The sequence below is a fragment of the Nomascus leucogenys genome, chromosome 11, assembly GCF_006542625.1.
Source record: "Nomascus leucogenys isolate Asia chromosome 11, Asia_NLE_v1, whole genome shotgun sequence".
In the NCBI taxonomy this organism is placed as follows: domain Eukaryota; kingdom Metazoa; phylum Chordata; class Mammalia; order Primates; family Hylobatidae; genus Nomascus; species Nomascus leucogenys.
Window position 1 is genome coordinate 82,047,722 of NC_044391.1, and position 144,179 is coordinate 82,191,900.

The 144,179-nt window shown below is 37.9% G+C and overlaps 1 protein-coding gene, 1 non-coding gene and 1 pseudogene across 3 annotated transcripts; 1 reads left to right on the top strand and 2 right to left on the bottom strand.

The window, feature by feature from the left end:
* Positions 1-312: 312 nt before the first annotated feature.
* KPNA4 (karyopherin subunit alpha 4) lies at positions 313-70,716 on the bottom strand. The gene is made up of 17 exons (XM_003256385.4): positions 70,341-70,716; positions 41,720-41,764; positions 40,754-40,843; positions 40,607-40,636; positions 40,458-40,510; positions 36,404-36,499; positions 35,795-35,880; positions 32,897-32,983; positions 30,881-31,050; positions 30,742-30,786; positions 26,713-26,844; positions 21,048-21,176; positions 19,679-19,783; positions 15,446-15,517; positions 13,757-13,919; positions 10,299-10,393; positions 313-7,538 (listed from the first exon to the last, which is right to left on the bottom strand). The coding sequence occupies exons 1-17, from the start codon at positions 70,407-70,409 to the stop codon at positions 7,440-7,442; spliced, it is 1,566 nt and encodes a 521-aa protein (XP_003256433.1). The 5' UTR covers positions 70,410-70,716; the 3' UTR covers positions 313-7,439.
* Positions 20,513-20,842, bottom strand: LOC115837450. The gene has a single exon (XR_004032489.1).
* Positions 70,717-72,525: 1,809 nt separating the features above from the next.
* Positions 72,526-74,591, top strand: LOC101177084 (annotated as a pseudogene). Its single transcript, XR_004032340.1, has one exon. The product of XR_004032340.1 is annotated as a keratin, type II cytoskeletal 8 pseudogene (transcript).
* The last annotated feature ends 69,588 nt before the right edge of the window (positions 74,592-144,179 follow it).

Here is a 144,179-nt window from a genome sequence, read left to right on the forward strand (position 1 = left end):
AAACTGTATCAATAGTGTTAGACGATATTAGGTTACCTCTGCTTCATAGTATATATAATGGTATTTGAAAACCACACGAGGATCCATTTCAATATCCTTATGGATGTCAGATATCCAGACCAGACACTGGGCAAAATATCAAAAGTGAGGAAAAGGAAATAAGGAAATGGGCATTCATCTGGCAAGCTATGAAGTATCTTCCCTTTCTATCCAAAGCTTTCTAAAACTCAGATGCAATAAAACAAATTTAAAAACTGTAGATTGAAGGCTTTTAGAGGTAGTCACTACAATCAGTTCATCTGAGAAGTTGCATCATTATCACAAGCATTTATTGAGTACCCATAGAACTCATGGTACCTTCACGGTGTTTACAGAACTTTGCTTATATGCCGACCTTGCCCTTAAGGAGCTTACAATCTAGTGGAAAGAAAGACGGAGAAACTCAGATGCGATAGAGCAATGAGTGAACAGATACTATAGACTGAAAAATTGCCATAAATGTAAAACACATACTGAAAAATGAGGGTTAATGGGGATGGCAAGGATGATAGGTAGTCCTGGATATACTCCTGACTTCTTGAAGGAGTAAGTATCTAGAATATTCAAGGACGTAAAGTGCAGTTGAGAAAGCCAGGATGCAAACACTTCCTATCTGCTGCCTCTTTTCTTGCTCCCTGCAGCTGAGAATTGCAAAAAGAAAACAGGAATAGAGATAATGGGTAAAAACTTTTTAGTATTCTTTTAGCACTTCTGATTCTGAATTAGACTGGAACAGTCACCATGTAGGTAACTTAGCTATCCTAGATCATCCTAAACTGGTTAAAAGGAAAAAGATCTTAAAAACTAGCTTGTCTATATGAGTTCTATAAACATATATAATTTTACCTTAACTAAAAGGTTAGGATGACTAGGACTGCCACTATGCTAAAGACCACTCAACTGAATATAATACTGACATGGCGAGTTTTATCAGTGATACACATTGTGTACAGCATTGGGGGCTTACTAGATGTGTGGCAGAATATACCCATTTATGAAGGCAGCACATTGGCAAGTAAAAATTTAAGTGGAGGTAGGAAATATCTAGAATACATGATGTTTTATGCAGCTGAACAGGACAACCCTGAAAAGACAAGAATTATGGTAATACCAAAGTGACTAAGGTTGTCTTGATCCCCCCCCGCCACAATTATGAATCAAAACATGGAGTCTTTTTTTTTTTTTTTTTTTTTTTTTTAGGGTAAATACCCTCTTTAGCTGAGTCCAAGACTTTGGATATTAGATTACTGTACCTAAAAAGAGTAAAATGGTGGCCAGGTGTGGTGGCTCACGCCTGCAATCCTAGCACTTTGGTAGGCCGAGGAGGGTGGATCATCTGAGGTCAGGAGTTCGAGACCAGCCTGGCCAATGTGGTGAAACCCCATCTCTACTAAAAATACAAAAATTAGCCAGGCATGGTGGTATGCTTGTGGTCCCAGCTACTCAGGAGGCTGAGGCAGGAGAATCGCTTGAACCTAGGAGGTGGAGGTTGCAGTGAGCCAAGATGGTACCACTGCATTCCAGCCTGGGCAACAAGAGTAAAATGGTCTATGCACAAAGGATGGGGGAAAGGTAGCTCACAGGGCTCAAACATCAGAGGAATGGAGAGGACAGGACAGTGAGGGAATTATCTGGAAGGTAGGTAACTGGATTGAGAACCACAAAAAGCATGTAGGTTTAAGCAGATTACGAGTCATTTTAAACAGCTATTTCAAAGTAAGAGTAGAAACAGGCTGGAGAAAATCTTGGGTAAAATTAGAGTAACATAGTCTAGGATAGGAATCCATCAGTTATGGAGATCAGAGGTAAGATATAGTCAGGGAAATTAGGATTCATCCTTGAAGAGTAATAAAAACCTAAGTGAAACAGGCAATTTGAATTTTCTTTATAAAGAATAAAACTGGAAGAACTGAGTCTGGAAAGGTGAAGTAATCTGGAGTAGGCAGCTACAAAAGGTATAAAATTTGTGGAGAAAGCAAAAATTGGGGCAGAAAATATAAATAACAAGGGAGTACTGCAGTCCTCTGGTGGGAGGTAGATCATAAAGAATCGGTAGAACCATTTACTTTTCCTCACAGTCAACTGCTCTTACACCCAGAGCAGTAGCTGTCAAGTCAATTTTATTGAAAATACACTGGACTTGGACATCCTGAGTGAAACTGCCATCACATAAAGGGCCTGGATTTAAAAGGAATTTTCAAGATTATTTTAACTTCTGGGTTAAGTGTTTAGGGAAAAAAATGTTAAATCTACTTTTCTTATACATGATTGGTGTGTTTAGTTTTTTATCAACTTGACACTACAGTCCAGATTTGCTTCTGATCACACTGGAATATAGGTTTTACCAATGTTCATTATTTTTCAACTTCCTTTATTAAGAATTAAGGCTGGTCGGGCACAGTGGCTCACGCCTGTAATCCCAGCACTTTGGGAAGCCGAGGTGGTCAGATCATTTGCGGTCAGGAGTTCAAGACCAGCCTGGCCAATACGGTGAAACCCCATTTCTACTAAAAATACAAAAATTAGTCAGGCGTGGTAGCGTACTCCTGTAATCCCAGCTACTCAGGAGGCTGAGGCAGAGTTGCTTGAACCCTTGAGGCAGAGGTTGCAGTGAGCCGAGATTGCGCCACTACACTCCAGCCTGGGCCACAGAGTGAGACTCTGTCTCAAAAAAAAAAAAAAAAAAAAAAAAGACTGCACTAACGCCATCAACGTGCATATTGATTCGAAGGCATCTTGCAGCAACTTTTAAAAATTACTGTACATATATATTTAAAAGCATACTTTATTAATGTGCTTATTAAACATTTTAGGGAAAACTTTAAGTGTTCAAAATGTCAAGTTTGTTAGGCATCAATCTGTTAGTGTTTGGGAGTATTGCCTCAGATATCTGGGCAAATTTTTTTCCTCCCATAATATTAAATTATTGGCTGACAATTAATGAATTTTGCCAATGAGTAGAATAATCAAGAAGTTACAAAAAGGATAAGATACTCAGCTATCTTGGCCTTCAAAACAGTCAACGGTGGATTCTAACTGAAATTTTATATATAAATGGTAAATAATCCACCAAACCCGAGGAGTTAACAATTAAAGTTGGCCTATTTATAGTTCACTTTAATAGCTACAATGGAAGATTTAATTTTGGAAACTCAAAAAGGTCAACTAATTTCAAAACTCTTAGGCAAGCTTCTATAACAATGTTACCCATTCCTTAGTAAACAAAAAAAGATCCAAAAAGCTACATTCACTTTTTTTTTGCATTGGTTCACAAATTTAAATGAATTTAGATTACTTTTAGAATAGTAATTAGAATAGTAATTAGAAGCCCTGGGCAGTATGGGAGTTGAGATGTGGGCCTTATTTGGCCCTTAGTAGCTGTGTGACCTTGGGCAAATCACCTCAACAACTCATCATCTAAAGGGGAGGGTTGGGACAGACTGTAATTCATGGACTCTTATGAATCCCCTAAAACTGTATGAAAAACTACCATGTGTATATACTTTTTGGGGAAGCTGGTCCAGTTTTCATTAGGTTCTCAGAGGCAACCTTGATCCCCAAATAAGCTTGCTATGATAACTATATAAGGTTATCACTTGTAAATTGTTCCAGTTCTAAATAGTTGAGTCCTTGTCATAGGAAGAACTTGTCATAGGAAGATGGCTCCCAAGATTCCCTGGTATACATACTCCAAATAACCCCCTCCCTTGACTGTGAACAGGATCTTTGAATATGATAGATATCACCCCTGTGATTGGACTACAATGCAGGGCAAAGGTGAAGGGATTTTGCAGGTGTAATGAAGGTACCTCATCATAATGAAGGCTTTGGGTTAATCAAAAGGGAGATCACCCTGGTGGGTAGGTGGCCTGATCTAATCAGGTGAGACCTTCAAAAGAGCGCTTAAGGCCTTCCCTGAGATCAGAGATTCTCTTGCTGGCCTTGAAGAAGTTGCCATGATTTCTTCAGTTGCTAGGCAATGGATTTTGCCCTATGTGCATAGAAGAGGACCCCATAGCTTTAGATAAGACTGCAGCTCTGGCTGACACCTTTACTGCAGCCTTGTGAGACCCTGAGCAGAAAACCATAACTAGACTCTTGACCTACAGAAATTGTGAAATAATGTATGTTGTTTTAAGACACTAAATTTATGGTAATTATACCAAAATTACACAGCAGTTATTCTCTAAAGCCAAAATTTAGCTTAATCTCTGTAACTTTTTCCTTGAGGAAACTGAGGCAATGGAGAATCCAAAAAGGGTGCCCCCATAAATTAATGTTACAATAAACCCAGTCATTTTACAATGCAGTTATACCTTTAAAGAAACAAAAAACTCCTCACCCTATGAAGTGCTGCTGAGGTAAGCCTAAACTAAATGATACACTCCCTCTCCCCAAAATTCTTCTAGATCCATTTTTAATGATTCATAGATAGCTCTAATTATAGAAATGCTCCAGGTTTGGTCCAGAGCAATGTGGATCAATGGAAAGTATTATTTCCACCATAACACACAATTACTGAAGTCTTTGAAAATTACAAAGGAAATATATTTAAAGACAGATTTTAGACTAGGGCGTCTCGCACACCCCTAATATAATATTCGTATTTTTACAGCACTTGAGGTGGTCTCAATGTTCAAAAAGACAGTTTAAGACATGAAACGTTAAGAACATTTAGCTTATTAGGCATATTATTCTATGCCCCCATCCCCATCAGAAATAAGCCTGTGTTAAAAATGAATCAATTTCCTAGATCACTGGAGAATTAAAAAAAAAAAAGTTTAACTCAGGTAACCGTGATGAACTGTCAACTGTACTGAAATAATTTCAGAGACAGAAAAGCCCTTCCCAGAATTTCTACTAGAAAATCAATGTTCAATATTAGGCTATACATGGAAATAAAATATTTAAATGATATGGTAGTCCTTATACCCAGAGATACTAATATCACCCTTACCTATTTTCCATATCACTATTCTATACAATAATCTGTATATAAAATTTGTATACAAGCTCATTGGCTTACTTTGAATCCAATATTTTTTACTAAAAAACACAAATTATGTAAAGTATTGCTGTGTTCACCTTCCAATTACTGAAACCTTCTGTACTATGCTTTGTATACAATCCATCATTTGGAGCTGTATTTTGAAGATATAGCAATACTCAAAATATAGTTCAAGTTGTCTCGGTCTGTTTTACTGGAGAATGAAGGAAAGTTAAAACCTTGGTTTGGATAGGGAGAAAACTGAAGCACTGATGGTGTCAACTGGACAAATTCAGTGGGCTAAAATATTAATATGTCCATACTGAAATGACAGAACCGAAGAAATTTCTTGTTATGCTGGTTCTAGGTAAAAAGACAGGACGCTAATGTAAGCCATTGAATTATACTCTAACTTTACAAAAAAAAAAAAAAAAAAAATCCACACACCACACACACACACCCCATGTAAAACATTGCTTTAAGTTTTAATGTTTATTTCCCCAAGACAGCCTAGCCTGCACTCTACTTGGATAAATTTTACAAGCTAGTTTTCTGCTGCTTCTAGTTTTAAACTTTAACCATGTTTCTGATGACAAGGAATGCTGCAAAAATACTCTAGTTCAACAAAGAGTTATGATCACAAAATAATTTTTATCCATTCTACAGTGTTTCAGAATTACCAGTTGATTTTTAAACACAAAGTAGATATAGATGCTAATGGTGGCTAATCTGGTATGTTTCTTATAGCAAACTGTTGTTCATGCAACACTTGTGCTCAAAGGGGAAGGCACAGGATTTCCTACAATGAGCCACCTTATAAAGAGTTCTTTTTGTACAAATTAATTTATGTCACATTTAATTTAGTGTGCATAACCTCAAAACTGAGGTATTATTCCAATTTATAAAAACCACTTGCATAACTTCTATGCAAGTTTTAAAAATACAAAGTTTTCTCCCTAAAGTGGCTCAAAATAGATTGTTCATGGCTGCCTACATCTAAGATAAAAAGATTCTAAAACAATTGAACAGATTAGGCATATTATTAAAGGTGTTCAAACCATTACTTGATTTGTACATCTACTCAAACCTCTTCATCGGTCTTTATTCAGCAGTACATATGCACCAAATTCCATTTTAGAAGTTTCCATATCATTTTCATAGAAAACAAAGTTTGAAAACAAGTAACATTTAAACACAGCACGGTATTCTACCACAACTGAAACTTTTTTCTTCTTCTTCTTTACAGGACTCAACAAAATCTAAAAATGAACTATGCTGTAGATTTACCTCATGCAAAGATCTTTATGTTATCTCTGAAAATGAAAAGGATGGCCTTTTAAGCACATTTTACTGTTTTATACTATTATGGCAACTTGTGTACTGCAACACAGTCTATTTTGAGGGAAATTTATGATTTTTTTCATGCAAAAATCTACACAAATTAGTTTTGATGATATGGAAAGCTTTTCATAGCATCAAACATTCATCTGGTGCAAATGCACAGGGAAACCTTCCTGAAAAGTTTTCTGACTTGAGAAGCAACTGAAAAAAAGGCATACTAGGTAAAGTACATAAAAACTAAAAAAAAAAAAAAAAAAAAAAGGAAAAGGAAAGAAAGGCAAAAAAGAAAAAAAAAAGAGTGGGGTGGGGGGAAGGAGGTGGGAAAGGGGGAAATAGAAAACACAGGCTGCAGAGTAAACCAATGTCTGCTGCTAAACCAGTCTTTGTTTTCATGTCCAGTGTACATTAACACTTATGATCTCATTTTGATGATTTACTAGGTTTGTTATCAGCCCCCTGAAGGTGAATCAAGCTTGCATGCGTTCACATACAGCACCACAACCACACTCTCGTACACAGTCACTCCAGGACTAGGAGTCTGCTTCATGAGTGAAGAGCCCTAGATTTCAAAGATGAACCTGGCTCTCCATTACTGAGCCAGACATTCATTCAACATTGTCCATTCACACACTGCTTCATAGCAAGGCCTGGGCTCATTTTCCTTTGACTTATATGGGCAGCCTATTCTCTTTTATGCTTACAAGGCTTGAAGATGACAGTACTGCACTTTCCCCTCAATTGATATAGAGTAAGTCAATGTTCTTTCTCAGGCACTGACGATCTGTGACCTGTAGCCCTTTTTACTTTGAACAACCTAAATAAGCATTCATGTAAAGTTTTCATTACATTTTGCCACTCATTCTCACTCGCACCCACTCGCCATCTTGACCTCATTTGGGCATTTTCTGTGATTCCAAATGAAATCTTCACATTTTCTTTCCCGATTTAATGCAGCAGCAGATCCCATGAGCCAAGCTTGATGGATCAAACCTTTTAATATATATGTATATATATATATATATATATATATATATCTCAGTGCTGCATTGTACCTAACTTCCACAACATCTTTCTAAAACTGGAACCCTTCTGTTGGTACATTGGCAGATGAATTGAAACCAAATGTTCCGCCTTGAATTGCCTCTGGAACAAGGCTAGGGTCTTCATCAATCTAGGTGAAAAAAAGAAAAAGAATGTGATAATTAGTTTTAAAATATATAAAAATAGTATTATAGTACAAATCCCATTACCCTTAAAAAAAGGTCTGGAAAGATGATGAATGCCAACACTCTCTTACCATCCTTTAGAAAATTTAAACAGTTTATAAAAGGTTTTTTTTTTCTTTCTTTTTTGAGATGGGGTCTCACTCTGTCACCCAGGCTGGAGATGAGTGGCACAAACATAGCTCATTGCAGCCTCAACTTCTTGGGCTCAAGCGATCCTCCCATCTCAGCCTCCCAAGTAGCTGGGACTACAGGTGTGCACCACCACGCCTGGCTAATTTTTGTATTTTTTGTAGAGATGGGGTTTCACCATATTGCCCAGGCTGGTCTCAAACTCCTAAGCTCAAGCAATCTGCCTGTCTTGACCTCCCAAAGTATTGAGATTACAGGTGTGAGCCACTGTGCCCACCCAAGGCTTTTTCTTAAGGGATGCCAAAATGAGAAAAAAGAGAATATGTAAGACGGGCATTTTCCAAAAGAATGAAGGAACAGTAATGATGGCCCTAAGTCTCAAAGAGAGGATGCAAAATTTGGTCTCATTACAATTTCCCTTAAACCTGGGCAAGTACAGCTAGGTGCAGTGGCTCATGCCTGTAATCCCAGCACTTTGGGAGGCTGAGACAGGTGGATCACCTGAGGTCAGAAGTTCAAGACCAGCCTGGCCAACGTGGCGAAACCCCATCTCTACTAAAAATACAAAAATTAGCTGGGCATGGTGGCGTGCGCCTATAATCCCAGCTACTTGGGAGGTTGAGGGTGGAGAATTCCTTGAACCTGGGAGGCAGAGGTTGCAGTGAGCCAAGATTGTGCCACTGCACTCCAGCCTGGGTGACAGAGCAAAACTCTGTCTCAAACAAAACAAAAAACAAAACAAAACAAAACAAACCACAAAACAAAAAAACCCCGGGCAAGTACATAAAGACAATCACATTAAAAAAAAAATCTAATGCCACCACTTTTGGAAAGTAAGTGAATCTTTGGTATATCTTTCCACAGCAATTAGAGACAAATGGTATTTGGGCTTAAAATAGTAAAATACAGACTGATTATCCCTAATCTGAAAGTCCAAAACAAAGAATATTCCAAAATCTGAAACTTTCTGGGCACCAATATGATGCTCAAAGGAAATGCTCATTGGAACATTTTGAATTTCAGATGCTCAAGTGGTAGAAATAATTCAAATATTCTAAAATTCAAAAAAACCCAAAATCCAAAACGGTTCTGGTCCCATGCATTTCAGATAAGGGATACTCCACCTATAATAGTTCTGTTAATAATGGTTATTATTATTATTATATACATTATTCTATATGTTTTGCATCTAAAGGCTCCTTTTTGAAATTCCACAATATTACAAACCTGTAGTGTACTTCCTATAACTATGTATATCATCTGAATTATTCTTTTCACAATCTAAGTCAAGAATGAAAACTACATGTTGAGGTATTAGAAATTATACGGCTATTACAATTAGTCACCAAATTGCAAATTATGATTTTCAAAAATCCAACTTTAAGACATACGATCAAAGTTACCCTTAAAAGAATATGCCAGGCTGGGCGTGGTAGCTCATGCCTGTAATCCCAGCACTTTGGGAGGCCACGATGGGAGAAATGTTTGAGTCCAGGAGTTCAAGATCAGCCAGGGCAACAACATAGGGAGACCTTGTCTCTACAAAAGACTTAAAAAATTAACCGGGCATAGTGGCATGCTCTATTTGGGAGGCTGAGGTGGGAGGATCACCTGAGCCAGGGAGGGGGAGGTTGCAGTGAGCTGTGACTGCGCCAATGCACTCCAGCCTGGGCCCCGTCTTTAAAAAAAGAAAGAAAGAAAAAAAAAAAACACTTTATTTTATTTCTGGTTTATTTAACTGGCATTATATTCTAAATAGGACTAAGCTTAGACGACTATAAGTAAATAGTCTATAATTTTCTTTTCTGATATTGTCCTTGTCAAGTTAATGTTCAAACTATACATACTTAACAAAATGTTTAAAAACATTCTATCCTTTTTGATAATATGGAAAGGCATGCAGTAAAAGATTTATTCTTTGAAAAGCTGAGAAATCATTAAAGAAATCCTCTGGTGGCTGCACTGAACCACTATAAAATTTTCTAAGGAGCAATTGGTTTAATTTTAGATTTACTTTTCCAAAGAGGAAATACTAAAAATAAGTCAATACTTTAATTTCCACTACTATTACTAACAATCTGAAGATATTTTTGTATACTATACCTTACATTATATAGTGCCTTACCTTTTTATTTCCATCTTATTTATTTATTTTCATATTTGTTTTTGGTCATGAAATAAAAACAGTGACAACCCATTCAAGTGTGGATTAACTACTGTCATAAAGAACTTATTACAGGATATACTAGTATCACTGTTTTGTTTATAAATATGGTATGCTATTAACAATTTTAAAAAATGAGAACTATAAAGACACCAAGTGAAAATAAAGTCTGACTCATCTAGTTTGGTCAAAAAAGTCCTTATTTTCTTGCCATTAGAGCTAATATGCCCTGAAGGGATCTTAAAATATTGAAATATTTATGTTTTCAAAGCAGGTGACATTACTGTCATACATCTATTTTAATTCCATTCCAAAAAAATACACATGTATGTCCCCCAGCTTACTATATATATTACTTTATCCAGATCTATGTTTATATATAAAATTAAGAAAACTACAAATTATTAAATACATCATCTGAAGAGAAGAACTGATCAATGATCTCATAGGCCAATTTGTAGATGTCTTCATTTTCATGATTTTGAAGTTGTTCAATTTTCTCCAGCCCTGCAAGAAATTTTGTAATGTGAAACAATAGTAATATTTAAAGAGCAGTGACAAGTTAGAATAATCTTTGGAACACATAATCCAATTTCTGAATTGCAAATTTTTTGAATTATAATTTTTGGGAATTTAAAGGTGAATCTTAAATATAAAAAAATTTTATGCACAAAGATATAGCATATTTATCTTAAAATTAACAACCTGAGTGTCTGCTTGTAAATGTATAAATAAGTGTATAAATAAGTAGTGAGACATCTGCCTATTCATCAGAATACATAACCAGTAATAACATGTAAAATTCCATTTGTTTAAGTAAAAAGCAGAATCTTCCTACTTTCCAGCACCTGCCAAGTTTTTCTAGTGAGCATGTATGAAAATAAATTTAAAATACTGGTGATTAATAAATATGATGCTTAAGATAGCTGTTAAGTTTACTGGAAAATGATGAAGATCTAACCCAGTATTTCAGGGGAAAAGAGAATTTTCCCTGTAAACATTAATGAGTTTAAATTATAGGCAGAAACATTAAAAAGTATATACTTAACTTGTTGATATGCAAATTGGATCCTGTTTTACTTTAGAGGAAAAATAATTTTAAAGTCTTCGAAAAAAGTGAAATTGCCCCTTCATGAGTGTTCTTCCTCTATCCATTTCTTAAATGGAGAAAGTTATCTCAGGCTCACTTCTCACCTACACACTCATTCTGGTGATCTTCCCATTAAAAAATTTGGCTACTACACATAGGCTGAGGACTTGCAAATCTATAGTTTCATTTCTTTTCTGAGCTTCACATGCATAAAATTAAAATGCCTGTGTAATTCTACCAGAAAATTTCATAGCTACCTAAAACTCAAACTGTCTAAAACACAATTTGTTATTTGCCTTCCTCATTTAAACGGTTCGTCCTACAGTTGTATTCTTATTTGGTGATAATCAACAATAGCTTGAAATCTAAGAGAAAGCCCACGTTCCCTTTCCCTCAATATCCCACAATCAAACCTCAAAAACTTGAAAGTCCATCCACTGGACTTTAAATCTCCTCATCTCCCCTTTGTCTCTATTATTACTGCCTTCATTTATTGTGGCTTGGCCACTATATACTTTCTTTCTTTTTTTCTTTCTTTTTTCTTTTTTTTTGAGACAGAGTCTCACTCTGTTGCCCAGGCTGGAGTGCAGCGGCGTGATCTTGGCTCACTGCAGCCTCTGCCTCCTGGGTTCAAATGATTCTCGTGCCTCAGCCTCCCGAGCAGCTAGGATTACAGGTGTGCGTTACCACGCCTGGCTAATTTTTTATATTTTTAGTACAGACGGGGTTTCATCATGCTGACCAGGCTGGTCTTGAACTTCGGGCCTCAGGTGATCTGCCTGCCTCGGGCCTCCCAAAGTGCTGGGATTACAGGTGTGAGCCACTGTGCCCGGCCATAAATACTTTCTTAACTGGTCTCTTCCTGCCTCCTGTCTCCAAAGGCTTCATTCCCCCGATATCCATGTGCCATCTGAATGTACCCATCCCCTAGATGAATCACCAATGGCCTGCCACTCCTATGGCACAATCCACTGGGGATTCCTGGGTCTCACCTCCAGTGAGGTAGGCAATGTTCAAGAACTTACATTTTTACTTGAATGTATAAAGATATTTTAGTAATTAAAATGTTTACAAGTTAAAAAAAATCAAGTAGTAAAAATAATTAAGTATGCCTATTGTCATTTTTTGTTACTTAATCCCTAATTAGTTCTGTAACACTATTCCCCATCTCTTGTTCCTAACTCGACAGTTATAGATTTTTTTTATTGTTGTTGTTCTATCAGTCACTTTAGTAACTTTAAATATATCTATTTCTTACTACATTAATTTTGAAGCCTCTCACCATTCCCATTTAGTTGAAGTTATGGGTTCTCCTACTTTTGCAGTTACCTATCTTTTCATTCACTTTTCAACTTCTGTCAGAAATACCTTTACATTTATGCTTATCCAGATTGATAACACTTACATTGTGTTACACAGCCACATTTGAAATTTTCATGTTCTGTCTATATATTAACTCTAAGACTTGAAAGCTAATATGTATTGTTTACATTCCAGGAGGCTCTGGTACATGGCCATGTTTGGAAACTATTGCCCTAAAGAATAAAACATCTGCTGTGCCATAAAGCTTGTTAAGACTTCACAGGAGGCCGGGCGCAGTTGCTCACACCTGTAATCTCAACACTCTGGGAGGCTTAGGCGAGTGGATCACCTGAGGTCAGGAGTTCAAGAGCAGCCTGACCAATATGATGAAATCCCGTCTCTACTAAATATACTAAAAATTAGCTGGGCGTGGTGGCAGGCGCCTGTAATCCCAGCTACTCAGGAGGCTGAGGCAGAAGAATCACTTGAACCTGGGAGGCAGAGGTTGCAGTGAGCCGAGATTGTGCCATTGCACTCCAGCCTGGGCGACAGAGCAAGACTCTGTCTCAAAAAAAAAAAAAAAAAAAAAAAAAAAAGCCTTCACAGGAGGCTGGTTACTTCTCCAGCTTTGTCTCTTGGTAGTTTCTACGCCATACTGTGTGATTCAGCAACACTGAACTACTTATAATTTGCTGAATGCTATTTCTCACCTCAGACTTTGCTCATGGTGTTATCTCTGCCTGGAACACCTTTCATCCCTTTTTACTTTATTAATCCTTATTCATCTCTCAAAATCCAGCTCAGGTGCACTTCCTGCTTCTTCCAGAATGGATTAGGCATCCCATTTTGTTGTACATTTCTTTTTCTTTTTTTTTTTGAGACGGAGTCTCGCTCTGTCACCCAGGCTGGAGTGCAGTGGCGCGATCTCGGCTCACTGCAAGCTCCATCTCCCGGGTTCACACTCTTCTCCTGCCTCAGTCTCTCCGAGTAGCTGGGACTACAGGCACCCGCCACCACGCCCAGCTAATTTTTTGTATTTTTAGTAGAGACAGGGTTTCACCGTGGTCTCGATCTCCTGACCTCATGATCCGCCCGCCTCGGCCTCCCAAAGTGCTGGGATTACAAGCGTGAGCCACCACGCCCGGCCTTTTGTTGTACATTTCTATTAGGGTAATTAGCACATTAAATCAGTTCATATTTATCAAGACTAGACTACATGCCTTGAGGGCAAGGACTGTGTCTTGTTTACCACTGTCTTCCCAGTAACTTATCACAGTGTCTGTTCAATATATGGCAGCAATTCAGTTACCTAAGCATATGCAAGAGGCTAAGCAGGACTGTACATATAGAATATAATATTTATTCTGTTACTTGAATATCTAAGACAGAAGAATGTAGATGTGCTATATTAGTTGGCAAATAAAGGTAGTTACAAAGAGAACATTAAGATGTGGAATAAGGGCTTACAATAAACTTACCTCCACATTCTTCTATAAGATTGCCTATGGTTTCTGCCTCATCTTCAGCCATTTTTAATATATTACTTAGTCCATCGAGTACTACTTGCACAACTTGTGCATCTTTTACAGTCAGCAAGTTGCAAAAAGGTGGGATAACATTTTGTTGGATAAGGTAAGCCACCTGAAGAATAAAAACAACATAAAATAATGCAATATAGGTAAACTTTGTGTGCCATGTTATCTCACTGGAATAATTTTGATTTTGAAATTTCGAGTATAGAAATATGACCTCATCTCTCTCATGTTAAGTGTGCCTACATTATTAATCTAACCTCCTTTTCTTTTAAATTTAGTTTCCTTTTTCCTGAACTTAGAAAAAAACAACGTAAAATTAAAGGAATCACTCAACTTCATATTAAACATTTCTTTGCCATAAGAAATACTTCCTTCAAAGATTTTTCCCTTTAAGAGTAAGAAATTATGAAATCACTTAAGGAGGCTAGTAGTGGAGGCTGTATGCTATTTTTATTTAATTAAATTAATTAATTAAATATAGAGAGATGGGGTCTCACTATGTTGCGCAGGATTTATTTATTTATTTAATATATAGAGATGGGGTCTCACTATGTTGCCCAGGCTGGTCTTGAACTCCTGAACTCAAGAGATCCTCCTGCCTTGGCCTCACAAAATGCTAGGATTACATGCATGAGCCACTGCATCCCGCCTGGATACTAGTTTCAAAAAACTACAATGGCTCAGTGTGACAGCATCCAGTGGCTCACATGTGCCTGGCTACCTCTCAATTCACTATTCTATTGATTTCACAATATTTTCCAATGATTTCAGTATTTCATTAGTTATAATTTCCATGCATTATATTAATATTTCTGTTCTGCTCTGTATTTATGTGAATTCACTGATAACCACCAGTCTACAGCTTTTTTGTTACAGTTATCAATTTATTGCTATTCAGCTCTAAATTTGTTCTTTTTACCTACTCTGTGAAACAGATCTAACCTCTTTAAAACTGTTTTTCCTTTGCCAGTTGGCACAGTGTTAAGCTTTGTCACCTGCACGACCTGAGAGTGGGTGCCTCTTTCCTAGGCATCTTACATTCCTCACCCTAGTTCCTAAGTCCTAGCCATCTGGTTGAGTTTTTAATTCCTTGTTTGGTTTGCTGCTGATGAATTTGTTATTGTTGCTGTCTTTTTACTTTTTGTTGTTGTTGTTCATTTGTTAGGAGAATCAGTGATGCAGTTTCTTCCATATTAACTTAAGAAGTCTGTTCATTCCTAATACTGTTAAAAAAAAAAAAAACAAAACAAAAAACTCCTGACTATAGGGGCCTCAATTTTACCATGGATTAAAAAATTCTTGTAGGCCAATAAATTGGGAAAAAGAACACTTCTGTGAAGTATGACGAAACCAAGTCAAGGTGATACTTCTATGTGACAAAGAAAGTTATATACCTGTTATATAAAAGTTAGTACCTGTTATCTTGCTATTATTTTATTTTTTTAATAGAGATGTGGTGTCACTGTGTTGCCCAGGCCAGTCACAAAACCCTGGCCTCGGGTGATCCTCCAGCCTTGGCCTCCCAGGGTGTTGCTATTATTTTAAATTATAACTTACTCCAATCTAAATCAAAATTACCTGTACTTTTATTTTACCAGTTTTGAGAAATAAATTTTAAAAAGCTCAACTTACTTGATCTTTCCTTCCACTAATTGTTAAGTTACTTATGGCCCAAGCAGCTTCTTTTTGAGTGCCAAAATCCCCCTGTAAAAAGGCAAAACAAAAGGCTATAAAAATTGCCACATAGAGTAAACTGGAAAAAACGTTTGCTGTGATGATTTTTCAACTGCTTATTTTCCAAGGTCTCCTTTTAGTCTTTCTGTATATATCATTTTTCTTATTAAGACAGGTCTTTGAACTATACCCAATCTACCCTAAATACATGGAGACACCTTTCTGTGAACTCTCCTGGAAACAAACTGAGTTAATATTATTATTTAATATTATCAGATTAAATGAAGTTGATGATAAAATGAAATAAAAATAGTAAAGAAAAAATTTAAAAATCTACGATTTCACTACAAAGAGTCATGTAAACGAACATATTCTTTTACACACAAAAATGATACCCACCATTAATGAAACTATGATAAAGATGTTATACATTGCCTTTTCAAATATGAAATGAAGAAATATTTAAAAGTCATTAAAAAATTCATATACATAAACTTCATAATCTCATTTTTGAGAATTTACCAAGAAAATAATATAAAGCAGAGTAATAATATCTTTCTATATATGGTTATCACAGCACCATAATAGCCAAAAAGTAAAAACAACTAAAATTCTCAATAAGCATAATTGTCTAATTATGGTAAATCTGCTGAATAAGCAACTATTAAATATTAAGACAAGTGGCAACCTGAAAAAATGCTTATGATGTATTAAAAAACCAGAAAAATAAAAGAAATGCAAATTAAAATATCCATATCTCCTTTCATATTTATCAGAATAAGAAAATCTAAATATATGTGTGTGAGGCTGGTAGCATAAAATGGCATAATTCTTATAGAGGGGAATTAGCCCTATAATAGCAAAATTTACATATATGTTTATCTGTAGATCTAGTAATCCCAAATATAATCGGGCAAAAACATCAAAAAAACTCACAAGCTATTCTTTTTTTTTTTTGAGAGGATCTCGCTGTTGCCTAGGCTGGAGTGCAGTGGCGCAATCTCGGCTCACTGCAACCTCCACCTCCTGGGTTGAAGTGATTCTCCCACCCCAGCCTCCTGGGACTAAAGGAATGTGCCAGTTTTTGTATTTTTTGATAGAGACACGGTTTCCCCATGTTGGCCAGGCTGGTCTTGAACTCCTGACCTCAAGTGATCTGCCCGCCTCACCCTCCCAAGTGCTGAGATTACAGGTGTGAGCCACTGTGCCCAGCCACAAGCTATTCTTTTATTTATTTATTTATTTTTTGAGACAGAGTCTCACTCTGTCGCTCAGGCTGGAGTGCAGTGGCACAATCTTGGCTCACTGCAAGCTCTGCCTCCTGGGTTCACACCATTCTCCTGCCTCAACCTCTCGAGTAGCTGGGACTACAGGCGCCCACCACCACGCCTGGCTAATTTTTTGTATTTTTAGTAGAGACGGGGTTTCGCTGTGTTAGCCAGGATGGTCTCGATATCCTGACCTCATAATCTGCCCGCCTCGGCCTCCCAAAGTGCTGGGATTACAGGCATGAGCCACTGCGCCTGGCCACTATTCTTTAAAGTACTATTTAACAACAAACACTGGAGACATCTCAAATATCATCAATAATAGATTGACTTCATACATTATAGTGCATCTGTACAATGCAGTACTATGTAGCTATGAAAGGAATAAGAAAAACAAGGAGTAAGAAAAAAAAAAACAAGGAATAAAGAAGCTCTCTATACAGTGCTATGGGAGTGACATTTTTTTAAGTACATTATTGATGAAATATATTCTGAAGGCAAACAAATGTCAAAGAAATCTTAAAAGTACATTCAGTAGTCATGTTGTCAGGGGCAATATGGCTTTGTTATTTTTATATATATACATATATATCAAAAAATATATTTGCATCTCTTTTGTCTTATGCTGAAAATTAGGAGTTTTTTATGGTCTTTAGGATATATGTCATCAATGATGTACTTAATGTATATTGACGTGTATCCACAGATCTATACATACCAAAATATAAGAAAAATAAGTAATTATGTTAATGTTTTTAGGAAGATTTTCAGCATAAAAGAGATGTAAATATAAAATCAGAGGAATAAAAATTAAAAACCCTGTTATCTTAAATATCCAATAATATTTAATAGCCCCCTTTCATTCATAATTCATTTTTTATGAACTCTCATGTTCCTGAACTCATCATCTTTCACTTTCTACAACAATGCCTATCATTTATTTTGTTTACTCAGGCCTAGAAAAAATGACAACATTGTAACAATGATCACCTTTATAGCTGAAATATGATCCTTAAACACCATTCTCTACAAAACAAAATCAAGATACCATAGAAAAATAGTTAATTCCAGTTCTAGATCAGAAAACATGTAAGATAGGCCTGGGAATCACGTCATATCCAAAAGGTGTAGCTCTCAAAAACTAGTGATAACATAAAAGATACAGGTCACCAATTCTAAGAAGTTCCTGTTGGTCAGGAACAAACAGAGTGCCAAAAACAGTAACAACTAAAATGGATTAAAACTTGCAAAATATATTTTAAAAATTCATAATTTCCAAATGACACTAAAAAAAAAAATCTACTCTGGTCTGCTTTCAAGGTTATTAGGGAACGAGTCATTCTAAAAAATGACTGATAAGGACAAAGAATCAAACATTTATCTTGCCTATCCTAAATGAACTATATTTCAAAGTATTAATAAACAACAGCTGATAAAGAAATGCTCTTGGCCAGGCGTGGATGGCTCACACCTGATCACTTGAGGTCAGGAGTTGGAGACTAGCCTGGCCAACATGGTGAAACCGCGTCTCTACTAAAAATACAAAAATTAGCTGTGTGTGGTGGCATGCACCTATAGTCCCAGCTACTTGGGAGGCTGAGGCACAAGAATTGCCTAAACCCGGGAAGTAGAGATTGCAGTGAGCCGAGATCGTGTCACTGCACTCTAGCCTGGGTGACAGCGAGACTGTCTTAAAAAAAAAACAACAAAACAAAAAACAAGACAAGTTCTTTACTAAAGAATCATGGCCAATACACAAAGAATGACGGAATTAGAAAGTCACCATTTTGTAACTCCTAGTAAAACAAGGGATCCTAACAAGGATCATCAATGGCTACCTAAAAACCATAGGTGAAAGATTAATGGGTAACTTTATAACCATCAGCTGGAAAAGGCTGTAAAACCTCAGATCACTCAACAATCTTAATATCACTACATGTAAGACAGACTGTGTCTCCTCATGTGAATCATTAGGAAATAGAGTTGTGCATGACATACTCTTGCCTAAAAAACTGAACTCGATTTACAGGAAACACAGAGAAACAGATTAATCTTCTCTTTAATTACAGATCAGTGTTCAGAACCCTCATGCTGTGATTGTTTCTTCTACTTTGTGGGTTTTTTTTTTGAGACAGCGTCTTGCTCTGTCACTCAGGCTGGAATGCAATGGCATGACCATGGCTCACCACAGCCTCAACCTCTCGGATTCAAATGATCCTCCCACCGTAGCTTCCCGAGTAGCTAGAACCACAGGCGCATGCTACCACACCTGGCTTAATTTCTTTTTTTAAAAAAGTTTTTGTAGAAATGGAGCCCCCCCAGGCTGGTCTTGAACTCCTGGGCTCAAGTGATCCTCCTGCTTTGGCCTCCCAGACTTCTGGCATTACAGGTGTGAGCCACTGCACCCAGCCTCATGCTGTAATTGCGATAAACTTGTTTCTCCCAAATGCTAATATTGGCATGAGAGAAGATATGGCATACAATAGCATACTTATTTGCTATCTGATTTTGGACAATTTATTTGTCTATACCAGGGTTTCTTCATCTATCAAGTGGGGATAATCCCTAATCTTATAGGCTTAATGTCATTCAATGAGGTAATGTATGTAAAGTGCTTAGAACACTATGTAAGCATTTATTATCAACAGTAACAATATGAAAGTTTAGTATGGCCTAGGATAATGGCAATTTTGGTAAAAGAATGATACACAGAAAGGGCTAGGATTTGCCCCCACCCCCCAAAAAGTTTCTTGTATATAAAAATGGCTAGGTTCAAAAGTTGTAATGTTAATATTACTTTACTATATTCACGCCACTGTATGGCTTCTAATTAAACAGAAAGTATAAATTCACACAATGTCTTAGATTTAAATCCCCTTCCCCTTACATCAGATAAATGATACATATAACATGATTTTCTTACCTTATCCAAAAGGTGTATTATCATTGGTACAAGATTGGCATCAATTACTGCCTGTACCTGCTGCTGATTTCCTGCAGTGATGTTGGAGAGGAACCACACTGCTTCCTGTAGGACGAGAGCATTTGAATATTTCTCATGAAAAAATAAAATCTGCATCTGAACTAAGAAAAAAAGCATTCACTACACTTTCCCAATGATTTTATTATGAAATGAGCTCCATAATAAAAATCTCAGGAATCTCAATTCCTTTACACCCCTTTACATATTTTCTTTGGACAAATAGCTAATGGACCTAATTCAAATCACAATGAACTAACCCTTCTGAAAAATTATTGAAAACAATGCTCCCAGTGTGGCTCAAAAGAAGCTTGGCTGAACAAATTTGAATGAGCAAATATGAAATAATGAATGAGCAAATATGAATAATGAGTATAATACAAATACAAATCCTAAAACAGCTGTAAATAAGATTCAGTGCCCTTCCCTCACATAATGTGCTTTATTCTCTATTCTATTCTATTCTGATGAAGAATCTTAGTCAAAGTAGATAAATATCAATTATCCACAATAATGGAGACATAAAAAACAAAATAGTGCATTGTTTTAGTATACTTATTTGTAACAGTCATTCACTGCATAATTTGTCTCAAGGAAAAGTGGAACCAGATATTTGACTGCTTTATTGGCCTATCTTAATCTTTTTATGTTACCCTTTACATCACAGTTGGTGCTACTTTTGACAAGATAATGGTGGCCTTAAGCGTTATAATCATAGATAACTAATAAGTTTTACTCTAAACAATATTAGTATTAGCTAATGTATACTAGGCTCTTTTGGATCAGATCACAGGACCATTTTAATGAACCTGTTAGAGATTTTAGGGTGCCGGGCTAGTTAGGTGAGCTGTTCTTGGGTTATAATCATTGGCAATGTTGTAACCAACAACCCATATTGTTTCTACAACAGCCTCAGATGCACTCCAATATCAGCATCACCAGTCAGTGCCCCCTTTCCATAGCCACCACAAGCACACACACATGCATACACACTCTCTATTAAGTACCTATAAAACACTAAACTTATAAGAATTACATAATATATATATTACAAATTTCCAGTCATACAACATTCAGCACCCAATTATCTCTATTTCATCATTTCCAAGAGAGCCAAAGTTGCATTTTTCATAATTGGTTTTATATATGAAAAAATTATTAATGCTTGTTATAGAGAGTAAAATTTTTATTTTCTGTCTGACAGTTTGTATTAAGAATCAATATTACAGACATTTCTAAGTCTCTAATTTTACAAATAAAAACTGTTAACATTTTAAGTGCTATCTATTAAGTAGTATTTAATTGTACTTACTTTATTAATTTTCTCTTTGGGATGTGTCAGGAGTGCTGGGAAGTGTGAAAGAGCATCACAGTTCAAAACTACTTGTGTTTGCTCATCAGTTCCAGTAACAATGTTGCCCACAGCTCTAAGTGCAGCAGTCTGAAATGCACAATGAGATGATATTCTATGTGAAATCCTTTTTTTTTTTTTTTTGAGACAAGGTCTTGCTCTGTCGCCCAGGGTAGAGTGCAGTGGTGCAATCTCAGCTCACTAAAACCTCTGCCTCTCAGGCTCAAGTGATCCTCCCACCCCAGCCTCCAGAGTAGCTGGGACTACAGCAGTGCATGACTCTGCCTGGCTAATTTTTGTATTTTTTGTAGAGACAGTTTCACCATGTTGCCCAGGCTGGTCTCGAACTCCTAGGCTCAAGCAATCTGCCTGCCTCGGCCTCCGAAAGTGCTGGGATTATAGGCATGAGCCATTGTGCCCAGCCGAAACACTCATTAAAAGGCATGTTGGGCACCTTATAAAAGATAAATGCATTCATTCACTCATTATTTCTTCCAACAAACCTATTCTTTTTGAGATGGAGTCTTAGTCTGTCGCCCAGTCTGAAGTGCAGTGGCTCGATCTCGGCTCACTGCAACCTCTACCTCCCAGGTTCAAGCGATTCTCTTGGCTTGGCCTCCTGAGCAGCTGGGATTACAGGCGCATGCCACCACACCTGGCTAATTCTGTAATTTTTTTTTTAGGAGAGATGGGGTTTTGCCACGTTGGCCAGGCTGGTCTCGAACTCCTGACTTTAGGTGATCTGCCTGCCTTGGCCTCCCAAAGTACTGGGATTACAGGCATGAGCCACTGCACCCTGCTCCAATAAACCTATTCTTTTTGAGCACTTAGCGTCAGGCACTGATGTAGGAACAGAGATGTGAAGGTAGACACATGTTCCAGCTCTTACAGAGCTTATATTATTGTAAGAGGAGTCAGTAAACAAGAAGGATAATTTTAGACGGTGCCATAAAAAAAAAAAAAGACAGAACTTTAGATTTAGTGTTGAAAATGTAAAAATAAAAACAGCTAGGTGCAGTGGCTCATGCCTGTAATTCCAGCACTTTGGAAGGCTGAGGTGGGTGGAACACTTAACCCCAGGAGTTTGACACCAGGCTGGGCAACAAGACAAAACCCTGTCTCTACAAAATATTAGCTGGGTGTGGTGGCACAAGCCTGTAGTCCCAGCTACTCGGGAGACTGAGGTGGGAGGATTGCTTGAGCCTGGGAGGTCCAGGGTGAAGTGAGCTGTGATCACACCACTGCACTCCAGCCTGGACAACAGAGTAAGACCCTGTCAAAAACAAAAAGACAAAAAACACAGTGCCTTTCTGAAGGAAAGAAGACACCTGCTTAACGTGAGATTTCACTATGGTGTGAATTTGAATTATCAATTATTTTTCTGTGGTTGCATGGGGTCATTTCCTGTTAAGTAAAGCCTTTTACTCCTCTACATGTAGAATTTTCCTTTCTACATGACAAATGATCCAAATTTTTGAAAAAATTGAGATAAAATTCATATAACATAAAATTTACCCTTTCAAAGTGTACAATTCAGTAGTTCTTAGTATATTCAGAGTTGTGTAACTATTACTAGTATCTAATTCCAGAACACTTTGATCACCCCAAAAAGAACACCTGTATCCATTAGTGGTCACTCCCACACTGCCTTCATCCCTAGGTCCCTGGAAGACACTATGCCTGTCTCTAAGATTTTGGCTATCTTGGGCACTTCATATTAACGAAATCAAAATGTATTTGGCCTTTTTTGTCTAGCTTCTTTCATTTCACATAATGTTGTAAAAGTTCACGTTACAACATGCATCAGTACTTTGTTCCTTTTCATGACCAAATAATATTTCACTGTGTGAATGTATCATATTTTAGTTAACCATTCATTGGCTGACAGACATTCAAACTGTTTTCATTTTTTGGCTATTACAAATAACGCTGCTGTGAATGCTTGTGTACAAATTTTTGTGTGGATATGCATTTTCATTTCTCTTGGGTATGTACCTAAGAGTAATTAATTGCCAGTTCATATTGTAACCTTATGTTTAACTTTTTCAGGCACTGCCAAAACTATATTCCAAAGCAGCTGTACCATTTTATATTCTCACCAGCAGTATATACGAATTCCAGTTTCTCACACCCTCACCAAAAGCATGTTACCGTCTTCCTAACTATAGCCATCCTGGTGGGTGTGAAGTAGTATCTCACTGTGGCTTTACTTCCCTTTCCTTAATGACTAATGATGTTGAGCTTCTTTTCATGTGCTTACTGACCATTTGTTGTATCTTCTTTAGAAGCCTGTTTACTCAAATATTTTGCCAAGTTAAAAACTGAGTTGTCTATTTTTGAGTAGTAACAGTTCTTTATACATTAAATATTTTAGATGTAAATCCCTTTGCCAATACATAATTTTCTAATACCCATTCTCTTCTATTCTATGGGTTGTCTTTTCACTTTCTTGATGGTGTTCTTTGAAGCACACACAAGTTTTTAAGTTTTGTGAAGCCTGACTTATCAATTCTTTTTCTTTGGTTGCTTGTGGTGTCGTATCTTAGAAACCACTGTCTAATCTAGGGTCATAAAAATTTATGCCTGTATTTTTCTTCTAAGAGGTTTACGTTTTTAGATTTTATATTTAGGTGTTTGATCTATTCTGAGTTTTTACATATAGTATGAAGTGGGGTCCAACTTCATTATTTTACTTGTGGATATCCAGTCGTTCTTGCCCATTTGTTGAAAAGGTTATTCTTTCCCCAATGAATTGGCGTGGCTTCCTTATTGAAAATCAACTGGCCGGGCACGGTGGCTCACGCCTGCAATTGCAGCACTTTGGGAGGCCAAGGCGGGTGGATCACCTGAGGTCAGGAGTTCGAGACCAGCCTGGCCAACACGGTGAAACCTCATCTCTACTAAAAATACAAAAAATCAGCTGGGCGTGGTAGCAGGCACCTGTAATCCCAGCTGCTTGGGAGGCTGAGGCAGGAGAACTGCTTGAACCTGGGAGGCGGAGGTTGTAATGAGCCGAGATCATGCCATTGCACTCCAGCCTGGGCAACAGAGCAAGACTCTCACAAAAAAAAAAAAAGTAAATCAACTAATCATAAAATGTATAGGTTTATTTCTGAACTCTTGATTCTATCTCATTGATCTGCATGTCTATATTTATGCCAGTATCACAAAATTTTATTTACTGTAGCTTTGTAGTGTTTTGAAAATGAGAAGTCCTCAAACTTTGTTCTTCTTCAAGATCATTTGGCTATTTCTAGGCCCCTTATATTTCCATATGGATTTTAAGATCTGTTTGTAAAATTCTGCCAAAAACCAACAGCACATGGGATTTTAATAGGGATTGTGTTTAATCTGTAGACAAACTTGGGAAGCACGGTCATCCTAACAATATTAGACAATCCATGAACATGAATGTCTTTCCATTTATTTAGGTCTTCTTTAATGTCTTCCAAAAATGTTTTGTAGTAGCCTAGCTTCTTTAACAAATAAATTGAAAAGAGGAAAGATAAAAGAAAGGAGAAGAAAGTCGCACAGTAAAAGACGTTTAAAATATATAGCAAGCAGATGCAATGTGTGGTCTTTGGATACTGATTTGGTAAAATTGTGAAAAAATAATGAAGCAGTAAATAAAATCCAGATACTGACTGAATATTTAACATTAAGGTTTTAAAAAGTCTACTAATGGTATTGTGGTTATGTTAAAAAAATAAGCTTAAATTTTAGAGCTGCAAGCTACGTAAAATGCTATCTGGAATTTGTATCAAAATAAATTTGGAGGAGTACAGGTACAGAGAAAAAAGCTACATAGGGTTCCATTACACTATTTTATTTTATGAAACTATGGCATGAAAGTTGAAAAGTATAAAGAAAATCTCTATAAGGTGTCAGGTAGAGTAGAGAATTTCAACTGTCCTTGAGCACTGGCTAAAGGTAAATTCCAAGCCCTATAGATCCTTAATGAAGTCCATTTTGAAAACTGAAGATTATTTCTGGAAAAACAAAAAACAAAATACAAACCAAAATTGTGTACCAAGACATAAGTACCACACAAAATAAATGCAAACTTAAGGATAAACATATGGCAAGAATATTTAAGATAAGTCATAAATAGCCTTAAATGACAAACTATTGTTTTTTCTTTTTTTTTTTTTTTTTTTGAGATGGAGTCTTGCTCATTTGCCAGGCAGGGGAGTAGTGGCGCAATCTTGGCTCACTACAACCTCTGCCTCCTGGGTTCAAGAGATTCCCCTGCCTCAGCCTCCCGAGTAGCTAGGTCTACAGGCACATGCCACCATGCCTGGCTTTTTTTTTTTTTGTATTTAGTAGAGACAGGGTTTCACCATGCTGGCCAGGATGGTCTCAATCTCCTGACCTTGTGATATGCCCACCTCAGCCTCCCAAAGTGCTGGGATTTCAGGCGTGAGCCACCATGTCCGGCCAAATTATTGTATTCTTTCTGTATTTAGCTAAGTGTTCCTTCTTTAAAGTGCTTTAATTTTAAGGTACTGGGTCTCTAATCTGACTATGTATCAGTATCACCTGAAGAGCATTTTAAAGCTCAAGTTTCTAAGAAATGTTTTCTGAAACAGAATCTCCAGGGGTTGAGCGAGAGAAATTAAAAACATATTCTTTAAGCTCCACACAGTTGATTTTGATGTTCAGGCATAATGACTTAGGCTACAGACTAACATTAGCAGATTAAAACATACTATTTACCTCAGAAAGGTAGAGGGAGCTTGCTGTGTCTCCCCCATTACAACTGTAGCTTAACAGCTACTGCTTATATCTCTGAGAACTTCTCATACTCTGTTTTTGGCTCTTTCTAGATGCAAGTTCTTTGGGATAAATATTATGTGAAAGAATTTAAACAATAAAAAATAAATTTAAATAAGTGAAAAGCAACAATTTAGAAAGCCCCTAAACAGCACATTTCAGTACAGTACCCTTATTTCAGCACCAATGAAGCTAAGAGTTAACTAAACTTGCCAGGTGAGTAAATAAGGATGGTTGGCAAGGAGGAAAAAAAAAAAAGTAGGGAAGTGAAAGAAGAACAAAAAGAAGAGGAGTAGGAAAAAATAGGTGTCCGTCAATACTTGTTTCAGATGCCATGCATGTTGCTATAATGAACTCCCCTGGTCTACATTAAAAATCAGTAATCTGGCCAGGCATGGTGGTTCACACCTGTAATCTCAGCACTTTGGGAGGCTGGGATGGGAGGATCATTTGAGGCCAGGAGTTCAAGAACAGCCTGGCCAACATGGCAAAACCCTGACTCTATCAAAAATAGAAAAAAATTAGCTATGCATGATGGTGTGTGCCTGTGATCCCAACCACTCAAGAGGCTGAGGTGGGAGAATGGCTTGAACCTGGGAAGTGGAGGTTGTAGTGATCTGAGATCACGCCACCTCACTCCAGCCTGGGTGACAGTGAGACCCCATCTTAAAAAAAGAAATTAGTAATCTACAATGGAGTCTTCTTGCTTATTATTTATTTTCCTCTTTCCATCACAGATTTGTTGTTATGCTAAGAATATACTTTAAACTACTGAAATTGTCCATCTTTGAATGCCATGCTTAAAGTAATTACTGGTAAGAAATACTTATAATTTTACTAAGAACAAACTTACCTGAACTTTAACTTCCTGGTGGCTGAGCAGAGGAACCAAATGAGGAACTATTCCAGAGTCTATTACCATCTGTATTTGTTCATTGCCAGCATCAGTAAGGTAAGAGAGGGCCCAGACTGTGTCTACCAATATCTAATGAATAAAATAAAAATTCAAAGAACTTTTAAATATTTTCTCATTTTAGTAATTCTTGACCAAACAACCATTCTAAGATTGTTCAACTACCTTCTTCCTTCTTTTCTTCTCTCAGCTCAATTCATTGGAATCCGATCGCTATGGTATTAAACATCATCATCTATAAATGTCTGTACTAAGATGTACATCTTTTAGCCATATTCAGGATTCTGATCCCAGATTAGTATCCAATCTTAGTTCACTAAGATACACACGCACACTACACAGCTCATAAAACAGGAGAAAAAGACATTCTCTTTCCCAAAGGCTGAGGGATAACAGGTCCAAAAACATTGTGGCTCATGTATAAAGCTGGAAAGACTACATGTATCCAACATGCACAGTTGTTCAAAACATCTGGGCCAGATGAATATATTCAAGGAGTTCTCTAGTATCATAAGTACCATGTAGATATGCCTAAAGCCAATAACCCAAGTATTCGTATTATAGTACAAAATACTTTAATCTTTTCCAACCAGTTTGTTTTGCCTTACAGAACTGGAGGCAACTTTTTTTTTTTTTTTTTTTTTTTGGGACGGAGTCTCGCTCTGTCGCCCAGGCTGGAGTGCAGCAGCGCGATCTCAGCTCACTGCAAGCTCCGCCTCCCGGGTTCATGCCATTCTCCTGCCTCAGCCTCCCAAGTAGCTGGGGCTACAGGCGAATGCCGCCACGCCTGGCTAAGTTTTGGCATTTTTTAGTAGAGACGGGGTTTCACCGTGTTAGCCAAGATGGTCTTGATCTCCTGACCTCATGATCCGCCCCCCTCGGCCTCCCAAAGTGCTGGGATTACAGGCATAAGCCACTGCGCCCGGCCAGCAACTTCTTAAATAGTGGAAGTCCCCTACAGCTGCAGATCAAGACATTAAAATAATCATAGGTCAATCTGTGAGACCTGTAATTAAAACAAAAAATACGTACTTCACTACAGCTGCTACTTATGAAAAAAAAAAAAGCCTGCGTAATCAACTTCTACTAAGTAGCCTATTTTTTTTTTTTTTAACAATTATATCTTTAAGTATAACGGGCCATGTGTTTGATCTTTCCTAGTACGTTAGGTCCTAATTAGAAGTTATGACCAAAGGGCAGTATGACAAACAACTGTAACTGCTGCAAATAAATACACAAATTATTGACAAAGACATGGGAATAATAATTGTGCCTAAAACTACTTCCAAAGCCTTTCCAGAACATGAACCCTGTGTCAAGACAAGCTGGAGAAGTGTAAAACCTTTAAAACTATAAACCAGGCAGGGAGTGGTGGCTCACGCCTGTAATCCCAGCACTTTGGGAGACAAAGGCAGGTGGACAGCTTGAGCCCAGGAGTTAAGAGACCAGCCTGGGCAACACGGTGAAACCCCGTCTCTATGAAAAACAGAAACAATTCGGCATTGTTTATTTTTTCTTGTTTTTATGACCCTGACTTTAAAAAAACGGTAAAACTGTAAACTAATGTTATGCTTAAGACACCCAAGAGAAAATAAAAAAATAAAAAAAGATAAAAAAAAAACAAAAAGATACCCCAAAACTCCTAAAAGGTGAAAATAGCGCTTTGCCATTGTTTCTTAGGAAATTCAAGAAAGCTCTAAGGATATTTCTAATGTAAAAAGAAGACATCAAATGAGAGTTTGCACAGGCTGGGTGTGGTGGCTCATGCCTGTAATCGCAGCACTTTGGGGGGCCAAGGCGGGTGGATCACGAGGTCAAGAGTTCAAGACCAGCCTGGCCAACATAGTGAAACCCTGTCTCCACTAAAAAATGCAAAAAAATTAGCCAGGCATGGTGGCGGGCACCTGTAATCCCAGCTACTGGGGAGGCTGAGGCAGGAGAATCGCTGGAACCCAGGAGGCAGAGGTTGCAGTGAGTGCAGATCATGCCACTGCACTCCAGCCTGGGCAACAGTGCGAGACTCTGTCTCAAAAAGAAAAAAAAAAAAGAGTTCACACAAAAAAGGTGGTATCAATATATGTGAAAAAACCTACATTTCAATTTGCAAACGTAACTGAGTTTCTTTTCTGGAGTATCAACATACGCTAAAATTTGTTGACATAGGCCAAAAATTTCAAGTTACTTGCCCATAACTGTATATAAAAGCTAGATACATGTTTTTAAAGGACATGTCACTAATATGCTCAGATCAAAATCATAATTCAAATCAAACTTCTAACACATTATTTAGTAAGCAATAATATTATTTATTAATCATGTTACTAAAAAGAACAATGCAAACAGGCTTGACAAATTCTTAAGATACATCAAAGGCAAGAAAATGGAGTCACAGTCTCATCTAGATTGGAGTAAATAGGTGGAAAGGACACAATCTATCTCTAAATAAAGTCAACCAAGGTGTCTTGTTTTTCAGTAGAGGTATAAACTTTGAAGTTAAATCTTTCTTGCCAATTTATTTATTTATTTATTTATTTTTGAGACAGGGTCTTGCTCTGTCACCTAGGCTGCAGTGCAGTGACATGATCACAGTTCACTGCAGCCTTGACCTCCCAAGCTGAGGAGATCTTCCTGCCTCAGCCACTGAGTAGCTGAGACTACAGGTGCACATCACCATGCCTGGCTAATTTTTTGGTATTTTTTATAGAGACAGGGTTTCGTCATGTTGCCCAGGCTGGTCTCGAACTCCTGAACTCAAGTGATCCTCCTGCCTCAGCCTCCTAAAGTGCTGGGACTATAGGCATAAGCCACCACAACTGGCCTCTTGTAAATCTTTCAAAGCAAAATATTGAAATTTACAATTTAATCAAAGAACTTGGCTATTAAGGAGCCAAAACCAAAAAATTACTTACACATTTAAGATCCTAAACTATCTGGGGCTAAAAACAAACAAAAACTCTACCACAGAGATCATGTTCATCTAATGAATTTTATATATTATGTCACTGTTTGATACAGTAAAATTCTAATTTTAATTTGTTCCATACAAATTAAATTCTGGCCAAAAGGTATAGGCCTTTAAATTGTAAAGAAATGAAGCAGCTTGTCCAACACTGGTCACCATGCCAAACTGTTTTTAAAGAACCACATGAGTTCCTGATTGTTGCTAAACATTTCATTCACGTGTTTTCCCTTACCCATTATATTCCTGGTTTCTCTAACACACCAAAGGCTGGTCTGGCTTTTACAAGCACTCAGGGCAGTTTTCCACCTCATTCATACTCCCTGAGTTGCTTTTTCCTCTGCCATCTGTGTTAGTAAAAATAAGCAAAATATATTTGCTATGTTTAAAATCTTGCCTGCACTGATTTTTTTTTTCCTGTTGTTTGGATAATCAAGAGTTATCTTGATAAATGAAGCCACTGCCAGTCACTGTAACTGAGAAATAGAATAAAAATGGAATTAAAGGGCAACTGATGTCCATGGTTTGGTATGTGTATATGATTACAAATCCATGCACAAACATTTTCCTTTTTCATCTTTCAAAAAACAAAAATAGCACTATTTGTGTGTGCTTTCATTGGCCAAACTGTCAAAATGAGCTTCCGTAAAAAGCACAAGAACAATTAAAGACATGATCTTAGTAAGAGAAATCACCACTAACTGGCAACTTTAAAAACTTTTAATGTCAGTTTTTATAACACTAATATATATATATACATACAATATTGCCCACACCAAAATAACAGTTATGCTTGATTTCTTAACTGGTATTATATTTTGTGATACAGATAAACACAGAGTAAATATAAAAATATTATAAAATCACTAATCTAATATAACTTGAAATGGGAAAATCTGATAGTATGCTGACACAATGTGTTAGTATAATATTTCTCCCCTATGTCACAGGGGAAGCCCTAGAAATACATACATACATACATAAATATATAATGGGACACATTTACTCACATTTACGTCTGTGTGATGAATTAAAACACAAAGGGCTGGAAGAATCTGAGGAGAGAAATATGTAGATTTAAAAACATACACAGATAAAAAACATATATATAATGGTATCTCTTTTAATTTTTTTTTTAAAAGTGTTTACCTCCTGAATGGTTTCCATTGGTGGTGGTGGGTCTTTGTGGCGACATAAGTTGACCATAACCCAAGTAACATTTCTTAAGAATGTTATAGGAATAGATGGACTTATGAAGGAAAGTAATGGTTTCACAACTCCAAGACTTATGACATAATCTCTACACTGGGGCCCATCACCTGTAGAAAAAAAGGATTAATTAACTCAATAAAACATATTGACAGTAAGCATTTTCAGAAAACACAAAGCACTGGGAATATGCTGCTTCACGTATTTTATCCAGATACACTGTTCAGTTTTAGAGAATAACAAGCAGGCTCACATTCAAGGTCTCTGAGCCAAGAGAGGCAACATAAGGTGATAAGGTATTCTTTTGCACATTATTCCCATCTTCAGCATTTTGCTGCTCACTTAATTAAACTGCTGCTTTTAACTTCGCTCTCAACGATACTCTCAGTTTAACAAACTTTCATGTGATAAAAAAGATGTATCAAGAAAATATTTGTTGAATTTGTACTTATGATCCTGTATCAGAGCATCAAGGTTATGAACTATAAATTACTCTATACACTTAGAAAACTAAGTCAGAAAAAAAGGGTGAACCAGTGCTAGAATAGTGGTTCTCAATGTGATTATTGGGCTCTAGCTCAGGCCTCCTGAAGCAGAAACTCTATGGGTCTGGAATTCTGTGTTTTAACAAGCACCCCATGTAGTTCTGATTGCATGCTAAGGTTTGAGAACCACTGCTAAAGAGAACTGCCAAATTTAATTTCTGTATCTAAAGCATCACTGCAGTTTCTAATATGAAGCCATGTTGAAATGTTACCATAAGTGAAAGCATCTTCCCTTGCACTATAATATCTGGAGATAAAATGTTTGTTCTTTTTGCATCTTTATATTCATGTTAATTACGGAATGTCACTGGAATAAAAAAATGAAAGATCAAGATGCTGTATAATGGCTCTAAATCTAACATTTGGTATAAAAGCAAAAGAGTGAGGGACTCTGGATATAGAAACAATAGCATTCCTAATAGTATAAACCCAATGTCAAGAACGGTTTACAGAGAAATTCTCCCTTAAAAACTCATAACCACTCTTTACTTTCATGTTGGCCCTGTATAGGGGCAACAAAGAGATGGCATATCAAAGCAACAATGATTATTTCCATGGAAGAATAAAGAATTTGGCAAAAATAATCTTTAGAATCATTCTCTTTCACTAGATTAGCAAGACCCCTACAAACAGTACCTCAGCCCCCACTCATAACTGTTAGGTCTCTGAGCTATACTGGGGCACAACACAATTCAGAATTTTTCCATCCTTTACTGGAGAATAGTTCTCTGAATTTTTGAGTTTAGGCTCTAGTTAAAAAAACAAATCCTTGAAATATTTGAATTGTCTTCATTTTCCTTACAATTATTTATCAGAGAGAACCTGAAAGTTATGGTAATCACAGTGTTAAATATTTAACTAGACTGTCAAAAGGCTATGGTTATCTCTTGTTGATTCATGGTGACAGGAAATAATATTACTATATTTTACACATTGCTAAATTCTAATGTACTAAAGCCTGCAAGAGAGAAAAAATTTCATTTTAGACTCTTCTCAGAACTGTCATTATGGAGAAAAATTATTGGTTTAAGTTTTGCCTTTTTTCTTGTTACTTTCTTTGATGGAGAAAGCTGAGAAATAAAAATGGACCCCACTGATCAACATGGGGATTAGGGGAAGAAAAAATGGATCCTAGCATGAGACAGAAGGTCTAAATTGTATACATCTTGCATAATTATTCAAATAATTAAGAGCTGACTATATACCAAAAACAATGGTATCTTAAGCAACAAAAATTCTATTTACTATGACTTTATGCTTTTACAGTAATACAGTTCAAATTTCTGTAAGCTATTTCACAAAAACTAGTACTGAAGGCAAACTGTTTTCCCTTTTGGATTACTAGTAGCTATTTTTATTACTTAGTATATGATAACAATTTTTGGACTAGTATTACAAGTTTTATACAAACCTATGATATTTCCCAATGCCCACACTGCTTGCTCACAGACATTCTGATGGGGCGAATGGAGAAGTCTCAGGAAAAGTGGCACAGCATCTGATGGAAGAAAAAATAACAATACTTAAGGCTGAAGATACCATAAACCAAAAATCAATCTTTTTTTTTGCTGAGACCTCAAAAAAAAGGGAACCTATAAAAATATACTTAAAATATAGCCTCATTAAATGAATTTTATTGGAATAGCATTATTGGAAGAATTTTGACCAGCGACTATTTACTCAGTATCAAAATGAGTTATCCAGACAAATGTTAAATTAGGCTTGTGAAATTTCATTAACAATTAAACCTGGAATTAATTTCAAGATTAATTCCTTATAGATTAAGTATTATCTCTAATTTGAAAAAAAAAAAGTACATTATTGAAGTAACTTTTTTTTTTTTTTGAGATGGAGTCTCACTCTGTCATCCAGGCTGGAGGGAAGCGGTGGAATCTTGGCTCACTGCAACCTCTGCCTCCCAAGCTTCAGTGATTCTCCTGCCTCACCCTCCCAAGTAGCTAGGACTGTAGGTGTTAGCCACCACGCCTGGCTAATTTTTGTATTTTTAGTAGAGACAAGGTTTCACCATATTGGCCAGGCTGGTCTCAAACTCATGACCTCAAGTGATCTGCCTGCCTTGGCCTCCCAAAGTGCTGGGATTATAGGCATGAGCCATTGCACCCGGCCTGAAGTAACTTTTGAACACAAATTTATGTTAACAACATGTGGGTCTTTAATAAGACAGGCCAGTGATTCCTGGGCCATGTGGGATCTTCCGAATCAGAAACTAATTCTGTTACTCAACAGGATGGGAAACAGAGATAGGTCTGTATCTGAACAAAATACTGCACTCAACAAATGATTCTTCTTCTTTCCTTCTGATACTACTTTAAAAAGCACTATTTAAGTATATGTAGCTCAATCATGCTTGTAATATAATAAAAGGTAATTCACTTATGGGTTTGTTTTTGAGATAGTGCCTCACTCTGCTGCCCAGACTGGAGTTCAGCGGTGCCACCACAGGTCTCACTGCAGCCTTGACCTCCCCTGGCTTAAGTGATGCTCCTACCTCAGCCTCCTGGGTTGTTGGGACTACAGGTGCATGCCACCAAGCCTGGCTAATTTTTTTTCCCTGCATTTTGTAGAGATGGGGTTTTACCATGTTGCCCAGGCTGGTCTCTAGCTCCTGGACTCCAGTGATCTGCCTGCCTCAGCCTCCCCAAGTGCTAGAATTACTGGCATAAGCCACCATGCCCAACCTCATTTATTTATTTATTTATTATTTTTGGTATATTAAAGCAGACTAGCAGGGTCAAAAAAAATTCTAAGCCTCTTTCTAATTTTTAGAGAGCATACATAACAGAAAGGAAAAAAGTGTGAGAGGGAATAAAACATTGTTATGAAACCAAAAATTTACCTAACAGTCAGCTATACAAAACCAAAAAACCACAATAAAAACCACCTGAACCCAAAACTAAACCAGTTTCAATAGGATGTGAGGTAATTATCTTTTCTAAGTAATATTACAACATAAGTGTCTACAGTAAAATGATTATTTAGATAACATCTTTGTTCCCCTTCAAAATGTACAAATTAGTGCTTACATTTTTAATAAGCTCAGAGAAGTATGCTGCTTCCACATTTAAAGAGGATTTTAAAAGTATCTTCTTTAAAATTATTAATTTCTTTGGTAGAAGAATCAAATACTATTCATGAAGACAATACACTCGGGTTCTTACTTCTAATAGTAATTTTCCACTTACATTTCTTGAAACAAAAAAAAGCAATCCTATTATAATAACAATGAAAAAAATATTCAAGCCATTCTTTCAACTAGGACTACTTTATAGAAGATTTCTTTAAAATATATGATATGGCCGGGCGTGGTGGCTCACGCCTGTAATCCCAGCACTTTGGGAGGCCGAGGCAGGTGGATCATGAGGTCAGGAGATCGAGACCGAGACTATCCTGGCTAACACGGTGAAACCCTGTCTCTACTAAAAATACAAAAAAGTAGCCGGGCGTGGTGGTGGGTGCCTGTAGCCCCACCTACTTGGGAGACGAGGCAGGAGAATGGCATGAACCCAGGAGGTGGAGCTTGCAGTGAGCCGAGATGGCACCACTGCACTCCAGCCTGGGCGACAGAGTGAGACTCCATCTCAAAAAAAAAAAAAAAAAAAAAAAAAAAAAAAAAATCTCATTAAGAGAGGCTGAGGCCAGGTGTGGTGGCTCATACCTATAATCCCAGCACACTGGGAGGCCAAAGCAGGTTGATCACTTGAGCCCAGAGTTAGAGACCAGCCTGGGCAACATGGTGAAACCCTGTCTCTACAAAAAACACAAACATTAGCTAGGCACAGTGGCACATGCCTGTAGTCCCAGCTACTTGGTGGACTGATGCGGAAGGGTCTCTTGAGCCCGGGAGGCCGAGGCTACAGTGAGCTGAGATTGTGCCATTGTATTCTAGCCTGGGCAAAAGAGTAAGATCTTGTCTGAGAAAGAAAAACAACAACAACAAAAAAACAAAAACAAAAAAGAGAGGCTGAGAGGCAATGTGGCAACAGGAAAAACTCCTTTATTTCTACTGATGTCCTATAAATAAAGTGTAACAATAATAATGTAATCTGCTACTAAAATTAGGAAATGTTCTCATATTTAGGAAGGAATCAAGTGAATTTTTGGAAATACAAAAAACATCAGTTACCAGAGTAAGAAGATTAAAGTAACATACTTAAGTTGACCTATTTCAATAACTACGTAGTAGCTATTATTTTATAATTTAAATTGCATAGTCTTTTGGGAAAATCACTATTTTTTACTGACTTCTTTTAAAAAAAATCACAATTATGTTTATTAATAACCAACTTACTGGACTGAACTACTGCTTGAGTTTGTTCAGAAGTTCCAGATGCAATGTTTGTCAAAGCCCATGCAGCTTCAAACTGTAAAGAAGGACTACAAAAAAAAACAAGTATTTTTAAACAGCAGGGATTTTTACATTGGGCCAAATAGCTAACCATTCTTCCTTCTACCATTTGAAATGCATTAAATATTTTGTTTCAAAAGTTATCTATCCATCCAGCATATTTTTTTTAACCCTCAACAACTGTTTAAAACATCTCTTCAGTATAAAAACCACACAACCTCCTCCAGGATCCTTATTTTTAGTAAGAAATCTTTTTTAAGATACTTGCATACTACTCCCCAAACAGTTTTCTCAAGTACCTATCTGGTCAAACTAGTTCTTGCCAATTTTCAAAGCTTAAAAGTTAAATTTATCATTCTCAAGTTCCTTTTTGGCTACTACCTTCATCTCTTGGTGTTAACAAAACTTGCACTGCTTTTCACTTTGACTTTTCAACTCCATCCCATAGCCCTTTTCTTCTTTCTTTAAAGATCAAACTAATTACTAGAGAGTCTTGTCTTCTCCAAAGGATACATTATAAATTAAAAAAAGAAAAACAAATAATGTACTCACTTGTCATCTCTTTCAAGACAATGGACTAAAATGGGCAATATTCCGGATTTTATTAAGTCATCAATTGGTGGATTTCGATCACTGGACAAAAGCTTCCTGTAAGAGATAAAAACACTCTTATGAAACTTAATAACATACAATATTATGATTAAATTTAAATTCATATTTGACAAATATTAACATAAATCTGAATATTTGGTACAAGTGCCTTCTCTGAAATTAACAATTTATATAATGCAAACTTTTCTCTAAATTTATAAAAAGATATACAAATTAAATTTATAGAGATGATAAATAATTAGAAAAATAAGAAGGTAGATATGAACCACTTTACTCCCTTTTTTTTTTTTTGAGATGGAGTCTCACTCTGTTGCCCAGGCTGGAGTGCAGTGGCACAGTCTTGGCTCACTGCAAGCTCTGCCTTCTAGGTTCCAGTGATTCTCCTGCCTCAGTCTCCCGAGTAGCTGGGATTACAGGCGTGTGCCACCACACCCAGCTATTTTTGTATTTTTAGTACAGACGGAGTTTCATCATGTTTGCCAGGCTGGTCTTGAACTCCTGACCTCAGGTGATCCACCTGTCTTGGCCTCCCAAAGTGCTGGGATTACCGGCGTGAGCCACGGAGCCTGGCCACTTTACTACTTTTAATGGTACAACAATATTATTCCCTCAATAAAGTCCTGATTGTGACTTACAAAAAGAAAACTAATTTTTAAAAAATATATGTTACTTTTGGACATAATTTTGAGTTCAGAGAAAAAAATGGGCAGATTTCTTCAACATAGCATTTACCTTGCTAAGAAAGGAATTAAGAGGTCACCAAAATATCCAAAATTATTCACACTAGGTCACAACAGAGTCAAATGACAAAAGCAGGTAGTCTGCTGAAATGTTATAGCTGATATTAGTCCCTAATTCTTCATTCTACTTTGCACACGAAATTAAAGGCCATAAAAGTTCAACAACATTTTCATCTCAGCAACTAAAGAGAAATGGAATAAGCACAGCAACTGACAGGAAAACAGCCAGAGAGATGCTAGAGAATCTGAGGTAAAAAAGACAGACACATCACTGCTCTCATGGAGCTTATAAGATAAAAACAAAACCTACTGCCTATTTTCACATGTGGGAGACTACAGGTTTAGCTGATTAAGTCCTCAGTGTGGCCTAATCATATCTTTACCCACTGGAACACCCTGTATTACTATATAAAAGCAATGTTTATGAAAGCTTAACCAAATCATTTCCCTATATAAACTATGTGATGGCTGCTTATTTACTACCTTTATCAATGTAAACTTGACCTAGCTTTAAACTACTTCACAAGTTGGCTCCATCTTATAACTAATCTTATTCTCTGTAACTAAACAATAGGTTAGTTGTCTGTCACATCATTTCAACTGAAGTAAGACTGAACCTATCCTAAACCCCTCACTTGAAATGCCCGGTCTTCTATGTATTCAAACTCTATTCAAAGTCCATTTCAAGTTCTATGTTTTACATACACCATCTTTGAATTTCAAGAGGATTTATACAGCATAGCCCTACGTTTGGTGTTATCACTACTTTTTTTTTGAGACAGGGTCTCAGTCTGTCACTCAGGCTGGAGTGCAGTGGTGCCACCTCGGCTCACTACAACCTCTGCTTCCCAGGTTCGGGCAATTCTCCCACCTCAGCCTCCCAAGTAGCTGGGATTACAGGCATGCGACACTACACCCAGCCAACTTTTATATTTTTAGTAGAGATGGGGGTTTCACCATGCTGGCCAGGCTGGTCTCAAACTCCTGACCTCAAGTGATCCCCTGGCCTCGGCCTCCCAAACTGCTGGGATTACAGGCGTAAGCCACCGTGCCCAGCCCCCTATTTTTTAAAATACAGTTTTGCCTTTCCAATTAGCTTATAAAGTTCTTAAGGAGAAAGAATTATACCACATGCTATTTCCTCAACACATGGCACAGGGCTTAGCATTAAGTGGAAATTTAAAAAAAAAAAACAAAAAAAAACCACTTCGAAGAAGTCTTAACCTAGCCTTCTCAAACAAGGTTTCATGAGATCAAGGGTCAAAATTTAATTAAAAAAAACTTTTTTACACTTCACTGAGGATATTTTAGAACAGAAATGGCTTTCATTCTTTACATAATGGTGAATAATATAATTTTTACAAAATATAATGTAAAACCAGTTTGGTGCCACTGTCTTGATTTGTATTAAGGAGCCCGCAATTTTACTCACAGTTGCTTTGCAATAACAGTGTAAACATTAACATAGTGAAAAAAAGGCAAATAAAGTCTTAGAATTGTTATGAAAATCAGTTTGCTCTTGCATACCCATGAAATTGTCTTGGAATCTTCCAGTGATCCATAGATCATACTTTGAAAACTTCTTAGGGTACACTGGGCTTTAACATTCTTGCAGATTACATGTTGAGAAGAACTGTCCCAAAACTATCCAATATTCACCTCTCACAGTGGTGAGCATAATCAATTTCTTAATCATTCTTCCTATAAACATTAATTTGCTATTTTGACATGTGAATGGTTCTGAGATTTTTCTGCCTACATAAAGAATTCCTCTCTAAGAAGTTCTTTTACCTCTGGTACACAATACTGTAATTTTATAATTTCCCTATCAGTTCTAAGTTATTTAAGGTGGATAAACAAATACTGGAAAAGTCTAATAAATATAAAACAGATTCGTGCAGCACTGGATAAGGTATTGGATAGACCTACAAACTTTTTCCACTTTCCAATTCTGTAACTAGGATCAGTTTCTTACTTGTCTCTTTCCTACTGATAAACTCAACATAGGGTGTTATTCTTATATTCATAAATATACAAAGCAACCACTAAATTGCATTATGATACAACCATGTCTTCCCCAACCTATTTAATACAAAGGTCTCAGTAATAGATTTTTCTGCCTCTTCCCTTAAAATATGAGAGCATAGGTTTCACAATGGAAATGTGCAAAACAGGCAGGGCACGGTGGTTCACACCTGTAATCCCAGCACTTTGGGAGGCTGAGGCAGGTGGATCACAAGGTCATGAGTTCAAGACCAGCCTGGCCAAGATGGTGAAACCCTGTCTCTACTAAAAATACAAAAATTAGCCAGGTGTGGTGGCGGGCACCTGTAATCCCAGCTACTTGGGAGGCTGAGGCAGAGAACTGCTTGAACCCAGGAGGCAAAGGTTGCAGTGAGCCGAGATTGTGTCACTGGACTCCAGCCTGGGCGACAGAGCGAGACTCCATCTCAGAAAAAAAAAAAGAAATGTTCAAACAACTTGGTGCTTCCTACCTGAAAAGACACTGGGAGTGTATGCAGTCATTAATCTCTTTTTTTTTTTTTTTTTTTGAGACAGAGTTATGATTCTCCTGCCTCAGCCTCCCGAGTAGCTGGAATTACAGGTGCCTGCCACCATGCTTGGCTAATTTTTGTATTTTTAGTAGAGACGGGGTTTCAGTATGTTGGCCAGGCTGGTCTCGAACTCCTGACCTCATGATCTGCCCACCTCAGCCTCCCAAAGCACTGGGATTACAGGCGTGAGCCACCTCGCCCGGCCGTCATTAATCTTAATCTACATCTACTTGTCTATGTACATTGACATAGTAAGATTATAATTCTGGATTTATTGTTTGATCAATATGAGGATTGTGAGAAGAATTAAGATACCTGGTAAGGATCTGAAGAATCAGACTTTATAAAATTAAACCTATTCATTAGCAAAAGGTAAAGCTTTATAAACAATGTTTTTCTCTTACTCTATGGCATTAATTTGTTAAATCAACTTTCCCTGGCATCTGTATGCATTATGTATATTAAAGCTTCAGTGTACACACTTTCAACTAAAAATAAAAATTGTTAAAAAAACTGTCACCAATTTTAATACTCTAAACCAGAGAATTAAAAAAAAAAATAAATTTAGTTGATCTATTACTATTTACTATTGTCATCAAAGTTAAATTTGATTAACAGGGACTACTCCATAGTAAAAATTCAAAATAGAACCCCTGTGTAAGTTGTAAAATCTAAACATGTCTTCAAAATTCAACTTACCTAGCAGCTTGAACTGCACTTAACTGAATTCCTTGGTTATCACTTGAAGCATTCTATAAAAAATAAAATAATTTATGATGTAAATATGTAACGATTAGCTGTTGAGGACAAGAAATGCAAATGAAGAGAGGGAAAAAAATCCAACTTACTTGAACAATAGCTTCTAGAGAGGTATTTTGCTGGGAAAAAAGTTAAAGAGAAAACTCAGTTAAAAAGTCATCTTAAAATTCTTTTATTAATGTAAAATCTTTCACTGGTACTTATAAGTTACCAGAATAACAATAACAATAACTTACCACTCTATAATCACCATCTATATCAGAGTCTTCACAGATATCTTCATGCGGTACATTCCTTCTCTTTAAGAGATGTTCATCTCTTTTATTCTTAAAAAAAAAAAAAAATCAAACAGAGAATTTGAGTTAAAAAGAAAACCTGAATACTTTCATACAAAGCTCAGGCAATCCTGTACCTAAAAACTGAAATATGAAGTGCCGTTTAAAAGTAAAATTCAAATGTAAAAATTAAACCAAACTGTGAATTTACCACTCACGCAACACTAATTTGAGTCCCAATTCCCAAATATTACATTTTTAATGAACCGTGAACTATGTAAAAACAAACAAAACAAAACAAAAGCAAGTTTGACTAAAAAATATAGTGTACAGTTTAAGCCAGAACCAAACACAAATATTTATTTAAAAGTACTAAACCATTTTATACATGATCTGGGAGCTCCTCTTTATCACCTAAAAGCAAAGTCAAAGCAGAAGTTGGGCAGTTCAAAGTTAGACAAAAACCAATAATGTCTTACAAAAATCAAGGGCCATTTCAACTTCACTTAAAATGCTTGGAGCAAATTTATAAATATATTCTCAACTATAATACTTAAAAGTTGAAGAAGTTTGCAACAAGTTCTTTTCAGGGACGTACTACTGCCCATTAATAGCAGAACTATTTAATACAACTGTATCTCAATGACTTATACTTTAAGTTTTTTATATCTGTTTTTGCATAATGAACAAGTTACAAGTTGTATCAACTTCAGAAGCTTGTCAAATTTAGCCAAAATCTCTCCTTTTTCTAAAGAAAAATGCTTAGCAGTTGAGATTTTAAAAAGTTTAACTAAATTTAGTAAATAAAATTTAGTTATACAATAGGTTATACATTTTACATAAAAACATTATATTTGGCATCTTGTATATAATGCTATAATGTTGTTAGAATTATGCTTAGAAGTACCCAATATTAATCAGACTCACCTTCCTTAATTCAACTACAACTTCATTTCGTTGTCTTCTCATAGTCTACAAAAAAATTAAAGGAAAATATTTTTAAAATCACCTCAAATTCCATTATCCAGAGAAAACCACTATTAACATTTCAATATACACCTCTAATCTTTTCTTTTAGCCATGTGGATATAAAGTCAAATCTTATTCATGATAAAAATCATACTATGTAGCTGATTTTCAATCTTCATTTCCCATTCATATTGCAAAACGTGAAAAATCTCTTTGAAATTATTAATAGATCTACAATATTGGCTATATCACAATTTTAAAAACTATAACATAAGGTTTATAAAAATACAGAGGTACAAAGAATAAAAGAGCCCATAATCTCACCTCTCATATGAACCGATGATATTACAAAAAATAACACATGTACAAGGTTAGTAAATTCAACTGTTTTTAAAAAAAAGCGAAAAAAAGCCAAAGGAGCCCTCCTGCTCACCCACAATTTCCTTATCTCATAGAAAACAGTTAGATTTACCATGATTCTGACACGTCTATCTATCCTGTTTTTTATCTTGTTTTGGTTTACTTTGTTTATAGACCTTAGAGATATTCCATGGTGGTGTATAAAGACCTATTTCATTATTTTTCATGGCCACCCAATTATTCTATGACACACCGTGGCCATTCTTTTATTTTTAAACATATTTTTCTCATTTTTTAAATTACTTACTACAGGGATGTGTGTTCACTGTAAAACATTCAAATGTTCAGAAACAATATAAGTTCAATCTGTTTTTACATACAGGTTCACCTTATTCTTTCTAATGACTGTGTATTACGTAGAGGTAACAACTCAGAAAGTCATACTAGATGTCTAATAAATATCACAAACCTAAATCCAAAACTGAACTTTTGATCTTTAACATACTCCACCCACCATCTCAGCAAATGGCAATTCCATCCTTGCAGCTGCAAAAACCAAAAACCTTGGAGCCATCCTTGATTATTTTTCTCTCACATTACATATTCAATCTGTCAGCAAATCCTGTTGGTTCAATCTTCAAGACATACAATCCAAACACATATCACCGCCTCCTCTGCTACTATTCTGGGCCAACTTACCATTATCTCTCAACTAGATAACTGCAAGTCTCCTAACATGTAGTCCTCCTGCTCTTACCCTCTATCTTCCTCCAGAGTCTATTATAATGACAGCAATCAGAGTAATCCTCATAGGGAGTCTTAATTTTTATGTGCCATGGACTCCTCTGGCAGTTTGGTATAATCAATGGATACCTTCTCAGATAGTGTTTTTAAATACAGACACACACACACACTATATATATATATATATATATATATTTTAGTTACAAAGGAAACTATCTTGATACATAAATGTAAAAAAAAAGAGCTGTAAATATAAAAAACAGTGTAATGTAAGTGCTTCTTTATGATCACATTAAATGGGATCTAGCAGTGGGTCTAATAACTACTATAATTTCAAAGTAATGATGATCATAAATGCAACAACGAGGTGATTTTTACTGGTGGTAACAAAGTCACAGGTAATTCTAATATTACTATGGTTAACTGGCTACATTGAGTGAAGGAAACACTGCTTCAGTTATAAGTTAGTGAAAATAAAGATGTAATTTCTTCTAAATTCCAGGGGCCCTCCTGAATTCTACCCATAGACTCCAAGGAAGGAAAGGTCCAAGGACTCAGTGAAAAATATTTTGTAAAAAGTCAGATCATATCATCCTCCTGTTCAAAAATATCCAAAGACTCTCACACACTCCACTTCAGACTTAAAAGCCCAGTCTTTACAGTGGCTTACATCCAGTCAAATCTTCCCACCTCATTCCCTCCCCAAATACCACTGCTTGGACCTTAGCTCCTACCATTATCTTCATTCATTCTGCTGTACTCACACCAACTTTGCTATTTCTCGAACACACTGGAAAGTCTCTTGTAGCAAGGCCTTAACTAATACACTATACAGTAACTTCTCAGAAGATGGACTCCAAAGTCAAACTGCCTGGGTTCAACTTTTTTAGCCATACTACTTTCTAGCTCTCTGCACTTCAGTTTCCTTATCTATAAAATTGGGATAGTAAAAACACCCTCTTCACAGGACTGCTGTTAAGGATTAAATCAGCTAAAATACGTAAAGTACTTAAACTGTCCCTGGTACACAGCAGTGTATGTGTTAGCTTAGTATTACTGCTGCTGCTATTTCCTCAGTTGGGAATGCTCTTCCCCTACTACCTGCAGTGCTCAGTTCCTTATCTCTACGGGAGGCTTCTCCCTTCCTGACTATCTGCCAACTCTCCATTTGGGTACTTTCTCTCTCTCTCTTCCCTGCCTTATTTATCTCTATACCATTTATCACTTTCTAATATACTCTGTAACTTTATTTGGTACAGATATAGATTTTTTAAAACACCAGGAGTAAATTTTAAAATAATAAAATAGGCTGCAAAATGAGTAAAAATAATTAGCTAAATACTACGGTAAGTGTTAACATCTATCTCATTTAATCATTACAGCCTTATGAGGTAAGAATAAAACAACCCTTTATTTCTTTTTAAAAATAAGAAAACTGAGGCTTAGAGAAGTTAGATTGCTTGTCCAAAGGTGGCTAGGATTACAACCCAGACAGGCGCACACAAAGCCACTTAACCACTAAGCCATATTGTTTTCCGCACTTCTCGAAGTCAAGAGTTGAAGTGAACTGGAGAGCCAATGGTTCACACTAAAGCAAAAGTACTATTACCAACGCAATGAGCTTTGCACAGTATCACAATATGAAATCAATAAGCAATTCTAATAACAAAAAACTATGACCTATGTCTCAGGCACAGAAAATAATATCTGTAGGATGCATTACTTAAGACTGTTCAACAAATAGATAAGGTAGACTTCTGAGGGACTGGGTATTTCCAGTCTAAGGAAAGTTTTTATTAGCAATCACTTCATCTAAAGTAGCAGGATTAAGGTATAATAGGCTTTAACTTCTTTTCATTAGAGCAAACTATTAAATAAATCCCAAACAACTACATACTGCGTATTTACATAAATGTTTTGTTTACTCCAAAAAATTTTCTCCCATTATATTACATCTTATTTACTAAATCTGGAGATTTACAAAAAATTTTCTTTTTTTTTTTTTTGAGACGGAGTCTCACTTTGTCGCCCAGGCTGGAGTACAGTGACGGGATCTTGGCTCACTGCAACCTCCACCTCCCGGGTTCAAGCAGTTCTTCTGCCTCAGCCTCCTGAGTAGCTGGGACTACAGGCACATGCCACCACGCCTGGCTAAGTTTTTGTGTTTTTAGTAGAGACGGGGTTTCACCGTGTTAGCCAGGCTGGTCTCGAACTCCTGACCTCATGATCCGCCCGCCTTGGACTCCCAAAGTGCTGGGATTACAGGCGTGAGCCACCGCGCCTGACCCAAAAGATTTTTTTTTACTTGATACTCATTTGTTACAACAAAGTCTGGAGGTTTTTTGATAATTTGAAACTATTAATAAAGTATTTATCAAACCAACTTAGCACTGTAGTAACAACATAAGACCAGGCTATTACCACTTTCACAGAAACTTTGCAAAATAAGAGATTTGACAATCCCTTTATTATAGAGCAAGAGTTTTCTTTTCCTCTCCAAGGCAGAGAATGAATGAACTGGTAGAAAGACACCCTATGCACCACAGCCTGGCAGCATTTGGGCATGTTTTTTACTCCAAACAATAGTTGTTCTTTGGGACCCCATGAAAGGGGTATATAAGACTTCTAAGCCTGTCCTTAAACAGCAAGCTTTGTATACTACATGAAAATATATTAGTTGTAAATTCACATGACTTACACTGATGCAGTAAGCAGTGGTGTCAATTAGAATTCCAGAAAGCTGACGAACTGGCCAAAGGCTTATGTATAGGCCAAACAGCTATATAAAGGACAAAGACTGTAAGTGGGGGAGGTTGAGGACTGCTGCTGCTATTTCCTCAGAGGAGATGGGTAGAGGCAGATCACTCAGGTATTTTATATTTCTTTGCTTGTCAAACAGTTATAAAATTATAAATTCAGGCAAAAGGGGATAAGAAATTGACAAAAAATTTCAAACAAGTCAAAACAGAATGCTAGCTCTATTTAAAAGGAATGCAGTTTGTGTACTTAATGAGTATTTACTATGCATCCATCACTGTCTTAAGCACTAGGGATTAAACACTTTCCCTGCTTTAATGAGGTGTAGATTCTAGTATTTTCTTTCCACTTAATTGCTACTTAATTTCCAATTAGTGGCTACTTGATTCCTGCTAATTTTCAAGTCAGTTTTACCAACACACGGTTTTTCTTTAAAGCCCTAAAAATTGTTAATTTAAAATATGATATAGTAATTACTGCAAAATTTTGGATATTTTAAATTTTCTTGAGCAAAGTTAGGATTTAGTTAGGACTCAATCTCACTAGAGAAAAAGGTTAAAGAAAATTCTTTCTAAATAATACAAAGATAAGAAATATAATGCCTTGATTTTATTTCACCCAGCCTGACTTTCATTGATACCTTAGGAAGGTTAATACTTAGGTAACAGCACTACCAAAAAAAAAAAAAAGAAAATAAGAATTAAAAAATTTGTACAGGCACAAGAGATCTTCTGTGTGGTGACTAGGATATATTCTAAAACTGAATTGTGATAATGGTTGCACAACTATGAAAATTTACTAAATATCATTGAATTCTACACTTAAAATTGGTGAATTTTATGAGAGGTAATAAAGTGGTTTTTAAAAGTTATATACACACGCGCACGCACACACACACACACACACACGCCTTCCCTCCCCAACATGAGTTAACAGTATTACTAATTTAGAGCCTCCTGGAAAGCATTCATCAAACATTTATTAATCACCTATTTCCCAAGCATTAGAAATACAAAGATGGACCAGACACCGCATATCTATGCCCTTAAGGAGGTAGCACTCTTACGATACAGAAATATAATTTAGTAAAATAGTAATAAGGCCCAAACTTAGCAAACAGCAAGTGCCAAACACCATTCTAAACGTGTTACTTGACTGTACTTATTTAATACATGTATTAATAACATGCACACAACGTACTCTGACAGTAAAGAAGGTAATTACTAAAGATAACATGTAAGCTTAATTTTCAAGACTTAACGGCAATCCATTTAGAGAAAGGCATTCCAGGTAGAAAATATAGCATGCACAAAAAGAGAGATGAAAGATGGCATATGAAAGATGGCATGTGTGGAATCTGCTGAAGAATATCAGAAGCCAGAAATGAACAGGTAGGCAAGGAGACAAATCAATCACATAACATAAAGCTAAGCTACACTTTCTAGAGAAAAGTGAGTTACCGGTGATTTCAACCCAAATTATCATCACAACCCAAACACATTTGGTAGGTAAAACAGTTGTTCAACCCGATTACATGGTGAACCAAAAGCTAAAATAGCATAAGTAGAAAAGTATGTTTTCCTATTTCTTATTTCTCTCTCTGCAGCAGCAGCCATCATGGTGCTTATTCATGCCTTTGTCAAATAGTATTTATGTTGGCAAACTGCATGTAATTAGCAAATAAATTACATTATGACAATAAAAGGGAAAATTTAAATGCCAACGCTGTTCAATGCTTACTCAAGTGGGTCAACAATTAGTATCTCCTAAGGATAAAAACCCATATTACAATCCTTCATTTAGAAAAGTTCATTTAAGCAGTGAGTTTAGTTCAAATTTTCAATCTGTAGATTTATTTCTCAGAGGTAGCACTTATTAACACTAGTATTAAAGGCCTGAAGTTCTACTAGTGATGGGCAAAAGTCTTCTCAAGCAGAATCAAGTTCTTACCTCTTTAAGAAGTGATAAGATTAATGGACACTGAGCATAAGTGAAGAGGAGTCTGAAAATACATTGAGTGTAGGAGGTCAGACTTAATCTAGGCAAGCTATTGGAGCAATATTAAGAAATAATTCGTCTATAGATACCATACTTTAAAATGACCCATATCTAAACTGTAAGCATTGAAAATTTATTAGTATGTAAATACAATTTTTAAAAATTGCCAAAATGTTAGAAACTGTTAGGTGTTAACTCCAAAGAAAAGGATTAGAATTTCACTATCTCTTCAACATTCAAACAATAGGAAAATGTATTAAATTAAAAAGTTATACATGTCTATTTGGAAAAGTCACAAAATAAAGAAGGGAAAAATCTGAATTCCCAGAGTTCTCTATATTCTTCTACCTTTTGCACGAGGTTACATATGATAGAAGAGAAAATAAATGCATACATCTCCTCCCAGGATGGTTTCCTCGTATATGGTTATAATACTCTACCAGCATATGGCTACTAGTCCCAGCTCTACCTTTAACGAAATCACAGGCAAGTCACGACCTTTACGGGTATTAATTCCTTCACTTGTAAAAAGAATTCAATGGATCTCTGAGATCTTTTATGCCTCAAAAACTGTATCATTTTTTTCTCCTCTGAGACAGAATCTTACTCTGTCGCACGGGCTGGAGTGCAGTGGCGCAACCTCAGCTCACTGTAACCTCAGCCTGCTGGGTTCAAGTGATCCTCCTGCCTGGAGTAGCTGGGACTACAGGTGTACACCACCAAGCCTGGCTAATTTTTGTATTTTTGGCAGAGATGGGTTTCACCATGTTGGCCAGGCTAGTCTCGAACTCCTGACCTCACGTGAATCACCCACTTTGGCCTCCCAAAGTGCTAGAATTACAAGTGTGAGCCACTATACCCAGCCAATTTTTTCAACTTTAGAAAACAATGTCAAAAAACATATAATTGTCATTTGTAGTTACTATGCATGGCAATGTAGTTTCTATGCTAAGAATCATGAAAAAGTCATAACTCAAAATTATAAACAATAAAGAGCTATTTTGTGGCTCTGGTACAGTTGCTTGGTGTTTTCATATCTTGCACTTCTCTTGCCTTAAGTTATGCAGTGATGCCAAAAGGACATGGGAATCCTTGACCTTTTTTTTTTCCCCAAGATGGAGTTTCACTCTTGTTGCCCAGGCTGCAGTGCAATGGCGCGATCTCAGCTCACTGCAACCTCCGCCTCCTGGGTTCAAGTGATTCTCTTGCCTCAGCCTCCTGAGTATCTGGGATTACAGGTGCCCGCCACCACGCCCAGTGTGGTGTGGTATTTTTAGTAGAGACAGGGTTTCATCACATTGGCCAGACTGGTCCTGAACTCCTGACCTCAGGTGATTCACCTGCCTCAGCCTCCCGAAGTGCTGGGATTACAGGCATGAGCCACTGTGCCCGGCCTCCTTGACCTTTCAATAGCTAGGTTTTGGTAGCAGAGACAATTACCAAACTGTGAGTGTGTGTTCGTGTATATGTGTGCACTGGCAAAGAGATGGTGTTCAACAGGAAAAGAAAAAAGGTTAGAAATGACCATAGGTTTGCTGAGACACATATAACCTTCTCAGGGATGGGAAACACTGCAAGATAAACTTTCAGAATCACTTATAGAAGGTGACTGAGGACAACCTATAAATAAATCTACTCTAGTAAACAAACACACATATAAATTTTATATAAGCACAAAGGAAGGTACTCTAGGATTAATGAGTTATAAGGGAATTGATCAAATGCTACCAAGAATGATCACTTCTCTTCAAACTCTCTGCCAAGATCATGCCAGCTTGGGTGACAGAGAGAGACTTTGTCTCAAAAAACAAAAAACTTTGAATCCTTAACAGAAGAAATAAAATTTCACAAATTGTTTGAGTGACTTGAAGAAAACTCATGGGAAAAGACACTGGGAAAAATTACTGAAGAAGAATAAGAGAAGAAATGAGATATACCCAAATTAAGAAGGTCAATAGAACCCAAGCTTTTATATTACTGCTTGAAGGAATCTGATTTCTCTGCTGATTTGGTGCATTTTCAGATGAGAAAAATAGTTTTTTTTTTCCCATTTACAAAACAATACCAAATGTGTAAGCAAGAGAGACTGAGGAACATTTTCCTTCTATGTTATAAGAACATAATAAACTCAAACTCATGGTTTCCTTACGGAAAAATTTAAACAAATAGTATTATAGGATTTTGTAACTGAAGAGAATAGAAATCATTTAACCTATTTCATTTTATGGAGAAAGGAACTATGGCCCAGCGACTTCAAGAATACCAAAGCTTAGATATCCTGGATCCAGTCCAATATTCTTTACACTACATCACATTACTTTTTCATTCACGGTCTACTTCTGTTACATATTCCTTCAAATAAGCTATTTTTCCTTCTCTTTTTCTCTTCAGTGTTTACTTTAAAAATATTCTTTTTCTTTGTGAACTTATGTCAAAGACATTAAACTTAGCAACAGAAAAATCTTCATTGAAAGGTAAATTACTGAATTACTTTGCAAAAGCACTATTTTAAAAGCCCTCTAGTTATGTCCACATACTAAACAGATGTATGCATGTGCATAGGAAACCGTTCACCCAACACGTTTACTGACCACAAGTGTTCTGAGTGTTAAGGTGAAAACAGAACAAAATGACAAAATCTCTGTCTTCGTGGCATTTATTGCATTTTAGTGTGAGAGATTATAAATAAAGTTAAAATGTATAGTGTTTCAGTGGTATTAGACAGAAAAATATAAAGCCAGGAAGGACATTTTAAAATAAAGACCTTGAGGCCGGGTGCGGTGGCTCACGCTTGTAATCCCAGCACTTTGGGAGGCCGAGGCGGGCGGATCACGAGGTCAGGAGATCGAGACCACGGTGAAACCCCGTCTCTACTAAAAATACAAAAAAATAGCCGGGCGTGGTGGCGGGCACCTGTAGTCCCAGCTACTCGGAGAGGCTGAGGCAGGAGAATGGCGTGAACCCGGGAGGCGGAGCTTGCAGTGAGCCGAGATTGCGCCACTGCACTCCAGCCTGGTTGACAGAGCGAGACTCCATCTCAAAAAATAAATAAATAAATAAATAAATAAAAAAATAAAATAAAGACCTCGAGAAGAGTGATCAAGCCAGGTGGATAGCTGACATGCAATGAACAAAGAGGGGTAGGAAATGGAGGCTAGCCACTGTACAGATTTTGGCATTTACTCTAAGTGAGCTAGGAAGCCACTGGGGGATGAGCAAAGGAGAGAGGAGAGACATGTTCTGATTTAAAAGAGAATTACTCCAGCTGCTGTGTTGGGAATGTACCACAAGTGCAGTAATCCCAGCAAGAGATAATATCTTGGACCAGAGTGGTCGCAGTGGGGATCATAAAACATGAGTCTGAATATATTTTGAAGACAGAACCTGCAAAATTTGCTAACAGACTGGATAGAACTGTCAAGGAGAGGAAATAATGATTTTACGGTTTTTGATCCAAACAACTGAAGGATGGAACTGCCATTTACTGAGATGGGGCAGGCTGACTGATTAGCAAGTTTGGGGAGGTAATATCACTTTTAGATCCAAGTTTAAGGTATTTATAATGCATCGAATGAGATGTCAAGTAGTCAGCTGAATCTTGAGTTCAAGAAAGAGGGTGAGACTAAAAATATCAATTTGCAAAGTTGTCAGCGTCCAAAACCAGATCACCAGATGAGATTACCTGCAAAATGAGCATAACCTGAGGCACCACAAAATAAGAGGTACAAGACTAAGAGAGAAATTAGTGAGATAGAAGGCAGTCAAGAATCTGTGCGAGGCCAGGTATGGAAGCTCATTAACCTGTAATTCCAGTACTTTGGGAGGCTAAGGCAGGTGGATCACTTGAGGTCAGGAGTTCAAGACCAGCCTGGGCAACATGGCGAAACCCTGACTCTACTATAAACACAAAAATTAGCTAGGTGTGCAGGTGTATGCCTGTAGTCCCAGCTACTTGGGAGGCTGAGGGAGGAGAATCGCTTGAACCCAGGAGGCGGAGGTTGCAGTGGGCCGAGATCGCACCACTGCACTCCAGCCTGGGTGACAGAGCAAGACTCCATCTCAAAAAAAAAAAGAAGAATCTGTGCGAATATGGAACCAAGTGAAAATACTATTTTTTAAGGAACCACAATCAACTACATCCAGTGTTGGGGATAGGTCAAATAAGATGAGGATTACTAAACGTACATTTACTTTATAAACTAATACGGTTAATCACCAACCTTTGTTTGGATAAACAAAGGTTCCAATATCGCTCCCCACCCCTCATCTACTGAATTCTGGTCTGTTTCTGCTACCATTTATTCCCATCCCTGCACACTATTTAATATGCTTAAAATACCACTCAAGACTTAGAGCTTCTAACCCACGTCTCATTTATTGTGGTATAGTACTGAACTAAATACGTTACAAAACTAAAACTGAGCCCTGGTATCCACAAAACATTAAATTTTCTCAAAATGGAAACGAAACTCACTCTCCGGCCCTTCTTTGGTCTCTTAAGCCACACTGCAAAGTGATTCCCATTTCTGGTGATGTTTCCAGGATGAGCTTTTGACTAAATCTGTGTAAACTGACCATAATGGTTCCCTTCTACTAACTAGTCAGTGGAGTATGTAGGCGAAATGTGCAATCCCAAATTAACCAATTCTATAAGATGAATTTAAAAAGTCCAACTATGAAATGTCAAATATACAAAAAAATTTCATGACATCCAATGTATTAATGTTATCTTGTCATATTTGCTTTTTTGAAGAAATAAAAATTTTAAAAGTATTATGAATACTGCTAAAATCTCCCTCTATTCACAATCCTCTCCTCCCCTTATTTTTCTCTGCCAAATGCAACCATTTTCCTAATTAATTGCCTGATTAGATTCTCATGGGTGTTCTGGTGTTTTTACTGCATATCACCAATTTTATATATTTAGGATTTTTACAGGAATGACACCATGCCACACAAAAGCCTACTTTTCAAGCAGTTTTAGGTTTATAGGAAAACAGTAAAAAGTACAGACAGTTCCCACATATTCCCTGCCCCCACACAGGCAAAGCCTCCCCCTACATCAACATCCTGTTACCAGAGTGGTACATTTGTTACAACTGATGAGCCTACATGTACTATCACCTACAGTCCATAATTTACATTAGAGTTCATTCTTGGTGTCGCACACTGTATAGGTTTTAACAAATGTATAATGATATGCATCCATTAGTATCAAACAGTATTTTCATTGCCCTAAAATCCTCTGTGCTCTCCTTATTCATCTCCCTCAACCTCAATCCCTGGTAACAACTACTGATCTTTTTACTGTCTCTATAGTTTTGCCTTTTAAAGAATGTCATATAGTTGGAAGTATATAGTCTTTCAGATTGTCTTGTTTATTTTAGCAATATGCATTTAAGATTCTCCATGTCTTTTCATGGCTTAATAGCTCATTTCTTCTTAGCACTGACTAATATGCCATTGTCTGGATATATCACAATTTATCCATTTACCTACTGAAGGACATCTTAGTTGCTTCCAAGTTTTGGCAATTATGAATAAAGCTGCTCTGTGTGGACATAAGTTTTGAACTCATTTGGTTAATTACCAAGGTGTGCTATTGTTGGGTCATATGGTAAGAGTATGTTCAGTTTTGTACTGCCTCTCAAAGTGATTGTACCATTTTGCCTTCCCAACCAACAATGAATCAGAGTTCCTGTTGCTCCACATCCTCACCGGCATGTGGTGTTGTCAGTGTTCTGGGTTTTTTTTTTTTTTGTTGGTGGTGGTGGTGGTAAAATATACATAACAATAAAATTTACTATCTTAACCACTTTAAAATTTAGAAAATTTCAGAAAAACTGTAGTAAAAAACACATAACATAAGCTTTACCATTTTAACTATTTTAAAGTGAGTTCGGCAGCATTAAGAATGTTCATATTGTTGTGCATCAAATCTCCCAAAACTATCCTGGTCTTGCAAAAACGAAACACTACATCCATTAAACAACTCCCTATCTCCTTCCCTCTATCCCCTGGCAACCATCATTCCTTTTCCTGTTTCTATGCATTTGCCTATTCTAGGTACCTTGTATAAGTGGAATTATACAGTATTTTTTTGTGTGTGTGACTGGCATATTTCGCTTGGCATAATGCTTATGGTTCATCCATGTTGTAATATGTCAGAATTTCCTTCCTTTTTAAGTCTAAATAATATTCCACTGTATGTACATACACATTTTATCTATTTTATACATTAAATAACCTTTTGCTTCCACCATTTTGATACTGCAAATGCTGCTACTATAAACTAGAATGTAGAAGTATCTTAGTTCCTGCTTTCAATTCATCTGGATATATACTCAGAAGCGTAATTGCTGGGTCATATAATAATTCTATTTTTCACTTTTTGGGAACCACCATTCTGTTTTTCATAGTAGCTTCACCATTTTACATTCTCACCAATAATGCACAGGATTCTGAATTCTCCACATCTTCACCAACAGTTATTTTGTTTTTGTTATTTTTATAGTAGTCATCTTAATGGGTGGGAGATGGTATAGTTGTTTTGATCTGCATTTCCCTAATTACTGATGTTGAGCATCTTTTCATGTGCTTATCGGCTATTTTGTTTATCTTCCTTAGAGAAATATCTTTTCAAGCCTTTTGCACATTTTAAAATAAGGTTGCTGGTTTTTGCTATTGTTGAGTTTTAGGAGTTCTTTATATATTCTGGATACTACTCCTTTATCAGATACATCATTTGCAAATATTTTCTCACATTCTGCAGGTTGTCTTTTCACTCTTGATTGTTTCCTCGGCTGTACATCAACTTTTCAGTTTGATGTTTTTCCACTTGTCTATTTTTGCTTTTATAGCTTTGCTTTTAAGTGTCTTATCCAAGAAATCAGTGCCGAGACCAAAGTTATAAAACTTTCCGTATTTTCTTCTATTTTACCAGTTTCAGATCTTATGTTTAAGTCTTTTATCCATTTTGAGTTAATTTTTGTATATAGTCCAAGGGTCCAATTTCAGTCTTTTGCATGGTGGATTATCAAGTGTTCCCAGCACCGTTTGTTAAAGGACTATCCTTTCTCCAATGTGTAGTCTTGGTATCTTTGTCGAAGATTATTTGCCCGAATATGCAGGGGTTCATTTCTGGGCTCTCTATTCTGTTCCACTGTTTATGTCTTTATGCCAGTACCATAATGATTTGACTACAGTAGCTTTGTAATATGTCTTTCAGTCTGGAAGCATGAGGTCTCCAGGCTTGTTCTTTCTCAAGATTGTTTTAGATATTCAGAGTCCTTATGGTACCTTATGAAGACTGCTTTTCTATTTCTGTAAAAAATGCTGCCATGATTTTGATAGGGCTTGCAATGGAATATTTAGACTGCTTTGGGTATCATGGACATTTTAACAATATTAAGTTTTCCATGAACATTGGATTGTTTTCCATTTGTGTTTATTTCTTTCAGCAATGTTTTGCATATAAGCCTTTTATTTGGTTAGGTTTATTCCTAAGTATTTTTTCTGACACTATTGGAAATGAGATTTTCTTAATTCCCTTTTCAGATTGTTCACTGTTAGTGTATAGAGACAGTTGTTTTTTTGTATGTTGATTTTGCTGAATTTTTTAGTTCTAATCATTTTTGTGGAATCTTTAGGGTGATTGTGTCATCTGTGAACAGAGATAATTTTACATCTTTGTTATAGATTTGGATGTCTTTCATTTCTTTTTCTTGCCCAACTGCTCTAGCTAGGGCTTCTAGTACTATGTTGAAGAGAAATGCCAAGGGTGAGCATCCTTGTTTGTTCTGTTTTGAAAGAGTCTTACTCTGTTGTCCAGGCTGCAGGGCAGTGGCAGTCACTTCAGTCTCAAAATCCTGGGCTCAAGCAATCTTCCCTCAGCCTTCCAAGTAGCTGGGACCCCATGTGCATGCCTGCATGCCTGGATAGTTTTTATTTTATTTTTTCTTTGTAGAGACAGGGTCTTGCTATATTGCCCAGGCTGCTGTCGATCTCCTGGGCTCAAGTGATCCTCCCATCAGGGCCTCCTTCCAAAGCACTGGACTTATATGCATGAGCCAGCACACACTGCCACTGCCTTATTTCTGATCTTACAGGAAAAGCTTTCAGTTTTTCATCATTGAATATGTTGTTTGCTGTGGGCTTTTCATATATGGACCTTATTATGTTGAGATAATTTTCTTCTATTCCTAGTTTGAGTGTTTTTATCATGAAAGGGCACTGAATTTTGTCAAGGTTTGGCACTGAACTTTTCCTCCATCAACTGGTATGACTGTGTCATTTTTGTCCTTCAGTCAGTTAATGTGGTGTATCATACTGATTTTCATATGTTGAATCATCCTTGCACCCCAGGCATAAATTCCACTTGGTCATGGTATGTGATCCTTTTAATGTGCTATTGGATTTGGTGCACTAGTATTCTGTTGAGGATTTTTGCATCCATTTTCCTCAAGGATACTGGCCTGTAGTTTTCTTTTCTTATAATGTCTTTTTCTGGTTTTAGTATCAGAGTAGGGCTGGCCTTGAGTTTGGAACTCTTCCATTTTTTGAAAGAGTCTGAGCAGGACTGGCATCAATTCTTCTTTAAATGTTTGGTAGAATTCACCAGTGAAGCCAATGATCCTGGGCTTTTCTGTGTGGGGAGATTTTAAAATTACTGTTTCAATCTCCTTACTACTTATAGGTCTAGTCAGATTTACAATTTCTTCATGATTCAGTATTGACAGGTTATATGTTTTAGGAATTTATCCATTTCATCTAGGTTATCCAAGTTGTTGGTATACAAGCCACACATATCCTTTTGCAATACTCTTTTCTCTACAAAAACATATGAAAAGTAAAAACACTGTCTTACAGAAGAAAATATCAAAATATAGGTACATAAATAACTGCTCTAAGAGTTCAGGAAAGGGAAGATTCACATGAATTGATGTGATTAGTGAAAACTGAGTTGTGGAGGTTTAAGTTCAATGTGGAAGCATAAATAAGAAACGGCAAGGTAAAGGGAAGACTAGAAGGTGTTTCCAGGAGAGACCCAACAAAAGCAAATACAGAAAAAGCAAAACTGAATGTTAAATGTGAGGTGGGTTCATTTGCCTGAAGTAGAGAGTCAGAGATGAAGTTAGTTGGATGGGGAGTTATCAACTAAAAAGGTAAGAATTAATTTGGACAAGTAATTTCACTTTTAGACCTTTACTAGCATTTATGCAGCAAACACTCAAATATCTGTTAAACCAAATTGAGAGCCTGAAATGCCTAGCTAATTAAGAACTTTTCAGTGCCTCTTAGAAATAATAGGAAGCCACTGAAGGTTTCTGGGTTGAGAAGTGAAAACAGCAATGATGTTCTGGGAAGTTTACTGAAGTAACTGCATTCTAATGGTTCTCATCTGGGGTGAGTTTGCCACACAAGGGATATTTGGCAATTTCTGAAGACTGTTCTTGGTCGTCACAACTGGGTGGGGCGGGGGCGGGGGGGCGGTGGTGTGCTACTGACATCTAGTAAGTAGAGGCCACAGATGCTGCTAAACATCCTACAGTGTACAGGACACTCCCCCATCCCCCAACAAATTATCTGGCTCAAAATGTCAATAGTGCCAAGGATGAAAACCTTCACTGTATTCTAATATGAGTTACTCTCATGAGAATTCAAATTAAGTTCAAATATGTTTGGAAAAATGTACACATGAAAAAGGAAACAATCCAAAAGACTAACAGTAGTGAGAATATGAAAGATTATTTTTATTTTTCCAAAAAGTGTTTTTACAATGATCATGCATTACTTCTATCAAGAGAAAAAACAGACTTAAAAATTCTGACTTCATCACTACGCAATCTATACATGTAACAAAACTGCACTTGTACTCCATAAATTTATATAATACATAAGATAACCTTAAAAATAAAAATTCTAATTTAGTTACTAATTCTAATCAGAGTACACTCCTGTTTTCTTTAAAAAAATTTTTCATTTAATTCCCTCAAATATTTACTTAAATGCTGACTACAGGCTCTGTAATGAGACTTAAGAATATAGTGGTGTACAAAATAGGTAAGTTTCAGGGAGCTTATAGTCTGAGGGGAGAAACTAACATTGAGTAAACACACAAATTATCATCAGTGCTCTTAAGGAAAACAGGGGGGCTTAACTTTCAATTAACTTTTTCAGGGATGGCCTCTGCGAATAAATGACTTTGAAGCTGAGATTCAAAGGATGAGAAATAACCATGTAAATGAAGGAAAGAGATGGGGACTGGAGGCGCAGAGAAAGCATTCTCACAGACAGAGCAGCATGTGTGAAGGGGTGAAGAGGAGAACACCACTAATGTGTTAGTGGAATTAAAAGAAGATAAATGAATGAGAGTATAAGTAACGAAGGGAGATAGTAGAGCGAGAGGGAGGAGAAGTAGACAAGGACCAAATATGGTACGGCCTTGAAGATCTCAGTAAGGAGTATGGAAGCTAAATGTGGTGAGAAGCTAATGAAGCAGGAGAGGTGAGAATTGATTTATTATTATTATTATTTTTTTAAAAACATGCAGGTTATTTTATGAACTGGAGAAAGGCAATAGCAGAAACAAGGTAACCACTCTGGGGATGAGACAATAATGATTTGCCCCAGATTATGACAGTGAGTAGAAAGTTAACAGGAAAGAAAGAACGGAGGTGGACATTAACTAACATAATGTCATATTTACAATCTTGTCTAAAAGAAACTGCTCTTTCCAGGGGTGCTCCTGGAGAAGCAGTCAAATGATGTTACTTCTCATGTGATACCCCTATACTCCTCACAACACAGAAGACTGTTAGTGTGAGTTGGGAAGAAAGCACCTGACTCAGGAAAAGCCAATCCATAAGCAGGCCAGCAGTAAAAACAATCTGCTTCAGCTTGGGCACAGCTTATTAGCTCAGTCAGATTATCTCTTAGTAATTTAACATAGAATTACGTAAAGACTAAGACAGTCAGTAGCTGGGGAAAATAAAACTTAGCAGCTGGCAGAGCAGAACTTTGCAGATCCATGAACACCTACCATCAAGACAATCTTACCTGACGTCTTGGATAATATGAGAACTGGTCCCTGAACTTCCCTAATATCCCTACTTGACCTAGTCTGAATAAGGATGTGTTCCTTGCATTCTTAAACGCCTAATTCAAAACAAGTCCCCATTAGGATAGGATTTTAATTCTACAGATGCAGAAATGGAGGCTGAAAAAATTATTATTAAACTGTCCTAATGGCAAATAACTAGAGATGCAATCCTAGGTATTCCCACATTAAAAACTAAGCTTTTGCATAAATCTCAAGGAGATATCAGATACAAAACATTTAGGCTTTTCTTTCTCTTCAAACTTAAGGTATAATACTCATTGTAAATTTGAGTTTAAGAAAGAAACATAAGGAATCTAGCTCATATTGATTGAATTTACCCACAGAGCCAGCTTAAGGCTGACTGAGAGATCTTAGAGATCTGGACCTATTAGAATGTAAACTTCATGAGAATAGGAACTCAGCCTGCGTTATGTAGAACCTCCAACAGAACCTCCAATACAGATGCTGAATAAATATTTGCTTAACAAATGAATTCAACACAGGGAAGGGTAGAAGGGAAAGTCAGTGAAAAAGAGCTGCTTAGAGTTCAACTGTGACCCCCAAAAAGTGGAAAGTTGTCACAACTCCCACTCATCTCTTACGTTTTCTATTGTTGTTTTTAATATTAACGTAACAGCTTTGAGATATAATTTACATACCATATAGTTCACCCATTTAAAGTATACAATTCAGTTATTTTAGCACATTCACAAAGTTGTGCATTGAACACCACTATCTAACTCCAGATGACTTTCAACATCACAAAAATCAGCTCCATACCCACTAGCAATCATTCCCTTTTCCCTCTGTCCCAACCCCTGGCAACCACTAATTTATTTTCTGTCTCTATGGACTTGCCTATCCTGGACATTTCATATTGTGATACTGTGAAATATTTGGTCTTCATCCCATTTCCAGTCATACAACTTCTAAAATCCTTAAAATCTATGCAGTGATGAGTGTCTTTTGAAGGCTAATGAATGACTGGTGACTGGGGGGCCCTAGTTAGTTTCAGGATGAGGGCTGATCACTGGAAAGACCAAGACATGACTAGAGAATTGGCACTTTCAGCCCCACCCTCCAACCTCTGGGGAGGGAAAAGGGGCTGAAGGTTAAGCTGATCACCAATTGTTAATGATTTAATCAATCATGCCTACATTATGAAGTTTCCATAAAAACTCAAAATGGGTTCTGAGAGCTTCTGGATAGCAGAACACATGCTGGTGCCTAGACGGCATGGAAACTCAGTGCCCCTTCCCATATACCACATCTGGCTGTTCATCTGTATCCTTTGTAATATCGTTTATTAAAAAAAATCAGTAAACATAAGGAAAGTGTTTCCCTGAGTTCCGTAAGCCATTCTAGCAAACTAATTGAACCCAAGGAGCGGATAGTGCGAACTCTATGTATAGCCAGTCAGTCAGACGCACAAGACATAACCTGTGCTTGTGATTCCGATTCCATCTGAAGTGGGGGACACTCCCATGGGACTGAGCTCTCAACCTGAAATCTGATGTTATCTCCAGGTAGACAGTGTCAGAATTAAATTGAATCAGTGGATACCCAGCAGGTGTCCGTTGCAGAACTGACTGCTTAGCTGGTGTGTGGGGAAAAACCCCCATACATCTGGTGTCAGAAGTATTGTGTTGAGTGACTGTATGAAAGGGCAGTGTAGGAAAAAGAGTTTTTAATTTTATTTATTTATTTACATATCCTCTCAAATATAACTGGAATTATAGAATGTGATCTTTTGTGACTAGCTTCTTTCCGGCAGTATGTTTTCAAGGTTCATCCATACCGTTGCATGTGTCAGTACAATAGTCCCCCCGTTATCTGCACAGGGTGTGTTCCAAGACCCCCAGTAGATGCCTGAAGCTGCAGATAGTACCGAACTCTATATGTAGCATGTTTTTTCCTATGCCTACATATCTATGATAAAACTTACTTTATCAATTAGGCACAGTAAGAGATTAATAATAATAAAATGGAACAATTTAACAATATATTGTAAGAAAAGTCAAGTGAATGTGGGATCTCTTTCTCTCTAAATATTAATATCTTGTTGTATCACATATTCACCGTTTCTGATCACAGTTGACTGCAGGTAACTTGAAACTGCAGGTAAGGGTGAACTATTACACTTCATTTTATAGCAGAACAATACTCCATTGTATGTATATACCATACTTTGTGCATTCATCAGTTAATGGGTATTTGGGTTGTTTCCTTCTTTTATTTTATTTTATTTAAATTATTTATTTATATTTATTTATTATTTTTGAGATGGAGTTTTGCTTTTGTTGCCCAGGCTGGAGTGTAATGGCCCGATCTCAGCTCACTGCAACCTCCACCTCCTGGGTTCAAGTGATTCTCCTGCCTCAGCCTCCGAGGTAGCTGGGATTACAGGCATGCACCACCATGCCTGGCTAATTTTGTATTTTTAGTAGAGACGGGGTTTCTCCATGTTGGTAGTGCTGGTCTCCCAACTCCCGACCTCAGGTGATCCGGCCCACCTTGGCCTCCCAAAGTGCTTGGGATTACAGGAGTGAGCCACTGCGCCCAGCCAGGTTGTTTCCTTCTTTTAGCTGTTACGGATAATGCTGCTATGAACACTCATTTACAAGTTTTTGTGCAGACATATGTTTTCAATTCTCCTGGATTTATATCTAATTAGTAGAACTGCTGGGTCACATGTTAACTGTTTAACTTTTTGAGGAACTGCCAAACTGCATTGCAAAGCAGCCGTTACCATTTTACATTCCCATCAGGCATGTATGAGGGTTCCACTTTCTCCACATCCTCACCAACACCTGTTATTTTCTTTTTATATACTGCCATCCTAGTGGGTGTAAAGTGGTATCTCATCATGCTTTAGAGCTATGTTTCCCTAATGACTAATGAGGCAGATCCTATTTTTTATTTGTTTATTGGTCTTAATTAAACTTTTCATCATTGAGTATCCCTTATGTGAAATGCTTGGGAACACAAGTGTTTCAGATTTTGGATTTTTTGGGATTTTAGAATGTTTGCATAATACTTAGAGACTGAGCATCCCTAATCCAAAATCTGGTATGCTCCAATGAGCATTTCCTTTAAGCATCACGTAGGTGCTTAAAGTTTCAGATTTTGGAGCATTGTGGATTTCAGATTTTTGGATTTGGACGCTCAACCTGTACTGTCATTGTTTTAAAGCTGGAGAATAACAAGGGAATTGGGAAAAATTATTCACAACATTAAGAGAAAAACGTGAACAAATTTAAGGTGTTTGAAACAGCTGATCAACAATGAACCCAATTCTGTAGATGTATCTGTAGAAAAATGAACATCTCCACATAATATTCAAAAGTGAAATAAGGAACCAAACCTACCCTAAATAGGTAGGACTACAGGTGTGTGCCACCACACCCAGCTAAATTTTTTCCTTTTTTTAGAGATGAGGTCTCACTATACTGCCTAGGATGGTCTCAAACTCCTGGCCTCAAGGAACCAAATCCTCTGCACTATTTTAAAGAGAGCTGGAAAATACTTGGGTTTCACACTACTAAAGAACTAGGAGTGATGTAACAATTATTTGAAAACCTTAAGGTATTATCTTGCTTGTTTTTCTGGACCAGTAACAGCTTAAAGTGGCTAAAAAGCCAGTGTGAAGAGGCAGAACAGGTGGCAAACAGGACAGGGCCATTTAACACAACCAAGCAGAGATAACTTAACATAGGTCTTTCAGGATAAAACTACTCAACTAAATAAATTTATGTAACACTTACCTCAAGGGTCCAGAAAGACATACTTTAAAAAACATAAAAAGTAGGTATGTGCAAACTAAAGTTTTCATTAAAGAACAGGACACTGAGATAGACTATGATTTACCTTCTAATATTAGACAGTATGTCCATCACTGAACTAGTAAAAAACATACTATCTTAGGATTCCGACTTTTGTTGGTAAAAAATTCATGAAATTCCACATTTGTCAAAATACATCGTTAATTAAAATCTAATTTACATTAAGTTTAAAGTAAATAAAAATTTAGGGAAAAAATGACAGGTGACCACATTGTGTCCGAATAGTAAATAAACAGCAATAGAAAATAAGTCAGCATTTAAAAATTTCTATCTATCTGAGATGAGATCTCATTCTTGTCACCCAGGCTGGAGTGCTGGCATAGTCATAGTTCATTGCAGCCTCCACTTCCTGGGCTCAAGCGATCCTCCTGCCTCAGCCTCCTAAATAGGTATGACTACAGGTGTGTGCCACCACAACTAGCTAAATTTTTTATTTTTATTTTTTGTAGAGACAAGGTCTCACTATATTGCCTAGGATGGTCTCAAACTCCCAGTATCAAGCAACCCTCCTGCCTCAGCCTCCCAAAGCAATGGGATTACAGGCATGAGCCACTGTGCCTGGGAAAGTTTAGCATCTTTAATAATCAACTTAATCTTGTATGACCAACAAATATCTATTACCTTAAATCATTTTCATTCTGGGTACTAAACACAATGAATTATAGTTGTTTTCTGATTATATTTACAATCTTTTGAGAAAACAGTGACAAAATCTACATAAAGCATTTAGTAACCCACTTACAACATAGGATTAAAGAAGTCATAAACTAGTATGTATGTGACAATTTGGCTGAAGTATGTGGGAGAAAGTAGGTTTTCAGGTGACTGTTAAATAAGGGGAATAGGAAGCCTTCCCCAATTTGTATGATGTGGTTTGGATTATGGCACACAGAGGTACAAGAGGAATTTTGTAAGCAAAATGTTATTCTGATATAGAACATAGGGGTTTACTTGGATGCAATGTATGACTAAGTAAGTTGGCAGAAATAGTAAGAGGTTCCATTTACTCTGCATGTACTTTACGCTAGGCACTGCTAAACATTTCAAAGGCTTAGACAGAATTAAGTTAGCCTCCATAATTATTAAGTGGAGAAACCAGAGTTCAAACCCAGACCTAAGTCGCTCCACAGTCCATGTCTTTTAACCCCTATATTATAAGGTCCTTTAAGAGCCTGTATTAATTAAAAGTGACATTCATGTGCAAAAGAAGCAATGATAAACTAAGAGAGTGGTACTCAAAGTATGGTCCATGGGCCCCTATGTGGGTCCTGAGACCTTTACAGAGAGTACACAGGGTCAAAACTATTTTCCTAATGATAATACTAATACTTTTTTTTAAAAACATTGTATTAACATTTGAATTGATGCCATAGGGGTAAGACTGCTGGTGCTTTAGAATGAATTAAGGCAATGACATCACGATGCAATAGTAGTCACTGATTTCACAGCTAAAATTTGTTTAAAAGTCAGCTCACTTAAGAATGTCCTTGAGGAAACAGTAAAAAATGATTACTTTTATTAAATATTGGCCTTTTCTAATTGTGTGAAAAAAATGGAGATTACATATAAGCCACTTCTGCCGCATACCAACTTCTACTGAAGGACGACTGTCTCAAGGAAAAAGTACTTGTGCAACTGAGTTGTGACCTGACCACCTAGCCACTGTTTTCATGGAACACTATTTTTACTTGAAAAAACGACTGACAGACAAATTATGGTTATTCAGACTTAATGGCTGGAAGATGTTTTCACAAAAATGAGCAAAGTGAGTCTATGGCTTCAAGGATAACCATTTATAGCATTTATTGCTAATGATAAAATTTCAGCTTCCTCTGAACTTGTCCTAGAGGCATGGTAAAAAAAAGAAAAAAAAAATTGAGCTTCCAAGAGAAAATTAGAATTTTAGAAAACTTGTATCCACTACTGTGAACCTGACAGATTCTCAATACTTAAGATTTTTCTGAATTGTGTGGTTATCATGAATTTTTTATTGAATAAAATATGTTAGCATTTGGAAGATGTGCGTAACTCAGTGACATAATGTTTTCCAAATAATCCAATGCATGGTGTTACAAAAAGCATCAGTAAAAGATGGGTAAAAGTTATATCTGAAGTGCAAGACAGACCAATAGATTTTAATGTAACAGTGTAAGAAAAGTTCACTCATGTGGCTTCAGATTCTACATTGCAATTAATCTTTTAAGAAACTACCTCTTGTGGAATTACGGTGTAGTATCACTTAATCTCCATAATTATCCTGAAAAGCCTATGAAAACATACATACCTTCCTTTTTCAACTGTCTGTCTGTGTGAAGGTGGATATTCTTCACACACTTCGACCAAAACAGTGTATCACAAAAGACTGAATGCAGAAATAGATGAGAATTCAGCTGTCTTAAGCCAAATATTAAGACCCGAAAAAAAGGTTCAACATGGCCATTCTTCTCACTATGTATTTTTGGTCTTGAAAAATGTCCTTATTTTATAGGTGTCAATATATAGTTCCCATATTAACTATAGAAAAAGGAAGAACTCCAACCCTGTCTTTTACCAAACCTAAATGAAAAGCACAGAAAACAAACTGTGTTTTCTAGTGTTTGAAAGTCCACAAGTGACACACAATTTCCAAAAACCCCTCTGAGAAAAAAGAAAACATTTACTGAATACCTATTATACCCCGTGGACTATGCTCAGTGCTTTCACATAAAACCTTTTCATCAAATTTGAGACTGGCATTAAGGCTGAAAGAAGTCAAATGGAGGAAATATGGTAAAGTACAAAAAGAACAGACTCTGACACACCTGAATTAAAATCATTCCCTTGAATGTTATCTTATTAAATCAAAAGCACAAGAGTTTCTTCTTTAAAATTTCTTCTTTAAAATAAATTCAATATTTATAAGATTGAGAGAAATGTGAATACAGTTAAAAGCATATAGAGTAGGTGCTCAAAAAGTTCCCTTCAGTCATACTCCTCTCTTCTGTTCCAAAACTAAATCAGCGAGTAAGTACCAAAATCAAAGATCAAGGTTAAATCTGATGACATGCTCTTGTTTCATTCATCATTATAGGCCTCAAATAGACGAATGCTACTCCAGAAAACATTTAAAAATATTTTAAGGACCCACAACCACTATCGGGTATTAGAAATCAATGTTTAAAAACTACCTTTGCATTTTTTTTTCTAAAGTAGCTTCATTCTTTGAAATCTAAAGCACTCCTACAATTCTTCCCAATCTTGTATATTCATTTGACATACTTAGTGACTATGAAAAATAAGGGCATCTTGGTATCTCCAGGAAAACTATCAATGAAGCAATTCTCAAACTGGCTACCTTGTAAACCAGGAAAACTGGCAGGAAGCACAAAAACAATCATTTAATTCCTAATTATATTTCTATCAGATATTTCATATTGTCACATGCTTGGACTATTATGTGAAAAATTAGACAGTAGTTATTTTAAGTATAGTAAATATGTTCCAAGATTTGTGGTGAGAGAGATCAGTCTCTAAAAGTTAACAAGACTTAATACCTTAACAATGCTTTTCATTCTGTACACTTTAACAAATCACCGAGGCTCTTTCAAAACAACAAAACAGCTGATCAATTTATTAAACTCTTGCCAACCAAGCACCTTTTTTAAAAAATGTTCAAGCTGACTTCATATTTTGTGTTTGTGTGGATAATCACAAGTTTCTAATTATGTAGCATTTTAATATTCTTTTATATTTAGGGTAAGTTGTTTTCTTAAAGTTGTGTTTTTAAAAGATCTAGTTATATTTTATGCTCTATTTGAACCTAGACACTTAGAACTTTCATCAAAAGTATGCAGGTTTATTAGGAAATCTACAAGAAAATTCCCCTCTACTTTAAAAAACATAAATTAGATGAGCTTAATTTACTTTATCCTGATAAGTTTTTTATTTCAAGTGTGGTCACTTCCCATTTCCTGTGCTGCACTGTATACCCTCTTTTCTATGGTTACTATTCTCAAACTAAGACTGGGGATCTTCTACAACACTGTAAGAAGCAGCCACGCCATGGTGAATATCATCTGATAGTTCCGATAATTATTTTAAATGGATACTCAACATTTGCCTTCTTTGTTGCTTTTGTCTTTCAAGAAACTTAACATGACCACATTTTAGAGGAGCCAGAATGGTAGAGAGAGGTAGGAACAAATATCAGATGGAAATCTATGCATAACTTTCAACTCTAACACTCAGAAATTATAACTTTAAAAGGGATCACTAATCTGGTGTGTCTAAACTGCCCTTCAATGAGCAGCTACACGTCTCTGTATTAAAAGCTTTCCCTATTACTTGTTCAATGTAACAACTTATACAAGCAGAGAGAAAAAACAGCCACTGAAAATAAGGGAGTAAGAGAATCAATTATACTGAATCTTGTTAAATCCCTTCCCTCTCCCCAAACAGAAAAGCTGAAGGTGATAAAACGCTCAGAGAATTGCCAGGCATCTTCCTAACATTACCTATTAATCTTCACAACACTCATGAAGCAGATGTCAAGTACCTCTAGTTTTACAGATGAAAGAACCATAAGACTAAGCGATTTCCCCCAAGGTCATACACAAAGTTAGAGATCAAATTAAACTAAACTCTAGGACTTTGTACTCTTCATCATTTCTAATCAAATAAACTGTTAGATCAAAATATGCTACAATTACCTCTCCCTAAATGCTATATACTCTGTACATGGGCTGTTCCAATAAGGTAGCCACTAGCCACATGTGGCTATTAAGCACTTGAAATGCAGCTAGTCTAAGTGGAGGTATGCCATAACTGTAAAATACAAACTGGATTTTGAACATATGAAAGGAATAATGTGAAACGTCTCAATTATTTTACACAAATTAGATGTTGCATGGTATTTTGGATACACTGGATTAAGTTAAATTCACTGGTCCATACTTCTTTCCAAAGACTTCCCATGAAATAGATGTCATCATAAGATCCAAATCAAAAAGCAATTATTTTCTCAGAATTTGCTGTATTCTACATACATTATGTAACAAAATGTAGTAACCATATCTAAAGGGTGATAAGTGTTTAGAGAGATACAGCATATATGTAAGTAGGCTGATAAGTGTTTAGAGAGATACAGCAGATATGTAAGTAAATACACAAAACAGACCACTGGACTGTTCGCTAAATATAAAAAAAGAATGTTTCTATCTAATTACAAGTATATGTGATTTTGAGTAAGTCACAGTGTGGACAAAGTATGACTTTCCATTAGAATCATATGTTATTTCCTTAGGTGGAAGTGAAAATATTCCTACCCCTAATGTATGCACAAGGCTATCAAAGTCACCAGAGGACAACCATAAGGCACTATGAATTTCTAAAAAAAAAACCTGGCTAATGTCAATATATACTTATTTTTTAAAAGTCACACATCACAATATTATTCTAATACAGCCTCAGCTCTTAATCTGATTTTGACTAAAGTACCAAAAGATATGAGGTAGGAGGAAACATCAATTTAAAAAATAAGGATAACTTCAGAAAGTCTGGCAATTCCACCAAAGGTTGAATATAAGTTTCCATATGATCTAGCAATTCTATTCCTAGGTATATAGCCAAGAGAAATAAAACATACATCCACACAAAAATGTTCTTAGTAGTATTATATAAAATAGCTAAAAAAGTGGAAACAATGAAAATGTTCATTAACTGAAGAACGGATAAATAAAATGTGATATATCCACGAGCTGGAGGATCATTCGGCCATAAGGATCATTCGGCCATGAAACACTGATACATTCTTGTTACAACATGGATAAACCTTGAAAACATTACATTATGTGAAAGAAGCCAGTTACAAAAGAGCACAAATTGTACAATTCCATTTATATGGAATATCCAGGATGGGCAAATCTAAGAAGACAAAAACTGGTTGCCTGGGGCTGGGGTAGTTGGGAATTGGAGAGTGACTGTTAATGAGTACAGGTTTCTTTTTGGGGCGGTGAAAATGTTCTAAGATTGACTGTGGTGATGGTTGCAAAACTGAGAATACACTAAAAGCCACTTTAAGTGGGTGAACTGTATGGCATGTGAATTACGTCTCAATGAAGCTGCTAGAAAATGAAGCCAGAAATGTAGAGGAAAAAAGGGTTATAGGGATCTGTCAAGCACCTAATTGCTATTTTTCTGGATTCTGTAATTTTGTGGTACTTACCAGTTTTTAAGTTTTATTATTTGTGATTTTTTCACATTCTAAGTATTCATATTAGTAAAAAACATTTTCACCACATTCTTTCACAAACAAGTAAATTTACTGAAAAATCATTGTTATTTAAGAAGCTCATTTTTATGGCATGCGAATTATCTCAATAAAGATGTGACATCTTTGCATTAAAAAAAGGGATCACAATGGTAATATGTTAACCTTAAAAGAACCACAGAATTAACAGCCCTGGACACTTAGTAGTCCCTCAAATTATGAAACCCACTGAAACGCATAAACTACTTTAAAGATAATATTAACAGCTTTGTAAAAAGCCCAAAAAATATCTCAGTCAAGCAAACTCTCAAGTTCAGAAATGCCATGGGAAGTTGAAGATTTCATTATGAAAACGTACCGAGGAACGACATAAAAAATACTGCTTGACCACTTTCCCTAAAAGCTAAACTCGTGATTAAGATGCAGAAGGGAAGTATTAAATCTATTTATCTAAACTCTTAAAGCTGAAGGGAAGAAGTCTTCTATCAAAAATCTCAGTGGGGTGTGTGGGTATGCTTGTGTGCATGTGTGTATTTAACCCATACACCTTATGTAGACAATCTCGGGAGCAGCTGTATCTAAGACAATGAAGCTTTTTTTTTTCCTTTTTAAATAATCAAACGTGATGGTGCCATTCCCTAGCCCACCCCATCCCCCACTACCACCACCAGCAGGTGGAGGGAAAGGATACTGTAGACTAGAGGATGACAGCTTTGTATAACCCTTTGGACTTTATATGTAAGAATGCAGCTGGTGGTCTCCTCTCAGGAGGGGGTAAAGAGATTTGTGGACAAGCTGAAATAAGGGGTATCCTTTGCCTGGAAGAGGGCACACCGTGAGCCACATCTTGAATCAGCTATATCCAGAGTAAAACACAGGCCGCTGGAAGGCACTGTTAGCATCACCAGGATGGCCTCTCACGCCGGGGGTGTTTTTTTTCAACGGAGAAGTTGTCCTGTAGTTTGGATATTGGGGGGAGGCAGGGGTAAAGCGGGAGTCGGGAAGACCAGAAAAAATGCCTTTAAGTGGAGACGCCTCGGGCCTCGCTGAGGAAGTTCAGAGCCCCACTCGGTCGCCACACGCTCACCCTCCCATCCCCACCGCCCTCCTTCCCGCGGCGCCAGACGTCGGTGCCCGAGAGAGAGAGCCGGAATCTCCGCCACTGCCGGGGAGGGGGCCGCGGCCCGGCAGGGGCAGCACCAGCCGCACACGCACGCCTCCTCCGCACGCGCCGCGCCCAGCCTCCCCGCCGCGCGGCCCGGCCCCTCGCACCCGCGCCGGGCCGGCTCCACCGGGCAGGCCTAGGCCGCGCCGGCCGTACCCGGGCACCTCGCTCCCCGGCGGAGGCGGAGCAGGCCCGACATAAACTTCCCGGCGCGCTAGCAGAGGCGTCACGGACGGGCCGGCCCCTAGCGCCATTCCCCGAGGCCCGGAGGCGGCTCCCGCCCCTACTCCCCACACTCGGGGTCCCGGCGGAGACCGGCCCCAGGTCCACAGCCCCTACCCCTCCGGCGTCGTCCCCGAGTTTACCTCCAAGTCGCGGCCTTTGTTCTTGAAATTCTTGAGCCGTTGGTTGTCCAGTTTCTCGTTGTCCGCCATGGCCGGGCCGGTGACTCCTTCCCCCGCCCGGGCCCCGCGGGATCCGCCCCAACCACCGCGCCGCACCGACACTCCCAGGAACCGGGCCGCCGCCTGAGCTGCTGTGCCCGCCGCGCCGCCGCTTCCTTCCTCCTCTCACCTGCCTCCGCCGCGGCCTTCTCCTCTCCCCGCCCGCCCCCCCGCGCTAACCCCAGCGCGACTGCAGCTCCGGCAAAGACAACTGTGGGGCCGGGCGGCGGCAACGGCGGCGGAATGTGCTGCCGGCTGAGAGGGGGAGGCAGCCTCGATCTGCAGGCCCCGGCGCTGCGGCCACGCCCATCGCCTCCAGCCCAGCTCGCCCATTGGCCAACCAGGCTCCGGTGCGTTCGACCAATCTAAAGGGGCGATGGAGAGCCGGGGCGGAAAGAGCGAACGGAAAGGGGAAGCGAACGACGCTGGGAGGAGCCGGCTCCGGTCCGGGAGGGGTGCGGCGGGGGCAGGCTGGGAAGGACCACATGCCTTCGGAGAGAGGGGTTGGAAGCAACAGAGAAGTAGACTTCAGGGGAAACCAGCAAGGGGAAAGAGAGGCCCGGGAACGCAGCAGGGCGAGTTGTTTTGCTCCACTCGTCCGGGAAGCCCTAGATGCCAGGGGTTCAGGGTCGAGGCTGCGTTAAAGTAACGTTCTTTTCTCCCCGGGCGCGCCCTGTCTTCCTGGGCATTCCTTGCGCTCTCCGTTCGCTTTGCAGAGAGATCTGAGCTTCGCTCTCTCCCGGGTCGGACACTCGCAGCTCCGTTCCCGGGCTGGGGCTCCCTGCCGTCCAGGGCCGGGTCTGGGGGCCAGGACCTGCTGGGATGACGTGAGTTGAGGAGGCTCAGCGGAAAGCGACAGGAAAGGTGGGTGGAAAAGGAAAGGGCCCATTAGACGAATCTGATTCATCTTCTGTGACTAAGCACCCGCAACAGGTAGGAATTTAGGCAGAGCTGGTGATCCTGGGACAATAGCACTTCCTAGGTAATTCGTCTTAGAAAGTTAAAGAAGCTGCTTGACCACAAAGTATGAACTTCTGGAGGGCGGGGCCCGTGGCAGCTGACAGGGAATATTGTCTGTTGAGAAAGGAAATGAGTTCCAAGGATACCAGGGACAACATTACCAGAGGCAGAAATGACACGAGATACAAAAGAACGTATTCAACAATTTCACAAAACAGAAATGGAAAATTATTTTAAAATATATTGAAATATCAACGAATACACGACACCTCAAATGTACAGGGATATGTAAAGCAGCAACTCGAGTCGGAAGCAAGGAATCGAGGCGTTAGGTGTGTTTAAACTTGGCGAGGTAGGGAGAAGAGACCCTGATACAAACTCCTTCAGAATCGTTGACTCTCGGTCCTTTCTAGTATATTTTTTGAGTAGAACAACGTGCAGGTAAGTGTTTAAAATGCAGATCTTCCTTAAGGAAACACTTTTAAAGGCAACAGAGGGGAATTTTTTTTTTTAAGTTAAAATGGAAGAAGTTAGTGGGTTTAACAGATATGAACAACTGAGTTTCCTTTGGGGGAGAGGCAATGAAAAGAGCCGGAGTACTTTAGGAATCACTTTGTAGAGGATATTGTAGTGGGGGAAAGGAAGGTAAAAATTTAGGAAGCAGAGTAGTACCTTTAAAGTCGTCAGTACTTTATATACATCAACTGGGCTATGGACAACAGAAGCTGTGCCTGGAAATAACTCACACTGAAAGTTAACTTGAATATAAATTTAGAACAGATCTTAAATACAAATGATGATGTTCATTATAAACTTATTCTTCAAAGACTCATTTAACTGAAGTAACATACCTGAGCACTGATGTTTTTCAAAATGAGTTTAGGATAAGAAAATACACTTGAAAAGCTGGCATATGTATGTATTTTGCGCCATCATGGATTTTATCATAAGCAGTGTTCAAGAAAACAAATTACCAGCGAATTCCCACCCTATGAGTAAAAGTTATCTTGTCAACATATCAATAGATGAACATTTTGTACTTCTTGGAATATATTTCATGGTAGCTTTCATGATGAAGTTTATAGACGTGTCTGTTTTATGTCTTCATGTCGCCAGCTACAACTGAGTGTCTCTGATGATTAAACAACAACCCGAGTTTTCTCTCCGCAGAAGACTCCTAAAAAAGGGTTGTGATTAGTTACCAACTGAGAAAGATGCAATACAAATAGGAAATAACCGCAATTTATAATTTTATTTGTTTATCTAAAATTTGTCTTCCTCCCTAGACAGTAAGCTCTCTGAAGTCAAGAACCATAGTTGTTTTGTTCACTACTGTATACCCAGCACCTAATAGTACTTGGCACATAAGTACTCAGGGACTATTTGTCAAATGCAAGACCATATGCCCCTAAAGCAGGAGTCAGGAAAACCAGAAAAAATGCCTTTAAGTATTACAGAAATGCTGCAGGCCTCCACTTAAATTGAAAAGCAAGCTAACCCCTCTTGATAAAAATGTGGATTGAGATCAAGAAGCGGCTTCTCCGCTCCTTCTGGAATCTCCACCTGGTTCAGCCTGCTGCCTCCGCTCCTGCTTCCACCATGTCCATCAGGGTGACCCAGAAGTCCTACAAGGTATCCACCTTTGGCCCCCAGGCTTTCAGCAGCCGCCCCTACACAAGTGGGCCCAGTGCCTGCACCAGCTCCTCGAGCTTCTCCCTAGTGGGGAACAGCAGCTTCTGGAGTGGCCTGGGCGGAGGCTATGGTGGGGCCAGCAGTATGAGAGGCATCACCACCATCACGGTCAACCAGAGCCTGCTGAGCCCCCTTAACCTGGAGGTGGACTCCAACATCCAGGCTGTGTTCATCCAGGAGAAGGGGCAGATCAAGACCCTCAACAACAAGTTTGCCTCCTTCACAGACAAGTACCGTTCCTGGAGCAGCAGAACAAGGTGCTGGAGACCAAGTGGAGCCTTCTGCAGCAGCACAAGATGGCTGGGAGCAACATGGACAACATGTTCGGGAGCTATATCAACAACCTTAGGCGGCAGCTGGAGCCAGGAGAAGCTGAAGCTGGAAGCGGAGCTTGGCAACATGCAGGGGCTGGTGGAGGACTTCAGGAACAAGTATGAGGATGAGATCAGTAAGCGTACAGAGATGGATAATTAATTTGTCCTCATCAAGAAGGATGTGGATGAAACTTACATGAACAACGTAGAGCTGGAGTCTCACCTGGAAGGGCCAACTGTATGAAGTGGAGACCTGCGGGCTGCAATCCCAGATCTCCAACATGTCTGTGGTGCTGTCCATGGACAGCAGCCACTCCTGGACATGGACAGCATCATCGCTGAAGTCAAGAGGCAGTGCAAGGAGGTCGCCAACCGCAGCCGGGCTGAGGCTGAGAGCACGTACCAGATCAAGTATGTGGAGCTGCAGATGCTGGCTAGGAAGCACAGGGATGACCTGCGGCATACAAAGACTCAAATCTCCAAGATGAACCGGAACATCAGCCAGCTCTAGGCTGAGATCGAGGGCCTCAAAGGCCAGGGGGCTTCCCTGGAGGCCGCCATCACAGATGCTGAGCAGTGTGGGAAGCTGGCTGTTAAGGATGCCAATGCCAAGCTGTCCAAGCTGGAGGCCACTCTGCAGCGTGTGAGTACCAGGAGCTGATGAACGTCAAGCTGGCCCTGGAAATGGAGATCGCCACCTATGGAAAGCTGCGGGAGGGCTAGGAGAGCCGGCTGGAGTCTGGGATGCAGAACGTGAGTATCCATGTGAAGACCGCCAGCGGCTCTGCAGCTGATCTGAGCTCGGCCTATGTGGGCCTCACAAGTCGTGACCTCAGCTATGGCCTGGGCTCCAGCTTTGGCTGTGGCACAGGCTCCAGCTCCTTCAGCTGCACCAGCTCCACCAGGGCCGTGGTGTGAAGAAGATCAGGACCCGCAATGGGAAGCTGGTGTCTGAGTCCTCTGACTTCCTGCCCAAGTGAACAACTGTGGCAGCCCCTCCTAATCTGCCCCTCCTGTGGCTGCCACAGACTCCAGGAGGGAGGCTGCTGTGTGGGGAAGCACAGAGAACAGGAGACCCCCCTGAGGCTCAACCCACCCATGGGGGAGTTTACTGTCTGGGGACCCCCCTTGCTCATGCTTCCAGCTACAAAACAATTCAATTTTTTTTTTTTTTTTGTCCAAAATAAAACCTCAGCTAGCTCCACCAAAAAAAAAAAAAAAAAAAAAAATTGTGGATTGAGTCATTATTGCTTCTAGTTTACTGAGTTCCTTCTATTTATATAAATTCTTGATTTGGTATCAAGCTCATTCTGGGGTGAAAGTTTAGGGAATAATTCAGACATACATTTCAGGGCAAAACCCCCTATGTATTTAAAAGTAGTTGTGACACACTTTGTTAAACAATTATCCTTAATTATAATTCTTAGTCTATTGGCTTAAATTTATTACTTGAAAATGTCACTACTCGTTTGCCAAGTTTACATGCTTAGTGTCTATACTTACAGTTCTTCCCAGATAGAAGATACGTAATTTATCAAATGGGCAAAGAAGTCCTTCAGGGAGTTGGTAATAGCTCTACGTGCTGATTGGTAATTGAATTAGCAAGATATGGTAGATCTAACTGATTAGGAGGTTTCAATTTAACTTGCTGAACTAAGGAAGTAAAATGCAGAATTATTAACCATTTCAACATTATCTTAATTTGGGATGTGATAATTCATTACCACAAACTGAGTGGCTTAAACAACAAACATTTATTTCTCACAGTTAGGGAGGATGTGAAGTCCATTATTAAGGCCGATCTGGTATCTGGTGAGAACTCACTTCCTGGTTTGGAGATGGCTATCTTCTTATTGTATCCTTGTATGTTGGATAGTAGCCAGGAGGCAAGCTCTCATATCTCTTATACGGGCACTAATCCCACTCATGAGGGCTTCACCATCATGACCTAATTACTTCCCTCAAACCTCACCCTTAACGCCATCACATTGGGGGTTAAGATTTCAACATAAATTTTGGGGGAACACAAACATTTAGTACATAACTAACACAGACTATTTAACAAAGATGATTTTTTATGTATATGAAGTATAGTTGTTATAACCAAACACAAGAAAACCTATTCTGTATCTGAGACCTGTTTTGCAATAGGCTATTTGGTGTTAGGTAATGATCTTCTGACTTGTAATCACTCTTGGTATTGGGAAAGTCTAAAATATTATGGAGATACTTGCTTTCAGTGTGTCATGAAATTCTCTGAGTCACTTTCTGAATAAAGAAACTGTTCTGCAACAGACATTTGTGAAAGGATTTGTGAAGACTTACACAGGATTTTGGTTGATCAAATGCAATCTCAAAAATAATTATACTTGTTAAGCAGTTTAGACTCTTCTCATGATATATGCATTAAACTGAAGATTATAGAATCTTTCTTTGTAATATGGATCCTATGGTTTCTGTTACTGTTTGGGGTAATACCTTAGATTATGTTTGATTTCCGGAGCAAAAGCCTAGGTAGTGTTGGTTGAAAAAAGAAGGAATTTCTTTCTTTCTTTCTTTCTTTTGGAGACAGGGTTTCACTCTGTTTCCCAGGCTAGAGTGCAGTGGTGCAATTTCGGCTCACTGCAACCTCCGCCTCCTGGGTTCAAGCAGTTCTCCTGCCTCAGTCTCCCACGTAGCTGTGATTACAGGCACTGGCCACCACACCCAGCTGATCTTTGTATTTTTAGTAGAGACGGGGTTTTACTATGTTGGTCAGGCTGGTCTCGAACTCCTGACCTTGTGATCCGCCCACCTCGGCCTCCCAAAGTGCTAGGATTACAGGCATGGTACTGCGCCCGGCCTCAGGAATTTTATATGTTGCTAAATCTTACTAAAATATAATTGTTTTTGTTACAGTTGGACTGCTGCTTTTTTGAGAGAAAAATATTAAGCCTTCGGTAATATACCTTTATTTTCTCTGGAAAACGAAGTTGATCAGGTAGTAGGGACTTCATTCATTCATTTTCATTGCCAGACTTTTCTGACTTATAACTTGGGGAGCCTGGAGAAACAATTGTTACCAAATATTGAGCACCTACCATATTCTAGGTCTAGGTGTTTTATCTATGCAAAGTGTTTTCTTTTAAAATTATTATTGTTATTTCTATTTCTGCTGTTATAGGCAGATAATTTTGACTGAAGCCCCGGTAACAGATGATAAATTGAAAGGCTAGCCATTGATGTTATTATTTTATTATTTTTGAGACAGAGTCTCACTCTGTTGCCCAGGCTGGAGTGCAGTGGGGTGATCTCCGCTTACTGCAACCTCCACCTCCCAAGTTCAAGCGATTCTTCTGCCTCAGCCTCCCAAGTAGCTGGGATTACAGGTGCCTGCCACCATGCCCGGCTAACTTTTTTGTATTTTTGGTGGAGACATGGTTTCATCGTGTTGGCCAGCCCAGTTTCAAACTCCTGACCTCAAGTGACCCGCCTGCCTTGGCCTCCCAAAGTGCTAGGATTACAGGTGTGAGCTGCTGCACCTGACCATTGATGTTAATTTGATTGAGAGGGATGAATCTAGTTTTTCTTTAGCTTAGTTTTTTTTTTTTTTTTTTTAACTTAGTTTTAACGATTTAGTTGGAGAAAAACAGAATTATAGGCCTAGCCTTCAGGCCCAATAGTTCTCATTTCAGGCAAGCTCCCTACCCCTATCTTTTTTTGTTGTTTAAACTTTTTATTTTAAACTAATTACAGATTCATAGGAGTTCCAAAAAAATGTACAAGGAGATCCCATATGTCCTTTACTGAGTTTCTCCCAATGGTATCATCTTGTATAACTGTAGTACACTATCGAAACAAGGAAGTTGATATTGATATAATCCACAGAGGTTATTCAGAGGGGAGGCAAGACATTAGAACGTAAAGAATATATGAAAGTATGAGGCAATATCCATGTATTGGAACCTTTTATAACCTTATACTTTACGGGAAAAAATTCTATAATGACAGTGATGACAGTTGTTAGCAAATATAGAGCACCTACTGTATTCTAGGTTTAGGTATTTTATCTATGTAAAGTATTTTATTATCGTTATTTGTATTTATTTTGTATTTCTGCTATTATACGCAGGTAATAGTTAATGAGCACTTTTGTGGCAGTCAGTCTTCTTTTTTTAGAGATGGAGTTTCGCTCTGTTGCCCAGGCTGGAGTGCAGTGGCGCGATCTCGGCTCACTGCAACTTCTGCCTCCTGAGTTCAAGTGATTCTCCTCCTGCCTCAGCCTCCTGAGTAGGCGCAAGCCGCCACACCCAGCTAATTTTTGTATTTTAGTAGAGACAGGGTTTCACCATGTTGGCCAGGCTGGTCTCAAACTCCTGACCTCAAGTGATCCGCCTGCCTCGGTCTCCCAAAGTTTTGGGATTACAGGTGTGGGCCACCGCGCCCGGGCGGGCAGGCATAAAAAGCACCTGTAATCCCAGCTACTTGGGAGGCTGAGGCAGAAGGAGAATCACTTGAACCCGAGAGGGAGAGGTCGCAGTGAGCCGAGATCATGCCACTGCACTCCAGCCTGGGCAACAGAGTGAGACTCTGTCTCAAACAAACAAACAAACAAAAAGACTGACTGCCACATAAGTGCTCAATAAGTATTACCTGCTTATAATAGCAGAAATACAAAAGAAATACAAATAGTAATAAAATACTGTATATAGATAATGTATGTATGCAATATATGTATGTTAACTCATTGAATCCTCACCACCACCCTATGAGTTAAGTATACTCACTTTACAGGTGAGAAAATTGAAGAACAAAGAAGTTTAGTAATTTGCCCAAGATCACACAGTAGCTGGCATTTGAACTGGGCATGACACCAGAGCTGGCACTCCTAATTACCATGGAGGTACATAAACTTTACTGTGCATAGCAACCTTTAAAGGTAGACATTTCTATTTTCTGTATGAGGAACCTGAGGTTCAAAGAAGCTAAGTAATTTGCTCAAGACCCTACACAACTAACAGGTGCTAGAACCCAAGTTGGAGTCCAGCCCTGCCTAGCTGTAAACCCCTGTGATTTCTAGTTGACCATTCTAGATAGACCCTGGCCTATCACACTGATCTCAGCTGGATCTCTGAAGAGGTCTAGTTCTGAAATGCCCAAGGAAATGGTTTGGAAACTTCAGAATGCATTAGAATCACCTGGAAGGTTAAAAACCAGATTGGTGGCCTCTATCCCCAGGGTTTCTGTTTCGGTAAATTTGGGACAGCCTTTGAAGATGTGAATTTCTAACGAGCTCAGAGGATGCTAATGATGTTTCAGTTCCTAGAATACACTTTGGCAACTACTAAATCTGGCCCAACAGAGCTCATTATGAGGTAGTTTCAGCATTAAGATAAGAACAGAGTTAAAATAAGGGTTAATTAGGCATCACAGTAATAGATCATATATTATGCAACACTTCAAAATACCGCATTCGGCTGGGCATGGTGGTTCACAACTGTAATCCCAGCACTTTGGGAGGCCGAGGCAGGTGGGTCGCTTGGGCCCAGGAGTTTTGAGACCAGCCCGGGCAACATGGTGAAACCCTGTCTCTATAAAAAAAAAAAAAAAAAGAAAAAAAAGAAAAAATTAGCCGGGTATGGTGGCATGGTGGCATGCGCCTGTAGTCCTAGCTACTCGGGAGGCTGAGGTGGGAGGATCACTTGGGCCTGGGAAGTTGAGGCTGCAGTGAGCCATGATTGCACCACTTCACTGCAGCCTGGGTGACAGGAGTGAGACCCTGCATCAAAAAAAAAAAAAAAAGTAATGAGTGTGTAAATTCATTGCTATAGATTTCTTACTTGAAAAAATGTACCAAATAATTAGTGTTTCAAGGACAGCATTTAACAAGCCAGTAATACCCAGTTCCATACTACTTTCTGAATAGATGTATGTACTACTTTCCTGGGTTTCTCTCTGCTTCTAGTTTTCCTCTTGAGTTTTCTCAAATGCTATTTTCTTTATGGCATTCTTCACCAACACTGGCTCCACTGAGCATGCAAAGTCTATTCTGAGTTTTTTGGTGTTAGCTTAAATCTCATATACTCTGCCACTGCCTTCCCTAGCTCCTTGAAGGAACAAGCCTGTCCTCGTTCTTGAATCAATTCTCAAAGAGGCATATTGTCTCCATTAACTATCCTTCCTCTCTTTCTTAATTTTAGCCCATTTGCCAGATACTCTGTTTCCTTCTGCTAGTCTCCTTCTCAAGGCTCTCCCGCTAGAGGTCCAGTCAGGAGGATTGGAGTTTCCTGCCCCATCTGGACTGACCTTTTGGAACTATCTCTGACACCAACAAACAAAACGGAACTACTGGGTTAGCTTCTCTGTTTTTAGTCACCCTGTTCAGGGGGATTCCTTTTCAATCAAAACAAGGGAAAAACGAAAACTGTTCATTTTTAATCCTTTTTTATTTCTGCTAATGGTGCTACACAGTTACTTGAGCTGAAAACATTAAGTAACTTTGATTTTTCATCCTTTTCTTTTGCATCCCACACTCAATCAATGCCAAATTGTAATGATTAAGTATCTTCACAGAGTCTCTCACATTTGCCTACTTTTCATTCCCAGTGCCTCTGCCCTGTTCAAGACTTGTAAGAATTGTTTCATATTCATGATATTTCAGAGTTGGGAGAAAGTATAAATATTACCTAGATCAACCATCCATTTTGTGCTTGAATTTTCACTTCAATATTCCCATCAGGTGGTTTTTCCAACCTCAATACTTCTTGAGTCATAGCCCATTAGTCTTCAGAGGATACTGTTAGAATATTTTTCTTGTAAGACACATGTGCATCTAATCATTTAAAACAAAAAGTAATTGTAATATTTAGATATTTAGAGTAAAAGCAGTTAAATATCTATGGAAGTAACAAAGGGCAAATGCATTAAATAGAGCTCTTTTTTGTATTTGTGGAAATGGCATAATTCTATCTTCAGTAATACTACACACCTGAATTATAGGTTCTGTTTCGAAATGTGAGAATAGTAGTGCTAATCAGACTGGTGAAAATTAATTCTCGTGAATATAAGTGTCTTTAATAATTTTAATGAAGACAGACTAATGTCCTAAAACAGATGACTGCCTTGGATAATCTCATATAAGTAGGATTTTGATGTGTTTATTAGTTGTTTTTCTTTATTACTGAGCATAGATTATATGTGATATATGGTACCATGTATACACACATGATTATAATTGTGTAACATGAATTAAAAGATAGTGTAAGATTGAACACTTCTAAGGCATGGGATTTAGTCTTGAAATACATACCTCATAGGATTTATCAGATTTCTATTTATAGTCTGTCACCATGTTATACAAAACCCTGAAGTCTCTTGGAGAACTTCTCAAATAGAATTTCAACAGATTCTCCAGATGCCTATGAAGTCAAAGGTTTATAGTTCCTTGTGTGCCATTCATGCCTAGTTACCACTGGTTACCTTATGATGGACTTCAGACAAAATCTTTAACAACAAATCTTTTAATTTTTTTCTTCCTGCTTTCCCACAGTGTTGAATCCTGGAAACCCTTGTCTTTCACCTACTTGCTTATCCCAACACTTTCATTAGGGCCTGTTAAAGGTTGCTGTTCATGTAACTAATGAGAATAAGAGCCTGGTAAGTGTTAGACCATCTTTAGAGCCCATTAGATATTAGAATGTCTTGTGCCCTTGCTTTTTGGCTACAACCCTAAGATCTGCCTAATCAAACTTGATGTTCTACATGGCGGAACATAGCTACCATACTGATCCCAAATTAGACTTCCCAGGTTTTTAGTTCTACTTATAAATAGAAGCATCAGAGGAAACGTTTAACTTGTAGACAGATCAAGTCAATTAACAACTAGTAACACTACTATTTGGTTAAGTCAAGGATATCATAGGGCCATTTAGAGCAGTAGAAAAATATCAGTACCCAAGTGACCTAGAAGAGCTATTTAATTTCTAGAGGTAAGAAATACCTGTTGTTTTATATTTATCTTCTTACTTTTTTCTTATGCTTCTACTTGTGACATGAAAAGAGGAAAAAATTACCCTGCATTTATTGTCGAGATAGTCATTAGAATGGAAAACTCTTTAAGTGTAGTTAAATTTTGCCACAGAAGTCTTTAGTAATACCACACACCAGGATTATAGGCTCTGTTTTGAAATGTGAGCAGAGCCATATATCTCTGTCTCCTCATTGGATTTCAGTTAGTCCTCTTGGAGGCACTCTTGTGACATGTGAAGTGATCCAAAGGGTACTCTGGCAAATCGTTGATCTTGGCACCCTTAAAATGCTAACTCCTTTTAGGGATAATTTGAATATAATTTGTGTTGACTTTATTACTCAAGATAATAACAAGGAAGGAAAGGGAAAGATAAACCAGATGTGTGTTTCTACCCACCACTCATATGCAACCCCTTGCTGTAGTGTATATCTTAGTATATACTGAGTGTAATTTATAGTGTAATATATAGTACAGCATATATCTAAGGGTATAGTGTTGTGTATAGTCAGGCCTGGCTTTATGGACATGTGATTCATACAGCCAAACAGAGCTCCAAGCATGGCTTAAAACTCTGCTGTCCATGCTTTCTTACTTGCTACCATGTAAGATGTGACTTTGCTCCTAATTTGTCTTCTGCCATGATTGTGAGGCTTCCCCAGCCATGTGGAACTGCGAGTCAATTAAACCTCTTTCCTTTATAAAAAAATAAAAATAAAAAAATAAAACTCTGCTGTCACTATCTTAGAAATTCTGTTTTTAGATTGGTGGCTCAACATTTTCATTTTGCACTGGTCCTTACAAATATGTAGTCTGCCATATTTAGTGTAGCATATACGTAGTACCATGTATCAGTGTACCTATAGTGTAACATATGTACTTGTACTCCTTACCTACCCACAATTCTTTTTTCGCATGCATTCCTTCAGTTTTTTTTTCTTAAAACTGTCTATATAATATTTCCAGTTTAAATGTAAACAAGTGATATGGTTTTGCTCTGTCGCCACCCAAATCTCATCTTGCAGCTCCCGTAATTTCCACGTGTTGTGGGAGGGACCCAGTGGGAGATGATTGAATCATGGGGGCAGGTCTTTCCCGTGCTGTTCTCATGATAGTGAATGGATCTCATGAGATCTGGTGGTTTAAAAAATGAGTTCTCTGCACAAGCTCTCTCTTTGCCTGCTGCCACCCACGTAAGATGTGACTTGCTCCTCCTTGCCTTCTGCCATAATTGTGAGGCCTCCTCAGTCATGTGAAACTGTAAGTCCAGTAAACCTCTTTTTATTTTATTTTTTTTTTGTAAATTGTCCGGTCTCAGTTCTGTCTTTATCAGCAGCATGAAAACAGACTAATATAACAAGTAAGGTAAATGTAAATAGAATCATACTACATATACCATTCTGAAACCTGTTTTTTTCATTTAACACATTAGGGACATTGCTTCCTATTAATTTATCTCATACTTTGTGATTTCTGAAGAATATTGTCTGGTATAGATAAACCATAATTTATTTAATCAGTCTCCTACTGATGGACATATGTTGTTTCCTGTTCTTTGCTGTGACAGTGAACATATTTGAATATACTTGTTTGTGCATTTGCCCTATTATTTCCTTAGAATAAGTTTCTAGAAGTGGAATTGCTGAGTCAAAGGGTAAGAACATTTTATGAACATTTTAAAATGTGATAATACTTTTGGGTTGCTCCTCAGAATGATTATACCAGATTATACCAATCTAAATCCCACCAGTAGTGTACAAGCATGTTTGTTGCCCCACATGCTAACTGAGCATAATAACTCAATTTCATCTCTGCTAATCTGATAGTCCCTGCAATTTTTAATGGTCTTGGCCTGTGTTATTAGCTCACTGGAATATCACTGATTCTGCTAATATGGAATGGCAGTGTATTAAATTAAACATCACTGTATCTATCAAAGTGAGTACCTTTTAGGTAGTAATTTTGGATTGGCCTTTTTAGCCAAATATGAGGTACTCTAAGCTCCCAACTTTTCTTTTAAGCTAATAAGGTTTTTACTTTCCATGTGTACCATTTAGGGATCCTGTAAGTGCTCAAAGAGATCTTCAGGACACTGACCTTACTTTCTGCTCTTAATCCCTGACTATTTAAAAAAATTATTTTAAAACAAGTTCAGACTTTCAAAAAAGTTGTAAAAGAATAGTACAAAGAATTCCCATATACCTTTCATCCAAGTTCCCCGAATGTTAACATTTTACACATTTACTCTTGCATCCTCTCTCTCTTTCTCTGAACTCTCAGAGTTGAGTTGCAGACATGATGTTTCTACCCCAAATGCTTCAAGTTCATTCTCTTCCATAATCACAGTCTAATTATCTAAATCAGGAAAATTGACATGAAATTCTTATCTTTAGATATTATTTAAATTTCATCAATTTTCCCAAAAATATTCTTTATAGAAAAAGAAGAAAAAAAAATTTCAAGTTCAGGATTCAAACCATCACACATTACATTTATTTGTCATGAATACCTCCTTTCTTTTTTTGATCATATTTTTTCCAGACAAATCCCAGGACGATAAAGATAAATACTTTTTGGCAATCTAAATACTAAAAATATGGTTGGTTAGTTTTTTTGTATCTATATGTTCTAAAGCAGAGAAAAATTGCTTAAAAAGGAAAAGATGAGGCTGGGCACAGTGGCTCACGCCTGTAATCCCAGCACTTTGGGAGGCCGAGGTGGGTGGATCACTTGAGGCCAGGAGTTCGAGACCAGCCTGGCCAACATGGGGAAATCCCGTCTCTACTAAAAATACAAAAATTAGCCGGGCGTAGTGGCGTGCTTCTGTAATCACAACTACTTGGGAGGCTGAGAAAGGAGAATTGCTTGAACCCGGGAGGTGGAGGTTGCAGTGAGCTGAGATCGTGTCACTGCACTCCAGCCTGGGTGACAGAGTAAGACTCTGTCTCAAAAAAAAGAGGAAATGACAAGATCCAACAGGTTAGAGAAGTGGTGTATTCCGACCATAGATAATAGAAATTTGCATCATTGAATCATAAGTTGTAAAAAATTAAAATTTCAGAAACCTTTAACAATACTCTGAACTTTAAGAAAAGGTTTTCCAGAGACTTTCTAAACGGATTGTTTGCCACCTTTGCTAATAGTATCAGATGTTGAGGAGTTTTATTTGATTACATGCAAATAAAGTTACCTCTAAGTCCTTAGAAAGCCTAGAGAAAAGGGAAAATTGAACAGATATAATGAGAAATACCTCTTCCCACTCAACATTGGAGATGAACAGCATTTGTGTTCTTAATAAGATAACACTAAACAGCTTTCCTTTCTCTCGAATCTTTTGTTAAAGACCAAAATGACATGTAGATCCAAAATGGTGGCATAGCAGCAAGCTGGCTTCACTCTCCCCCACAGAAAACTAAAAACAAATATACAGCACCAAGATTATCACTAGCAATATCCCAGAACTCAAATATGAAGATGAGACAGTTCCTGTGCCCACAGAAAAGTGAAAAAACTCTGAGAAGACAGAGAATAGAACTTCCACATCTGTGATATCCCTCCCCACATTTGGCCCAGCAATAAGGGTGTGAAAATTCTTCCCCGACACAGTTTCTACACTGGAAAAAGTGAGACTGAAGTGAACAACCAGCTTCCTCATCAATTTGGGTTCCCTGGCAGGAGACTTGTGCCTGCTTTAACCACAGGGCACATTGTGAGTGCCTAAAGGGAGAAATATCCCTGAGAATGGGCAGAAACAAAGGGAGGAGGCAGTACTACCATGCAGCCCTGAAAACTCTGCTGTGTAACTCAGCTAAAGGGGACACCAGATGAGAATGATTGCTCAGCAGCAACATGCTGTAGGAGATTTGTTCCACAGGTCCCCTGGGCACAAACCACTAGCCAGCCTTCCACAATGCCAAAATATCTTCTTTAGGACTTCCTTAGTTTGGGAAGGGCAGTGCTATGATTGTTTACTACAACTGAGGTGAAGCTGGGCTTAAGGAGCCACATAGAACTGAAAAGGAGGCAGCAACCTAGTGGTTAAGAACCTCTAAGCAAATATATCTAATAAAAACCAAAATAAGCTAGTCAAAGAAGACTGGAATAAATAATATTTCAATGCAAAGACACAGATGTACTTCCACAAGAAACAACAGCAAATGGGGAAAGATGATCTCCCCAAATGGACAAAGCAAGGAACCAGTGACTAACCCCAGTGAGATGGTAATATGTGAACTCTCTGACCAATAATTTAAAATAGCAGTTTTAAGGAACTCAGTGATTTCCAAGATAACACAGAAAAGCAGTTCAGAAGTTTATCAGAGAAATTTAGCAAAGAGATGGAAATAATAAAAAAAAATCGAATGGAAGTCTTGGAAATCAGAAATACATTTGCTGAACTGAAAAATTCATTAGAAGCTCTCAACAGCCAGATGGATCAAGCAGAGGAAAAAAATCAGTGCTCTCAAAGACAAGCTATTTGAAAATACACAATGAAAGGAGAAAAAATGGAAACCAACAAAGATCATCTACAAGATATAGAAAATTGCCTCAAAAGACCAAATCTAGGAATTATTGGTGTTCAAGAGGGAGTTGAGCAATAGCATGGGGTGGAAAGCTTATTCAAAGAAATAATGAAACTTTCCAAAACTTGAGAAAGATATAAATATTCAGGTACAGGAAGGTCATAGAACACCAAACAGATTTGATTAAAATAAAACTACTCCAAGGCATATAATAACACTGAAAGGACAAGGACAAAGGAAAGATGCTGAAAGTGGCAAGAGAAAATAAGCAGATAACATATAAAGGAGCTCCAGTTTATCTGGCAACAGACTTCCCAATGGAAACTACGTAGGCCAGGAGGGAGTGGAATAACATTTTTAAAGTGAGGGAGTTTTTTTTTTTAACTGCCATCCAAGAATACTGTCTCCATCAAGTTTATCCTTCAACGATGAAGGAGACAAAAGTCCTTCCCAGACAAACAAAAGCTGAGAGAATTCACCACCATCAGATTTACGTCACAAGACATATGAAAGAGAGCTCTTCAATCTGAAACAAAAAACACTAATGTACAAATCAAAAAGAAAAGAAAACTAAAAAAAATTTGAAACTATAAAACCCACTGGTGAATCTAAGTACATGAACAAACTCAGAATACTCTCATATTGTAATTGTGGGATGCATTCTACTCATAATTCTATTATGAAGCCCAAAAGACAAATCTGTCAAAAACAATAATAGCTACAGTAACCTGTCAAGAGATAATTTAAAACACGTAAATTGAGACAACTAAAAGTCAAGAGGGGGAGGGGGATGGAGTTAATATGTAAAATGTTTTTTTAAATTATTTTCTTCTTTTTTATTCAATTTTTTTGTGATCTAAGATAAGTTGCCATCTCTATAAAATAATTTCTTATGTCTCCAAGGTGCTTTTTATAATCCTCAAGGTAACCACAACACAAAAACCTATAATAGATACACTAAAAATAAAAAACAATGAATTAAAAATACTACCAGCAAAAATCCCTTCGCCATGAAAGAAGACAGCAAGAAAGGAAGTAAGAGGAGAGAAGGTACAAAACCATGAGAAAACAAGAAACAAAATGGCATTAGTAAGTCTTTGCTTACCAATAATAACACTGAGTATAAATGGACTCACTTCTCTGATTAAAAGGCATAGGGTGGCTGAATGGACAAAGAACCAAGACTTGGCTACACGCTACCTACAAGAAACCAATTTCGCCTATAAAGATACACGTAGACTGAAAGTGAAGAGGTGGAAAAAGAGATTCTATGCAACTGGAAACAAAAAAAAGAACAGGAGTAGCTATACTTATATCAGATAAAGCAGACTAAAAATCAAAGACTGTAAGAAGAAACAAAGCAGGTCACTATAAAATAATAAAGGAGTCAAATCAGCAAGAGGATTTAACAATTATAAATACCTATGCACCCAAAACAGGAGATCCCAAGTATATAAAACAAACATTAATATATCTAAAGGGAGAGATAGATCACAATACAATAATAGTGGGGACTTTAATACTTTACTGTGAGTAATGAACAGATTGTCCAGACAGAAAATCAACAAAGAAACATTGGAGTTAAACTACACACTAGACCTAATAGGCCTAACTTATTTACCAAATATTTTACCCAACTGCGGCAGAATACATATTCTGTTTATCAGCACATGGAACGGTCTCCAGAACAGACCATATCTTAGGCCACAAAACAAGTCTGAACAAATTTTAAACAGTAGAAATCATATCAAGTATCTTTCCTGGCCAGGTGAGGTGACTCATCCCTACAATCCCAATACTTTGGGAACCTGAGATGGAAGGATCACTTGAGGCTAGGGGTTTGAGAGCAGCCTGGGCAACATAGTGAGACTCCATCTCTACAAAAAATAAACAAAATTAGCCAGGCATTATGGCACCTGCCTATAGTCTCAGCTACTTGAGAGGCTGAAGTGGGAGGATCACTTGAGCCTGGGAGCTTCAGGCAGCAGTGAGCCATGATCATACCACTGCACTCCAGCCTGGGCAACAGAGCAAGACCCTGTCTCTAAAAAATAATAATGAATAAAAATAATTTTAAAAATTACCTTTTTCTGAACACAGTGGAATAAAACTAGAAACCAATAAGAGAAACCTCAAAAACTTCACAAACAAATGGAAATTAAACAACATGCTCCTGAATGACAAATGGATCAACGAATAAATTAAGAAGGAAATTAAAAATTTTTTGAAGTTAATGAAAAGGAGAATACAGTAGACCAAAATCTGTGGGATAAAACAAAGCAGTACTAAGAGGGAAGTTTATAGCAATAAACACCTATATCAAAACAGTACAACAACCTCAAATAAACAACTTAATGATGCACCTCAAGGAACTAGAATAGCAAAAACAAAAACAAATCAAAATTAGTAAAAGGAAGGAAATAATAAAGATTGGAGCAGAAATAAATGAAATTGAAACTAAAAAATTTATGGAAGATCAATGAAACAAAAAGGATTTTTTTTTGAAAAGATAAACAAAATCACCAAACCATTAAGACTAAGAAGAAATAAGAGTGAAGAGCTAAATAAATAATCAGAAACAACTGAGACTACAGAAATGCAAAGGATCATTAGAGATTATTATGAACAACTATATGTCAACAAATTTGAAAACCTAGAAGAAATGGATACATTCCTGGATACAGCAACCTACCAAGATTGAACCATGAAAAAACAGAAAACCTCAACAAACCGATAATGAGTAATGAGAACAAAGCTGTAATAAAAAGTGTACCATCGAAGAAATGCCTAGGACCTCATAGCTTCACTATTGAATTCTACTAAACATTTAAAGAAGAACTAATACCAATTCTACTCAAACTCTTCCAAAAAACTGGAAGACAGGGAATACTTCCAAACTCATTCTATGAGGCCAGCATTACCCTGATACCAAATCAGAGAAGGACACAACAAAAAGAAAACTACAGGCCAATATCCCTTATGAAAATCGACACAGGAAAAAAACGTCCTCAAGAAAGTACTAGCAAGTTCTGTTTCCCATCTTGCAAGATGGTGGGTGAAAAAGTTGAGAAGCTGGATACTAAGTAAAAGAAACCTGAAGCCAAGAAGGCTGCTGCTAATGGGAAGGTGAAAAAGGGTAACAAAAAGCCAAAAAGGGGAAGCCTCATTGCAGGTGAAGTCCTGTCTTCATCAGAGGAATTGGCAGATATTCCCAATCTGCTATGTATTGTGGAAAGGTTATGTACAAGAGGAAGTATTCAGCCGGTAAATCAAAGATTGAAAAGAAAAAGGAGAAGGTTTTTGCAACTGGTTTAATACAAAAGCAGTTGGTGGTGACAAAGTTGAAGGTACTCAAGTGGTTACACTTTGCAAAATGCATAGCTATTATCCTACTGAAGATGTGCCCTGAAAGCTGTTGAGCCACAGCCAAAAATCTTTCAGTCAGCACAGAGAAAACTGCAAGGCAGCATCACTCCCAGGACCATTCTGTCCATCCCCCCTGGGCACCACAGAGGCAAGAGGGTGGTTTTCATGAAGCAGCTGGGCAGTGGTTTCTCACTTCTCACTTATGACTGGATCTCTGGTTCTCAATTGAGTTCTTCTATGAAGAACACACTAGAAATTTGTCATTGCCACCTCCACAAAAATTGTTACCAGCAATGTGAAAATCCTAAAACGTCTTACTCATACTTACTTCAAGAAGAAGAAGCTGTGGAAGCCCAGACACTGGGAAGGTGAGATCATCAACAAAGGAAAAAAAAAAAGGAGATTACAGAGCAGTGCAAGGTTGATCAGAAAGCTGTGGACTTGCAAATTTTACTAAAAATCAAAGTGATTCCTCAGCTCCAGGGCTACCTGTGATCTGTGTTTTCCCAGATAAATGAAATTTATTCTCAAAAATTGGTGTTCTAAATATCTTAAGAAGAATCTAATTAATTTTTTGATGTGTTGTTGAATTTGGCTTTCTAGTTTTTTTAAATGTATCTGTAAATACACTAAAAAAATCAACAACACGTCAAAAAGATAAATCACCATTATCAAGTGAGATTCATTCCATGGATGCATGGATGGTTCAACATACACAAATCAATAAATGTGACACCTCACATTAACAGAACCAAGAACAAAAACCATATGATTATTTTAATAAATGCTGAAAAAATATTTGATAAAATTCAACATCCCTTTATGTCAAAAGCCTTCACAAACTGGGCATAGAAGAAACATAGCTCAAAATAATAAAGGTCATATATGACAAACGTACAGCTAACATTAGTATGGAAAAAACTGAAGGCCTTTCCTCTAAGATTTGTAGTAAGACAAGAATTGCCACTTTCACTACTTTTATTCAACACAGTAATGGAAGTCCTGGCCAGATCAATAGGGAAGAGAAAGAAATAAAGGGCATCCAGATTAGAAAGGAAGAAGTCAAATTACTCTTGTTCACAGATAACATAATCTTACACTTAGAGAAACCTCAAGATTCCACCAAAAACCTGTTAGAAGTTATTACAAAACTCAATAAAGTTGTAGGATACAAAATCAACATACAGAAATCCGTAGCATTTATATACAGCAAAAGTGAACAATCTGAAAAAGAAATCAAGAAAGCAATCCCATTTAAAATAGCTACAAATAAAATAAAATACCTAAGAATCAACTTAATCAAAGAAATGAAAGATCTATACAAAGAAAACTATAAAACACTGATTAAAAACAGTTGAAGAGGACACAAACAAAAGATATTCCATGCTTGTGGATTGGAAGAATTAATATTGTTAAAATGACAATACTATCCAAAACAATTTGCAGATTCAATGCAATCTCTATCAAAATACCAGTGACATTCTTCACAAAATAGAAAAAACTTCTAAAATTTATATGGAACCACAAAACACTCCAAATAGCCAAAACGCTTCTGAGCAAAAATAACAAAACTAGAGGCATCATATGTCTGACTCTAACACTTACTACTGGCAGAGGGGTGGAGTGAGATGGCAGAATAGAAGGCTGCAATAATTGTCTCCCCCACCCCCCCATGGGAACACCAAATTTAACATCTACACACACAGACACACACACACACAACACTTTCATAAGAACCAAAAAATTAGGTGAGCACTCACAGTACCTTGTATTAACTTCACATTACTGAAAGAGGCACTGAAAAGTTCAGGAAAAACAGTCTTTAACAGCCTTTAATTGCTTTTTCCTTGTCCCTCAGCAGTGGCTGCATGGTGTGGAGAATCTGTGTGCTTGGGGAGGGAGAATGCAGTGATTGTGAGACTTTTCATTGAACTGAGTTCTGGTAAGCCTTTTCATTGAGTGTTGGAGTGCTCTGGGGCTCTAAATAAACTCGAAAGGCATTCTAGGCCATAAGGAATACAACTCCTAGGTGGGTCTTAGTGCCGAGCTGGGCTCAGAGCCAGTGGACTGAGTGGGGGCACATGACCTACTGAGACACCAGCCAGGGCAGCTAAAGGAGTCCTTGCACCACTCCTCCCTCAACCCCAGGCTGAACAGCTTGCAGGTCTGATAGAGATCCCTTCTTTCCGCTTGAGGAAAGGAGAGAGAAGAACAAAGAGGACTTTGTCTTACATCTCGGATACCAGATCAGCCACAGTAGGATAGGGTAATGGGCATAGTCATGAGGGCACCGTTCCAGGCCCTAGCTCCTGGACAGCATTTCTAGACACACCTTGGGCCAGAAGGGGACTTGCTGCCTTGAAGAAAAGGACCTAGCCATGGCAGGACCCATCATCATTTGCTGACTAAAGAGCACTTGGGCCCTGAATAACTAGTAGCAATATCCAGGTATTCTGGGCTGTGGTTGAGACTCTGAGAATTGCCAGCTTCAGATGAGACACAGTACATTCCCAGCTGTAGTGGCTATAATGAGAGACTCCCTCTGCTTGAGAAAAGCAGAGGGAAAAGTAAAAGGGAACTTTGTCTAGCACCTTAGATATCAGTTGAGCCTCAGGAGGGTAGAGCACCAGGCAGGCTCTTGGGGACACTAATTCCAGGTGTGGCTCTTGGATGGCATTTCTGGCCTGACCTGGGCCACAGGGGAGCCTACTTTCTGAAGGGTGAGTCCCAGGCTTGGCAACATTCACCACAAGCTGACTGAAGAGGCTTTGGGCTTTAAGTGAACATTGGTGGAAGCCTAGCAATACTCCCTGTGGGCCTGTGGTGGTGGTGGCCACAGAGTGAGACTCCTCTGCCTATGGAAAGCAGAGGGAGGACTGGGAAGGGTCTCATGGTTTGAGAGACACAAGCCTGTCTGGCTTCACCACCTGCTGATTGTACAGTTCTAGGTCCTTGAGCAAACATAGGTGGTAACCAGGTAGTGGTAACAGCAGGCCTTGAGCAAGATCCAGTGCTGTGCTGGCTTCAGGTCTGACCCAACACAGTCCCAGTGGTGGTGGCCACAGGGGTTTCTTGTGTCACCCCACCCCCGGCTCCAGGAGGCTCGGCACAGAGAGAGAGAGAGAGACTCTTTGGGAGAAAGCAAGGGAAGAGAACAAGAGTCTCTGCTTGGTTAATCCAGATAATTCTTCCAGATCTTTTTCAAGACCACCAAGGTGATACTTCTATGAGTATTCAAGAACCACAGCATTACTGGGCTTTGAGTTTCCCCTAATACAGATACAACTTAGATCACAACACCCAAGTTGTTTCAAATACCTGAAAAGCCTTTCCAAGAAGGACAGGCACAAACAAACCTAGACTGGGAAGACTACAATAAATACCCAACTTTTCAATGCCCAGATACTGACAAACATCTACAAGCATCAACACCATCCAAGAAAACATGACCTCACCAAACAAATTATATAAGGCACCAAAGACCAATCCTGGAGAGACAGAGATATGTGACATTTTAAACAAAGAATTCAAAATAGCTGTGTTGAGTAAACTCAAAGAAATTCAAGATAACGCAGAGAAAAAATTCAGAATCCTATAAGATAAATTTAACAAAGATATTGAAATAATTAAAAATAATCAGACAAAAATTCTGGAGTTGAAAAATGCAATTGATATACTGAAGAACACATCAGAGTCATTTAATAGCAGAATTGATCACACAGAAGAATTAGTGAGCTTGAAGACAGGCTATGTGAAAATACACAGAGGAGACAAAAGAAAAAAGAGTAAAAAGTAATGAAGCATACCTACAAGGTCTAGAAAATAGCCTCAAAAGGGCAAATCTAAGAGTTATTGGCCTTAAAGAGGAGATTGAGAATGAGATAGGGGTAGAAAGCTTAAGCTTATTCAAAGGAAAAAGAGAACTTCCCAAACCTAGAGAAAGATATCAATATCCAAGTACAAGAAGGTTATAGAACACCAGCAGATTTAGCCCAAAGAAAACTACTAGGCATTTAACAATCAGACTCCTAAAGATCAAGGATAAAGAAAGGATCCTAAAAGCAACAAGAGAAAAGAAACAAACAACATGCAATGGAGCTCCAATATATCTGGAAGCAGACTTCCCAGTGGAAGCCTTACCAGCCAGTAGAGAGTGGCATGACACATTTAGAGTGCTGAATGAAAAAAGCTTTTACCCTAGAATAGTATATCTGGTGAAAATATCCTTCAACCACAAAGGGGAAGTAAATAGTTTCCCAGACAAACAAAAGAATGAGCGACTTTATCAACACCAGACCTGTCCTATAAGAAATGCTAAAGGGAGTACTTCGAACAGAAAGAAAATGATGTTAATGAACAATAAGAAATAATCTAAAGGTGCAAAAGTGACTAGTAATAGTAAGCATACAGAAAATACACAAGAATATTATAATGCCGTAACTGTGGTGTGTAAACAACTATTAAGTAGAGAGACTAAATGATGAATCAATTAAAAATAATAACTACATCAACTTTTCAAGCCATAGACAGTACAATAAATAGAAATAACAAATAGTTAAAAAGCAGGGGGATGAAGTAAAAGTGTAGAGCTTTTACTTTCTTTTTGCTAGTTTGTTTATGTAAACAGTGTTAAGTTGTTGTCAGCTTAAAATAATTGATTATAAGATTGTATTTGCAAGTCTTATGGTAACCTTAAACCAAAAAACACACAACAGATACACAAAAAATAAAAAGCAAGAAATGAAATCATACCATAAGAGAAAATTACCTTCACTAAAAGGAAGACAAGAAGGAATAAAATAAGGAAGAGAGGCCACAAAGCAAAAATCAAATAACAAAATGGCAGGAGTAAGTTCTTGTCAATAATAACATTGAATGTAAATAGACTAAACTCTCCAATCAAAAAACATAGAATAGCTGGATGGATCAGAAAACCAGACCCAATATAGGCTTGGTGCCTATAAGAAACACAGTTCACCTATAAAAACACACACAGACTGAAAATAAATGGATGGAAAAAGGTATTCCCTGTCAATGGAAACTAAAAAAAGAGCAGGAGTAGCTATACTTATATTAGACAAAATAGATTTCAAGACAAAAACTATAAGAGACAAAAAACATCATTATATGATGATAAAAGGGTCAATTCAGGAAGAGACTATAACAATTGTAAATAAGTATGCACCCAACACTGGAGCACCCAGATATATAAAGCTCACTTTAACTCTTATTAGAGTTAAAGAGAGAGATAGACTCTAATATGATAATAGCTAGAGAGTTCAACACCCCACTTTCAGCATTGGACAGATCTTCCAGACAGAAAATCAACAAAGAAACTTCAGACTTAATCTGCACTATAGACCAAATGAACCTAATCAATATTTACAGAACATTTTATCCAATAACTGCAGAATACACATTGCTTTCCTCAGCACATGAATCATTCTCAACGATAGACCATATGTTAGGTCACAAAACAAGTCTTAAAACATTCAAAAAAATTGAAGTAATATCAAGCATCTTCTCTGACCACAATGGAATAAAACTAGAAATTAATAATGAGGAATTTTGGAAAACATACAAATACATGGAAATTAAACAATATGCTTCTGAATGATCAGTGGGTCAATGAAGAAATTTAGAATGAAATTGAAAAATTTTTTGAAGCAAATGATAATGAAAACACAACATACCTATGAGATACAGTGAAAGGAGTACTGAGAGGGCAGTTTATAGCTATAAATGCCTACATCAAAAGAGAAGAAAAACTTGAAATAAACAACCTAATAATGCATCTTAGGGAACTAGAGAAACAAGAGTAAACCGAGTCCAAAATTAGTACAAGAAAAGAAATAATAAAGATCAGAGGAGAAATAAATGAAATTGAAATGGAGAAAACAACACAAAAATAAATGAAACAACTTTTCAACACAAAAAGGAAACTGTTTTGAAAAGTTCAACAAAATTGACAAATCTTTAGCCAGGCTATGAAAAAAAGCAGATCCAAATAAATCAGAGATGAAAAAGGGGATGTTTCAACTGATACCACAGAAATTCCAAGGATTATTAATGGCTACTATGGGCAACTATATGCCAATACACTGGAAAATCTAGAAGAAATGCATAAATTCCTACACATATAAAACCTACCAAGATTGAACCATAAAGAAATTCAAAACCTGAAGAGATCAATGATAAGCAATGAGATTGAAGCCGTAATAAAAAGTCTTTAAGCAAAGAAAACCCCAGGACCCAATGGTTTCACTGCTGAATTCTACTAAACATTTAAAGAATAACTAATACCAATCTTACTCAAACTATTCCAAAAAATAGAGGAGGAGGGAATATTTCCAAACACATTCTACAAGGCTACTATTACCCTGAGAGCAAAACCAAACAAAGACACATCAAAAAAAAGAAAACTGCAGTCCAATATCTATGTTGAATATTGATGCAAAAGTCCTCAACAAAATACTAGCAAACTGAATTCAACAACATTAAAAAGATCATTCATCATAACCAAGTGGGATTTATCTCAGGTATGCAAGCATGGTTCAACATATGTAAATCACTCAATGTGATACATCATATCAACAGAATGAAGGACAAAAACCATATGATTATTTCAGTTGATGCTGAAAAGCATTTGATAAAATTTAACATCCCTTGATGATAAAAACTCTAAAAAAACAGGGTATATTGGATATATACTGAGGAGTATATTTCTAACATAATAAAAGCCATATACCACAGACCCATAGCTAGCATCATATTGAAGGGAAAAAGCTGAAAGCCTTTCCTGTGGAATGTGACAAGGATGCTGACTTTCACCACTGTTATCCAACATAGTACTAGGAGTCCTAGCTAGAGCAATCAGACAATAGAAAGAAATAAAAGCCATCCAAACTGGAAAAGAAGCAGTTGAATTATCCTTGTTTGCAAATAGGCATGATTTTGTATTTGGAAAAGCCTAAAGACGCTACCAAAAAACTATTAGAGCTGATAAACAAATTCAGTAAAGTTACAAGATATAAAATCAACATACAAAAATCAATAGCATTTTATATGCCAATAACAAACAATCTGGAAAAGAAATCAAGAAAGTAATCCCATTTACAATCACTATGAATAAAATAAAATACCTAGGAATTAACTTAACCGAAGAAGTGAAAGATCTCTACAATGAAAACTATAAAACATTGATGCAAGAAATTGAAGAGGACACAAAAAAGTGGAAAGCTATTCCATGTTCATGAATTGGAAGAATCAATATTGTTAAAATGTTCATACTCCCCAAAGCAATCTACTGATTTAATGCAATTCCTGTCAAAATACCAATGAATTCTTCACAGAGATAGCAAAAATATCCTAAAATTTATGTGGAAGGACAAAAGACCCAGAATAGCCAAAGCTGTCCTGAGTAAAAAGAACAAAACTGGAGGAATCACATTACCTGACTTCAAATTATGCTACAGAAGGATAATAACCAAAACAGCATGGTACTGGCATAAAAACAGACACATAGACCAGTGGGAAGTAATAGAGAACTGAGAAATAAATACATGCATCTATGGTGAACTAATTTTTGACAAAGTTTCCGAGAGCATACATTGGGAAAGGATGGTCTCTTCAATAAATGGTGCTGGGGAAACTAGATATTCATATGCAAAGAATGAAACTAGATCCCTGTATTTTGCTGTCTATAAAAATCAAATAAAAATGTATTAGATAATTAAATCTAAGACATCTAATGATGAAACTACTAAAAGAAAACATTGGGGGAACTCTCCAGGACATTGGAGTGGGCAAATACTTCTTGAGTATTTGGTTGCCCCACAGGCACAGGCAACCAAAGCAAAATTGGACAAATGGCAACCAAAATTGGACACAGGCAACCAAATCCAGATTGAACAAGGCAACCAAAGCCAAATTAGACAAATGGGATCATGTCAAGTTAAAAAGCTTCTGCACAGCAAGGGAAACAATCAACAAAGTGAAGAGACAACCCATAGAATGGGAGAAAATATCTGCAAACTACCTATCTGACAAGGGATTTATAACTAGGATATATAATTAGCTCAAACAACTCTATAGAAAAAAATTTAATAATCTGATTTTAAAATGAGCAAAAGACCTGAATAGACATTTCTCAAAAGAAGACATACAACTGACACCATGTATATGAAAACGTGCTCAACATCATTGATTATCATAGAAATACAGATCAAAACTTCAATGAAATATTATCTCACCCCAGTTAAAATGGCTTATATCCAAAAGACAGGCAGTAACAAATGCTGGCGATGATGTGGAGAAGGAAAACTTGTACTCTGTGGGTGGGAGTACAAATTAGTACGACCACTATGGAGAACAGTTTGGAGGTTCCTCAAAAAGGGAAAGCATTAGGAGACATACCTAATGTAAATGATGAGTTAATGGGTGCAGCACACCAACATGGCACATGTATACATATGTAACAAACCTGCACGTTGTGCACATGTACCCTAGAACTTAAAGTATATAAAAAAAAGATTAAGTACCTATTAAGGAACAAATACTAACCAAAAAGAAAAAAAACAAAACTAAAAATAGAGCTACCATACAATCTAGCAATCCCACTCCTCAGTATATATCCAGAAGAAAAGAAGTCAGTATATGAAAGAGTTATCTGCACTCTCATGTTTATTGCAGCACTATTCACAATAGCAAAGATTTGGAAGCTACCCAAGTGTTCATCAACAGATGAATGGATAAAGAAAGTGTGGTACATATACACAATGGAGTACTATTCAGCCATAAAAAAGAATGAGATACCATCACTTGCAACAACATGGATGGAATTAGAGGTCATTATGTTAAATGAAATAAGTCAGGCATAGAAAAACAAACATCGCATGTTCTCACTTATATGTGGGAGCTAAAAATCAAAACAATTGAGCTCATAAAAGTAGAGAGTAGGAGGATGGTTATCAGAAGCTGGGAAAGGTAGTAAGAAGGGGTAGGAGGAAAATGGAGCTGGTTTATGGGTACAAAAATAGTTAGAAAGAATTAATAAGACCTGAAATTTGCTGGCAAAACAGGGTAACTATAGTAAAAATAATTTAATAGTACATTTAAAAATAACTAAGTATAATCTGATTTTTTGAAACACAAAGGATAAATGCTTTAGGTGGTGGATACCCTATTTATCCTGATGTGATTATTACAGATTGCATACCTATATTAAGATATCTCATGTAACCCATAAATATATACACCTAAAATGTACCCACAAAAATTAAAAATGAAAAAGAAACTTACTACAAAGCTATCCTAACCAAATCAGTATGCTACTGGCATAAAAACAGGCACAGAGATTAATGAAGCAGAATAAAGAACCAGATATAAATCCACGTCTTTACAGCCAAATCATCTTTGACAAAAGTGCTAAGAACACACAATAGGGAAAGGACTCTTTTCAATAAATGGTGCTGGGAAAATTGGATAACAATATGTAGAAGAATAAAATGATACCCCTATCTCTTATCATACACAAAAATCAAATCCATATAAAGACTTAAATCTAAGACCTGAAACTATAAAACTACTAGAAGAAAGCTTTGGGGAAATGCTGCCAGACCATTGGTCTGGGCAAAGGTTTTTGGATTAAGACCTCAAAAGCGTAGGCAACCAAAGCCAAAATAGACAAGATTTCTTGTTTTTTATTTATTTATTTTTTATTACTTTTTAATTCCAACTTTTGTTTTAAGTTCAGAGGTACATGTGCAGAATGTGCAGGTTTGTTACATAGGTAAACATGTGCCATGGTGGTTTGCTGCACAGATCATCCCATTACCCAGGCATTAATCCCAGCATCCACTAGTTATTCTTCTTGATCCTCTCCCTCCTCCCATCCCTGCGCTCTGACATGCCCCAGTGTGTGTTGTTCTCTGCCATGTGTCTATGTATTCTTATCACTTAGCTCCCCCTTATCAGTGAGAACATGTGGTGTTTGGTTTTCTGTTCCTGCATTAGTTTGCTAAGGATAATGGCCTCCAGCTCCATCCATGTCCCTGCAAAGGACATGATCTCATTTCTTTTAGTGGCTGCATAGTATTCCATGGTGTATATGTACTACATTTTCTTTATTCAGTGTATAATTGATGGGCATTTAGGTTGATTCCCCATATCTGCTATTGTGAACAGTGCTGCTATTGTAGAACAGTATATGTACTACATTTTCTTTATTCAGTGCATCATTGATGGGCATTTAGGTTGATTCCGCGTATTTGCTATTGTGAACAGTGCTGCAATGAACACACACATGCATGTGTCTTTATAATAGAATGATTTATATTCCTTTGGGTATATACCCAGTAATGGGATTGCTGGGTCGAATGGTATTTTTAGTGCTAGGTCTTTGAGGAATTGCCACACTGTCTTCCACAATGGTTGAACTAATTTACACTGCCACCAACTATGTAAAAGTGTTTCTTTTTTTCCACAACCTCACCAGCATGTGTCATTTTTTGACTTCTTAATAATTGCCATACTGATTAGTATGAGGTGGTATCTCATTGTGGTTTGGATTTGCATTTATCTAATGACCAGTAATGTTGAGCTTTTTTTCATGTGCTTGTTGGGAGAATGTATGTCTTCTTTTGAGAAGTGTCTGTTCATGTCCTTTGCCCACTTTTTAATGGGTTGTTTGTTTTTTAAGTTACTTATAGATGCTGGATATTAGATCTTTGTCAGATGCATAGATTGCAAAATTTTTCTCCCATTCTGTAGGTTGCCTGTTTGTTGATAGTTTCTTTTGCTGTGCAGAAGCTTTTAAAATTTAATGAGATCGACAAATTGGATTGCTTCAAGCTAAAAATCTTCTGTGCAGCAAAGGAAGCAATCAGCAAAGTGAAGAGACAATACGCAGAATAAGAGAAAATATTTGCAAGCCACCTATCTGACAAGACATTAATAATCAAAATATATAAGGAGCTTAAACAACTTATTAGCAAAAATCCAAATAATCTGGCTGAAAAATGAGCAAAAGATCTGAACAGACTTTCTCCAAAGACATACAAATGGCCAACAGGCATATGAAAAAATACTCAACATCACTAATAATCAAGGAAATGCAATGCAAAACCACAATGAGATATCATCTCACCCCACTTAAAATGGCTTTTATCCAAAAGACAGGGAATAATGGATACTGGTGAGGATGTGGAGAAAGGGGAACCCACATACACTGTTGGTGGGAATGTAAATTGGTGCAGCCACTGTGGAAGGCAGTATAGAGGTTCCCCAGAAAACTAAAAATAGAACTACCATATGATCCAGCAATTCCACTTCTGGGTATATATCCAAAAGAAAGGAGATCAACATATCAAAGAGACATCTGCACTCCCATGTTTATTGCAGCATTATTCAGAATCAACATAAGTGCCCATCAGTGGATAAATGGATAAAGAAAATGTGCTATATATACACAATGGAATATTATTCAGTCATAAAAAAGAGTGAAATCCTTTCATCTGCAGCAACATGGATGGAACTGGAGGTCATTATGTTAAGTGAAATAAGCCAGGCACAGAAAGACAAATATTGCATGTGGTCACTCATATGTTAGAGCTAACAAAGTGGATCTCATGAAGATAGAGAGTAGATTGATGGTTACTAGAGACTGGGAAGGGTAATGGGGAGGGGGGGGATGAAGAGAAGTTGATTAATGGTAAAACTGTACAAATGTATAGTTTGATAAAAGAAATAAGACCTAGTGTTAGGGGATCAGTAGGGTGACTATAGTCTACGATAATCTATTGTATATTTTAAAATAGCTAGAAAAGAATAATTTGAATGTTTCTAGCATACATAAAAGACAAATATTTAAAGTGATCAATATCCCAAGTACACTGATATAATCTTTACAAACTATATGAATGTATTAAATTATCACATGTACCCTCAAACTATGTACATCTGTTATGTCAATAAAACAAAATAAAAATACACATTGTGCCTATAATTAACAATACTATATCATACACTTAAATTTTGCTATTATTAATAAAATAAAAACAGACAAAAATTAAAAAACATACAAATAGACAAAAAACACCCACACACCCCCATAACCCCAATCTCTAGCCTCAATCTCATAGTATGGTACAAACAAAAATTTTAATTATTAATAAAAAATAATCCTCCCAATAATGTGAAATATGTTGATAGGGTAAATTAAAGCTTTAACTATGGCTAACACCTGAATACTCTCTTTGAGGCACTGAGGAGGCAGATGGTTTAGATCAGTTTACCTGAGAGCTTCTACAACTTCAAGGTGAATTAATAGATAAGGATTAGACGAATATTTTACTTATTAAACAAACCTTCAGACAGTGCTCGCTTAATGTGAACAATGTTTTAAGCATCTCAAATAAAAATTCATTATCTTATTATTTGATCTCCATTTTACAAATGAGGAAATAGAGGCCCAGAGAGGTAGAATAATTTTTCCAAGGTCACAAAGTTAGTGGATGGAAGAGCTAGGAAACTGGGGGAATCTTCAGATAAGGCCTATAGGATCCCTAGTGGCTTAATCTCATGAACTTTGGAAACTGACCCACCAGTCTCACTTCCAGGCTAGGATCTCATAGTGAGAAAAAATGGCTGAGATTGCAGTCAAAAAGTAGCAGGATAGGAACAATGGGGAAGGAAAGAGAAGACCAGACTAAAGTGGGAGAGGGGAATAGAGTCAGGGAATCTCTGATAGCGAACTGCCGTATTTTAAACAATCAAGGTTATAAAAGCAGTCTGAATCAACCTTCCTTCTTAAAGTTCTGGAAAACTAAATTCACATGAAAATGAGAAACAGAAAAATATTGAGGTCAGATGCCATACAAAGTTGTTAAGGCTGAATATGTCTTATCTGAAATGCTTGGAATTAGAAGTGTTTCAGATTTAGGGTTCTTTTGGATTTTGGAATATTTGCATATACATAATGAGATATCTTGGGAATGGGACCCAAGTTGCAACACAAAATTTATTTATGTTTCATATATGCCTTAGGCACATCACCCGAAAGTGATTTTAAACAATATTTTAAATAAGTTTGTGCATGTAACAAAGTTTGTGGTAAGTAGTTACGTGTAGAATTTTCTACTTGCGGCATCATGTTGGCACACAAAAAGTTCTGGATATTGGAGCATTTTGGATTTCAGATTTTTGGATTAGGGATGTATAAGAAAAAAGAGAATAAAGAGTAAAATAACATCTATACAGACAATAAAAGTATGCCAAAAAGACATACTCAAAAAACAGGTCCAAAGTACTGCATTATTTCAAAATGAAGTAAAAGACATTAAGAAAATTATATAAGGAATGAAAGAATAAAATTAATTCAAATTCAAAAATGAAGTGACAGAAATCAAGAACGGATTAAAAATTACAGTAGCAGAATTTGGGTTCCCACTCAAGGGGCTGGCTCTACTGAGAACCACACCTCAGGCCCTACTGGGGCTGCCTCCAGTGTTATTAATGAAGGAGCTGAGTTTTTTTACTTTTAAAAAAGGCTTTAAAATATTTTAAAATAATAAATATTGTTGAGTGATTGTAGTAAAGATAACTAAATAAAAATGAAAAATTAATTTTAGAATGTTGTGGCCGCTTCAGTAGAAAATTAAAATTTAAATCTCAAGCCCTGTACTTTTAATCCAAAGACTGTGGCTCCTTACTATGTTAAATGTGATTTGGTGAAAAGTGAATATAATTTTTTGGAAGCCAAAACCGAAAAAGTGAATTTAATATGGGGCAACAAATATCACAGTGTATTATGGAGACATTATACTTATGTAGAAACCTACCCCAAATTTAGTAGACAGAACAATCTTTTGTAATGTCACATATGCATTATTATAAATTGGAATTTTGCCATCATAAAGATGTGAGGAATATGTTTAAGAAAAGGATGCTGTTAGCAGGCCAGGCACGGTGACCCACGCCTGTAATTCCAGAATTTTGGGAGGCCGAGGCTGGTGGATCGTTTGAGCTCAGGAGTTTGAGACCAGCCTGGGCAACATGGTGAAACACAGTCTCTAAAAAATATACAAAAATGAGCTGGGTATGGTGGCACATACCTGTGGTCCCAGTTACTTTGGAGGCTGAGGTGGGAGAATAGCTTGAGCTTGGGAAGCAGAGGTTATGGTGAGCCGAGATCACGCCACTGCACTCCAGCTTGGGTGACAGAAAGGATGCTGTTAGCAGAAACACTGAATGGTAAACTTATAACAAATCATTCTCAAGGTGAGAGAGCATGTGTAATTTAAAAAAGCCTATTCAATATGACTTGTTTTACAAACCAAGAAAATTCAGCTTGGCCAGGCATGGTACTCATGCCTGTAATTCAAGCACTTTGGGAGGCAGAGGTGGGAGGATTGCTTGAGGTCAGAGTTTGAGAACAGCCTGGGCAACATAGTGAGACCCTTCTCTACAAAATATTAAAAAAATTAGCTGGGTTTGGTTGGCACACACCTGTAGTCCCAGCTACTCTTGAGGCTGAGGTGGGAGGATTGTTTGTCTGCAGGAGTTTTAGGCTGCAGTGAGCCATGATGGCACCACTGCACCCAGCCTGGGCGAGAGAAAGAAATATCCTATCTTGACTTTTTTCAAGAAAGAAATTCAAGCTCGATAAAGTCTGTTCCATGGTGGGTATGTTATTCTATTGTGAGAAGGCACTACAATGGAATGGGATAAAACCTGAGCTATAGTGACATAAATCCTGAGTGTGTGTGCATCTGCGAGTGTGCACACTGGAGGTAAATAGGTGCCGACTCCATGTATTCAAATCACTGTGGCGGATTTTCCAAACTATAGTACTCAGGCCAAGCCCATCCAATCCTCGTTGAAAGCCACAAATACGGGATATTAAGGCCAATTGGAGAGAGATTTGAGCTATGCGCAGAGGCTGTGCTATAGATAGTCTCGGAAAACTTTCCTATCCCTAAAATTTTTTGCAGAAAATATCAAGTTAAATGAATGCTGAAAAATCTTAAGGGAAAAAGGGTGGCTTTGTCAGCAAGTTGTTTTAAAATTGTTCATAACTTGTGCCATTTCTTCGAACCAACATCGAGCTGATAGAACATTTTTAAACCAGATTTTGATGGCCGTGTAAGTCCTAGGTCCTGATTCAGACTTCTTCAAAACAATTTCTGATCTGGACTTTGGAACCCTAAAGTGGACCTGCCTCACCAAGAAAGGAAATGTAGGTGACCTAGATCTGTTTGCTTGTTATTTATTAATAAGGTAATTTGCTAGTACAACCGAGCCACAGATGAGTGCAGATAGCATTAGCCAATTTGTCTGAAGCTCGTTTCTGGGTGAATTTGGACTCTAGACCCAGGTTGAGTTTCGCCTGCTTTGTTTTCCTAGCACCTTAACTTCAGTGTTACACGTAGCCATCCTTTCTTACCTGGTGACTCAATCCTTTCATGACTTGTTTAGATTCTCTGCTTTTAAAAAAACATGCATTTTCCCAACTTACGGTACATTCTTTGGAGTTTTGAGATGAGAAGAGAATTTAACTCAATTCAACTCAGCCTATTTTATTTTTGTTAGCAGTTTGAACAAAGAGTCGTTAGGGTAGAATCAAAACTTTTGATTAAAGAGATTTGAATTTTGAAGAGTTTAGTTTATTTTTGGCATCATGACCCTGGGAATGCAGAGAATTAACTTGTTTCTATTGACTATATAGACATTCAGCTTTGTTTTTAGATGACATAACAGAGAACTTTATAGTTAGAATATCAGTACATTCTGTAGAACTTTGGAAAAAACACGGACTATCTCCAAGAGAGATATAAAAAACTGCTTATGTAATTTTGGGTGTTTCTCATGTAACTAATTCTGTTGTTGTTATTGTTTTTAAATTGTGATTTATGGTGATTGTAAGGTAGTACATGCATGTGGTAAAAATAAATACATAAAGAAAGTCAAACAGGCTGGGCATGGTGGCTCATGCCGGTAATCCCAGCACTTTGGGAGGCAGAGGTGGGTGGATCACTTGAGGTCAGGAGTTTGAGACCAGCCTGGCCAACATGGTGAAACCCACCTCTGCTAAGAATACAAAAATTAGCCTGATGTGGTGGCGAGTGCCTGTAATCCCAGCTATTCAGGAGGCTGAGGCAGGAGAATTGCTTGAACCCAGGTGGTGGAAGTTGCAGTGAGCCAAGATTGCACCACTGCACTCCAGCCTGGGTGACAGAGTGAGACTTCATCTCAAACAAGCAAACAAAAAACAAGATTATCCAGTGAAAAGTAACTCTTCCTTTCAGACCTATTTAGACATATTCCTAAATCTGCAAGTTTCCTTCTGAAGAGACTATCACAGTTTCTGTGGCTAAGGTTGATAAGGAGGTGATGAATTAATCCTTTTTGCAACTCAAAAAATAAAAATAAAAATCTTAGTCTTTAAAGATTAGACAAAACAAAACAAATTGGGCTATAAACCTCTGCACTATTGGAAAGGGTCACATAGCATTGGTTTCCTAAGAGTCTTCACTGATGTTGCATGTAAAATGGATAGGATCCAAGGTTTAGAAATGATTGCACAATAAAAATTAGAATTCTCTGTTGTGGATCATTGAATAGGTACCACTCAGGTTACAATTTAACCAAGCTAAAGAAACCAAACTATGGAAACAAATAATAATAAGTAGAACAATCATTAGAGATTTGAAACAATTTGAGTTTAATTTATAGTTTATGGAATATTCCTTTTCCCTCAATGTCGTATAATTTGAATGACTGTTTAAAGTAATTGTCTTTGGTGAAATAGGATTTTTCAGAGACAGATGTATTACCAGAGAAATTCATTTCCTAGTTTTATAAACCTAATTGTAAATGTTTATCTTTATATTCACTGTTATCGATCTTTTTTTCATATAAGAAATTTCTTGTCTTCTCATGGTCAATACCCACTTGTCTTTGATATTTGAATACTAAATTCTAAAATCAATCTCCCTTTACAGTTCATTGCATTAAGCTACTATCTTAGAGAGAACATAGGATAGATATTTTCTGTGAAAAAGTTATTTATGTTCTGGATTATTTTTGGTTGTATTTGAATAGCTCAGAACCTAATATTTTATTAGTGTGATCTGGATTATTTTCTTCCAATTCATTTATCTTGACATGTTTATATTGAATTCATCTGTCTAATTTTTACATTTTTAGAGTCATTGTTAATCTCAATGGTAGTTTACAATCCACACAATAAACATTCATTTCTCTAACCAGCAAATATTCAATGAATATCCACTGCAGGTCAAAGGTGGATAAGACACAGCACAGTTTCTTACAGCCTCATAGTGTTAGATCTGAGAGGCCAAACAACATGGAAAAGAAAAAAAAAAACAACCCTGGGACAAATCAGTTTTATAAAATGTTAATACAGAAAATACATTCATAATCTGAACATCCCCTTGATGGTAAAATATTGCAGTAATAACATTGACAGAATAAGCTTTATTCTTGCATAAAAAACAGTTGCCTGTTATCCACAGGTATTAATTATTGGACAGGAGTTCAGAACGTTTGGTCGTTCATGATTTTAACTTGTGTTCTACAAACTCTAAAAGAGTTGTTTGGTCCTGGTACCAAAGCTTTTACTTTTTGGCAGCTACTGAATCAGTAGGGGTAAGATTGGTCAACTGAGAATGCTTGGTTTGCTTAGCACTAACTTGCTGGAATTGATTATGAGGGAACATTGCCAAAATAAATTGATGTCACTAGCATTTTTATTCGTAAGTAGTAGGAGAAGTCCAAAGCTAGCCCTGTAACATCTTGGTCTGTTTCTGTAGCAAATATATTCTACCTCCTAATGCTTGATGTGTATTTTTATGGAAAAACAAAGGTCATATAGTTCAATTATTACCTAAATACAACATTCTTTTATTACCATAAGCAAGAGAAAGAAGCATCTTTCATCTTTTAACTGAAGCCTCTTGAATTTCTCCCCAAATCTATTCCCATCTACTTTTTCCGTTTATCAATAAATGGTAACTGTTCCCCAACTGTTCATGCCAGAAACCTGGTTGTCATCCTTGAAAATTCCATCTCCCTGTGAAAGGTACTTCACATCCAATCAATGACCTTTCTACCTTAAAATATTTATTAAATGTATCCACTTCTCTCCATCTTCATTGTCATTTGCCTAATCCAAACCACCATTGTATCTCTCTGGATGACCATGAAAACTTTACTGGCTGTTCTGTGTCCACAGTTGCCCTTTCTTCAGTCCAGTCACCAATATTATGAGAAGGACAGTTTGAAGGAAACATCATATTATGTCATTTCTCAGCTTAAAACTTTCAGTGGCTTCTCAGTGCTCTTAAGAGAAATTCAAACATCCTTGACATGGCTCTATGTGATTGCTACTGTCATTTTGAGCTCTTGCTCTCCATGACCCAGCCATGTCACCCTCCCTCCTCCTTCAGTGAACCTCAGACTCTTTTCTCTTGGGGTCTTCTAACATGTTTCCTCTGCTGGCATCTGCTTTCTCCATCTCTGGGCAGGAAACTTATCCTTCAAGTTTTAGCTTGAATGTCACTGTGCCTTCAATCCTGGATCCCCCTATCATGTTTTCCTCAAAGCATTCTATTCTCATTTTTTATAATACTTACCAGTAATAATTATGTCTTTATTTGTATAATTATTCATCCAATGTTCATCTTTCCCATGACTATAAGCTCTGTGAGAGCAGAGACCTCACCTGTTTTTGCTCATGCTGTATTTGAAGCATCTAGCGCGTTTCCAAGCACAATAACTTCTCAGTAAATAATTGTTGAAAGCAAATAAGGGCAGCTACTCACTAAAACATAGAATGGTTTAGTTTTAATGTATGAGATCTTGGGTATTAAAATATCTTTAATTAATTCAGAACCTGTAAAAAATTAATCAGTTATCTTTTCTGAGCATTGACACCATATACTATGGTTTAACAAGTTTTTCCCTTTCTCTCTCTTTTAAGACAGTCACAGAGTCTATATATCTTCTCTAGCCTTTCACTGGAAGGTTTTTTGAATCTCTGTAAGAAGAGAACCTTTACCATGCACCCACTTTCCTTTTGTTACAGGGCTGGCCAGCATGTTTTTCTCTGCTATTCTTAAACTCTATTGGGTAGCATTTCCTGAATGCCCCCAGTCCCTGATGCAGCTTATCTTTGTCTCCACCAAGATGGTTGTGCAGTTCTAGTTATAGCTTCTGTGTCTTGGTTCTCAGACATAAGTCCACTTCTCACTTGTCGATGATGTTGCTACTGCCACAGCTCATGATTTCCGTTGACCAGTCTTTGCTTATTCCCATTGTCACAACATGTCACTATTTAGAAAATTATTTCTGTTGGAAAACTGGGAAATCTTGTTATTTTTCTTCTTCCCCAAATCTTTTGAAAACTATTAATTAAAATGATCCTAACACAGATACTTTGGACACCACCATGACATTTTTGCCTAATTTTTATCCCTAAGCCAGTTCTCTATCTGTAGGACAGACTCTAACGGGGCCTCATTCTCTCTACCCCATGGCCTTCACACTTTCCCCTTCCCTTGAGTGTGTGTGTATGTGACCTGTGACTTGCTTTTAACCAATAAAGTACAGAAAGGTGATAGGATATACTTGGTTACATGTATGTGATTGTGTTAATTAAGACTATAACATCCTTCTTGCTGAGAGGATTTCTCTCTTGCTGCCTTTAAAGAAGCAAGCTGCTGTGTTGTGAGCTTCCCTGTGGAGAGGACATGTAACAAGGAAACTGAAGGCAGCCTCCAGCCAACCTCTAGTAAAAAACTGAGAATCTTAGTCTGTCATCCTAAGAAGCACTGAATACTGCCAATAACCATGTAAGTATGGGAGTGGATCTTCTCCCAGTCAAACTCAGATGAGAATCCAGCCTTGGCCAACATCTTGATTTTAGTCTTGCAGAGAACCCAGCTAAGTTGTACTTGAATGCTTGACTCACAGATACTGAGATAATAAACGTGTGTTGTTTTAAGTCACTAAGTTTATAGTAATATTGTTATGCAGCAATAGATAACTAATGCATCTTTTTTAAATTATACTTTAAGTTCTGGTGTACATGTGCAGAATGTGCAGTTTTGTTACATAGTGATACACGTGCCATAGTGGTTTGCTGCATCCATCAACCCATCACCTACCATCCCTCCCTTACCTCCCCATCCCCAAACAGGCCCTGGTGTGTGATGTTCCTCTTCTTGTGTCCATGTGTTCTCATTGTTCAATCCCCACTTATGAGTGAGACCATGTGGTGTTTGGTTTTCTGTTCTTGTGTTAGTTTGCTGAGAATGATGGTTTCCAGCTTCATCCATGTCTCTGCAAAGGACATGAACTGATCCTTTTCTATGGCTACATAGTATTCCATGGTATATATGTGCCACATTTCCTTTATCCAGTCTATCATTGATGGACATTTGGGTTGATTCCAAGTTATCTATTCTTAACTGAAGTGCTTTTATCTCACACTCTTTTCCCAACCATTATGGATGAGAAAACTTTCAGCATAAAACTTGGTCAAAGCTTTGTGAAAAAGTAGATATTACAGCATCCTCTTCTTACATGTAATTATTTACCTATAAAAAAATCAATCAACTATGACTTTTGTCTTAAGAATCCTTATGATGATCCCTTCTACCTCCAGGGGTCATAAGTATGTACACATTCAGAAGTAAGACCTTTAATAATTGATTCCATCAGTTCCTGGCTAGGGAAATATGGCTACAATACTTCTTCCTTGATAGAACCTCTCTCATGAATAGGACATCTCCCATTCTAGCACAGGGTGATCTAACACAATATCATCAGTTAATAATGCAATAGCTAAAGATATTTCTCTAAAAAAATGTTGTCTGAATGTTCAGTTCCACACCATGTATATCATATCAGAAGTATGTCTGAAATGGAGTGTATCTGATCCTAAAATGCCTAAGTGTGGAGGGTAAACTCTACCGATAGAAATATAATGCGGCTGGGCGTGGTGGCTCACGCTTGTAATCCCAGCACTTTGGGAGGCCGAGGCGGGTGGATCACGGGGTCAGGAGATCGAGACCACGGTGAAACCCCGTCTCTACTAAAAATACAAAAAAATTAGCTGGATGTGGTGGCGGGCACCTGTAGTCCCAGCTCCTCGGAGAGGCTGAGGCAGGAGAATGGCATGAACCCGGGAGGCGGAGCTTGCAGTGAGCCAAGATTGTGCCACTGCACTCCAGCCTGGGTGACAGAGCAAGACTCTGTCTCAAAAAAAAAAAAAAAGAAATATAATGCAAGTTACATTTTTACAAATTTTCTAAAAGCTACATTTAAAAAGTAACAAAGCCAGATGAGATGGATTTTAGTAGTATATTTTATTTAATTGAAGATACCTAAAATAAATTCAACATGTAATCAATGTGATAAAATTAATGAGACATTTTTTTCCTTTTTCCCCCTGGGTCTTCCAAATCTTATTTTTTTTACACTTAGAGCACACTTTGATTTAGATTAGCCATGTCTCACATGCTCAGTAACCATATGTGGGTTATTGACTAGCGTAGTGGACAGTACAGCTTTAGATAGTTACATGAGCATGTTAAACCACAGACATAAAATAATCCACAAAAAAATCTGCTTGAGGCAGCTGATTGAAAATGCATATCACAAATACACATGTAAATAGAAGATTTGAGTACCTAGGCAGATGTGGATCAAAGAAGGAAGCCCTATTAGAGTTGTCCAGAGAAATAGAGCAAATAGTATACATATAGATGTATAGAAAGAAATTTATTATGAGGGATTGACTTATGAAGGCTGAGAAGTCCCATAATCTGCTATCTGCAAACTGGAGGTCCAGGAAAGCTGGTGGTGCTCTATCTCAGCCCAAAGATCTGAAAACCAGGAAAGTCAATGGCACAAGTCTCAGTCGGAGTCCAAAGGACCAGTGTCCAAGGACAGGAGAAGATGGATGTCTCAGCTAAAGAAGAGAGTGAGTTTGTTCTACCTCTGCTTTTCTTTAAAAAAAATTTTTTTAGAGACACTCTACCTCACTCTGTCACTGAGGTTGAAGTACAGTGGTGTGATCATAACTAACTGCAACCTTGAACTCCTGGACTCTAGCAATCCTCCTGCCTCAGCCACCCAAGTAGCTAATTTTTAAAATTTTTTTGTAGAGACAGGGGCCTCTTTATGTTGCTCACACTAGTCTTGAACTCTGGCCTCAAGCAATCCTCCTGCCTTGGCCTCCCATTGGGATTATAAGTGAGCATGAGCCACTGGGTCCAGCCTAATACCTCTGCCTTTTTGTTTTATTTGGGCCCTCAATGGATTGGATGATACCTGCTCACATCAGTGAGTGTGGATCTTTCTTACTCAATCCACTCATTCAAATGCCCTTCTTCCAGAAATCCTCACAGACACACCCAGAAATGTTTTACCAGCTATCTGGGTATCCCTTAGCCCAGTCAGATTGACACATAAAATTAACCATCACAGAAGCCACGATAGGTGCTATGATTTAATAAAGGCACAATGAATCCTTGGCATATGCAGATTTTACATCTGTAGTACCACCTGCCCAAGAGTGACTCAAAGGATCTTGATATGTAGGTCTTGTAACCGGGCTGTGGTGTGAATTTGAAGCAGCCTACTACAGGAACAATGCCTTGGATGGTGTGTAAGTCTGTCTGACCTCCCCGTGTCTGCACATCTCTACTTATCTCATAAGTGGTAATGGTCACTGAAAGCCTGAAGGAGCCACTTAATTTTTTCATTTATATTTGTGGCATCTTATGGGGGAAATCACATGCATGGCAAAATATACAGACTGCAGGCACTGAAACTGAATCATTTGCCAATATCAGATTTTTATTTTTTCTTTTTTGAGACAGAATCTCACTCTGTAGTCTAGGCTGCAGTGCAGTGGTGTGATCTCAGCTCACTGCAAACTCTGCTTCCTGGTTCAAGTGATTCTCCTGCCTCAGCCTCCTGAGTAGCTGGGATTACAGGCACACACCACCATGCCCAGCTAATTTTTACATTTTTAGTAGAGATGGAGTTTCACCATGTTGGCCAGGCCGGTCTCGAGCTCCTGACCTCAAGTGATCGGCTCGCCTCGGCCTCCCAAAATACTGGGATTTCAGGTGTGAGCCACCATGCCTGGCCCAATGTCAGATATTGATGGAGCTATGAGAGGTTTGTGAGAGTAGACTGGGTTCTCCTCTCTGCTTCCATTTAATTAAAAACCGTGGAGTCCCTATGAAGTGTTAAGCCCCTTTTATTGAAAGCTTTTGTCATAGAAAACTTCAATATTTCTTTCTTTCCTAGATATTATGCTATCTTAATAATATTTGTTATTATTGTTTAAAGAGCCAAATAGAAAATTCTTACTCTTAATTTAACAAATTATTCCTTTCAGAAAATTTACATTTTAAGATTCTGTGAAGGAAAAATGAAAGATCTTTACCTGAGGATATGTAAGTACTCTTCCATAAGATACAATTGATTCTCAGTCACAGAGGGCTGGAGGGCTTCTCAAGGATTATCTGGACTCACAACTCCATCTCTTTCTCCTTGATGTAGAAGAACTATGTTATGAATATGCATTAAATTTTGGTGGTAAGCATGTAGGTGTCTGTTTATTATATTACAAATATGTTTTAAATATTTCATAATTTAAAACAATTATTGGACCGGACGCAGTGGCTCATGCTTGTAAATCCCAGCACTTTGGGAGGCTGAGGCGGGTGAATTACTTGAGCTCAGGAGTTTCAGACCAGCCTGTGTGATGTGGCAAAACCCCATCTCTACAAAAAATACAAAAACTTATTTGGATGTGGTGGTGTGTGCCTGTAGTCCCAGATACTCTGGAGGCTGAGGTGAGAGGATCACTTGGGCCCAGGAGATGGAGGTTGCAGTGAGCCGAGATTGAGCCACAGCACTCTAGCCTGGGTGACAGAGTGAGACCTTGTCTCAAAAAAAAAAAAACAATTTTCCTAAGGAAAGAAAGGTCATACAACTTGTTCTCTGACCTCTTTCCATTAATAAAGGGATTCTCAATCTTGGTATTACTGCCACTTTTGGCTGGGTAATTCTTTGTTGTTGAGGGCTGTCCTATATATGGTAGGATCTCTAGCTCTGTCCACTAGATGCCAATATCTTATGGTTGTTCTCTCATTTCTATTCCCACAGTCATTATTTATTTTGGGCCCTCAACACCTCTCACCAAGACTCCACATCAGTCCATGGAATAGCCTGTGCATTCAATCTCTTACCTTGATAATACATTCTCCACATTGCTATAGAAAGAGTGAAACCTATAATTTATTTAGCATCTACTGTGTGCTATTTGAGTATTGATTACTTTCATTTGTCAGCTCTAGTCTGACCTGATGAAATTAAGAAACAGAAAAGTTAAGTGACTTGCCCCATGTGACACTGTTAGCAAGTACAAGAAAAGATTAAAATTTAGGTATGCTTAATTTCGAAGCCTATGATCTTAATGTCATCATACTGCCTAAAACATGACATTGTCCTGAAACATAAGTGGAAGTTGTTCCTTTCTTTTCACAAACTTTCAGTGTCTTCCCAGTACATGCCTCACTCTTCAAGGCAACATGATTCATCCATTCCTTTCTGGCATTCTTTCCCATAAATATTTCCATGCACACTGCATTTTTTTTTTTTTTTGAGACGAAGTCTTGCTCTTGTACCCCAGGCTGGAGGGCAATGGCACGATCTTGGCTCACTGCAACCTCCGCCTCCTGGGTTCAAGTGATTCTCCTGCCTCAGCCTCCTGAGTAGCTGGGATTACAAGCGCCTGCCACCACGCCAGGCTAATTTTTGTCTTTTAGTAGAGACAGGGTTTCACCATGTTGGCTAGGCTGGTCTCGGACTCCTGACCTCAGGTGATCTGCCCGCCTTGGCCTCCCAAAGTGCTGGGATTACAGGTGTGAGCCACCACGCCAAGCTACACACTGCATTCTTATCTCACTGGGTAGCAACTATCTTCCCAAACTTGCTGCAATGCTTAAATCTCCCCAAAATTAATATATAAAAATCCTAACTAGGTGATGGTATTAGGAAGTGGGGCTTTTGGGGGTTGATTAAGTAATGAAGGTGGAGCCCTCGTGATTGCAATTAGTGCCCTTAAAGAAAAGCCCCCACAGAGCTAGCCACCCTTTTCACCATGTGAGGACACAGTGAAAGGTGTCTTCTATGAATAAGAAAGTGGGCCCTCATCAGACTCTGCATCTGCCAGTGCTTTGATCTTGGACTTCCCAGTCTCTAGAACTGTGAGAAATACATTTCTGTTGATTATGAGCCACTCAGTCTGTGGTATTTTGTTATAGCACCCTGAACAGACTCAGGCACTTGCCATGCATTTTCATGCCTTTGCCCATGCTGTTTCCTCAATGCAAAATGCACTTTCCATCTTGTTCTCTTCTCTAAAATTCTAATCCTCCTTCAAAACTTAATTCAGATGCCTTTTTGTCCAGTGAAACATTTCCCAATATGCATAGGATTGTTTCTTCTTCTTACTCCCATAGCACATTGCTAGTTGCATATAGCTTTTAAATCATTCTGTTTTATTCGGTGCTTTTCCATGTATCTGTCTGTAAATACCTGGAGGGCAAGAATCATTCCTTATTTACACTCTGCTTCGTTCAAAAGAGACCACGGCAAGTGGAGGCTTCCTCTTTTTAGCTCTGTATTTCCTAGAACACAGCACATATGAATTTCTATAACACATCCACACACAACACTCAATAAAATTTGGTCAAACACGTGGGAAGATGAATGAACAAACACATGACAAAAGATTTATGATGCATTTTCCCTGACTGTGAGCATCATCGAAAGTTTGGAAAATACAAGGAAAAAATAAGTAATCTGTATTCTCACCATAAATATTTTGGAAAATATCTTTCTAGTTAGCTGATGCTGAGCAAATGGCTTAGAAAATCACCAATTAGGTGTCATTTGGTATAGGTATAGGGTAGATCACAGTTGCATAGAGCCTTGCCCTGTCAGCACCTGGCAGAGGGGTGTACTTGTGGGTAAAGCAGGACACATCAAGGGGCTTTTTATAGATATTGTTTTATTATTTATAGGTATTTTTATGTATAGGCATAAAATTCAAAAGTTACAAAGGGTATTTAGTGAAAGTAATCTTCTTCCACTCTTGTCCTTCAGTCACTTAGTTTCCCTCCCTACAGGCAACTATTGTTATCCACAGGTTTTATTGATTTTGTAAGATAATTGCTATGGTCTGAATAAATAATATGTCCTCCAAAGCTCGTATGTTGAAACTTAATCACCAATATGATAGTATTAAAACAAGGAGCCTTTAGGGGGTGATTAAGTCATAAGGACAGGGCCCTCATGTATGTGATTGGAGCCCTATGAAAGGGCTTGAGGGAGTGGGTTTGTTCTCATCCACTCTTTGGCCATGTGACAACACCCAGACAGCATCATCTATGAGGAACCATCTTTCAGGGGACAGTGATCCTGCCAGCATCTTGACCTTGTGCCTCTCAGTCTCCAGAATTGTAAGGAAATAAATTTTTTAAAAATAAAGGACCCAGCCTCAAGTAATTTGTTATAGCTGCACAAACAGGCTAAGACGATGGTTATTTCAAATAGCACTTACTTGGAAAAATAATTTTTATACATTACTATTATGCCTTAGACAAAAACCTGCTATTAAAAATCTAACATCTAAATAATAACTTTGATTTAGCAAGAATTACCAGTAAATTGCTTTGTAAACGAGTTTTGTTTTGTTTTGTTCTGTTTTTTTGAGACGGAGTCTCGCTCTGTAGCCCAGGCTGGACTGCAGTGGCGTGATCTCGGCTCACTGCAAGCTCCGCCTCCCAGGTTCACGCCATTCTCCTGCCTCAGCCTCCCAAGTAGCTGGGACTACAGGCGCCCGCCACCACGCCCAGCTAATTTTTTGTATTTTTAGTAGAGACGGGGTTTCACCGTGTTAGCCAGGATGGTCTTGATCTACTGACCTTGTGATCCGCCCACTTCGGCTTCCCAAAGTGCTGGGATTACAGTCGTGAGCCACCGCGCCTGGCCTCGAGTGATTATTTTTAAACTCAGGTGAATGACTAGTCTTGAGGTTGCAATAAACATGTTGCATTTGTTCGTTGTGGTGGTTTTTGTGTCTTCAGTGACTTACAGTAGGCTTCTGGAGAAAAATCATACAATCATATAATTTGGCAGCTTCAAAACTGCCCCCACCAATCCTTTTTTTGTTTTCCAAATCAACCACTCTCATGAGTGGCTAATTTAAACCTGAGTTCTCAAATCTCTGATCTTGTCACCTTCCTCTGCGCTTCCAGCAGATAACCATGCTTCCTCTTCATAGGGAAAAAGAAATCATTGTAAGAGTTTTCTCACAGAACAGGCTTCTGGTAAGCAGATGCACATGTGAGTTTTGGAAGGAACATCTTGTGGTTGATTTTGTATGAAAGAAGATGGTCTGAGGCATGGATTTATGTTGATTCATGGGCTGAGAACAAGATTGAAAGATTGTGATAAGAAGATACGGGGGAAGAAGCGCATAGATGAACATTTTTAAATTGTGCCAAGAGTATGAAAATAACAGGGTACCACGGGGATACTTGTCAAACGACTTCTTCAGTAGAGGAGATTCTCAATGACTAAGTGGACAAAAGGTTTTTCCTCAGACATCTAAGTGTTCAATAGGCTCATTTAAAAAGTTTCTACAGTAGCAGGGAAGGAGTTTATGCATAGATTCAACATTGACTTCCCCCATTGGGGCTTATATGGCTAGTTCAGCTCCTGAATACCAATGATAACTGCTGCAATGACGAATATCCGAGGCCCTGGTCCAATCCCAAGCCCCGGAATAGGAACCAGCCATCTAGTGGCAGGTTGATTACGCAGGTCTTCTTTCATCACGGAGAGGGCAGCAGTTTTTTCTCACTGCAACATGTATATACTATAGATACAGGTTTCTTTTCCCTGCATGCAAAATTCTTACCTGCATCGTTATCCATAGATCTGCTAACTAACTAATTCACTGATATCCCATTAATGATTGCTTTTGACCTGGGGATTTATTTATTGGCAAATGAGATTAAGCATTGAGCTAATTAATTCTGTTGAAATTCACCAATCTCACCACGTATCCCATCACCCAGAAGTGGAAAGGCATTTAGAAAGACAGAAGGTAAATTGGGAGACCCAGTTTAGGTACCAGCCAGGAAATATGACTTTGCAGGGTTGTAGTGCTAGCACTCCGGATGCAACAACTGCATATCATCTTCCATGGCCACAGTATATTGGTTCAGGAGCAAATGGATGTGAAGTAGGAGTGACATCTCCCACTAAATCCTTGTTTCCTTTCCCTGAAACTTTTAATTCTGCTTGTCTAACAGTCTTATTTTTCAAGGGAAGAATGGGTCCATCAGGAGACACAAAAGTGGTTACATTGAACTGGAGGTTGAGACTGACGCCTGATCTTTTTGGACTCCTCATGGTTTGTGAACAAGGGAAGAAAAAGATTGCATATATTGGCCGGGGTGCTTGATTCTTATTTTAAATGGGAAGAGTTTCTACCAGACAATGAATGCCAGGAGGAGTATATTTGGAATCTAGGGCATCATTTGCCTTCTGCTACTACCATGTCTAGTGGCAAAAGCCAATGCAAAATCTTAGGAATCTATATGTCAGAGTCATAAAAGGCCTTTTAGGAAGGAAGTTTAAATAATCTCATCAGGTAAATGATTCATGTAAGCTTCTGGCTGAAGCAAAGGGAGCATAGAATAAGTAGTTGAGGAAGGAAGCTATAAATCCTAGCTATGGTCTCATGATCTGTAGTACCTACCGTTATTTTCTTCCTTGCTATGTTCTTTTTTCCCTTGCTCTTTTCATTTGTGTTTAACTTTACAATTTAGTCTACAGATTTCAGAATATCAACCCTGGGTTGTGACTTAGCATGAAAAGGAAAAAACATTACCCACAGATACACGGAGTAATTGATGAGATTCTGTATCTCAAAGGGAGACAATGAATGTAGCTTCTTTTGTATAAGAAATATTTAAATTATGAAAAGTAAGAACATGTTGTTGCAATTTGTGGTTTGAAATATTGACATGGGAAGAAGGGTGAATGGATGGTGAGTCAAAGGGATGGACAGCAGCAAATATTACTGATTGGCTCATTCCACACTTTTCCAATCCCATTGTTACATGGCTTCCTGGGCTTTAGAAGCTGGAAAGCTAGACTATATTTCCAAGACTCTCTTGAAGTTTTGCTGGGGTTGCTCATGGTTTCTGCTGGCAGACCCCCATCCTCCAACAGACTTGGCAGGCAGAAGTGAACATCACAAGGCAGAGGCCACATGGTTCTTCTGGCAGGCATGGTCATAGAGGCTTTTCTCTACTGCAGCTGTTGGAGAGGTTCCACCAGATCCTGGGTTCATGGGTATCAAGCAGCAGGTGGTGGCAGCAGGGACATATCTGCTGGAAAGTTCCCATGGTGTGGTTGATCATTTCTTCTGGCTGTGTTGGCTATGCAACATTCAAGCTTGGTTTCTGGGCTCCCTCAGACATGCTCTAAGCTAACCAATACCCTGTAATAAATCCCTTTCCACTTAAACTAGTGAGAATGTACTCTGTCTAAAACTAGGACTCTAATTAATATGTTTCTAAACTAGTCAATAGCAGGGGGAATAGGACCCCCCAGTTTTAAGGTGGGCAGGAGTGGATGTTGTGGATGTTTGACAATCAGATCTCCTGACTTCACATTCTGTCCTTAGCCACTCAAATTTGGCATATACATCCTCTGCTACTGCTCTTGTGAAGGTCACCAAGACTTTCCTTATGTAACCTCTTGGCACCATTTGATCCTGTTGCCCACCTAATATTTTCTTTTTTTGAAGACTCTCTCTTCCTTTAGCTTCTGTGTACATAGTCTTCTGGTTTCCTCGTTCTCTGTGTTTCTCCTCAGTATTCTTTAAGGGACCCTCTTTCGCTGCTGCTAATCATTTAATGAGGATTCCTCAGTGTTCTATAATTAATCTGCTTCTCTTCTTACTCTACATATTATTCAGGGTGATTTTAGATTTTCTCTACTTATGTGCCTTTAATTAATGCCTGCACAATGCCGACTTCCAAATTTATTTCTTCAGGATAGTCACCTTTCCTAAGCACCAGCTGCAGTCTAAATATCTCTAACTCAATGGCTCCTAAGCACTTTAAACACAGCTCGGATGAAACAGAACTCATCAGCTTCCTACTCTTACCTCCTCAAAATATCTCAAATTTGCAAACTTCTCTTTCATTGTATTTCCTGTACTGGTGAATGGCACCACTGTCCACAAGGTTGCTCAAGCCAGAAACTGGACATCAACTGTCAATCTCTTTTTTGCTTAGTCAGTCTTAAAGCCCTGCTATTTCTACTTCCACGCTATTAATACGTCTCAATTTTCCTGTACTGTCTTAGTTTTAGATACCGTCATCTCCAGTCTAGTTTACTGCCACAGCCTGCCAACCAGTCTCTATTCCTTCAATCTTGCCTCCCTCTAGTTCCTTCTTCACACTGAAGACAGACTAAACATATAGATTACATGTTGAGTCATGTCTTTTCCCTGTCCATGGAATACCTTTACCCTTTTCACAGGGCTTGCAGTGTCTTCCATGGGCTGGCTTCTCTAGCATCATTTATTGCACTCCTTGCTCCCTGTCCAACATGCTTTATGTCCACCATATTTAACTTTTCTCAGGTCCTAGAACATGCCATGTTCTCTTGAGCCTGTGGAACAGTGTGCCATAAAATTACACTCTATGTCTCTCTAATGGTACTGATTTTAACTTGGATATTATTTTCTTCAGCCAGTCTTTCTCCTCTGGGCTTTTGTTCCTGCTTTGTCTTCCAATAGCAAGCAAGGTACCTTCCACTCTCCCTATAATGCATTTGTGACATGCAATTGTGACTCTTGATTTACTTTTCTATTTCATCTCAATGCACCTAGCATTGTGGAGGCAAGAGCTATGACTATTTTGTTCGTTGTTAATGGTCCCATCACCTAGCAGAGTACTTGGCACTTAAGTATTTGTAAAATGAGTGAACAATTGACACAATTAATAGTGTAGCATATGATAGGGGAGTAATAGTTAAATAATTGTTCAGTAATTGCTGTCCAGTAGCCATAATTATAACAATTTAGCATTAGCTAAAATGAAACAGTTGAATAAATCTAAATCACTATCCAGCAGTGTGTTTCTTTATACCATTATCAACTTAAAAAAAGGTTTATTGAGGTACAACTTACAATAAAAAGTATAAATCTTAAATCTAAAGCTTGATTGATTTTTGCTTATGTATATGCCTATATAACCCCCATCACATCAATGTATAGAACGCTTCCAGCACCCTAGAAGTCTCCCTTGCCCCCTCTTCCAATGAGTATCCTCCCAAAGGTAATGGTTATTTTGACCTCTATCAATCAGCACAGATTTGTTTGCCTGATTTTGAACTCTACATAATGGAATTATAAAGTATGCAATTTTTTTGTGGTTTTTCTTTGACTCAACATAATTTTGGTGACACTTGTATTTTTCTTGGCTATATTCATTCCATTTTATGAATACACTATACTTTATCCATTTTACTGTAAAAGGACATTTTGGTTGTTTCACCTTTTTTGAATAATTTCACTTATTATGAATAAAGCATTTATAAATATTTTTATATATGTCTTTTGGTAGATGTAAGCACCAATTTCTTTCAGGTTGGTAGCAAGAAGAGAATTTGCTTTATCATAGGCTATGCACATGTTTAGCTTAAGTAGATATACTGCCAAATGTTTTACCAAAGTCATTACAACAATTTATACTCCTACTGATAAATGTATGAGAGTTCTAAATGTTCTATATCCTTGACATTGCTTCCTATTGTCTTTTGCCAACTTACAAAAATGTACACAATCATCCAAGATAAAAACCAAGATTACAAATTACTATGATAATATAAAAGCATTCAAAATAGGCTTCCTGAGATTGGCGAGTTTCCAGGGGTAAAATAGTAAGAATGGCTAACATTGATTGAGCATTTGTTGCTTGCTGGGCATATTCTAGCCACTTTATGTCGATTACCTTATTTAATGATCACTATAGCTCTGTAAAGTAGGTACTGTTATCCTCATTTTATGGATGAGGAATTTGAGGCATAGAGAGACATATTATTAATTCATAGAGTTTTAAACAGCTGACCTATATAGATCAGTGAATGCAAACCCTCATTACTGATAAAAAAGCCAGCCTGGAAAGCAGGCTGCATCTTATGAAAGGAAGACCACCTAGCTAATTAGAGATAGAATCTGGATTAGAATCCAGATCTCCTAAGTTCTCATCTGGCACTGTTAATAAATCAACAGTACACAACCTAGATAATATTAACAGTAACGCAAACAAACATTTTTAAAAAGTGCTTCATTCCATTCAGAATTTAGTTATTATAACTTTGGTTTGTGGAATAGTCTCACTGAATTCTAAAGCCACTTGAAAAGTGTCAAGCAAGATAACAGAAGAATAGAATTCATGTTTTGTAGGACCAAAAGCTTAAACAATTTGGTCAAGACAGTTGTTAAGAAAAATATTATAGAAATATCTTAACGTTTGCAAATGTTACAAAAACATATGACCATGTGCTCCAGCCTCCAATTATAAAGATTTTCCCCAATTATCCCTCTCCTGATATTCACACCCTTGTATGGTTCTTCTTCCATATTGTATTGCAGTTGGTCTGTGAGACCAATGGAATACAGTAGAAGTGATGATATGTCACTTCTGAGGCTAGGTTATAAAAGACGTGATGACTTCTACATTTCTTGGATCATTCACTCTGGGAGAACATAGCTAACATGTTGTCTGAAACCTCAGACAGCCCTGGGGAGAAGCCTGTGTGGTGAGAAACTGAGGCTTCCGGCTTACAACCAAGTCAGTGGACCATTTTGGAAGTAGATCCTCCAGTCCTGGTCAAGCCTTCAGATAACTGCAGCCCTGGCTGACAACCTGACTGTAACCTCTTGAGATATCCTCAGCCAGAGCCACTCAGATAAGTTGCTCCCAGATTACTGACTCTCAGAAACAGTGTGAGATAATACATTTATTGTTTTAAGCTGGTATGTTTAGAGCAATCTGTTATACAAAAATTGGTAACTAATACAGACCCCTCACAAGCCATTGGAAGAGACCGATATAAGTGAGAGGCCCTGAAATTTAAGTTTCATAAGCTTTATAATAAATTGATTTCTGCCTATGTTAATAGCAAAATTTATTAGATTATTGTAGCAGAGACAGCTAGTTCTCCACCAAAATTTGTGCTTTCTTCCACTGCAGCTGTAACTAGTCTGTCAAGCCATGAGCCACATTGGCCAGCTTGCTTTGCAGCTAAATGTTTCATGTGACTCAGCTCTTGCTAATGGAATGTGAACAGAAATAATACATGCCCTTCTAAACTGTGCTTTCAGGAGACTGGGCATTGTGCTCCTTTCCTCCTCATGGTCCAGGATGGTAACAAAGTGACCTCGGAAGCCACATATTGAGATGGCATAACCCCTGTCTGATTGTGTCCCTGAACGACTTCATGGGGCACAGCCTTTCCCCCTCTAGTTTGGGACACCTACTCTGAACCATTTTGTTGGAGAGAAATAAGCCTCTATTCCATTTGGGTGATCATATTAAAGTCTGTTTATTAAAATGGGTCAGCCTACCCTAACTGATTGCAGTTATGTTCTTCAAATTTAGATACTTGATTTTTTTCTCCCCAGAGTCTAGTCTTGGTGTTATTTATTTATTCATTTGTTTGTTTGTTAATTTATTAACTTTTTATTCTGTAAATTTTCAATTATACAAAAGTGGAGATATCATAGTAGAGGAAGCCTGATGTACCTATCACTTGGCTTTGGCATTTATGTTATAAGGCCATTCCCATATCCTACGTATATATGCCATATCTACATACATACAGCCATCCCTGTTTCACTGGTACCCCTTTCCTCCTCTGCTCCCTCATGGATTATTTTAAAGCAAATCTCACAATTTCAAACATCATATCATTTTTAGGGGAAAGTTTTAAATATCATGTAAGAAATCTCCTCCACCTGGAGGAGTTCCAGCACCTGGAACTCAGTGCTTTTTGTAAACGGAGTGTTTTTTGTAAAGTTGCAAAAAAGGCCAATTCCCATTGCTTGACAACACATGATGAGGACAGTGAGAGCTGTAAGGTTAAGCTCGCCTGCTGGAGGGAAAGGCACAACTTATTCCCACAATCTACCTTCATCCGATTCAAGCTGGACTTTGAGCTTATAAAGGGACCTGACAGTGCCGGGCAGGCTGAAAGTATGAAGTGACCAGCATGAAAGCCATGTGGAGTGGCAGGTAGTGTCAAGAACTGAGGCTAGATAGCCTGGGTTATCTAGTTGTATGCTCTTTAACCATTTACTGAATTCCTCAGTTCTTCACTTCTTCTCGTTTGTAAAATGGAAATAATATCTATTCTGTCTCACCGGCTTGATATAATTTAATCAGCTAATGTATTTTTGAATTAAGGCCTTATATAATTATTGGTTTCTAATGTGGAAGTAAATGTGAGTGATGTTTTTAATTTTTATTTAATGTTTGCCTTTAGAGTAGAATTTGTAGTCACTTAAGCCACAGGGATCTATTAAAATCAGTGTTAACAGTGGGAATAATTATTTTTCCCAGGTAGGTTTTGGATATGAATCAGTACCACCATCCGTGAAGGGAAAATTATGCTGCAAATTGTATATTTCTAATTATCTTTCATCTGAGAAAATTGGACAGCACCATGGTGAGCCCCTGGAAGAGGAAAAGGGCAAACAGGATCTTGCTAGAACTTTCCCCTGAGTGGCTTAGCTTCTCCCCACTCACCAATGGCTCGATTTTGACCCGGGCAGTTCTGGATAATCTGGGATATGGAGAGGAGGCAGACACCACATTTCCAGATTTTAATGACTTCTCTGCTACATAAAAATGTCTCTTTCTGGATCACTGAGCTCATGCCAACTGGGTTACAGTGTTGGGCAAGGTTGGTGTTGACAGAGAAGGAGGCTGAGCAGGTTGTTTGCTCAGCCCCACTGTGGGCTCCCTGAGCTTGCTATGCCTGCTCGGCAGCTCTGAACCCTCATGCTGGCGTCTTCAGCCTTCACCCTAATCTCTGGCTGTGCCTTTTATCCTCTTTTACCTCTCTATCTTCTTTACTCATTTACAATATTTAAGTAATGCCATCATAGAACTATTCTTAAAAGGAAGTTTACAATAATTAAAGTGAAAAATAAGCAATACATATATATTTTCTTCTCTCCTACTGAACCTGTTGAAACATTTCTCCTTTCTAGTTTCTGTTTTTTAATGACACAAGAACCTGGTAAGTTTGAGCCTTTTTGTTTTTTTTTTAACTTTTCATTTTACAGTGTTTTAGATTTACAAGAAAGTTGCAAGAAAATACCAAGAGTTCCCATATAACTTTCACCCAGTTTTCCCTCTTGGGTAATTTTAGCATCTTACATTACCAAAGTACATTTGTCACAACAGAGAAACTAGCATTGGTAGGTTGTTATTAACCCCAGGCTTTATTTGGATTTCACTAGTTTTTCCACAAGTGTCCTGTTTCTGTTCTGGACCCTGTCTAGGATATCGCATTACATTTAAGTCATGCCTCCTTAGCCTGCCTTTATCTGGGTTTTTCTTATTTTTCATGACCTTGACAGTTTTGAGGAGTAATAGTGAGATATTTTGTAGAATGTCCCTCAATTTGATTTTTTCTCTGGTTAAACTGGGGAGATAGGTTTTGGGGAGGATGACCACAGAGATGAAGTACCATCCTTATTGTATCATAGCATGAATAAATATTACCAATTTGACTCAACACTGGTTGTGTTAACTTTGATCACTTGGTTAAGGTAGTGTCTGTCCAATTTCTCCACTGTAAAGTAACTCTCCTTCATTGTCCATACTCCATTCTTTAGAAGCAAATTACTAAATTCAGCCCATACTCAAGGGGGGAAAAAGGGATTCAGCTTCGCCTCCTAGAAGAAAAGCATCTACAAAAATTGTTTGGAATTCCAATGGAAGGAAGATTTATCTCTTCTCCCTTGTTTATTTATTTATTTAATCATTTTTTAAATGGGCATGAACTTCTGGACATTTATTCTATACTTTGGGTTATAATCCGACACTATGTTTTTTGTTTTTTGTTTTTTTTGAGATGGAGTCTCTCTCTGTCGCCCATACTGGAGTGCAGTGGCACGATCTCAGCTCACTGCAATCTCTGCCTCCCGGGTCCAAGTGAGTTTCCTGCGTCAGCCTCCTGAGTAGCTGGGATTACAGGCGCGTGCCACCATGCCCAGCTAATTTTTGTATTTTCGGTAGAGACGGGGTTTCACCGTGTTGCTTAGGCTGGTCTTGCCCTCAAATATTTTCAGGTTTGTTTTGGGAGCACTTTCACATTTGCTCCCGTATCTCTTTGAATGACCTCATACATTTGTGTTTTGAGCATTATAGGTTGCTCTATTTTGCATTTTCCCTGCCCCAGCCCTAGAATCAGCCATTTCTCTAAGGAACCCTGATTCCATTTACTAGAGAATGGTATTAGGATTCAAAATTTGGGCATTGAGTGTTCTCATTGTTACTGGGAAGAACATTTAAAATATATGTATATATATAGAAATTGTGTTTGTTTCAGTACCAGCCATTTGCCTGTCACCTATAAACTTGATGGAATCCCATGTATTTTACTCTATGGGTTAAAATCTGTGTAGTTTACACTGTTAATCTGTGTAGTATTTATGTGTTAAATGAATTTCCCATTTAAAAGAAAAACTAACTGACGTAGATAACCTAGCAAGTTTAGATAAAAATAATCTAGCCTTACAAAAAAAGTAAATATGACAGGATAATTTATTTATATGAACAAAAATCTTCTTGTTCCATTAAAAAAATCTTAAGCAGAAAATCTCTTTATGTGCACTTAAAATATAATTCAATTTAACAAAATTTAATTTGCACATATCTTTTCAGTAGCACACTGTTTTAGCTGAGGTTCCCTGGAAAACAAAACCTAAGGCAAACTTTACCTGCTAAAAGTTTACTGAAAGCAAAATCCCAGGGTAGGAAAGGTGAGAGAAAATGGAAAGGAGTCAAAGAAGGAAGGAAAGAAAATACAATGTGGTGTGTTATCAAGCTGGCCACAAACTCTCAAAGAACATAACTTGCTCAGTTACATGGAACTTCTCTGGAGAAGACATACAAAATCCTTGGGGCCAGGGTAAACCATGTCAGGAGAAGAAATTTGTCTGTTGCCTCCTTCTAATGGAGACTGTGCTGAGGTTCAGCCCTCATTCCCAAGGAAGGCTGAGTAAGTAGTGCTAGGAGATAGGTGATGGTAGTTGAAGTAGCAGAAGTAGGGGGTAGAAGGTGGGGACATGCAAATTTACTGAGGTGCATAGGTGAGTCTAGTACACACACGGAGCAAAGCAAGTTGCCTACATTTATTATGCATTAAAAAACTGGAAGCAGCCAGGCATGATGGCTTATGCCTACAATCTCAGCACCTTGGGAGGCCAAGGTAGGAGGATTGCTTAAGTCCAGGAGTTCAAGACCAGCCTGAGCAATATAGCAAGATTTTGTCTCTATAGAAATAAAAATTAAAAAAAAATAACTAGCTGGGTGTGGTGGAACATGCCTGTAGTCCTAACTATTTGGGAGGCTGAGTCTGAGGATTACTTGAGCCTGGGAGTTAGAGGTTACAGTGACCTATAATTGTGCCACTGCACTCACTCCAGCCTGGGTGACAGAGTGAGACCATGTCTCTCTAAATAAATAAATAAATAAATAGCTGGAAGCAAAATATATTTGAAATTATCTTCTTAGAGAACCGACACTTCCATATTAGTACTATCAGTAATAATAATTCCTTACTTTTGTATAGGCATGTCAGTTTCCAAGGGATTATATCTGGCTCAACTGTTAGTTTCAGCTTCAAATAATGAAATAAGTATAGATTCACAGGAAGCTGCAAAGTTAGTATAGAGACATCTGGTGTTGAGAGGTCCCATCTTGTTTTCCTCATTGCCATTGATTACATCTTTTGTATTTATAATACAATATCAAAGCCAGGGAACTGACATTGGCGCTATGTATGTGCAGGATTCTATATCATTTAATCACATGTAGATTTATATAACCACTACCACAGTCAAAACACAGGACCATTCCATCACCACAAAGATCTCCCTTGTGCCATCCCTGTATAGTCACTCTTCCTCCTCCACCTCTACCATCCCTAACTCCTGGCAACTGCTAATTTGTTCTCTATCTCAATAATTTTGTTATTTTAACAATACCATATAAATGAACTCATACAACATGTGACCTTTTGAAGCTGGCCTTTTTCTGAGATGCACTTAGTTTTACCTCCTTGCTCCACCACTAGTAGCTATGTGATTAGGATAATAACTTATCTGAGCTTCAGTCTTCCCAGCTATAAGATGAGGGAAATAATATCTTCCTCATAGTCTATTATGAGGATTAGTGAGATAATATTTATAAAACATTGCCTGGCACATAGAAAGGACTTAAAAACTATTAGCAATTTTTATTATAATAATTATTTTTATTATTAATGTTATCTGTGAAGCTGTTGCACATTGGACAAAGCATGAGATTTGGAGATTTAAAGCCTGGGTTCAAATTCCAATTCTTACTTTTATATTTTCTCACCTTGGATAAGTTAACTTATCTGGTCTTTTTCTTAGACCATTATCTGTATTGTGAGAATGAAATGAGATAATATATATGGAAAAGCACAGCACACCCAGGTGTCCTAAATACCTTCATTTTTAAAATTCCAAGCCTACTAAAGAAAGCTGTAAGCCAGACACAAAGCAAGTTTAAACAGATGTTTGTTTTACATTCCTAGGGCAGGGGATGGTGTGAACTCCCAAACAGAACATGACAGCAGAGCCCAGGTTGAGAAAGAGAGGAGGGTGGGAAACAGAAATGTTTCCAGCAATTTTTCTTTCTTTCTTTTAATCATGAAGATGCAGTGTGTCCTACAAGTGAAGTTTGAGTCATTCTGAATTAAATTGGGAGGATATGATGATTATCTCTAGTTTGGTGTGCTTAATCTATCTTTTCTTTTGGGGAACTCCTACTGCATTCCCTTGGCCCTTGAGGGTTGTCACTTACGGCACTCCATTTCACTCCTCTCTTTCCCCTCAGAGAACACAGATGATCACATGACCAGGAATTTAGTAAACATTTTCTTCTCTACATGGATGAAAAGCTGCCTTCAGTAGAAGAGACTGAGACAGGCAGCTGTGAGAGAGAGTATGAGGACATTGCCTGAGCTCCTGGATTCTTCTGTCCCTGAAGCTGGACTATGCCCCAGACTTCCAAGCTGAAAAAACCAGCATAGTCCTGAGCTTTCATTGCTTATACTTATTCAAGTTGGGTTTCTGTAGCTAAAAGTGTCCTGGCTAATATAGGAACTTTTGCAAAATGCACAAACTTGGCCTCCAAGTCTGGAGTTTCTGATGTGGTAGGTATGAAATGTAGCTGAAGCATGTGCATTCTTTTTAAGCTTCTCTAAGCTCTATATCCTGGCTCAAATTGAGAACCATTGCCTTTTTTTTTTTCCTTTTTGGATTTCAAATTCACAGGACAAATTTGGTCATATTCAGTTCATGGTATGTTATCATTATTGGTTCATGCAATGTCAACATTCCTCTCTTATTTTGCTAACTATATTTTATTGCCTTACTCCACTTCCCCAAAGACCACAATTCTAGTATATTTAATGAATAACTTCTTTTTTATGTGTTTTTGTAAAATGTGCTTTGTTGTTTTCTGCGCATGTCTTTCTCAGTTATAAAAACAGCACTTTGTTATATAGTTCATTCTGTTTTTACTTTTAAAAAATGAATATTTATATTTTAGTGCAGTTTTAGGTTTATAGAAAAATTGAGCAGAAAGCACAGAAGGATCCTGTATAATATACCACCCTGGCCCTCTGGCAATTTGCCTTATTGTTAACATCTTGCATTAGTATGGTGAATTTGTTATAGTTGATGAACCTATGTTGATGTATTATTATTAACTAAAGTCCGTAGTTTACATTAGGGCTCATTGTGTTATTTAGTTCTATGGGTTTTGACAAATGTATGTCTTGTATTTACCATCACAATTTTATACAGAGTAGTTTCACAACCCTAAAATTTCCCTTTTGTTCCACTTTTTCATCTCTCTTCTCCCTTCTAAGGCCCTGACAACCACTAACCTTTTTATTGTCTCCATAGTTTTGCCTTTTCCAGAATGTTGTATACAGTTAGGTCCTCACTTAATGTTGTCAAGAGGCTCTTGGAAACTGTGACTTTAAGCAAAATGACCTATACCAAAACCAATTTTACTATAGGGTAATTGATATTTACAAGACTTAAGTTCCTAAGGTGTACTTCTGGTCACACACACACAAAAAAATCACTAAACTTCTAAATAAAGACTCCAAACACTTCTAATATTAAATATAGAAATAAATGTGAGCTACACATACACTTAAGACAGAGTAATAAAAACAAGTAAGATAATTATTTATCCAATTTTTGGTGAATCAATGAGTGATGGCAGTCATAGTGTTCATGGGCTAAATTAAATAATTTTTCAAAGCAAAAATTGTAAGGAGCACCTCTTGTCATCACATAGTTTAGAAACAAACAACAGCAAAAATGATGGCTTGCTGAGAGCTTTTGTCTTGAATCATTTATTGTTGTGCATTTGTGTAATTATTGTATACTTTACAAATTTTTATTTGACAATAATTTGCGTTCATTCATTCGTTCATTCATTTACTTTCCAGCCCACTCATTCCAGTTCAGAGTTGCAGGTAGCCAGGACCTATCCCAGCAGCTCAGGGCACAAGGCAGGAGCCCATGCTGGACAGAACTCTATCCCATTACACGGCACACTCACACTCATACCCACACTAACTCAGATTGGGGCCATTTAGACACAACATTTCACCCAATGTGCATGTCTTTGGAATGTGAGAGGAAACGAGAGTACATGGAGAAAAGTCACTCAGACATGGGGAAGCCTTGCAAACTCCACATGGACAGTGGCCTAGGCCAGGAATCAATTTTTTTTTTTCTCATCAACATTGTAGCCAAACGTCTTTGAATGAAATGATGTTATTAGAGGACCTGCTGTAATTGGAATGATATCGTACGTCATTCTTTTAGATTGGCTTCTTTCACTTAGCAATGTACGTTTAAGATTCTTCCATGTATTTGCATAGCTTGTTAGCTCATTTCTTTTTATCACTGAGTAATATATTATGGTGTGGATGTACCACAATTTGTTTATCCATTCACCTATTCAAGGATATTTCCATTGCTTCCAAGTTTGGGCAATTATAAATAAAGTTACTATAAACATTTGTGTGCAGGTTTTTTGTAGGAACGTAAGTTTTCAACTCACTTGGGTAAATACCAAGGCGTGCTATTGCTGGATTGTGTGGTAAGAGTATATTTACCTTTGTAAGAAATTCTAAACTGTTTTCCAAAATTGCTGCACCATTTTGCATTACCACTAGCAATGAACGAGTTTCTGTTGCTCTACATTCTTGCTACCATTTGGTGTTGTCACTGTTTTGGATTTTAGCCAGGTGTGTAGTGGTATCTCATTGTTGTTTTAATTTGTATTTCCCTGATAATATAGACTGCTGAGAATCTTTTCATATGCTTATTTGCCATCTGCATATATTCTTTGGTGAGATGTCTGTTCAGATTGTTTGTCCATTTTTCAATTGAGTCACTTGTTTTTTATTGTTGAATTTAAGAGTCCTTTGTACATTTTGAACACAGGTCCTGTATCAGATATGTGTTTTGCAAATATTTTCTCCCAGTCGGTGGTTTGTTTTTTCATTGTTTTAACGGCATCTTTCACAGAGAAGAGAATTTTATATTTTAATGAAATCCTATCTATCAATTTTTTTATGGATTCTACTTTTGTTGTTATATCTAAAAGTCATTGCAAACAAAAGATTGAGTAGATTTTTGCCTGTTATCGTAATTTTTATTTTATTTTATTTTTTATAGATATAGGGTCTCAGTCTGTTGCCAAGGTTGCAGTGTAGAGGTGCCTCCAACTTCTGGGCACAAGCAATCCTCTCACCTCAGTCTCTCAAGTAGCTGGGACTAGAGGCTTGTGCCATCACACCTGGCTAATTAAAATTTTTTTTTTGTAGAGACAGAGTCTCAATATGTTGCCTAGGCTGGTCTTAAACTCCAGGCTTCATGCAATGCTCCTGCCTTGGCCTCCTGAAATGGGATTATAGGTGTGAGCCACCATGTCCAGTCCTTGCCTATGTTATTTTTTAGCAGTTAAAAAAAAAAAAAAGAAATTGGCTGGGCAGGGTGGCTCATGCCTGTAATCCCAGCACTTTGAGAGGTTGAGGTGGGAGAATTACTTGAGCCCAGGAGTTCAAGAACAGCCTGGGCAACATGGCGAGACTCCATCTCTAAAAAACAAACAAACAAAAACAAAAAAGAGCTTCTAATTGTGTATTTATTTTAATTTTCAGTTTTCGTGGGCGCACAGCAGGTGTATATATTTATAGGATACATGAGATATTTTCATATAGGCAGACAATGCATAATAATCACATTGGGGTAAGTGAGGTCTCCATCAACTTAAGCATTTATCCATGTCCTCACATGTAAAATATATTCATCGCATCCCCAAAACCTCAAAAGTCTTAACTAATTCCAGCATGAACTCTAATGTTTAAACTCAAATTCCAAAGTGTCATTTCAATATCATGTAAGTCAGGTATGAGTGAGATTTTCCTTCTGAAAATCTCAGTTTTAAAACTCTTGACTTGTCTTCAAAGTAAAAAAAGAACAGAGTTTATTACAAATATCATAGCAAGGTTGCAAGTTCTTTGATTTTACACTTGTGAGAACTGGTTTCAAAGTAAGTTCTCAATCCAATTCTTTGAATTAAATTGAAAAAGAAAACTGCACCGGGGGTCAACATCTAAAGAGAGGGGCTTGAAATTGTTCTAATGGTGCCTGTCATGTGAGGGTGTCATAAGACCCTAAGATATCTATAGTAAAAAGAAATTTCCATCTCTGTCAGTGAGGCTACAGGAAAACAGGCACCTTCTACATTTCTGGGAAACATTGGTACAACTCCTCTGAGAGACATTTTGGCAATATCTGTGAAATTTTCATATGCATCTACCCTCAGATCCATGGATCTGTGGAAATCCTGTTCAGGTTGGACTCAATCTGGAAACTATTTCTTCCCAAAAGGAACTGAATATAAATTTCACTGAAAGCCTCAGTATGGGAGAACACAGAAGTACTGATAGACAAAGAGCTGTGAATGTGGAAAACAGTGCTGATCTCAAGGCATAAGAAGGTGGTTGCTGGTTCAGCACAATGTATTCAAGAAAAGCTAAACCTATGAACCAGGGAGATGTCTTGCTAAAAATCTGAACTTTTGAGCAACTGTAGATGTCGATTTTGAGAATTATTTTAAATGAGTTGTAAGAAAGCAGTCATTCTCGGGCAAACTGATATGTGACAAGAATAGAGTGTGTTCTTTTGAGGAGGGTCAGTAAAGCCTGGATAATCTAGGAAGTGAAATCCAGTTAAGAACAGAAACATTTCCTAAGAATTACCTAAGAATTTCCACCACTTCTTTTGTGAAGAGACAATGGAATATGACACCAGAATGCCTCTGCGCGGTGTTCGTTGTAGTATTAGGTGTGGGTATAATTCGTGAACTGCTTGGGTTTTCTTTTATACTATGGTTCGGCCAGTTTCAATTGGTCCTTGAATAGTTTTTATAAAGCCGCAACTGAAGAACTCCTCCAATATTGTTATAGATAACAATCAGCGCTGAGTGGGCCCACATTGACAGTTGCAGTCAGTTGCCCAGATGGACTGTGGCCCTGGCAGCATGGTGTCTGGGTGTTCTGTCTGGGGTGCTACTTGTTACAATGGCACTGGGCAAGAAATGATGTCCATCATGGTGACTGGCCCCATGAGAAAAGAGCACTTTATGTTTAGCACATTCTGTTCCAGAAGGTAAGGAAGTATGTAATTTATTATCGAAATAGTGTCATATAATGAGTACTTTTTAAGAAAAGTTCCAGTGCTCTAAAGCAGTGGTTTTCTAACATTACTGTAATCTCAATCACTTGGAGTGCTGTTAAAACAGATTGCTGGGTTCCATCCAGACTTTCTGATTCAGTAGGTCTGGAGTGGGGACCTGAGAAGTTGCATGCTTCCATTATCTGGAACATCATGTGGAAGTTTCTTATTTTTCATGATTCTGAACACTTAAGATATATTGCTAAAAAGCTGGAAGCATTCCCCTTGAAAACCAGCACAAGACAAGGACGCCCTCTCTCACCATTCCTATTCAACATAGTGTTGGAAGTTCTGGCCAGGGCAATCAGGGAAGAGAAATAAAGCGTATTCAAATAGGAAGAGAAGTCAAACTGTCTCTGTTTGCAGATGACATGATCCTATATCTAGAAAACCCCATCATCTCAGCCCAAAAGCTCCTTAAACTGATAAAAAACTTCAGCATAGTCTCAGGATACAAAATCAGCGTGCAAAAATCACAAGTATTCCTATACACCAACAACAGACAGAGAGCCAAATCATGAATGAACTCCCACTCACAGTTGCTACAAAGAGAATAAAATACCTAGGAATACAGCTAACAATGGAAGTGAAGGACCTCTTTAAGGAGAACTATAAACCACTGCTCAAGGAAATTGGGGAAGACACAAATAAATGGAAAAACATTCCATGCATATGGATAAGAAGAATCAATATTGTGAAAATGGCCATACTGTCCAAAGTAATTTATAGATTCAGTCCTATTCCCATTAAACTACCATTGAAAGGAACTTAAACAAATTTACAAGAAAAAAAACCCCATTAAAAAGTGAGCAAAAGACATAGGCACTTCTCAAAAGAAGACATTTATGTGGCCAAGAAACATGTGAAAAAAAGCTCAGTGTCACTGATTATTAAATAAATGCAAATCAAAACCACAATGAGATACCATCTCACACCAGTCAGAATGGCGATTATTAAAAAGTCAAGAAACAACAGATGCTAGCGAGGCTGTGGAGAAATAGGAACGCTTTTACACTGTTGGTGGGACTGTAAACTAGTTCAACCATTGTGGAAGACAGTGTGATGATTCCTCAAAGACCTAGAACCAGAAAGGTAACCGCCCAATGGGTTCACCTTGCCCGCTGCCTAGACAGAGCCGATTTATCAAGACAGGGGAATTGCAGTGGAGAAAGAGTAATTCACATACAGCCATTGTGCAGGAGACTGGAGTTTTATTATTACTCAAATCAGTCTCCCCAAGCATTCGGGGTCAGGGTTTTTAAAGATAGTTTGGCGGGCAGGGGCTTGGGAAGTGGGGAGTGCTGATTGGTCAGGTTGGAGATGGAATCATAGGGGGTCAAAGTGAGTTTTTCTTGCTGTCTTCTGTTTCTGGGTGGGATGGCAGAACTGGTTGAGCCAGATTACCAGTCTAGGTGGTCTCAGCTGATCCATCAAGTACAGGGTCTGAAAAATATCTCAAGCACTGACCTTAGGTTTTACAATAGTGATTTTCTCCCCAGGAGGAATTTGGGGAGGTTCAAACTCTTGGAGCCAGAGGTTGCATGACCCCTGAACTGTAATTTCTAATCCTGTAGCTAATTTGTTAGTCCTGCAAAGGCAGACTGGTCCCCAGGTGAGAAAGGGGTCTTTTTGGGAAAGGACTGTTACCCATTTTGTTTCAGAGTCAAACCATGAGCGGAATTCCTTCCCAAAGTTAGTTTGGCCTATGCCCAGGAATAAACAAGGACAGCTTAAAGGTTAGAAGCAAGATAGAGTTGGTTAGGTCTGATTTCCTTCACTGGCATAATTTCCTTAACTATAATTTTGCAAAGGCAGTTTCAGAAATACCATTAGATCCAGCTATCCCATTATTGGGTATAAACCCAAAGGAATATAAATAAATCATTCTATTATAAAGATACATGCACGTATATGTTCATTGCAGCACTATTCGCAATAGCAAAGATATGGAATCAACCCAAATGCCCATCAATGATAGGCTGGATAAAGAAAATGTGGTACATATACAGCATGGAATACTATGCAGCCATAAAAAGGAATGAGATCATGTCCTTTGCAGAGACATGGATGGAGCTTGAAGCTATGATCCTCAGCAAACTAACACAGGAACAGAAAACCAAACACCACATGTTCTTACTTATAAGTGGGAGCTGAACAATGAGAACACATGGACACGGGGAGGGGAACAACACACACTGGGGTCTGTTGTGGGGGCACAGGGGTAGGGAGAGCATCAGAATAAATAGCTAATACCTAGGCGACGGGGCTTAATATCTAGATGATGGGTTGAAAGGTGCAGCAAACCACCATGGCACATGTTTACCTATGTAAGAAACCTGCATATGGGGGCCCCAGGCTTCAGACCCTTCACAGAACCCTTAGGGTGTCTGCTTCACAGGGTGTCTTCGTAGCTCTTGGCATCCTCATTTTCCCTCCTGATGTCAGCCACGTGGATCCCCCTGCCCTGCACATATATCCTGGAACTTTGAAATAAAAAATAAAACAATAAAAATTAAAAAAAAAATGACCTGAATAGACATTTCTATAAGAAGACATACAGTTATATGAAAAATATGCTCAAAATCACTAATCATTAGAGAAACCACAATGAAATATCACCTCACACCTGTAACAGTGGCTACTGTCAAAAAGATGGAAGATAACAAATGTTGGCAAGAATGTGGAGAAAAGGGAACCCCTCCTGTACACTGTTGGTGAGAATGTGAATTAGTACAGCCATTATAAAAAACTGAATGGAGGCTACTTGAAACACTCAAAACAGAATTACCGTATGATCCAGCAACCTCACTTGCAAGTATTTACCCCCCAAATTTAAAGTCGGTTTGTCAAAGAAATATCTGCACTCTCATGTTCATTGTAGCATTATTCATTTGGCTGGAATTAGAGAACATTATGCTAAGTGAGATAAGCCAGGCACAGAAAGATAACTATCTCATGTTCTTACTTTACGTGGCATCGAAAACCACTGAACTCATAGAAGTGACAATAAAATGGTAGTTACCAGAGTCTGGGGCAACCACCCTTCTACATTCTGACTATAAATTTGACTACTCTAGATACTTCACGTAAGTGAGATAGTACAGTATTTGCCTTTTTTTGTGATTGGCTTATTTCACTTAGTTTAATGTCCTCCAGGTTCATCTACGTTGTAGAATGAAAGAAACACCTATTTACTATCTCACAGTTTTCTGTAGGTCAGAAGTGCAGACAGAGGGCAGCGGGTATGGGATAGTGGAGGAGGTTGCGCATGTGTTGGGGAAATATGTATTTGAGAGCTCCCTGTACTGTCCACTCAATTTTGCTGTGAACCTAAAACTGGCATTAAAAAAAACTATTAAAAAAGAAAGATGTGTTGCTAAGTGACATGGGAAGCAGGGTGCTCATTACAACCGACCCTGCTTCCTTTCCTGCACCCAAGGCTCCCAGGACAGCTCGCTGTGCTTCCTCCATCCTTCCAGCAGCACCTACCTCCATATTGGAATCTAAAGTGGGAGTTACCTCTTGACTTTCACTCTTCTCTTTCTTAATTATTTTCTTCTCTTTCTTTCATTTCTTGGCACTAATACATGTAAAGCAATTGTGAATAATACATGACAATAGAATTGAGCAATTAGGTTTTAGGAGTTCACAGAAAGGAACAATTAGGAAAGACCCATGGTGGAATGAAACTATAAGCTTGACCTTGATAGAAGGATGACATTTTACTAATCAGACAGAGGACAGCATACATGTCAGACCCAGGCAGCTTCTTGGGCAAAGGCCCAGAGGCGGGACACTGGAGAGGCAGGCGTGAAAAGAGAGATGGTGGAGAGTACTAAGACAGAAGTTTGAATAGGAAGGATGGGGCTGGAGAGCAAGGCAGCATTCAGAGTTGACTTAGTAAGACATGGAAAGGCGTGGAAGGTTTTATGGTGATTAAAGGCCTGTTTCAAGTAGATTAGTTAGGTGATGGAGTGACAGGGTGGCTGGACAGTGGAGGCTACCTAGCAGGCTGTTCTGGAAATTCAACCTGTACGAGCCAGCACTGGTCTCCTTCTTAACCACCTGAAATGTGTCTGATCCATGACATCCCTAGATATGATTTCCTCACTATGTCTGGGTAATCTGGGCCACATCATGTTCTGCTCATTTTCTTAAAGTTTCTAAACTTTCTAAAAATCACTTTCACTCGCAGTATTTCTTGTCATTCATTGTTCAAACTGGTACACATATATGTATCTCAAATATATATATGTATCTTATCCTTTTAAGCTTAAAATTTTACTTTCCATTTCACAAAATTGGTTATTACTTCTGAATTGGCCCTTAATTTCCTTATACCACCTCACTTTCTCATCTCTCCAAGCTTTTTTTTTTTCCTGCCTCAATAACTTTTCTCATTTAATTATCTAAACACATACTATCTTTACGTTCTTTTTCTACCTGGCTTAGTTTAGAGGTAAGCATTTCTGTTGCCTGATCATCAAACTCACTAAAGTATACAATGACAGATGGTTTTTTTCTTCCCAATGTTGTTTCCACTTAATTTATGTCATCTATGATTCATAGATCATCTCAATAAAAGCAGGATATTTTCCTCATTCGAATAAGAGAATTCAAGCATTGTCCCTTATGTTATAGGACTAACTCACATTTCCTTGGGCCATCGTGACAAAACAGCAATGTGTGGCTCAGTCTTCATTAGTAAAATATGGGGACCCCAGGCCTCAGACCCTTCACAGAACTCTTAGGGTATCTGCTTCAGAGGGTGTCTTCCTAGCTCCTGGCATCCTCATTTTCTCCCCTGATATCAGCCATGTGATTCCCCCTGCCCTGACATCCCCCTGCACACCCAACAGTGGCACATGCATGGTTGCTTCTTAATTGCGTTCTCAATGGCTTTCTTGCCACCCTTCTCTCCCAGCTTGCCCTCTTCCTGAGCCCTGAAGCACATGCTCCTTGTGCTCTGGTTTACAGGGGCTCTGTTCTTTATTGCCCCTTTCCAGGAAGAAAGCATGAGTCCCAAGGCTGGGCTGAGCGGCAGTCATAGGGACACCTCACTGTGCTGCCTCACTACACTGCCTCATGGCTCAGAGGAATGTATACTTTGGGTACATTCTTCCAATGCACTTAGATTAAGCATGTGCACCTTAACTCTCATCTCAGGGAACAAACAGAATCATGAATTACTTTGAGTGATTCAGATAGCTTATTCCATAAGCTTTGGACATTTTTAGATAGTTTCTACTATCTAATCCTGTCTTTGAGAAATTTGAAAACATTTCTCCAACCTTCCTATTTCTTACACCCTCCCTAGATGCTATACTTACGATCTCAATGTGTCCAGGAATGTGAATCAAAACCACCAGCTCTGTCAGCTCCCAAATACCATCAAAATATCCAAATGTCCAATGTACAAATATTAGCTCTCACTCATTCATTGAAAATTATATTTTTAGCATCTCCTCTGTGCTGGGCATTGTTCTCAGCACTTGGATTATAGCAGTAAACAGGGCAGACAAAATCTCTGCTCTCAGAAAATGTATGTTTTCATAGAAGAGAGTTAACAGATAAATAATTTCAGGGAGTAATAAGTACTGTGAAGAAAATAATACAAGCTAATACGATAGACAGTGATAAGGATGGTGATGGAGGCCTCCTTGAAGAGGTTTTACTGGAGACCTCCATGATAAGAGGGAGGCAGTCAAGAGATGTCCTAGGCAGAGAATACTCCAAGCAGGAGAAAGATTAAGCGGAAAGACCTTGGCAGAATTGGAAGCAGGAGCACCAGTGAGCCTGGAGTGTAATATAAATGGGGGATGGGGAGTGAGGGGAATGAGGGGTGAGATAGGAGAGGTAAGGGTCATATTACCTAGGGCCTTGTAAGGTAAAGAGATTGGATTTTGAGTACTACAAGAAGCCATTGAAAAGTTTAACCAGTGGAAGATCATGATCTGATTTAAGTCTTTTAAAAAAGTGAGGTATAATTCACATAACTTTAGTATTTTAAAGTGTACATTTCACTGGTTCTTAGTATTTCACAATGCATGTATCCATCATCACAAATTTCAGAATATTTTTATCATTCCCCCACAAAAACCCTGTACCTCTTAACCGTTACTCCCCATTCTACCTTCCCCTCAGCCCCTGGCAACCACTAATTTACTTTTGGTCTCTATGGATTTGCCTGTCCCGGCCATTTCATAGACTCATACAGCCTATTGTGCCTGTTTTCTTTCATTTATCATAATGTCTTCAAGGTTTATTCATGTTGCAGCATGTAACAGTACTTTATTCCTTTTCTATGGCAGAATAATATTTCATTGTGTGTATATGCCACATTTTGTTTATCCATTCATCAGTTAATGAGCATTTAGGCTGTCCCACTTTTTGGCTATTATGAATAATACTTCTATAAATATTCAAATATAAGTTTTTATATAAACATATGCTTTCATTTCTCTTGGGTACATAACTAGGGCTGGAATTGCTCGGTTATATGGTAACTTTATGTTTAACTTTTTGAGGAACTGCCAAACTCTTTTCCAAAGTAGCTGTACCATTTTATATTCCCACCAGCAATGTATGATGGTTCCAGTTTCTCCATATCATGGACAACATTTGTTATTTTCTGTTTTTGTGTTTATAGCCATCCTAGTAGGTGTGAAGTGTTATCTCATTGTAGTTTTAATTTGCATTTCCCTAATGACTAATGGTGTTGAGAATTATTTCATGTGCTTATTGTTTTATGTATGTCTTCTTTGGAGATATTTCCATACAAGTCCTTTCCCCACTTTAAAATATAATTTTTTTATTGTTGAGTTGTAAGAGTTCTTTATATATTCAGCATACTTGGCCCTTATGAGATGTATGATTTATAAAATTTTTCTCCCATTCTGTGAGTTGCCTTTTCACTTCCTTGTTAGCATCCTTTCACCTTATGTAAGTTTTTAAAAGATCACTATGTAGCAGCTATGTAGAAGATGGACTGTTGAGACAAGAAGAGGAACAGGGAGACGAATTGGAAACTATTGTGGTAATCCAGACAAGAAGATACTGGCTTGGATAGCAGAGAAGGTTCTGGCTTTAAATTATTATTGCCAGCTCTAGATAGGCAGTGTTAAATCAGCTGTCTGAAACTTAATTCCACTTTATATTGTTTTGAGTCCAAGAGAGAAAATAGTGGCACAACTATTTGTGAAGCTTGTCTATAGAATCAGGGGTCAGTCCTATCATGTGGTCTCAAGTGGCTCTGGACTTGTTGTATAAATTCTGACCATGGCTTTAGATTTTGGAGAACCAAATAGCAAATCCCACCCACAAAAGATGGGAAATTTTATTAGTAAATTTATGAATAAATGAATGGAATGGGCAGAAATGGAAACTCTTAAGGTAAAGAGAATATGCCATTTTCTTGGGTTGAGGTAGAAAAACAACTCAAAGGCCGTGCCTGGACCATTCATCCCAAGTAATGAAGTTTTTTCAGGAAATTGAGGAGGAATTGGGTTGATTTGAAACTTATACTTCAGTCTGACTATAAGACCAGAGGAAGTGGGAAAATAAAAATAAAATAAAAGAAAACAAGATGATTAGCTGGAGGGGGAATAAACTTTTCTTAGGAAACAGAGTGTTTAGTTGGAGATGAATCATCTAGGAAGGTCAATATGAGCTCTTGGAGGTCAGGATGGATATGCCACCCAAAAGCAGTAGGAGGTGTAAACACCTAATTGTTCATAAAGAAGAATTTAGAAAAGGTGAAGATGTTTTAACTATTATTAGCGCAGGAGTAGTGACTGGGCCCAGTGAAAACAAATGAAAAGGGATAAGATCTCTGAGTGAATCCCTTTGTCTGCAAGAAGCCAGATCCAGAAACAAACTGAGAGGCTCTCCTGAAAGGTGCAGATGAAGAATCCATAGTAAGAGCAATTGGAACAACTTTTTGACTACTGCTGTGGTTATACCAAGTGATCACAAATAACGTAGGGAGATTTGAGTGGGGAAGACCAGGTACATAAGCATAAAATATTTAAATAGTTGCCAAATGGTTAGATTCAGAGACGGACAGTTAATGCAGATGGTGCCTGTTCTATGAGGACACCTGTCAGAGAAATTTATAAGGTTGGCATTTTAAGGAAGGCACAGTAGATATGAAAAATATAAATGGAGAGGCAGACAGAACAATAATCAGCCAAGTCTGGGCCTAGATTGGATGTTGTTTTGATGGGATAATATGTCCCAGGTGAGTCATTCCTGCAACAGTGGGAGAAAGTCACTAAGATTTGTTTGAATAGTGTAGCTTTTGGTAGCCCTCGACTTTATTGATTTCATATCTTTCAGTAAGGTGGAGCCCTACACATCAAACCTAGATGAATATGTTAGGAAAACTATTTTCTGAGCCAGAAGGCAAAGAGAAAATAGAGAGGAAGGAAGGAAGGCCCTCAATCCCAGCCCTACATGTGTTAGAAAAGGAATCAACCCAATTAAGAAGTAGTTTAAATTTTTAGAAATTCAACTGGGTCTTTCTTGAAAGGAAAGGTTAACAGCAGAGGGAATGAAGCACCAGAGGCATATATTACAACTTCACTTAAAGATACACCAGGCAGCAATGCTACTTAAGGCCTGGAATATTTAAAAAATGGAGGAAAGATGGTAAATCAAGGAATCTATTGGAGGGGAATTGATTCTCATAAACCGCTAGAAACAAGCTGTGAAGGATTAACAGTCATTCAGTTGGGAAATCTGCTAAGGTTGATTCTTCAGCTGAATCAAATGTGATGACTAGGCAAAAATCCCTTCCCTAAACAGATTTTATAGCCCTACGCAATTTCAGAGCAAGCGTAAATGAAGCACCCTTTGTGGCTCAGGCCTGAAAAGGTCTGCTCACAGGTTGTTGATGAGGCTCACATTCAGTTCTGCTCTGGGGTGCCAGAAACAGGGATTCAAAGGGAAAATGAAAAATTAGATTATGAATAAGTAGAAAGGTGGGGGTGCCTGTGATGATTAGTACTGAGTGTCAACTTGATTGGAATGAAGTATGCAAAGTATTGATCCTGGGTGTGTCTGTGAGGGTGTTGCTAAAGGAGATTAACATTTGAGTCAGTGGGCTGGCAAAGGCAGACCCACCATTAATCTGGGTGGGCACCACCTAATCAGCTGCCAGTGCCCCTAGAATATAAAGCAGGCAGAAAAATGTGAAAAGTCAGCCTACATCTTTCTCCCATGGTGGATGCTTCCTGCCCTCGAACATTGGACTTCAAGTTCTTCAGCTTTGGGACTCCGACTGGCGTCCTTGCTCCTCAGCTTGCAGACGGCCTACTGTGGGACCTCGTGAGCATGTGAGTTTAATACTCCTTAATAAACTCCCCTTGAGATATGTATATCTATCTATCCTATTAGTTCTAATATATATATCCTATTAGTTCTGTCCCTCTAGAGAACCCTAACTAATACACGTCTCAAATAAAGCCTGGTGATTTGGGCTGACACAAGTTCAAGTTTTTAACTTTGCAAGAAGATTATGGTGTCTCAAATGCTACTATCTTGGAAACAAGGCTATTTGTAGATCCCCACCACCTTCCTCCAGCCTCACCCCTAGATATATAGATATATGGTGTCAAAATTAACTACTAAATGGGAGGTTGATCCTGAGATTTACTGTAAATTCAGAGACTGTGAACTTCAGATAACTATCCCAGACCGACTCGCGTCATTGAGAGGTTAAGCCAAGTTATTTGTTTTTGGTCTGACCTGCTTCCATCCAGTACCAATGAATCTCTGCTAGGGTCTTTGACGATACTAACTCTGGGCTCTGGAATTGTATATTATATGATAGCAAGATTGGCTTGTTTTCTGGATTTGGTGGGTCAGGGGCCCATGCTGGGATAGTCTTCTGTATTCTATTAAGTCTCGGAGCCTTTAAACACAGGACATAGTAGAGATGCATCCAACTGCTAAAGTCCTAAAGGACCTACATCCATTCCATAGAAGATAGCCCAGGTTGCAGCTGCCTACTCCCCACCGACTGCCCCAGACCCTCCTAGCTGAGACCAGGCAAAGTATTAGTAAGAAATTGAAGAGGATAAAGTTTAAACTTCAATTTCTTTGGGTTTTTAACTCCCAAGTGCATGAGAATGTGATTTTGGACTTTAATTCTTTTGACCTCTAAAATCCTTGGACTAATTTACATGGAGATTTAATTTTTAACTTTAATTTCCTCCCAGGAAAATCCATCTAAGAAGGCAATTAATATTCAAATCTGGGACTTTGTTTGTTGTTGGCAGTTTTATTATTGGAGTATTTTTATATTGTTATTTTAATCATTGCCAAACTTATATTAGATAATGTGGCTGGACATAGTTTGGGAAAGGAAATAAAGTAGAGAAATAATTTTCAGTTTGGATGCAGGTTTTAGAATTAATTTAATCAATGTGCTATTCTGGCCCATTTTAGAGTCCATGGGGTTAAAAATAAAACACTGCCCACCAGCATCCCTGAACAGCCGTGGTTGGTGTTGGAGGAATAATTTTTTGAAGATGGGATGATGATTGCCTGAGTAGATTTTTAATCTTGTGCCCCATGGAGGGAAGCCATGCCACTAGTTAATGGTTAAGCAAATGGGGCAAGAGAACAAAAATTGGGGGAATTTTAGAGGAGGGTAATCTTCTTTCC

What these genes read in the sequence shown, in the direction of transcription:
- KPNA4 (XM_003256385.4), bottom strand. Translation starts at nt 70,409, where the DNA reads ATGGCGGACAACGAGAAACTGGACAACCAACGGCTCAAGAATTTCAAG. An exon ending in TAGATGGTGATTATAGAGTG is followed by an intron (nt 40,637 to 40,753) that starts GTAAGTTATTGT and finishes CTTTTTTCCCAG; the next exon opens with CAAAATACCTCTCTAGAAGC. An exon ending in ACCAGGAAGTTAAAGTTCAG is followed by an intron (nt 21,177 to 26,712) that starts GTAAGTTTGTTC and finishes TGTGCATTTCAG; the next exon opens with ACTGCTGCACTTAGAGCTGT.